The 144,179-nt window shown below is 42.5% G+C and overlaps 6 protein-coding genes across 18 annotated transcripts in view; 2 read left to right on the forward strand and 4 right to left on the reverse strand.

The window, feature by feature from the left end:
* Positions 1–3,082, reverse strand: part of gja10b (gap junction protein alpha 10 b) — a 3,349-nt gene extending 267 nt beyond the window's left edge. The window contains exons 1-2 of the mRNA XM_010737312.3: positions 1,673–3,082; positions 1–253 (exon numbers count right to left, since the gene is read on the reverse strand). The exon at positions 1–253 is cut by the window's left edge and continues 267 nt beyond it. Of these exons, the coding sequence (XP_010735614.1) occupies positions 215–253; positions 1,673–3,082 (1,449 nt within the window). The 3' untranslated portion in view covers positions 1–214. The remainder of the gene's footprint in view (positions 254–1,672) is intronic.
* Positions 3,083–5,899: 2,817 nt separating this feature from the next.
* casp8ap2 (caspase 8 associated protein 2) lies at positions 5,900–19,415 on the reverse strand. Of its 2 annotated transcripts, XM_027284244.1 has the most exons (11): positions 19,070–19,415; positions 17,925–17,994; positions 17,534–17,608; positions 17,231–17,331; positions 16,245–16,319; positions 15,370–15,485; positions 14,232–15,183; positions 12,617–14,192; positions 8,140–10,879; positions 7,123–7,222; positions 5,900–7,026 (listed from the first exon to the last, which is right to left on the reverse strand). In XM_027284244.1, exons 2-11 carry the CDS (start codon positions 17,956–17,958, stop codon positions 6,964–6,966), a joined length of 5,832 nt encoding a protein of 1,943 aa, XP_027140045.1. In that variant the 5' UTR covers positions 17,959–17,994; positions 19,070–19,415; the 3' UTR covers positions 5,900–6,963. The 2 variants fall into 2 exon arrangements, with proteins under 2 accessions (XP_027140045.1, XP_027140044.1); XM_027284243.1 differs by having other exon boundaries at positions 12,617–15,183; positions 19,070–19,414.
* Positions 19,416–19,534: 119 nt separating this feature from the next.
* Positions 19,535–67,508, forward strand: mdn1 (midasin AAA ATPase 1). The gene is made up of 102 exons (XM_010737311.3): positions 19,535–19,769; positions 20,055–20,281; positions 21,177–21,401; positions 22,393–22,500; positions 22,742–22,934; positions 23,015–23,224; positions 23,491–23,622; positions 23,812–23,915; positions 24,174–24,288; positions 24,442–24,626; positions 26,327–26,408; positions 26,640–26,735; positions 26,888–27,000; positions 28,309–28,457; positions 28,603–28,663; positions 29,018–29,229; positions 29,307–29,410; positions 29,519–29,663; positions 30,371–30,467; positions 30,556–30,669; positions 31,216–31,363; positions 31,614–31,721; positions 32,264–32,415; positions 33,127–33,305; positions 33,733–33,941; positions 34,415–34,561; positions 34,656–34,797; positions 34,888–35,022; positions 35,632–35,770; positions 36,044–36,176; positions 36,527–36,657; positions 36,922–37,060; positions 37,248–37,362; positions 37,539–37,799; positions 37,879–38,076; positions 39,292–39,500; positions 39,599–39,721; positions 39,864–40,061; positions 40,651–40,758; positions 40,896–41,084; positions 42,021–42,110; positions 42,205–42,468; positions 42,560–42,824; positions 42,907–43,066; positions 43,221–43,337; positions 43,434–43,642; positions 44,032–44,180; positions 44,522–44,721; positions 44,975–45,195; positions 45,451–45,564; positions 45,645–45,774; positions 45,858–45,964; positions 46,099–46,232; positions 46,555–46,721; positions 46,929–47,049; positions 47,244–47,457; positions 48,443–48,683; positions 48,776–48,899; positions 49,695–49,859; positions 49,949–50,163; positions 50,243–50,630; positions 50,736–50,848; positions 51,013–51,688; positions 51,791–51,952; positions 52,195–52,480; positions 52,564–52,802; positions 53,181–53,276; positions 53,476–53,570; positions 53,670–53,794; positions 53,892–54,044; positions 54,840–54,949; positions 55,037–55,110; positions 55,189–55,372; positions 55,487–55,631; positions 56,935–57,081; positions 57,169–57,295; positions 57,438–57,543; positions 57,647–57,762; positions 57,875–58,282; positions 58,367–58,593; positions 58,718–58,855; positions 59,093–59,289; positions 59,420–59,581; positions 59,659–59,796; positions 59,977–60,112; positions 60,515–60,690; positions 61,134–61,265; positions 61,387–61,528; positions 61,932–62,233; positions 62,319–62,471; positions 63,144–63,245; positions 63,328–63,523; positions 63,623–63,796; positions 64,128–64,285; positions 64,487–64,576; positions 64,743–64,858; positions 64,993–65,167; positions 65,287–65,360; positions 65,473–65,587; positions 65,843–65,909; positions 66,183–66,325; positions 66,403–67,508. The coding sequence occupies exons 1-102, from the start codon at positions 19,674–19,676 to the stop codon at positions 66,586–66,588; spliced, it is 16,587 nt and encodes a 5,528-aa protein (XP_010735613.2). The 5' UTR covers positions 19,535–19,673; the 3' UTR covers positions 66,589–67,508.
* A 236-nt stretch (positions 67,509–67,744) lies between these two features.
* lyrm2 (LYR motif containing 2) lies at positions 67,745–70,396 on the forward strand. The gene is made up of 3 exons (XM_010737310.3): positions 67,745–67,885; positions 69,673–69,813; positions 70,032–70,396. The coding sequence occupies exons 1-3, from the start codon at positions 67,760–67,762 to the stop codon at positions 70,110–70,112; spliced, it is 348 nt and encodes a 115-aa protein (XP_010735612.2). The 5' UTR covers positions 67,745–67,759; the 3' UTR covers positions 70,113–70,396.
* Position 70,397: 1 nt separating this feature from the next.
* ankrd6b (ankyrin repeat domain 6b) lies at positions 70,398–120,219 on the reverse strand. Of its 11 annotated transcripts, none has more exons than XM_027284276.1 (16): positions 119,994–120,218; positions 100,414–100,760; positions 89,468–89,566; positions 87,076–87,174; positions 85,393–85,491; positions 84,332–84,430; positions 80,155–80,253; positions 79,912–80,010; positions 78,955–79,032; positions 77,318–77,422; positions 76,605–76,718; positions 76,300–76,470; positions 75,413–75,565; positions 74,693–74,806; positions 74,230–74,536; positions 70,398–72,206 (listed from the first exon to the last, which is right to left on the reverse strand). In XM_027284276.1, exons 2-16 carry the CDS (start codon positions 100,537–100,539, stop codon positions 71,608–71,610), a joined length of 2,361 nt encoding a protein of 786 aa, XP_027140077.1. In that variant the 5' UTR covers positions 100,540–100,760; positions 119,994–120,218; the 3' UTR covers positions 70,398–71,607. The 11 variants fall into 11 exon arrangements, 10 of the variants coding, with proteins under 10 accessions (XP_027140077.1, XP_019121403.2, XP_027140076.1 ...); XM_019265858.2 differs by having other exon boundaries at positions 74,230–74,533; positions 100,414–100,763; XM_027284275.1 differs by having other exon boundaries at positions 100,414–100,763.
* A 10,768-nt stretch (positions 120,220–130,987) lies between these two features.
* LOC104924074 (gamma-aminobutyric acid receptor subunit rho-2) overlaps positions 130,988–144,179 on the reverse strand; it is a 30,320-nt gene continuing 17,128 nt past the window's right edge. For both annotated transcript variants that reach the window (XM_027283904.1, XM_019265850.2), the window contains 6 exons: positions 142,327–142,550; positions 142,101–142,183; positions 140,507–140,647; positions 137,509–137,661; positions 134,472–134,668; positions 130,988–134,380 (listed from right to left, as the gene is read on the reverse strand). In XM_027283904.1, coding sequence (XP_027139705.1) covers positions 134,060–134,380; positions 134,472–134,668; positions 137,509–137,661; positions 140,507–140,647; positions 142,101–142,183; positions 142,327–142,550 — 1,119 coding nt within the window. In that variant the 3' untranslated portion in view covers positions 130,988–134,059. The remainder of the gene's footprint in view (positions 134,381–134,471; positions 134,669–137,508; positions 137,662–140,506; positions 140,648–142,100; positions 142,184–142,326; positions 142,551–144,179) is intronic.

The following is a 144,179-nucleotide window of genomic DNA, read 5'->3' on the forward strand; positions in this document are numbered from 1 at the left end:
AGCAAATTATTATGTTTATTTTGTCAGTGAGATGTCATGTGAACATATTTGAACTGAAGTTCTTGTACATGCACTATACATACTGTATAAACATATTGTGAGAACATAAAGTTAAAGTGGAGACAGGATGAGATTCGCTTTGCGATCAGGATCTGTCAGTGCCTTTAGAACTCCCATGTGTCTCTTGCTTAGTCCCAAAAACGTCATTTTCAATTTACTTTTTCATGATTGAAGACAGCTCCAGAATCATGCTCTGAAAGACAGAGAAGTGTGGACAATGAATGGTTATTATTCAAATCACAGACAAACCCATCTCTCTAAACAGCAGTTTTCTCTAACCAACTGTGTTTTAACTTCGCACCTTACTGCAGCGATGTACAAGTGTACTCCGAGGTGTGTTGGTACACTGTGACATCACTGGTGGGTGTGGTTACAGGTGCAATAGAGTACACTTTTGACCACACCCAGCTGAGTGTAGTTTAAAAGTGCCACAGACTAAAACATTTTAACCGGAGTGGGCAGTGAATCTGAAGTCTTAAAATGCCAAAATAGAATTAAATCAAAGCAAGAAAGGAGTGACTGTGTATTTATTTTTTATGTATAAACTTTAATGAGTTATAATTAAATGAAAAGCATATTTGAAGAAGAATCCCTTTTGGGGAAACAAACAGGGCCTGTATACATGTATTAATATAGTGAGGGTATCCAAGTAGGGAGGCTGCCACATGCCATATTTTATAAAGTTGAACTCTTAACTCTTAACTTGATAAGGATATTTGGTCATATTTTAGTACAAACCCTGCTTGTTTTCTGATCTGCTTCCATTTGATCTGTTCATTTTTGCTTATTGCGTTATACTGTTAAAGGTGCAGTGTGTCAGATTTAGCTCTATTTACAGAATACAACAAAAAACTGAATATAATATTTATAGCAATGTTTTCACGAGTGTACTACCAACTGTAAATAAGAATAGTTTTGCTTTTGTTACCTTAGAATGAACCTTTTATATCTACAGAGGGAGCCGGTCCTTTTGTAGAGTCCACGTCGAACCGCCATGTTTCTACAGTAGCTCAGAATAAACCAACTAAAACACTTGCAGCCACCATAGTTTTCCTTCTTTCTTCTCCTTCAGTTCATTTGGCCTAAGAGGTTAAGGTGACTGTGTTGGCCATCCTCCAGATCCCAATCTAAGTTCCCACAGACTGAACTACAGCTGTTTATTAAGGACTTAATTTATGTCACAATGAAAAACTGCATTTGGTAATTAAAGACATGATCTTATCTGTGCAATATTAAATCAATAAAAGCAATTAAAGCAATAACGCACACAAAAGGGTCATATTACATTTGATGCAGAAATGAGCAGCATAGACCAACCTGTACATAGGGAATTGACTTGGGAGCCAGTGTGGCCAGTTAAAGTCCAGCACAGACCACAGTATGTAACATGGACTGTTAGCTAGCGAGGTGCCACTGCAGATGTGCCCTTGAGCAAGGCAACAAACCTCTGTAAATCTTCCATAAGTGATACTACTTTTCAGCCTAGTGTTAAGTCACCCTGTAAATGGACTGAACTAGTTTATCATTATAGTCATCATATAGCTAAGTAGTGACATTTGTTGCATTAGAGGCTCCAGATTAAACATGACGGATGATCATTTTCTGTACTCACCATGGACATCCTCCGCCCACTGGCTGGGGGCGGTGGGGTCACAATTGGACTCTCTCCCTGGTTGAGGTGCTGGGCCTCAAGGTCTGTTCCACTCTGAGAATCAGTGCTGTCAGACGGAGTGGCCAGCTTGCCCTCTGACATACCTCGGGACATGAAACTACACTTTCTGGCTGTGGGGTAGTGGTCGCTCTCTGGAGAATCACTCATGTCACTGAGCTCCTTACAACCACTCACTCTGCTCTGCTTCCTCTGCGGGTTCCTCAGGGCTGCTGGGATCTCCATGGAACTGGCCATCTGTGGGGGTCGAGTTCCTGCATACTGCAGCTGGGCTGAGCTGCGAGGACCATTTGACTCATCACTGCTGCCCGAGGGCTTGCTGTTGTCCAGAGTGTAGCGCTGCTCCACTGCCCCCAACTGCTGTAAACCCTGGATGTCAGCTTGGCTTGGCAGGTACGTCTGTGGAGGCTGCTGGTTGGAGCTGTTGAGCCCCTCCTGATTCTGAGGGACCGCTGGGGCCACACTCAAGGGCAGGGTCTCTCCACGAGCATCAGACACAACAGAGCAGCTCATCTGTGTGAGCTGCATCAGCCTCTGTGGTGAGGAGTTAGTAAGCACACACACTTGCTGCACCGTGGAGTTTTTCTTTGACCTGTACACGCTTTCATCGTCTCCATATTTGTATCCATACAAGCTTTCTTTGATCTCCTTCACCCCAAGATGGAAAATCTCAAGGAGGTTGAGGAATAAAGAAACTCCAGCAATAACTAGCATGAAAACCATGAAAATGTTCTTCTCTGTTGGCCGTGACACAAAACAATCAACGCTGTTGGGGCAAGGCAACCTCTCACACTTGTACAGAGGAGACAGTCCAATGCCGTACAGAGCACACTGACCTATAATGAAACCCACCTCCACCACAGATCTTGTTAAGATATGGAAAACATATGTGCGCAACAAGGAACCTCTAAGGGGTGCTTTCCTCACTTTCTTCTGTTCATCTAGTTTCCTGAGCTCTCGCTCAATTCTCTTATGGTCCTCCAGGATGTCTGTCCCCTCCAGCTCAGCTTTCAGACAGGCTTTCTTCCTGTGCCTCTCTTTCTCAAGGGTCCTCAAACGGTACAACGCATGACCCATGTAGACCAGGGATGGAGAGGACACAAAGATAATCTGCAGGACCCAGTAGCGGATTAGGGAGATGGGGAAAGCTTGGTCGTAGCAGACGTTCTTGCAGCCAGGTTGCTCTGTGTTGCAAACAAACTCACTCTGCTCGTCATCCCAGACGTCCTCCGCCGCAACACCGAGCACAAGCATGCGGAAAATGAAGAGGATGGTGAGCCAGATCTTCCCCACAATGGTGGAATGAATGTGGACTTCTTCTAAAATACCCCCTAATAAGTTCCAATCCCCCATTTTCTGTCACATTATTAGAATCTGTTGGTAAACAAAGAAACACTTGAGTAGTTTGTAGGTTTTTCATCAAATGGAAAGTCAAACATGCAATAATAATTGTACTTACATGTTGTCTAGGGTCCTTGTCTCATGTGCTTCAGCATAAAGCCATTAACAAAGAGCAGATTGACTCTGGAGACATCGGGGCTCATTTTTCGTCCCTTGAAGAGAGACGAGCTGACACTATTTCAATGCTGTTGCAAACTAGGACTCCAGTTTGAAGTCATTGATCCACCACATGGTCCTATAATGCCCCGAGGGTAGTTCATCCTGCCTCTTTGGACAGGACACTACACTACACTGGAAATAGCATCAACTGATATGTCAATACACGGCCATGCACATTGTGTTCAACTTTCTTGTTATAGAATACAATAGTGTGGACGAGCATGCTTTCGTCCTCATGGCAAGGGTTTGTTTGTTCCTTTCCTGGTTTACCACGATGGTAACTCCATGAGCAGGCCATGGTTTTGGAACCACAGTCAGCTCACACAAGTTTACAATGCACTTTACTTTGAGGTCATCATTACAGAGAGAAATGTTGTTGTTTGTCTCCACATTTATCTGACAGCTGTTGTTAGCTTTTACATTCCAGATTAAAAATGCAAGTGGCGATTACTTGTCAATTAACTACTACTATTACCATTAGTCCTACTTTACAGCTCTATGAGGAATTTGCATTATGTTCCTGTAAGTCCCCGCCCCTCCATTCACCTCTATCCGATCTCTTTGGGTACATTCAGACAGGATCGGGCACTGTGGTGAATTGGGTTAGGACTGCATTGGGTTCTCTCTAAACCCAACCAGTCACAGCGCATGGCTGCCCACCCAGACCTGGATTCTATTCAAGGAAGTTTTTCCCTGCCCCTGTCGTAAAGTGCTTGCTCGTGGTGGGAATGTTAATTTTAGATAAGGAGTACTGTCTAGACCTGTTCTATATGAAGAGTCTTGAGATCAAAGTCTCCTCTATATCAATAGAATAGTGCGGCGTCAGGAGGAGACGGCAAGATGGGCCAAGGCAGTCGCCCTTGGCAAACAGGGTCGGTGGACACGGTGGGAAGGTCTTGAAAGGAGGAGGTTGAGCTGGAGGGATGTATGGGCCATGGACGCGAGGAGCTTGAGCTTCGCCATCAGAGCCACTTACGATGTCCTCCCGACACCAGCTAACCTCCACCAGTGATTTGGAGAAGATCCTGCATGCGTCCTGTGCGCCAAGCCAGCCTCCCTGTCACATACTCACAGGGTGTAAAACCAGCCTTTCCCAGGGACGGTACACTTGGCGCCACAACTAAGTTTTGAAGAGCCTTGCTTCCACACTGGAGGAGAAACGATCCAGCATCAACACCCTACCACTGCCATCTAATATTTCATGGGGAACTGCCTTTGTCCGTGAAGGGACCACAGCTGCCAGGAGAAACTCCACACCATCTGAGAGAAGCCAGCTGTGCCCAGCACGCGACTGGAAGATGCTGGCAGATGTTGGCAAACAGCTGGTGTTCCCCTCAGAGATCGCCACTACCACCTTGAGGCTTGACTTGGTGCTCTGGTCCCCTTCCTTAAAGAAGGTTTATTTAGTCGAACTCACCGTACCCTGGGAGGACTCCATGGAAAAGGCATATGAGCGGAAACACCTGCGTCCAGTCCGCCCAGTGGAAGTGGGGAGCAGAGGCTTTGTGGGAACATCTACCACAAAACTTCTGAGGGACCTGGGAGTCAGGGGCCAGAGCCAGCGCACAGCCATCAAAGCCACGTCAGAGGCAGCCGAAAGAAGCAGCCAGTGGCTCTGGCTGAAGAGGAACGACCCCAGCTGGGCCCCCAAGTAGCGTGCGCGAGGAGATATGCAGTCATCCTAGGCCTGACTCAGGGAACTGGACGCCCCTGCCATGCACAGTCCCATTAGGTGTCTGCCACTTCACAACAAGGCGACTCTCGTGGCTAATTGGTCTTGGGACCCAAGCTCAGGACCGATCATCCTACAGCTGGCCGCCGCTGGAGAGGGTGTATAGTGTGAAAGGCCGAAACACGCCATGACCCAGCAGAACACTACTGATGATGCGTACCCGTAAATTCATTCCTCCTTTAAGTCTACCACCCACCATTCACCGACAAGTCCACCAATTGCACGTGCTCGCACAAGATTATTAACATCATTTCTGGAATCCTATGAATCATCTCCTGATCCCTCAGATTAATGTGGTAACCTCTTGGAGGTTCCCTGACACCAAGGTTGGGAAGCTCTGGCCTAAACTAGCTGATTAGATGTAAAGTAGCTCCACCTCCTCAAGCAGCTACAATAGTAAAATGCTGATTATGCTCAGCATTAACAATCTATTGTCAGACAGAATCATATATCAGTCAATATGGAGACGGTTAACTGCAGAGTACTCTATTCCTCGTCAAAGCTTCAACTTATATTTAGAATGAGTTTGATTTGATTGCCTGACATTTACTCAATAATTCACACAGCATTGCATTATTGAGTATGAGATAGTATATTTAGTACAACAGTGGGATATGAGAGATCCATGTGAGTTTGCATCTGTCCTCCACTTCATGTCACTGGCTGGTTGGTGACTGAGTTACAAATGACACCCCTAGGCACTGGCCTCTATTTCCCTACTTTGTGGCCCACTTCATGAATATTTGTGTCATGGTGAGTACAGTACATGGTGGTACCTCACAGATTATTGTCCACTACCAACCAGCATAGATATTTTATTCTCAAATTTGCCACCATATTAATGATTTGATTTTTTTTTATGCAACCAGGGAGCAGCATAAATAAATAAAACTTTATTTTCAGTAAAGAATTCCGCACAATATTCACAATATTGCATTCCATGCAGTTCGAAGCAATAGGATGAGTCAAACATAAAGCCGTTTAGGCCCACAGATAAAAGGTTTCATTTCTATTAACAGAGATAAATGTCCTGTCCTGTACATGACTCGGACATGTAAACATATTAACCTTCAAAAATATCAATCACCCACCCCACTCCCCAATACACAAATACATCCATTAAAACAAAATCCCAGATATCACGTACAAAACTAGAATAAAAAGGGAGAAATTGATCAGTCCCAGAACTCCAGATGTACCAACAGGTGATCCATCAAGTTGTTCCAGTCAGTGTCCACTTATTTTAGGAACTAAAAATGTCACTTCATTCAGGAGAATCTGAGCGCACTCGCACTGGAACCTGGAATTATCCAAGTCTGAAGGCAGTTTGTTCTCATTGCTGTGAGAAAACCAAGTTTAGAACTAGACGTAAGACGAAGCTGAGGACTTGCTGAGAAACATTTTTGTAATGTAATATTTATCTGCAAAAGCTGAGAAAAGACAGCATGTAGAAGAGCAGGCATAAGAACATATCCAGCACAGTGTAGTGACTGCAGTGTGGATTGTTCCAAACCAAAAAGTGCGTCAAATAACACTGATATTAACTGTATTATTACTAAGTGGATATTTCACCATTCACATCAATCAATCTTATCAGTTGTGCTAAGGAAAAGTTGCTAAAATTGATATTTTCACACGTTGAACTCTTCGAACAGGCACAATTCAACAACCAGAACAGAATCCCTTCACAGACAGTGACTGGATGTCCAACCTTCCTTTGAAAAACAGTTTGGCTAAAACTGCTCCAGATCTGGGATGGATAGCATAGCCTGTGTAAGGATCGATCCTGTGAGCCACGAGGACTTGTAATGACTCAGCCCCCCCTCCCCCTGCGGTCACGTCTTCGTGCATCAGGTCACATGAACAGCACAATATGTGTGTGTGTGGAAACGTTCTAGTACAAGAACTATTTAGCAGAAAACAAAGCACACAGTCACAGAGATCAAGTGTCCATCTTCTCCTGCTTCTTGAAAAGCTTCATGAGCTGATAGAATCTGTGAGCGATCTGAGAAAAGAAGAAGAGTTAACAGTTATTACATGCTCCTTCACTGCAGCCTGTACAGTCACATCACACAGCTGCAACAATCAAAGATGAACGTACCTGCCCTGATGGTTTATTGAGTTTCTCTGCCAAGGCAGAGAAAGTCTCACGTGAAGCTCCTTTCATCTTCAGCTCGATCAGAATAGTTCGATCTTCATCTCTGGAAGAAGCAGAATAGAGACAATCAGATTATGTCTCCTATGACCATTAGCACTTCTTACAGTACTACAGAGATAAAAGTGCCATTGCAGCGTTACAGACAGGTTCTCTCCAAAGTTCAAAGTTACACCTCTAAGGCTCACTAATGATCAGGATGAGGTTCTTGATCAGGTTCCAGAAGCCCTCGCAGAGAGGCTGTCACTTGTTAATCAGTAACATTAGAGACTTTGGTAGCTGTATTTTTAGACTTCGGGCAGAGGCAGGCTAGCATAAGCTAACCACAACTTAACGCCACATGAGATTTAACATCCATCCTCTTATGTCACTCTTGGACATAAAAAAAAAGAAGCATATATTCCACATGGCATATTGATGTCATGTAGTCAAAGGGTGTCTCGTAATGTTTTGTGGAAGTGAAGCACTTTACTGGACCTGACTTGTCTTTGAACATTATTGCATGTGAACTACAAAGTCATTATCTTACCTCTGGGTAATTACACATTTGGACAGAGATGGTTATGAGTTAGATGTAGGGCAAATATAGTTTTAAGATTTGAATCGGTGCATTCAGGAAAAATAAAGTCCCTCAGGCATCAACATACAGCATTTAAAAAAACAACAACAAAAAAACAGGTCATGGTCTAATCTGATTTGACCTGAGCTTATAATGGTAGCAGTGGAAGTACGTTCTGTAGCACTTGAGGAACTATCAATGTTCAGAACATGTATTAAAAATGCTTATGCATCCAAATTAAAAGGTTTTTGTCTTAGTACTGAGACTGTAGCACATAAAAGGGTACAAACTACAGGTTTCATTTAAAAAAGGTATATGAGAAATAAACATAATGAAGATAACATGTTCTGAATCACACATTCCTGGAGGAGGGACAGTGATGCAATACAGAACCAACTACTGACCTACTCCATGACATCACCACCTCGCCCTTCTTCCGGATGACATTCTTGGCATAGAGGCTGCTGGGGGACAGAGATGATGGGGAGGATCTGGAATCACTGTCGTCTTTCTTGCAGTTAAAGAACATTTCCTCCGCGCTGTCCTCTTCCTCCATTCTGGACCTCTTGGCTTTTGATTTCTCTTGATGCTTCTTGCGTTTATTACTGCTACTACTAGCTTTCTCCGGGGTGCTGTTTGTGAAGGTGAGGCCTCCTGACACCTCCATGTCACCTCTTGCTGAAGCTGACACATGTGACTCCAACACTTGGCTGCTTTGATTTGTTTCGGCACTTTCGGCAGGTTGGTGTGGACTGTTATCTGACTTGGACAAAAGAGCTTTTGATGGACTTTGTTGAGTTGTGATGTCTTCTTCTGTGTGGCATGTTTGACCTATGCACTTGTCAGCAGTGTCTGTCATGTTTTCTCTTCTGACTGATTGATCCACGCTTTGAGCACTGCTGTGCAAATGATTATCTGAAGTAATTTCAGGTAGACTTTTCGGAGACTTTGACAGCTTCCGTGAATTTTTCGAGGTATTTCGTTGAGATGATTTCACTTCTTTTCTGCTGGGTGGATCTTTTGTTAGTGTTAAGCTTTCTTGTTGCGTGAGATCTGACCCAGTGGCAGCCTGACAGATCCCAGAGCTTTCCTCATGGTTAGACAGATGGTTCTCTGAGGGTACAGCATTTGAAGGAGTACGATTCTGTGATCTGTCAGACGGAACAGCTTTTGCTTGACTTTCTTGAACTGTCTCACTGTCTTCTCCATGCTGCTGGTCTTCTTCTGTTAGTGTTCGACTTAAACTGTCGTCAGCTGTGAGCGTGGTATCTACGCCTGTGGCTGCCTGACGAATCTTTACGATGAAGTGGTCGTTGGACCTCTCCATCACTAGCGCTTGCATGGGCAGATCAGGTTTGAACACAAACGGCGTGGCAAGTGGATCCGAGTCCACGCTGCTGCTGGAGCCACAGCTCGAGTTGTCAGTGTCAAGGGCCAGGTGAATGTCCTGTTCGGTAGCATCTTCCCCATCCATCAGAGCGTCCTCACTTATGTGAGCGCTGATGACACTGTCTGGAGTAGACATGATGTGCATGCTTGATGGCTGAAGGAAACTGAGATGGCTGTCTGACTTGAGAGGCGATGGAATGGTGAGAGAGACTGCCAGATCATCAGCTAGAATGGAATATGTCCTCTGTGAAGCCAAGCTGGACTGCAACATCGCTCTGTTCTCTGACGGCACTTCTAACAAGCAACTTTCATCAAATAAAGCTGGATTCAGGATCTGATCTTTGGATCGCGGAGACGACATCTTGCGAGGTGAAATGCTAGACCATGTTGCGATAAGTTTGGAGGGGGTTTCGAATTTTGTTGGGGAAAGCAGTTTAGATGGAGAGTCAAATTTAGTTGGGGTGGTGATGCTGATGAGTCTCTCGCCATCCTTCCTTGGTGTACCAAGGGACCAGGTTGTGTTGTCTCCAGTGATGCCACTGGACTCCAGTAAGTCAGAACCTTGCAGGAGACACTTGAAGATTTCTCCCATTTGAGTGTCTCTCACCAGGTTGAAGGTTAAACTGGAGGCTTGCTGCTCTGTGAGCAGTTCAAAGTCAGTTCTGTCAAGCAAAGAGCCATTTTGAGAGACCACCAAAGACGATACGCTAGTTTTCTCTGGAGTTGAATTAACAGTTTTAGGAGGAAGGAAGTCGTCCACAGTTTGTGGATTTGGGACATTTGTTGGATGAGGGTCAACATTCCTGTCTTTGTCCGTGTGTGTAATTCGGATATCTTTGCCTCTGCTTCCGAGGCCTGTTTTGTAAGGTGCCACAGCACGAGGTTTGAGTCGAATTAGGTTGGTCGGAGCAGATTGTGCAGTCTTTTGTTGACATTGTGGCTTCTTTGCAGAAGGCTTTCTAGATATTGTCTCATTTCCACTGGGCTTACTGTCCTCGGCTGGAGCTTTTGTTGGCTTGCAAAGGCTCTTCAGTACTGTGCAAACATCCTTGAGCAAGTAGTCAACTTGGACATCTACAAAGTCCCACAACTTTTGCTTCAGATCAACTGCTTGCTGTTCAAAGATGCGTTTCACAATACCATTATTTAATACTTTGCTAAACACAGATACAATCAGTTTCTTCAGCTTGGACTTCAGCTCCACTTCCTGACTGCAAATTTGACCAAAATGAGCACCATCCACAAATTCTAAAAAAGACTCCTGGAAATTGTCCATCACACCATAGAAGCTCTTCTTGGGAAAGGTTTTATGAAGCTTCATGTACTTTTTTCGGATCTCGGTACGAACCAGCTTGAAGGTCTCCATTACTTCATCTATAGTGGAAAAAGAGGCTTTGGTTGCTGCAGGACAAACTGTTTTAAAACGACTCTTTGGACTTCGTGTTGACACACCAGTCGTTTCAACAGGCTTTTCTTTAGAGGTCTTGTTCAACAAGGTCTTAGAACTTGGTTTATTTCTGACTGGTCGTGCCAACTTGGCCCTCTTGGTTGCAGGAACAGGAGAATCTGCAGCTGTCTCATCACTTTCACTTAAAATCTCCCCCTCTTCCAGTTCAGTGTCAGAGAGGCTTGAAGGCAGGTCGGATACTTTGTCCACCAAGTTTTGCGAATCGTTGTTTGCTGGAGAACCCGGATATTTGTTTTCTTTGTTCACATCTAACTTCTTCGAGTTGGCATCAACAGGGCTGGTGAATTCTGCAAAGAGAACATGTTTATAGAGACATTTAGTAGAAATTATGGCATTTCATAACCATGATTAAATGTCTCATTATTATGAGGTCCCCATCTTGTAAATCAGGGGTGTCAAAGATGCGGCCCGCGGGCCACATCCGGCCCGTGGCCCATTTTTAATAAAATAGAATTTTATTAAAAACGCGCGCCGGTTAGCTTAACACCAAACGTGTAGCCGCGGCTCACTAGTGCGGGCACTATTGAAGGCTTGGTTCTTTGAGGACACTTTGTTTCAATCTTGACACCCTCATTGGAAAAATGTCGCTTTCGAAAAAGATAAAGGTGGACACTGAGTGTCAGATCTTCCAGGAAAAATGGACTAATTCGTATTTTTTCACGGAGATGAATGGGAAACCTATGTGTTTGGTGTGCATGCAGCAAGTGGCTGTGCTAAAGGAATACAATCCTAAACACCACTACGAGAGTCGGCAAGTTCGGTAAAGTTGGAAAAATATTCACAGATTTGGACTTCCGGGATCAATAAGTAAGAGGCGAAACGTTGTTCAAACACAAATGATGCCTCTTTCATCATCTCTTTCGTCATAGCATATACTACGAGCTACAAGAACCAAAAACACGTTTTGTAAAAGAACAAGCTGTCCTCCGAGCTGGACGCTTAACATTGATCTCTACCAGCAGCCAGCGGCCCGACAAGTGCGCAGGTAGCGTCTGCAAATTTCGATCCAAGAGAGACGCTGCAAACAAAAATCAATAACTCCACTGTTCTACAGTATTATGACTCCAGAATCACTCCACACATCAACAGTGTCCTCGTGGTCATACTACAACAGCTGTTTTGGAAAAATATACTTTATTATTTTTGGGAGACTGGACTGGAAACTTGGCTTTGATTTCTGTCATTGATGTAACCTAGAATATTTATTACATTTTTTTTTTATTGTTCAAAGCTATATTGTTAAAATAATCCAAGCTCATGCCTTCCATATCATCTGCTATGAATATGACAAACATTGAGCCTCGGGTTGTTACTTTTTATTTTATTGAAGAACAATTCTTTAAATAAAAAAGATTTTGTATTGCACTTGTTTTTAGCTATTTTTTTTTTATATTTTCAAATTTATGCAGTGATTTTTGTGCTCCGGCCCCCTTGAGCTCATATATAGTTGTATGCGGCCCCTGGACCGAAATGAGTTTGACATCCCTGTTGTAAATTATCTATATCCTGTGTTTATAAGATGCAGTACTCTTGACTTTTTATGATTACTACAGTTAACAATGAACCTCTCATGATGAGCGCTTAAAAAAAAAAAAAAAAAAAGATAAAAATTGCTGTGCAGTGCTTGCGCCTGGTGGAATTGTTGGGTCTCTGTAAATAATATCCTAAAGAACAATCCAAACCGGCTTCTATATTGGAAAACTTTTGTTTTGATTTGGCAGTATATAAATAAAATTTAATTAAAAAACCTAGTGCCTACATTACCCACAATGCACACCAGTTTCTGATACTTTCGCAGATACTTGTGTGCTATGTTAATAGCGGCTGATGTAGCTGGGAGCTTACAGCCTGCAGCAGAGAGGCAGCGGGATATAGAGCTGCGGTGAGCTCCCTTCATTTTAACTCCACGCTTAACACAGATACAGACAAGTAACAGACATAACACTACTACAGCCACTCATCACAAACACAATCTTCTGGATATTAAAGAAAGATTTAACATGGCAGGACTAAAGCAGCTTTACCTTTCTGAAGGCTCTTGACATGACCTGGCTTGCCATGAACATGGAGATGACTTCTCTTGGTGATCCGGATTGGGCTTCTCAGAGGGCTGATGGCATCAGGGATCCTCTTCAAATTGCTAAGCGTGCGCATCATGGAGTCCTCATCATAGAGTAATGGCACAGAGCTGGAAGGCTCAAAGTTATTCTCATGACTCTTTCCAGGAAAGACGTTCTTCTTCGGTGTTACAGTGAGGTCGCTGTACTTCTCTGGCAGCATGCTCTCCTCTGTTGTACTGCTGACTTTGGACACAGCAATGCAGCCGGTGGAGGAACTCGGCTCGGCCGTGATGCTGCTGCTGTCGTCTGCATCTTCGCTCGTCTGAGTTAAAACGTAAATAGCCTCTGAAAGGCTCAGCCCCTCTTGTGGAAGTGATTCCAGGCTTATTGTACTGGACACAGTGTCTGCATCTTTAGGACCATCTTCCAAAGGACGAGCATCTTTCTCGTGAATGGAACTGGAAGCAGGGGGACACGATCCTTGCTGACAGTCCTGAGGTAGGATAGTGGGTGACGTTTGCTTGTTTTGGGGTCTTGTCTTGTCGGATACATCTCCAGCCCTTGGCGGTGAAGCAGCTGTAACTTCTTTGACTGAATCCGGGCTTTTCTGTTCTGCAGTTTTCAGCACTGCACATTTCAGTTCTATGCTTGAATCAAGCACAACAGGTTTGGTCACAGCAGCAGACAGGTCAGTATCATTTCCAGGGTTTACTTTCTGTAAAGTGTTGCCTGTGTGTTGCCCAGATTTGCTTTCAGGGGTGTCACTGGCAACATCTGTAGCCTGGAGAGGTCCACATTCATCTTCTTGGCTGTCTGAAACCAGTTTGGTTTTGTCTGCATCTGTTGCTTTTAAAGAACTTCTCTCTGGTGATCCTTGTGTTATCTGCACAGTGGGCTGATTCTCTGCAGTATCTAGGGGTCGGCTATGAGCTGAGGTAGTCTGGACTGAGTGGTCTTCAAGTTGCTCATCAGCTGCAGGAGCTTCACTTTTCACTTCATTTTTGTCTTCTTGGACATCTTTCACATCTTCACACCTCACCTGCGTCTTCTCTGATTGTGGAGTTTTGGATGTATCTGGTGATTGCTCTGCAACATCTTCCAACCCTGCTTCTTGTTCACTGCTGTTTACTTCATCAATCACACACATGTCCTCGACGTTGGGTTGTGAACTCTCATTGTCTGGACTGCTTTCAACCCGCTTGTCTGCTAGTTTAAGGTCATCCTGGCTCGCATCCATGGGCAATGCTGGCTTCTTAATGGGTGAAAGGGTTAGATTTAACGTTTCCATGAAGCACAGCTTCCTGTTTGGACTGTTTTCCTCCACAGAGCTTTTCTCTGTGACATTTGGTTCTTCAGATGACTTTTTTAAGGCCTCTTGTGTCTTTTCTTTTCTTTCCTTACTACAGACATCAACTTTAGGTTGGTCTGATTCTTTTAATCTCTGTTTCTCACGTTCTCTGCTCGTCTCTGACAAACTGCTCCACTTATGCTTTCTGTTGTTCTCATCTTCACGTTGTCTGTCCTCCTTTCTTTGATAGTCCTTTGACAGTCTGTCCCCTTCCCTCTCTTTGGAGGAGTCCCTGTATCCTTCAGCATGTTTGTTTGAAGAGGACTTTTTGCGGTCCTTTGAGTCTGATCTTCTGATGTGTCCATCACTAGTCTTGTTTCTTCTATGATCTCGGCTGTAACCGTCTTTAGAGCTGTGAGCTGCGCTGTGTTCAGAGTCTGGTGTGGATGTTTTGCCTTTGTCTTGTCTCTGTTCTCGATTTCTCCCTTTCTTGTCATCAGAGGAGGCTGAACTGTATAAAATCTCTGGAGGAGGGCTTTTGGTCCTCTCTGATCTGTGGTGCTCAGCATTTAGGTAGCTCCTGCTCTTACATGACTTGGAGTCATGTCTCCGCCCCATGTCTCGGTCTGCTTTGTGCAACCTGCTTTTCTCAGGATCTGAACCAGTTCTATGTCTCCGATCTGTTGATTCAGATACTTTCTGACATTTTTCCTCTCTGTGCTTGGACTTGTGTTTGTCTGACTCACTGTGTCGTGTTGATGAACAGCTGCTGGATTTGCTGACAGAGTGCTCTGCCTGTTTGTCAGGTACATCACAATCTCCTCTCGAGGAACTTTTTAAATTACTGTGAGATGACACTTTTGAAGCTCTCGTCTCAACCGAAGATCCGCTGACCTGACAGGAGGAACTATTGCTCTCCTTCCTGGAAGGTTGAGGAGGTTCCCGTGGAGGATGATCCCCCCTGGGAGGTGAAGCTAGTAGAGGAGGAAGAGGGGGAGGAAGACCAAATGGTGGAGGAGGAGGAAGAGGAGGCAGAGCACTGGATGGTGGTGGAGGAGGCAGAGCACTGGATGGTGGTGGAGGAGGAGGCCGAGCACTGGAGGGTGGTGGAGGAGGAGGCCGAGCACTGGAGGGTGGTGGAGGAGGAGGCCTACTCTTGGAGCTGCCCATGGAGGTCCGGCTGGATGAATTATGATCCCACCTATTATTGTTGTAAGATTGATGATGATGACCTTTCTGTGACCTGAGGACAACAATGAATCGTTCATCATACACCCAATCAGCAGAGGCAGTTTCTACTAACCACAGGGGCTACTGTAGATAATCAACAAGCGTTTTTTCCTAATTTACTATTGACAAATACTTGGAGTTGTTACATTAGTTAGTATTATGGAGGATTTTATTCAGCATATGTTAAAACAACACTCACCACTGGTTCAGTCTCTGAATCTCAGCATCTTTTCGTGTCACTTCCTGTCTAGCTGTTCGTAAGAGTGCAGAGATGTTCTTTTTCAGACGGTGGTTCTCCGTGTTCAGCCCAGTGTTCTGTTTTAAAAGAGAGAGGGAGACAGAGAGAGCACACCATGTTATCATCAACCTGTTCCAGGATCAGTTCAAGTGGCTGCCAGAGCGTGATTTCAAAGGAATTTCACAACAAAACTTTTGGTTTGTTTCAGTTTTGGTCTTCATACCTGAGTGCATAGATTTGAAGACACATTTTACACTGATTTAAACTCAGTGGTGGGTAAATGGTGGGTACTGGTTATGTTAGATAAAGCTCCAGAAATGTGTTAATGAATCCTGTGTTTGCACAGGTACTGCTGTATGAAGGTGAATGGCAGAGCATATTAAATAAAATGATAAACAACACAGTAAATGAGACATGAGAAACACTATTTTCGCAACTAGTGGCTGGCAAACATATATAAGGTGGATAAGAACTCTTCTAACTAATCAGTAAAAAAACTATATGGAATCATTTGATTAGAAAGACAGACCGACCAACCTTTATTTATCCCGCAACGGGGAAATTCACTTGTAGCAACAGAAACAGCAGAAAAAGTGTAATATAAAAGTGTAATGTAAAATAAAAAGGGCAAACACAACAAACAGTGTCCTTCAGCCTGAACAATAACAAAAAACAACAGTATACAGATGTGCAAAACGAGTACTAAAGGTAAAGTGACCACGACATAAATAATATGATATAAATAATGAATTTCATTTTCAGACTTCTGTATGAAGCATAACAATATGTGAACACTTTTTTACAGCTGAAAAATAAATCAAATCAAACAAACAAACCTGCATCTCCATCTGCTCCAGTCTCCTGCGGAGCTCTTTAATTTGGTTCTGAGCTGCTTGGAATCTGGACTCCAACTGCAAACAAACAAAGATAAAGAAAAGGATTATGAGATAGTTGGCCAGCTGGCAGCGGCCTTCCACGACTTAGCAGATAATCCAAATGTGGTGTATGACGCTGAATAATGAATAAAAAGGTTCCACCCGTACTCATTCATAACCAGACTGTGGTGAGAGGGAAATCTATTGTAGCTGCCATCCTGGTCCTGAGTGTGCAGGTCAATACTAAACCAAACAACTCTGCCAGAACTTGAACAGAAGTTTTGCATTTACAAAACGAAATCCCTCGAGTGTCGACTGACGGGGGTCTTTAACTTTACACCTTTAACATTTGTTAACAGAGGACTGTTTCCAGCCGGAATCTCACCTAAACAATGCCTCCCTCATATACGACCACTTGTGACCTAAGTGTGAAGTTTTTGGTCATGTGAAGAAACCTGAGCTCGGTTTGCTGATGAAGGTGGTGAGATTCAGCGCCGTGCAGAGCTTAAGATTTTTTTGTGTACAACCTGCGTTAAACCCGGCCCTGTTCAAGGACCTTTGACACCTGAAATGCAACATTCAAAGCAGAGGTGAGCCTATAATAGAGAAAGCTGACATCCTAAAATGGAATACAATTATAAAAAATAAAACATTAGCCTTCAGGGCAAAGAGCAGAGGTCAGTATATGGCTTTAGTTCAGACCACTGTCTACTAACTGATCCGATTCATGACATGGGATGTCTCAGTCTAAGTGACTGATCATATACTATCCTTTACTGACATAACACAGTAGAAACCCTACATGTACTATAATAAACCGTGTATGCATGTTTGTGCCACATGATCCAACCTGCAAAACATGCTGGTTTGAATTGAGGCTGCAGAGTAAAAACAGCCACATCGCACACAAGAGTAATAATAGAGGCACGGCGTGCATGGCAGCTCACCTCAAGGTACGTTGACTCTCTGCTCTGCTGTTCCTCTGTGACGATTTCTTCATAAAGGTCCATCGACTCTTTCAGCTGAGAAGCATTCGGAGGAGACTTCTCTGTGATAGACAAGACATGAGATATATATGTATATACAGTCATTATAAGGCATCAACCTTGGACAAAGAAAACTGTCCTGGACGGTTTTCCCTGCACACAAATACAATTAGATTATTATTATTATTATTAATTATTTTCATTATTAGAATGTATAATTGTTACAGCAGCCCAAAGAGAAACTATCAGAAAAAGGACTTTTACCTGCAGTGCTGCTCGAACAGACATCCAGACCGTCGTAGATATCCAAAGAATCTTCATTGGCATCATGTACCAAGACTGTGGATATTATTAGAAATGAATCTCATCATGTATGTTCCTCTATAATCAACAACTGTTTTCCACACAAGTCTTATAAATTATGGCAGTGTCCAAAATCACTTCCTCATGCTCTGGACACGGCTTGTCCCTTTTTTCTTTTAAAAAGGTACTATAATGTTATATAGAGCATTATAGCATTAGGGCATCTACACTAGATATCATATGCTACAATCACCATATTACAGACCAGAATTCACCAGGATACTAATTACTAAATACCACTAAACAAGCATAAGTGTAACAGTGTGTGTGAATGTATCAGCCTTATACTTACGGCCAGAGGCATCATTCATGTCAACGTTGTCCATTATTGCAGGGATGTGGCTGAGTTCCTAAAGGACCTCCTGAAAAACAATCAGTAGTTATTGCCAATCTACAAAACAAAACACACTTCATACAGGCTGAAGATGAAGCGTTAACACTGCAAACACGGCAAGAGCACATACACACTTTAACAGAGAGGTCAGGTTACAAACTGAATGATGTCAGACTGAGGATCACTTCACGTCACTGAGGACAGCTCTACCTTCATGTCACTGTAATGCAGGACCACAAACAGATTTCTGTATTGTTCTTTTATTCAGTGTCTGAACAGAATACAGCGATGTGAAGTAGCACATTCTGTGATAAACCATGGATCCATGTAGCTCACTGCCACAGATGACGTGCAATCAGAAACACAGTGAGGTGAACACAGTGTAGGACAGGCTGAGGCTCGTCAGGCTGTGAGCATTAATATGGTGCTCTAGCTTGACCTCTTTTGTCCAGACAAAGAAGACAGCAGAGAACAAAGGCACTCACAGAGCAGGGCAAACACATACAGACACATCTTCACTGAGACACAGTTCAAACTGTGGACTTTGAAACGTGTTGTGGCTGCTTCATTTCAGACTTTCTGCCTGGTTTGAACCTGATGTTTGACTCTCTGAGCTCAGGCCGAGGCTAACGTTAACATTACTGGAGGTCAGCTCCGGTTGTCCCGTCCTAGAACTCTCCTCAGGTTCTCCTGACATGGAGCAGGTCACCCGGAACAAAGTCAAACCGAACTTCACTCTGTTTACCAGCGTTCAACGTCACGTATTATCTGATGGACGTTATCAGGAGCTAACGGTACACTTTGACGCTTAAACTCATCTACATCCGTCACTAAGACACTCACACACGTTTAACAGCCGAGAAACACAAAAATGATCGTTTCTGTCGTCAAATGTGACATTCTGCCCTCGCTAGTTTTTTCATTATTGCTAATAAACAGTGAAATCTCTGCAGACTCAATGTAACTGCCAAGTTACTGTTTCACACTGTCCCGTGAGGCAGATCACTGGATGAGTTATGGATGCTAACACGAACGCTAGGCAGCGAGCACACATTCAGAAAAAGTTTATTAACGTGAGCTTAACTATGAATTCTCGGACTTACGTGTTGTCTTGCTGTTTCGTGTCCTCTCTCTGTTGTTTACAACCGTAATGTCGCGCCAAGACTTCACTGCACAGGAAGTAACGACATTTTCCCGCGGTCTGTCAGTGAGGGCGTGCTCTGCGTAGCTGCTCGCTTTCAAGAGAAAAAGACTCACAAACAGGAGGCAGACCCCGAAACCAGCGCACCTGTTTGGCCGCTTACGGTCCTCTGCTGCGGTTCATATTCCTCCACGGCCGGCTGACATGAATAAAATGCGTTAAACGGCGGGAGATGTGGCGGTTAGCTGGAGCCAAAGTTGCTCCACTCGCGCAGAGTTGCACTGAGCCGGCGTCACTGCCCGCGCGCGTCATCACCACGAGACGCCCGGTGCAGGGGAGGGAGGGAGGAAGCCGACCCGGAAAGACTTGCGCTTCACTCACATGTGGACAGGATTTTAACACCAGTGACGGGAACGTGCTTGTGTGTTGTGATACAGCCTGAGACAGGCGGACGCGTGATGAACCTCACAGTTTGTTTTAATTCCAGTAAGACATCGTACGTGTTCGGAGAGCGCGCGGGCTTGTTTTCGTCGTAGATCGCTTCTCCGGAGGCGACAAATGATACGATGGAAAATTTAGAACTGAGCCTGTCATCACTGGGCACCATATCCAGACATGTTGACAAAAGTCACAACGAACTGAGCCAATATCTGTCCAAACAGGTAAGATCTGCTCGCTCCGGACACGTGTGAAGTCAAATCACGTGTCTGGACTGTTTTTTGACTCAGAACGTGTCCTGTATGCAGCATGCAGTATCAAGCCCTTCACATGTCAGTGATCACTGTACACATGACATGATTTCAGCGCACGTTGTGTCATTAAAACTATCCTGCTGCCTTGGTAACGTCTAGGATGTGAATATTTTCATGAATTATTGATTTATGTGTGGCTTTTTCAACCAATCAATATTTCAATTGGCACCTTCCTGCCATATGATCTCTCCTCAGATATGGAGCCAGCAGGACAGGCAGTGTATTCTGGAGTGTTTGGCTCAGCTGCTGCTGGAGAAGGACTACACTCTACTGATTGCTCGACACCTTCGGCCGCTGGTCCTGGACCTGTTGGAGCGGAACGCAGAGAGGGTCAAAGCCGGTGGAAGGATAAACCATGACCTCCACGAGCGCCTGTGTGTGGCCCTCAGCAAGCTGCTGGGCGTCAGTCCTGATGCACCAGCGTAAGTGGGCTCTGTTCTCTTTACAAGCGGGCATCAGAAAGGACCCCTCTCTTCACCTGAGCCTGTAAAGGTGCAGATGCTGACCTGGGGTGCTGCATCAGGGCTCAGGGTGGACTCACTTGGGTGGGGGCCTTCAGACAAAGATGTGGTGTTAGCCTGATCTGATTCAAAGTAATAAAGCTATAATAAAGGTATTACAACTAGTGTTTAGTGCAGATAAAAGGTATAGTTCATCATTTTTCATCCGTGGTTCCCATGGGTCCTTGAAATCCTGAATTTGAAAGTTTTTGAAAGCAAACATAAATAGACACGGGTCATTGTAACTACTTGAATTTATATGTTTCATTAATTATAACACAATTGATAATTGTTCAGACATCTAAGCCTCTAGTACTGATTATAATAATTCTCAGTGTTGTAACAGTAATGAACCTTATAGCGTTGTGTGCTTGACATTGAAGAATTTGGGCCTGGGAAGTCTTTGAAAATCTCTTGAATCTGCTATTTAAGAAGCTGTGATTTTCAAAATAACATTATTCAATTCATTAAATAAGACAGAGTCCTGCTCTGTACTGAACACATACATGAGTGTTGAACTTCTCCTTTAACTGACAGTGCAGCACTCTTCACTGTTCAGTTGATGTCACGGTTCTATGGTGCAAACAGTGAACCTGGAGTTCCTCATGTTGCCCGCTTTGATGTAGTCATGGACTTAGGAGACAAAAAAAAAGTCTAGATTAGTGAAAAAGAGCCTGAAGCCCTGACTTTCTGTGCCAAACAAACTCCAAAATAGCAGATTGTCCTGCACTCAAGCAGACACTGATGCAAGAACCAAAGCTGGCATTATTCCAGGCCGCATTCCACCACGACTCATTTTCTACTTTTGTCTCATAAGGTTTGCCGCAAGGTACTTCAACGATGCCCCCCCAGTGTTTCAGAGGCTCTTCTTCACCAGTGAAGAGTCATCAGCTGTTCAGTACGGCCCCAGGAGGATGAAGCTGCGTGACCTCATGGGTGCCACCCTACGTTTCCTTCAGAGTGACTGTGCCAAGTTCCGGATTCTCTGGGACTGGAGTCCCTGCGTATCGCAGCTGCTCACCAGCGATATCATGGTTCGAGGGTACGTACCTGCTTCCTTGTTAGACCCCAAACAGGTGTTATGGGCCATTAGGATAACGAATCATTAAGCACAGCTGGTTTCATTGGTGGAAATCCAAACCGAGTATTATTGATCTGTATATGATACAGTACCTGTGTGTGGTATCAGCCCATTTACTGCTGATCTCTTTCCAAAGCATACCATCTTTGTTTGTATTTTCTAATGTCATTTTCAACTATTATTATTATTATTATTATTATTATTATTATTGTAATTTTTACTTTATTAACTTCTGAAATTCAGAAGCTGCAGAAACGTGATACTACCCAGTGTAATTTAATATTAATTTTAGAAGTGTCTGTCAGTTTTCACTAGTAGTAATAGTAACTTGGCAGTACAGCTAAGTTGAAGGTTAGTTAAGTAAAATATTAGTAAAGTAAAAATTACAAAGAGTATGGTTTAGACCTGCTCTGTATGGAAAGTGTCATGAGATAACTTTTCTTATGATATGGCGCTATATAAATGAAATTCAATTGAATTGAATGTGTAGCATGCTAATTTAATATTGCTGTTAAATATTACAAGCATTAATGTTAAAAGTGTCTACGAGCTATTAACAGTGCTAGTTTTGACAGTATACAGCTCAGGGTAGCCAAGCTAACTTGTAGCACACTGATTTAATTAAATATTAATGTTAAAAGTGTCTGCTAGCTATTAGCAACACTGGTTTTCACTAGCTGACTTTGTAGCGTACAGCTAAGTTGGTGGGAAGGTAGTGAAGTTAATGTGTAGCATGCTAATTTAATATTTCTGTTAAATGTTAATAGTGTCTACTAGCTAATAGCTTAGCTTCGCTAATAGCTTAGCATTGCTAAGTTTAAACTTTGAAGCACATTTTGTTACCAGATAGCATTGTTAGCTAACGAGCTTGAATTACTAATAAATAATAATAAATAAATAATTCGGTGTCTGTCCTCCAAATGAAACACACTGCTATTTTTGTCTCCAACAGGTACACTGCTCATTGTTTAGCGCTGGTCTCTCATATGACTGATAATCAGAAAAGCATCTTTCTGAGAAAGGTGCTCTCAAGTGATGAGATCCTGCTTATGAAAATTAAGTAAGTTCATGTTTTTTCTCTTTTATCTGTTGTTATATCTAGGACTGAATATTATGGATTTTATTTTAGTTTTAATGCTACTCTTAAAATATATTAGTCATGCCACTCAAACTGAACTTTTTCAGTACAGTTCATTATACATTCATGTACATATTTCCTATTTCTGTGTGTGGAATGAATGAGTAAAACTTGAAATTGGTCTAGCACTAACTTGTCTTGTTTTTCTCTGTTCTTTGTTTAGAGCTTTGGAAGAAACTCAGCAGCTGGAGGTAGAAAAAGCTTTGGTGTTAACCAATCAGGGCTCTGTGATGTGGCGCCAGGAGAAAGCTAATAAGTTTACCAGGGGCCAGGTGGTATCAGAGGACCTGTCCCAGAATGTTGTAGCAGTCTGTGGTGTCGTCCTGCCCAGGATAGTTCCTAGACAGGCTGAAAATGTACGTACCCTTTTGCTTTGTCACATGAAACAGTCGCTGCCGCTGATCCTTTTGGTCACAATGTTGATCTCTTTTTACAGATGAACCAAAAAGACCTGGTGCTGGTGGACTCAACCTGCCATAACCTGAGAAGACTGGCATTGGCTGTGGCTTCCCAGAAGCCTGTGCTGCTTGAGGGCCCTATTGGGTGTGGTAAAACTGCCCTGGTGGAGTTCATGGCTGCTGTCACGGGACATACAAAAGCCACGGAGATCCTCAAGGTCCAACTCGGAGATCAGACTGATAGCAAGGTGAGATAGCATGGAATCTATTGAAACATTTTTATGCAGCAAAGGACGGTGGGTTGGAGTTGAACCCAGGGTGCTATGTGTTTTTAAAATAGAATAACCCTGATGATGTCACAGTGATGGCACCCGGGTTATATATGCTTGGCTATAATCTTAATATTTTTAACAGAAAGCCTGCATTACAAACTGGAGGTGTGAAGACGTGAGCATTTAGGAGGGAGGGCTGAAGGGAGCTGAAAGTTTGTGAATAAGTTTGGTTTGTTTCACAGATGCTGCTCGGGATGTACCGCTGTACTGACATACCAGGGAAGTTTGTGTGGCAGCCAGGAACGCTGACACAAGCTGTGTCTAAAGGCCAGTGGATCCTTTTGGAAGACATCGACCATGCACCTCTGGATGTGGTGAGTTCAAACAGTCTAGGATCAGGCCTAGACCAGCTAGGGCTAGCACCACACATTTTCTGAATACATCCTTACTATAGAGATTATTTTTAGTACTAAACCTTCTTAATGTTAGACCTTTTTGTTGTGAACATACCATGTCCACAAACCACGACTGGACCGAGATGTTCTTTTTTTTTTTTTTTTTAGATATCTGTGCTTCTCCCTTTGATGGAGAATAAAAAGCTGATGATCCCAGGACGGGAGGATTGCATCGATGTCGCTCCTGGATTTCAGTTCTTTGCAACAAGAAGGTAAAAACATCATCAGATTATAAATGTATTTCTTTAACAGCAGATTGATGGTCCTAGTTTACATTCATAGTGTTTATATGCACAGTATTGATATGATTATTACAGACTTTTTGATTACTGTATCTTTGAGTCTGAACATGTCATGATTGTATAGAAGTCATTCTCTTGACTTTGTGTTGTGTGATCAATGAAGCAAAGAGTCACTGCATGAAGTGGCCATGACAAGTTGTCAGACATACGTATGCTTGTGTATCACAGGATGTACTACAGTGGTGGCAGTTGGCACAAACCACAGAATTCTCATGCAGCATTGCTGGACAAATACTGGACCAAGCTGCAGACGGGAAACATGACACGAGAAGAGCTGAAGAAGGTGAGTGTTGTTCCTCATTAGATCACCTTCTCTCGTGGTTTTGTTTAGCCAGTTTAGCCGGTCAGCTACAAAAAGTTTGTCTATGTTTTCATTATTTTGAGTCCATAGAGTTTGGTGACATCCGTCTCTGTCATCCTCTGTCTCTGTCAACAGGTGCTCATCAGCAGGTATCCTCGGCTGACTGTGGTGTCAGATCGTCTCCTGGATATCTACTGCCAGCTCACTGGGGAGAGACACTCTGACCTGGACACAAGCAGCGTCCAGGCGCCTGATGGCAGCCAGCAGCACAAGTCTGAGGATAACGGCACACCGCTGGAGGGGAGAGCCCTGTCACTGAGGTGAGGCCCAGGTCGCTGCTTTTTGCACTCTCCCTTTACCTCTGTCTGCTATTTTAATGAAATAAACTGATGTTTTGCTTGAAGGTAGTGATTTCAGGACATTATCTATCTAACAAACTTTATTTATATTTATATAGCACATTTAAAAAAAATGCAATTCAAAGTGCTTTACAACAACTAACAAAATATGGGATGTTAAATGATTTAGAGACTAATGCAAACCCAAACAAACAAAGGTAAACTGAAAAGACAACAACAAAAATAATACAAATAACAATACAATTATTGTAGTGAAAAAATAAAGTAGAATAAAATAGTAATGATGATAGGCTGGAGCCAATCAGGAACAAGAACAACACATGTTTGGAGTTGTAGTGTGTGTTCTTGGGTTTGTTGGACCGTATCGGCTTGTTTTGGGTGATTCCAGCTTTATGCGTTAGTTAATTTTGCATTTCTTAACATCAGTCTTACAAATATAGAAAATAGACTTTAGGCTATAATACTATATAGACACGTACCACTTCTTAGACCACTGGGTCAGCTACTGTAAGTCAACGCAGTATCTGTCTTTTATTTTGTTGACCCTCTCTTCTCATTAACATCAAGATGAGTTTGGGTCAGTGTCCTGGTTGACAGCGCTAGATTTTCTCAAACTAATAGCCCGCTTCATACCAGGCTCAAAATCGGTATGTGTGCAGAGTTTCACTTGACACCCAATAAAAATTCAGAATCTCAACAAAAGACACTGGTGTATAAAAACTGTATTGATAGGCAAGAGGTGGAGGAGAACATCATGATGGCAGTGTGGGCGAGGGCATCAAGGTCACTGTGGCCGCAGGGCGTAGTGAGGGGCATCTTTTGTGGAGCATAAGGTCAAAATGAGGGGGCACTGAGGCCATGACCTTGATGATATTCCAGCCCTGGTATCTGGCCTCTTTGTGCCGTAGCTCTCAAACAGCGGGGGCAAACATAGAAAGCTTTACCCCCCTGTTGGTTGTACATCTGTCAGGTTTCCCCCCAATCAAAACTACCAGCCCGTCTGTCATGGCAGTCTCCGCAACTTTAATTAGCTTTCCACTAGCTGCTGCAGTTCGATAGATTATTGATTGGACTGTCCTCTGACCCGATCACAGACCCGAAAGGTACTGCTGGGACATTTTAAAAACATCTCCTCACTTAGAGACATAACCCATCTGCCCCGGTGCTTTTTGACGTTTCTGTACACTTCCATTGTAGTCCATAGAAGTGTGCTGGTGAGGATTCAGCTATGGATCATTGTGTTGGTAGTTTCTGCACTTCAATATTACGTATGCTATTCATGGATCAGTGTAATTAACTTTATAGCTCCGTCTGTGATGCTCATGTGTTTGTGTAGGTCATCAGGTTTCATGTTATTGAAGGAGGAGAAGGAGATTAAATTCATTCCTTATTCATGCTTATTAATGTTTCACCTGTCACTTTTTCATATTATACCAAAGCTATTGATGAGATCAACTCATCTCGGATCATTACATGTTTGTTTAATTCAACTCTTCCACATCTGATAGGCCTCAATATGTTTCTATCATAGACTGTAGAAATAAAAATGACTTTATGACGTCACCCACATGTTTATGAAAAGTCACTATGATATGGCCATTGCCATCTTGGCGTGCCCGGCTCCGTCTAATAACCGCCCTGTCATTATTATGATTCCACAGGGACCTGCTGAAATGGTGTGAGCGGATCAGCGTTAACTTTGATAGCACCTCATCAGCCACAGCACAACATGTCTTCCAAGAGGTCAGTAACCAAATCCAGACATACAGTATGTACTGTATCTTTTCCACACATTTAGCTGTGTTTAAATTTGTGCTGCTCAGTCATACTGGACTGGAATGTCCTCTCCTGAATTTGAAAATAAATATATGTTTTGTGTGTGTAGCTGTGTAATGCTCTAATTAGAGAATTTGTGGTGAATCAGCATGTATAGTTTTTATTGATGGATCCCCTTTCCTTTCTTTTCTTTGTCAGGCTCTTGACTGCTTCACAGCCATGCTGTCTCGTCCTGAAAGTCGACTGCGAATGGCCGAGATCATTGGAAGCAAACTCAACATCTCCAAAGAGAAGGTAACGTTTAACACAGACATTTTAGGTTTTGTTTGATTTATAATTAAGAAAACAGTGTGTCTGATACAGAAGGATGAGACCTGCATGTTTATCTACTTTTTATACATAAATCCATGTTGTAATCTTGATTCCTGGCCTCTGTTTGTCTCCAGGCCCAGCACTTCTGTCAGATGTATCAGCCCGGCATCATGCTGAGAGAGCTGGAGGTGGCGGTGGGCAGAGTGACACTGGGTCGAAAGCAGACTGAAGCGGTGCAGCTGAGTGTGTAAGTGGGACATCCTGCCCATCCTCCCCCTTTGACCTCTCTTTACACCATATATGCATCAGCTAGTTGCTGTGCCGATATTCACCTACTGATAGAACCAAAAAAACCCTCCCTGCTGGTAAACTGAATAAACATCAAATTGATTTCAAACTACATTACGGACCGTGAGGACGTGCCAGAATATTCACATTCTTTCACAAACCTAATATGGACGTGTGTCAAACTTTAGACTGAAAACAAGGACGGCGTGCAGAAACTGAGATTGGTGTGTGTGCAGTATGTCATGTGGTAACACATTTAAAGTAACCTGATGGTGTTATTTTGTACAATAACAATAACAAGGCACATTGACTTTATACTTTTGACGTTTAAAACTGTTTTCGCTCACAGTGTCTGGTAGTAAAGTCAGTCAGATATAACTTTTGAAAGAAGAATCCATCTGTCTCTTAAAAAAAAGTTTCCTTAGAAGAAATAAAACAGACAGACTCGGTTTTTGCTGCTACCACCTCATTTGGTCTGGTTTGTAGCTTCGTCAGGTCAGGTTAGGTCATTTTGACCGATGGTAGATAAATATTCGTCTAACTTGTTAACTCGACCCTACTTGTGCAACTGTTACACTATATTTAAAACCTGTACCAATGTACAATATCCCACATTTGCCACTTGATTATAGTCCGTGCTGTTCAACAAAAGTTAATTATGAATCTATATTAATTATAGTTTTGAGATATCTGCCACCACCCTAGTAATGATTATTTTGTCAAATTAGAAACTTGTATCACTTACAACAATTCTGAACTGTAAAATGTTTAAATGCTCAGATCTAATATTTTGACATAAATGTTATGACAAAGATCTTTTTGTTTTCTTGTGAAAACTAAAATGTTCTAATAATATACTTTTATATATTTTGATGTTAAATATTTCTGTGTGATCTTGAGAATAAAACAGTTTGTTAAAACTTTATTTGAAGGGATGTGCATAAGATTGACGTGACATTATCATGACCATAACATGACAAATTGTAAACATTAAGGAGTCTTTCAGGAATCTTTATGATTGTCATCATGTTTTATGAGGTAAGGGTTAATGACAATATTCTCTAAGCATTCAGTTAATTTAATGTTTACACAGGAGACTAAAAGGTATAACCTTTTATAGGATATAAGTATTTTAACTAATAACTAACTAATAAGTAATTTATGGTTAAGGGGTCCTAGATTCCAGTGACATCATTATCTACATACAAAGAATAAGCCTGAATGTGATATAGCTGATCATTCACATGCTTTCTCTTTCCATGAACAGCGAGAACCAGACATTTGCTGCCACTCGTCCCTCTGCTGTGCTGCTGGAACAGCTGGCAGTGTGTGTGGCTAAAGGGGAGCCTGTTCTTCTGGTGGGAGAGACAGGAACTGGAAAGACCTCCACAGTCCAACACCTGGCCAAAGTTACAGGTGAGTGCCAGGACGCAGCAGGGTTGTGGCTCAGCAGGTAGAGCGGGTCGTCCATTGTCCTGTGCACATGTTGTTTAGTGTTTTTGATAAAACACAGTCCACGTACCACTCCTGATTTAAGTACTGTGTTGTGTGCTCAATCCAGGACACAGGTTACGAGTTGTAAACATGAACCAGCAGAGTGACACCGCCGACCTGCTTGGAGGGTGAGTGACAAATTGTACCTAAATAAAATGAATGTAAGAGTAACCTTTCCCATCACTTCCATGTCACGTCTTGGCAAAATCAAATACCATCTGTCGTTTTGATAAAAAAAAATATGTGTCCTCAAAAGAGCAACCTATCATGGCATCATATTCATCACAGTCAAGTCTGTGAGAGCTGCTGCAGCTGCTGAGTGGAGCAAGTAATCCATGCTTCACATCCTTTCAGCCCTGATATTCCATATCTACAAACTCCATAAATATTTTTCAAATTTTAGAATAGTGCCAAACACGTGCAAAGTGGTCCTGACATTTTGTTTTGGGACAAAACTATATTATTTTCTGTCTAATCTAAAGGTACAAGCCAGTTGACCACAAGCAGATCTTGCTCCCACTGCGGGAGGCCTTCGAGGACCTGTTCTCCCAGACATACTCGAGGAAGCAGAATCTGACCTTCCTGGGTCACGTGCAGACCTGCTTCAGGGGCAAGCGCTGGCAGGATCTGCTCAAACTCATGGACCATGTGTGCAAGTCTGCTGTGACTCAGGAGCTGCAGGAGAAATCAAATGGTAGTGTACTAGAAAGAGTGAGTATACTGGCCACTGTAGCACAATGGAAGACTAATACTTCTCTGTGCTTTGTGCAGCTGCCCTGCTGCAGGAGCAGTGGGAGGCTTTGGCTGCCAAGCTGAGCCAGACCCAGCAGCAGATCCGAGCCTGTGAGACAGCCATGGTCTTCGCCTTTGTGGAGGTAAAGACTTTGAAAAGTGTTAAAAGGCGCCCTTGTAGCCTGGTATAGACTATGAGCTGATCTCTGTTCCTGGTGGAGCAGCTCTCACCTCTGTGTGTTCCTCTGTAGGGAACATTAGCTCAGGCAGTAAAGAAGGGCCACTGGATCCTGCTGGATGAGATCAACCTGGCAGCAGCAGAGACCCTGGAGTGTTTGAGTGGACTTCTAGAGGGCAGTGCTGGATCTCTGGTCCTGCTAGACCGAGGAGACACAGGTGAGGACTAATAACAGCCATACAATAGGGTTTGGGTTTGAAAGCATTTCATCAAGGTTAAACTCAGTGCTCTGTCTGCTTATGAAGCCCTTTAGAATCTCTTATAGGTTCTTTTAATTGGCAGTCTAAATAATGTTTACAACATGTAGATAAAACCCCAAATTGAGACAAGCAGCAATGTTAAAACAAAATGTAATCACACATGTAGTTACTACTTTTGCTGGAGTTACTTGATCCAAATACTTGAAGTCCCAATTCAAAGATATTAAATTGAGAAGCTTTATGGCTGACATGACACCATCAACTGCAAAACTGCAGTTAGGTACTGCGAGAATACTCCTGATCCTGATCCACATTCCAGCCTTTATACCAACACAGCAGCAAAGCACTAAATGAATAGGTGTTAGCTAGATGTGCTGAACTTCTAGATGTGCTAACGTTTTTGACCAGATGCTTGATCTAACGTGACCTCCACACTGATTGGCTTGGATTAGTATCAGTGTTATGTGTATCAATGGTTAGCTCCTAAAACTGATGAGCAGCTGGCACCTTACATGGCAGACAGTGTATGAATGTGTGTGAATGGGTGAGATATGTAGTGTAAAAGCTCTTTGAAGACTAGACAGCTCTATATAAGTACAGTTCTTTTACCATTTACCATGTGTTCCTGGCATTGTTGCTAATATAGTTGTGTGTTTTTTTTCTAGAGCCCCTGGTACGCCATCCAGACTTCCGGCTCTTTGCCTGCATGAACCCAGCTACTGATGTGGGCAAGAGAAACCTGCCTCTGGGCCTCAGGAACAGGTGAGAGTGAAGCCAAAGTGAAGTCTTTATCTCATTAGCCTAACAATGACAAGTTAATATGTTAAAGAGGAAAATGAATGATTCCCAGGTTTACCGAGCTGTATGTGGAAGAGCTGGAGAATGAAGGAGACCTGCGGATTCTGGTTTCAGACTACCTCAAGGGCTTGAATCCACACAGGAGTGTCATCAGTGGCATCATAAGGTTTGCTTTTATATAATGATGCAGCAGGTCTGATCCAGTTATCACATTTTATACACCCATATAGTTACAATGAACAACAATCTGATTACAGCGGCTTATTGACGCTGTTTGCAGCCTGAGAGGCACGGCTCAGGGCTGAATAAAAGTAGTGCCACCTCTTGTGCGTGGCCTTTGGGTTTAGAAATAGAACTTAATCTGTGTTTTTATTTGTTTAACTTGCATATTGTAAAAAGTTACCAAAGTTCCATTGACAATCAAATGGAAAGTAAAGTAATAAAGATGTTAATACAACACTATCTGTCATAAGACATCTCAGGCTTTTATGAAAGAACTAAGCATGACTATATAACGCCAAATATAACATTAAATAATTAGTGCATTGGTAATGCACTGATTTGTTTAGCATTTCTGTTTTCTATATTGTTAAAGTACTATTAAAGGTTACTGTACTATCAAAGGGTAAAGGCATAGGTTTCGGTGACTAGGTACTTGTAACACGTCAATCCTCTGAACTCTGCTCAAACCTAAACCTCACTGTGTGTGCAGTTTTTACCTAGCAGTACGAAAGGAGGCCAACTCACATCTGGTGGATGGGACAGGCCACAAACCCCACTACAGCCTGCGTACTCTGTGCAGGGCGCTGAAGTACGTGGCAGCAAATCCCTGCAAGAGCGTTCAGCGCTCACTCTACGAGGTAGGATGCTAGAAAGGAATAATCTCTGTAAAGAGTCAGTCCACTGAAATCCAAAAGACTGTCTCATTTACCACATGATGCTGTGTGATATTGAAACATCGTTTTGTTTTTTTTGCTAAGAGCTTATTATAGGTGGCTGTAGAAAAAAGTTTGGAGTTTAGATTATTTTGACTCTTATGTTGAGAGATTGTTTCTATCACATCACCTGCTTGTATTCTAAGTTGACTGTCTCTGTGGTTCGTGGTTGCAGGGTTTCTGCCTGAGCTTCCTGACTCAGTTGGACAGAAGTTCCCACCCTCTGGTCCAGAAACTGGTGTGTCAGCACATCCTGATGGGGAACACCAAGTGTCTCAAACATGTAAGACATTCTGAGAGCTAGTCCCTCTATTGAGCACATCTTAAACACAACTTCTCTTTTAAAAAATAGTAACATTAGTAACTCAAATAGGAACCAGAGCCTTTACCTCAAATCAACAGAGATGCAGATATTTCCTTCATTGTTTTATGTTTCTCTTTTAACACATTCAATCTATTGTTTGTTTGCTGTTAAACTATTATTACAGAAACTTCCTGCATAGATATTTCACATTAAAGGTCATTATGCAGCTGAAAGAGCATAATCCCTTCATTTTGTGAAATCATGGTGATATTTAGAGTTTGTCTAATCTGAGTTTTTGAAGTCCATATTATTGGTTTTGTGTTGAAACTACCAGTCAGGTTTATGCTTTTCTGACTGATTTCTGTGTTTTACAATTTTAGTTTCCACACGAATTATTAGTAAAACTCTAAGCTGAAACGCAGATAGCTAAAATGATTTCATATTCAGCAGCACTTCAGTACCACAGAACCTTTTAGATAAATAGTTTTAAATGCACAGACATTTTCTTTTGTTACCTGCAGCCCATCCCGGCACCCTCAGGCCACCAATGTGTGGAGGTGGAGGGCTACTGGGTCTCCCAGGGGGAGATGGAGGCAGCCCTGGACCCCAGCTACATCCTCACCGCCTCAGTCAAACTCAACCTCCGCGACCTTGCCAGAGTGGTATCTGCAGGGTAGGAAAACTGTTGCACAGGCCAACTGCCCCCCTGCACATGATTTTCCCCTGAAATCAATGAGTTCATCCATAAATGTCTAGACGTTCATTTTTTCCAGAGCTGACTCTGGCCCTTTAGGAAAGAATGCATCAGAGAGCATCAGGACAAAAACATGGTTGGACTGAACTCCCTGGAGTGATTGGCTTTTATGCCCCTGTATGACTTCTGTTAGGGACAGTCTGAACTCTGAAATAGTTTTTAGATTTGAACTTGATGGGTTATAACACAGAGCCCTGCCTTCATCCACATCTAATGCCTTATGGATGAAGTGGTACACAGATTGTGAGTCAGACTTCATCACCCAACATCACAGTACAGTATTGTATTATAATATTTCCCTGAAATTGAAGTCAAATGTACACACAAGTATCTTGACATGTGTGTTCAGTATCAGTACCTGCTGAATGCTCCACTCTGCTCTCTAGTCACATGTCACAGGAAACTGATGTTCCACTCCTCACACAGGAGACTGGTTAGAGTCCAGTGTGACACAAGAAGTTTCTTCCAATAATGGAAGAAATGTATAGTTTTATACTCTTTTGCTCATTTTTGACACCCATCACTTGTATGGGGATACAAGACAGTCTGTTCTGGTTTCATTATTGTCAATAATGGCTGCTATATGACTGAGTCAGATCACTCACTTTCTCTAATAATTTGGCCTGACAGGACTCACCCGGTGCTGATCCAGGGAGAGACATCTGTGGGGAAGACCAGTTTGATCCGCTGGCTGGCTGCAGCCACTGGGAACCAGTGTGTGAGAATCAACAACCACGAGCACACAGACATCCAGGAGTACATTGGCTGTTACTCATCAGACGACAGGGGCAAACTGGTGTTCAAAGAAGGTAGGAGCACTCATAATAACCTGTTTATATTTATTATGATATTACTATTATATGATATGTCAAACTTCTAAGTGAAGGTGAGGTGAAAGCAGTATCAAGAGTAAAAACAAAAATGTAGAAATACAGAATTGAAGAAGCACAGTTAAGAAATACATAAATGAATGAGTAGAACTAAATTTTCTGACAGAATTTGACCATTATGTAGAGAAACTCAAGAACATACAGATGGTTCTAAAAGAATTTGGACAATACATAAAACTAATGATACATGTGAATGATTTCAACATCTACAAATTAAAATAAAATCTTACAGAACTTTTACTTCTGAGCTGTAGGGATACAGTTTTTTTTACAGTCTCCATTTACAGTTTCTCTATTTACAATATGTGGCTTGTATGAACAGACTAATATGTGCTGTCTGCTCCAGGCGTTCTGATTGACGCTATGAGGAAAGGTTACTGGATCATCCTGGATGAGCTGAACCTCGCCCCCACTGACGTCCTGGAGGCTCTCAACAGGCTACTCGACGACAACAGGGAGCTCTTTGTGGCCGAGACACAGGAAGTCATCAAGGCTCACCCCAGATTCATGCTCTTTGCTACCCAGAATCCCCCTGGTCTATATGGTGGAAGAAAGGTACAACATTAAGGAGATAAACTCTGAACTGAAAGGACTCTTAGGACTCACACCAGAATTTCAAATGTTAACTTTCAGAGCATAATCCATTCATATCAGTGGATTCAGCTGAATGAGTGGCCATAATAATAAGACTATATTACAATAATTTGACAAAAACTTAAAGAAAAAAAGCTTATGTGGCATCTATTTTCTACATAACCATGAGCACTGTCTGTCTCTTGATAATTTGTCCTGTAGCTAGTGTCAGAAAATTAATAATAATGGGAATGTAGGAACCGACACAGAAGATTCTCCCTGATAGAAAACATTTAACAGTAGACAGGAAGGTTACCAAACATGGCTTAAATGTTGAATGGTATCAAATTTTATTAAATGTCTGACTTCACATTTTATTAAACTGTCATCTAACTCTACATCTACCTGTCAAAAAAGTGGAACAGTCTCAGTAATCTTTACGAACTGATCTCCAGGTGCTCTCCAGAGCTTTCAGAAACCGCTTTGTGGAGCTGCACTTTGATGAGCTGCCCAGCGGAGAGCTGGAGACCATCCTCCACCAGAGGTGCAGCCTGCCTCCATCCTACTGCACCAAGCTGGTCAAGGTCATGCAAAACCTACAGGTAACTGTGAACTCTTGTACGGTGTTTTAGCACAATGCATGGCCTACCTGTCTCTGTGATTCTAACTGCACTTGTAAAACGTGTTTTCGTCCAGTCCTTACGCAGGGGATCTTCTGTGTTTGCGGGGAAACACGGCTTCATCACCCTCAGAGATCTGTTCCGCTGGGCAGACCGTTACAGGCTGGAGGAGCAGACGGAGGCCTCTCAGGACTGGCTGCAGCATTTGGCTGATGATGGTGAGACTTGTCAGACGTTCTCTGATAAATCACAAACAGACACCCATGTACCACTGAAACTTTAGATAAAGGTGTCTTGTTCTTCTTCAGGGTACATGCTGCTGGCAGGAAGAGTGAGGAAACCTGAGGAAGAGGCTATCATCCTGTCCATCCTGGAGAAGCACTTCAAGAGAACAGTGAACCCTGAAAGCCTGTTCTCTCAGAAACAAGTCACCAGCCAGTTCAGTAAGTGGAACACAACACTTTAATTTACAGCACATTGTAGTTTCAGCGTTTCCTTCATTTGGAACAGCATGTTGGATCACTCTCCTACTTAATAACTTTTAAAAGAACAAGTGACACATCTTCTTAAAATCACAAAAGATAAATAGCTCTCTTGCTCGGTTCAATACAATAAAAAATATTACTGCTACAGTGTTAATTGATCTGGTATGACCATTAGCCCATGGTTGCTAATGTATTAAAAATATTCCAGTCTTTGCCCTTATTTTAAATATTCCTACAAAGCCATGCATACTCGATTAACTTGACATATTTCCTATGGCTCATATTATATATTGTATCCATTGCAAACCAAAGCATGTTCAAAAACCAGTTGATATCCACGTCTTTCATCATGTTTAAAAGTAGGTGTGTTTCTCCTTCTGACTACAAATATGGGCTTTTATTTTGTGCATGCATCTTGTCCCAGTCTTGCAAACTGTTGCCTAGTTGGTTTGATTAAACACAGAGCTGATAGTAAACAGACAAACGTCAGTATCAAAGGAGAGAATGGAGCCATTGAGCTTGTCTGATGAACACAGTATCATGGTGCATTGATGCTCTGAATCGCAGGTCCCTTCATCGACAGCATTGCCGGAGTCCCAGAAGAGTTTCGACATGTGGTGTGGACGCACGGCATGAGGAGGCTAGCTGTGCTGGTAGGACGAGCTCTTCGATTTGGCGAGTCTGTCCTGCTTGTAGGAGACACAGGGTAAGATTCAGATGTCATTCTGTGCAGACCAGAAACTTGTTGACTTTGCTGAACACTTCCTCTAGATATTAAACTTTTTTATGCATTTCATAGCCACCATAGTTTCTCCTTCATACTAGAAAGGAGAGGGTGAGGTGAGGGAGTTGTAATCAGCCACTACACTGCTAGATGCCACTAAGTCCTACACAATGCTCCTTTAAGTTACAGAGCATAAAGAACTCGGTCAGTGGTTATGTTAATCATGCTGAGCTTGTTATTGTGTTCCCTCACCAGATGTGGAAAGACTACAATCTGCCAGCTGTTTGCTGCTTTGGCCGGACAGAAGTTTTTCTCAGTCAACTGTCACCTCCACATGGAGACGTCCGACTTCCTGGGAGGCTTGCGACCTGTCAGACACACACATCAGGTACTGACTAGTCTGCGGTGGTATCAGGTCTATAGTCAGAGGAGTCTAACTCCTTATTATTCCTGACGAATGACAATCATCAGACATATTTAATTGCATAGAAACAAGTTCATTTGTTGCTAACTTAATTTACATATGTGATGATTTAACCCTTCAAATGTTTCCAGAGAGTGGACAGGTTGATGCTGTTTAATTGGCGGAGGATATAAAAATGAGAAAACTGTGTGTGTGTGTGTGTGTGTGTGTGTGTGTGTGTGTGTGTGTGTGTGTGTGTGTGTGTGTGTGTGTGTGTGTGTGTGTGTGTGTGTGTGTGTGTGTGTGTGTGTGTGTGTGTGTGTGTGTGTGTGTAGACTGATGGTGAGGACAGCAGGCTGTTTCAGTGGCATGATGGCCCCTTGGTGCTGGCCATGAAGGAGGGAGGAGTGTTCCTCATGGATGAGATCTCCCTGGCAGATGACTCAGTGCTGGAGAGACTCAACAGGTAGACACGTGCACAACATTTCATTATATTATTTTAGGGCAATAGGTATAAAGTAAAAAATATTCATTTAAGTTTAGATTTAGGGCTCTCAGGACACAAATATGGTTTCTTGAGTATAAAACAGTCAGACAAATATGCAGAAGCATTTGATGATCAAACATCAAACGTTTTGCTCCACAAAACACACCTTCTCTGATCCTCTTCAAACTGCTGACAGCTGCAACCTAAGAAGAGCTGCTGACAGTGTGTTGTGTTTGCTGTCAGTGTTCTAGAGACAGAGAAGTCCCTCGTGCTGGCAGAGAAGGGTAGCGGAGACAATGATGATGTTGAGCTGATCAGAGCAGCTGCTACTTTCCGTCTGGTTGCCACCATGAATCCCGGAGGAGACTTTGGCAAGAAGGAGGTAAATAAAAAACAGCTGGAATCTGCTGCCTTTTCTAAAGAGATGTAATTTATTCTACTGAATTTAAAAGTGGGATGTTTGTCCCAATGATTCAACACTATTTTTAAAATGTATCAATGTCCTTTAGGGATAATCAACCAGAACTAAATGTAGATACAGTCTGACTGTGGTGCTTGTTTTTGCACAGCTCTCTCCTGCCCTCAGAAACCGTTTCACAGAGATCTGGTGTCCTCAGAGCAACAGCCGCAGTGACTTGGTTCAGATCATCCAACACAACCTGCGCGCAGGCCTCTCTCTTGACGGTAAACTTGCTGCAGCAGCTTGTCCTGATTAGATTACACTCACAAGCTGTCATTTCTTTCATATTGTACAATAAATACTACTACTAATACTAGTTTTTCTACTTCCTGGACAGTTTAGAGAAACATTGTAGCTCATACATAATTATTATTACATAATCATGAAATAAATCTTTTAGGTGGTGATATCGCTGAGCTGATGCTGGACTTCATCGAGTGGCTGACCCGACAGGACTTCGGCCGACGCTGCATCCTGAGTGTCAGAGACATCCTGTCGTGGGTAAACTTCCTCAACATTGTGTGTGAGCGGGACGAGGACGGCTTCATGACCATGGGAGCTCTGGAAGATGAAGAAGAAGCAGAGTGGGACCTCCGACTGGACACTGTTACCGCCTTCATTCACGCCGCTTGCCTGGTCTACATAGATGGCATAGGCTCCGGTGAGCTGTTTGGCTTACTCCTAGTTCCACTGAGAGCTGTTGAAGACATGACATGATCTGAGACTCCCTTTTCTTGCAGGAACCACAGTGTCATGTGCAGACAATGCTCTGCTGGCTCGCCGTCTGTGCCTGAGCTTCCTGCAGCGGCGGCTGAGCAAGATGACCAAGCTGGATCAGGAGATGCTGGACGCTCTGAGAGTCTATGACAGCAGGCTGCCGCGGGAACCCCAGTGGGGTGAAGATTTCTTTGGCATTGACCCCTTCTACATCGCCTTAGGTATCTACTTCAATTAATTCCTCATGAGATGCTCTGTTATCATTTCATCTGCTTTTCATACATGACACATTCAGATGCTTCATAAGCATCTACAGGTGTTTTACTTGTATTATATGAATATATGTATTATTGGATTATTGTACTGTTAGATTGCACTGCTTCTCCAAATAACACCAAATATGGTACACCAAAGATTCATGTGATTCTGATCAACCATGCCAAATTTTTCTCTTCTCTCAGGATTACACTGATTAGATGTCACCAAATTTGGTGGAACTCAGCCAAAACTCTCTACACTTCATTCTGTAAATGACATACATTTTTATAGACTCGTCTAGAATGAGCTCCAGATTATTATTTTTTTATTTTTGTGAACAGAAGAAATGATAACCTGTTTCAGTGTGTATATGGGCTCCTGAGTATTGCTCCTGACAGACTTGAAACTATATGAACCTACCCTTTAATATATATACACCACTTTGCTTGCTATGTTCTCGTACTGTCGCCCGGTGTCCTTTCAGAGAATAGGTTTGTTTGCACACTTGACCCTACTGCACAAACTTGCGTTGGATGCCTGGGACACTGTGTACTTACTGACAGGTCAAATTGACATTTTGGGAAAAACACTTATTTGCTTTCTTGCGAAGAGTTAAAGGGAAATTTGGACTTTATTTTCTCATGTTTTTGTGTCTAAGTGACTAATGAGGGCAACAATTTTTGAAATTGCTCCATTATTGAGTCAGAGCGCTGCAGGTGGCAGCTGTGAAACAGGCTGCAATGTGTTATCCTTCAGGGCAACTGTGCACCATCATAGGACATCCACTAAAGTGCTTGTTCTGCCAGATAGGCTCAGATTGTCTAACAACATCCCTACAGAGACAGACTATTATATCAAAGAGTAAGATAATTTTTGTTGTTTGGTTTGTTCAAAGTTACCAGACTCCATTAACAAAAACCCAGATTTTACATCACAGAACATGGTTGCTGATCTACCACTGCCTCGATTAGTTTCTTAGTGTTATTGTGTGACTTGGTGTTTTAACACATTAGCTCTTAGCACCAAAGTCACACAAGAAGACAAACAAACAGAAGGAGGCAGTGGTAGACCCTTTAAAGTCTTCTCATTCTATCTTAAAGGGATACTTTAAATGAGAAGTATGATATTAGTGGATTTACTTGAGTTTTTTTTTGTGTTTGTATCAAATGCCCACCCAGGACCTCAGACCGAGAGCCGTAACCTGTCAGACTACGCCATTGCAGCGGGCACCACCGCCGTGAACGCCCAGAGGCTTCTGCGGGCGCTGAAGCTGCAGAGGCCTGTGCTGCTGGAGGGCTCGCCTGGAGTGGGAAAGACCAGCCTGGTGGCAGCGCTGGCAAAAGCTTCTGGGAACCACCTGGTCAGAATCAACCTGTCAGAGCAGACGGTAAGCCTTTGTGTGACTGCTCATGAGCTCTCCATTGTAATCCTGAATGAACCTAAAATACATCTCTGGTGATGCTGATGATGTGCACTCTCTGGCAGGATGTCACTGATTTGTTTGGGACAGATCTTCCTGTGGAGGGAGGGAAGGGAGGAGAGTTTGCATGGCGTGATGGCCCCCTTTTGGCTGCTTTGAAGGCAGGCCACTGGGTTGTCCTGGACGAGGTAAGGACCACTGTACAGATGTTTTTACAGTTTGTACACCATGACTATGACAGAGCCTGTTTTTGTTTGCAAACGTTGATAAAAAAGTTACAAATTGTTATGTGATGATTCTGATCTAATCCGTTATATTGAACTCTGACAGCTGAACCTGGCCTCTCAGTCGGTGTTGGAGGGTCTGAATGCCTGCTTTGATCACCGAGCAGAGATCTACATTCCTGAGCTGGGCATGAGCTTCCAGGTTCAGCACGAGAAGACCAAGATCTTCGGCTGCCAGAACCCCTTCACTCAGGGCGGTGGGCGCAAGGGACTCCCCAAATCCTTCCTCAACAGATTCACTCAGGTAATGATTGTACAAATGTTTCTATAGAAAACAGTTTAATTGTCAGCTTATTCATTTACTTTTGCTTTTTTGTGTTGGGTTTACCTTTACCTTTATTTTCAAAAGCATAGACCTGTTGAGGTTTGAAATCTCTTTTTCTTAGGGAGACGAGTCTGAGCTAGCAGCATAAAAGCAGTTGTAGTTGACCCTGAAATGCACTGATCCGCTTGTATTTGTTACATTATTCATGATGATATCCTTAAACAATATTCTCAATTTCTATTTGAATTAATTAATTACTTACTGTATTCTTTGAATCTTCTTCTTTTGACAACAGCTAAGGTTTTGTATCATGTTTTGTAAAATCTGGAAAAACAGTCAAAAGAAATTTAGGTTGAGTTTTTGTGTGACCTGATGCTTGATATATTTCTGAAAATCATAGTTTGTGTTATTATGGTTTCTTACATTTACCATTGCTACCGTTGCCATATTTGAAAAGAGAAGTCAAAGAAGAAAAAGCCAAGGATTGTATCTCTGACCAAAGCCATCACTTTGTTTAGATTCTTTTTCATCCCTGTTAATGAAGTCTTACTTCCCCCTGTGTTCTCAGGTTTTTGTGGACCAGCTCACAGACAAGGACATGGAGTTCATAGGAGACTCCATTTTCCCCACCATCGATAAGGAAATCATCGCTAAAATGGTGGAGTTCAGTAACAAGGTAGGTTTCTCTTCTCTCCACTGATTTATGACTTTGACTGTCTGCTGGAGGGACTTTATATGTTGATTAATTCTCTGCTGTACATAACACAACAACATCAGGCAGTGTTTAGTTGAACCTCTCCCTGCCTCTAACAGCTTGTCCAGGAGGTGTGTGTGGAGCGGCAGTGGGGTCAAAAAGGAAGCCCCTGGGAGTTCAACCTGCGCGACATGTTCCGTTGGTGTCAGCTGATGCAGGCTGACCAATCACCAGGATTTTTCAACCCGGGCCAGCATGTAGCCTTGGTGTACGCTGAGAGGATGAGAGCAGAGGCTGACAAAGCTCAGGTACATGGTTTGAGCAACTTTGCTTTTGACAATCAACAAAGCCGTATCAGTGTGTGAATACGTTAAATCAAAGGGTTAATATATTATATATGAGTCTGATGGTGTTTTTATGGTAAATGCACTAAAACACCATTAATTGGTGGTATCCCACAGGGGAGTGTGTTTAGCCCCTTACTGTTGTTATTCTGTGTAAATATATTTTATATGATGACTCAGGTATTTTGGTTTTGAATAAGACGGAGAATACACTGAAGATAATCCCTGAGTGAAATCATCAAATTAATGCAACAGAACAGCATTATTAGTGTTGGTCATCGTTTGAAGGTCTGTGAAAAAGACTTAAAGTAAAACTAAAGGTCACTCAGAATTAGTCAGAGTTGTGTCATGTTTGGTGGCTTTGGTGGACAGTTCTTACTCGTAACTACGTAATATCTGTAACAACAGGATCTCAAAGTGTTTCAGAGACTACCTCCGTCAAGTAACTTGTGCCCACCACACAAGGGCTAGAGTTGCTGAATTGTGCTTACTGAGGTTTTACATCAACAACATTAAAACAAATAAAATAATGACCACAGTGGAATATTATGTAACTGTTATTTTATGCTATCACTAGTCGACTTACACAAAGAAAAAAGGAGGGCCTTTTTGTTCTTCATGACATTAAAAGTCCAGTCAGATTTAGGGGGCTCCCATTACCCAGAAGAGACAAATACTGGTTCTAGTTTCTTCCCTGTTCCACAGCCACCGTAGTTTCTTCTTACTTCTTTCTACGATATGCCACTAAATCCTACACACTGGCCCTCTAAGTGCCAGTATTTGTGCACATTTTTTGACATTGTGACTTCCACTTTTCTGCATTCAGTGGCCACCCTCCATTTTCTCTGTTCAGCCTTGATCCACTGTTCAGTCAGTGAACCTCCCCTCTGTCCCACACAGGTGCTGTCTGTGTTCAGGAAGGTGTTTGGAGAAGACTTTGAGCCTTACAGTGGCTCCAGAGAGTTCCACATCACTCCACTCAACCTGCAGGTTAGTCACACCACCTGATTCTATTTTTCAGAAGCAAATGTTTTGAATTGTACAGACAAAGTTAAGGACTTTCTCCCATGCTTTGCCCCCGTAGGTGGGCTTCTCTGTACTGCAGCGCAGCGGTGGAGCCCCTGTGGCCCTGGACCCCCCACTGTCCATCACACACCAGGCACTGCGGCCCCTGGAATCCCTGATGAAGTGTGTGGAGAAGGGTTGGATGACCATACTGGTCGGCCCCACGGCTAGCGGAAAGACCAGTCTGATCAGACTGCTGGCTCTGCTGACAGGTCACCGTCTCAGGGTCATGGCCATGAACAGTGCCATGGACACCACAGAGCTGCTGGGAGGCTTTGAACAGGTAACCACGATCTCAGGTTTCTAGTTGTCCACGCTTCTTTCATTCTGAAACCATCAGACCACATCACTCTGCACTCATTTCTTCCTTCCAGGTTGATATCATGCGGCCTTGGCAACAAGTGTTGGAGAGTGTGGACTACATAGTTGCCATGGTTATAAGGCGTGGCCTGATGTCGCTGGATGTTGGCATCCAGGACACAGAGTTCCTGCTACAGACGTGGGGTCTGTTCTGCCACTGGCTGAAGGAGGAGGGCCTGCAGACAACTGGGGGAACCGTCAACTCAGAGGCACTGAACAAGCTGGAGGTCATCATCCTGCTCCTGCAGAAACTCAACACCAAGCTCAAAGTGTTCACTGGTAATAAAGTTCAGTCTTATTTTTATTTATTTGTCTTGTCAGGATAAGAATGTGCTGTAATGTGCTCTTGTTTGTCCTCCAGACATGTCCAAACTGCAGATGGACTTTACGCTGCTGAAGGAGCGTCTGGCTCAGCTGGAGGATGGATGGACCAACGGTGGCTTTGAGTGGTTGGATGGTATGCTGGTCCAGGCTCTGCAGGCTGGTGACTGGCTGCTCATGGACAACGTCAACTTCTGCAGGTGAGGTGCAGCGTTCTGTGCGCTCGGTTTGTGTCGGCATTTTTCCACTTGTGGTTTGTGCTCTCACATGGGAGAGACTTTGGAAAAAATGGCCACGTCTGCTGGGTTTCACTAAAAACACTGAAATCACACTGTTCATGTGTTGTGTGCTCAGTGCCTCTGTGCTGGATCGCCTCAATGCTCTGCTGGAGCCTGCTGGATCTCTCACCATCAATGAACGTGGCGTCATAGACGGAAAGACCCCCAAAATCACACCACATCCTAACTTCAGGTAGTACGCACAATTAGCTCTTGTTCACTTTTTTGTTTAAGTAATTAAAGACCACACTCAGCTGATGTGTGTTTCCACTTGTGTGTGTGTGTGCAGGTTGTTCCTGACCATGGATCCTGTGCATGGGGAGCTCTCCAGAGCCATGAGGAACAGAGGGGTGGAGGTTTACATCCCAGGGGAACATGAGGGAGTGTGCTGGGACTCACTGGACCTAAAGACCCTGCTTCACACTGCAGGGGTGACCGGGGACTGTGTGTGTGATCTGCTGATCGAAATACATAAAAGCATCAAGTCTGCCATCTGGGGTAAGCCCCAAATAATGAACAGCAAATAGATAATGCTGTCAGTCAGCCAAGTTAATTATAAAAAAAAAATCAATTGTAAAATCAATTGTAAACCATTGTAATTGTACAATATGTCTGTGTTGATTTGTCCTGTACACGTGACATCTATTGCACGTCTGTCCGTCCTGGGAGAGGGATCCCTCCTCTGTGGCTCTTCCTGAGGTTTCTTCCACATTTTTTCCCGGTTAAAGGTTTTTTGTGGGCAAGTTTTTCCTCACTTGAACCTAGGGTCTAAGGACAGAGGGTGTCACTCCCTGTACAGATTGTAAAGCCCTCAGAGGCAAATGTACTTTGTGACTTTGGGCTATACAAATAAGATTTGATTTGATTTGAATTGAATTCTCTCTCAGATTCCCCGGCCTCATCAGTGGCCTCCCTCCTCCATGCTGCCACCCTGCTGTCCTGCCAGCTGCAGAGAGGTGTAGATTTACCCAGCGCCCTGCAGCATGCCTGTGGAGAAGCCTACTCACTGTGCCAACGCACCACTGCCAGCCAAAAGGTATCAACACCCGCTTATCAGTCTAAATCAGGAATTCTTCTGTTTAGCCTGGTGACATTCACCGTTCCTGTACAGTGACAACTGAGTCATCTATCATTTTAAAACGGTGAACATCATAAGTGAATGATGTTTGACTCTAGTCTTTCATTGGCAGCCACATAGTTATGGTATTTTGAGTCCCTTTGTGCCACAACACAGCCTGAAACCCTCAGGCAGGGTCTCCTGGCTGCTCCCTGCATGCATTATATTACCATAAATTCAAATGTTTTTGATCTTTCCTTCAGCATAAAGAAACCAGGCAAGTACATTGAGGTTGAATAAGTGCATTGTTCTCTCTCCAGCAAGCCCAGCAGGTGATTGAGCAGCACTTGGCCATCCTGGACACAGAGGACTGGGGCAGTGGGCTGCTGTGTGCTGGAGTTTGGCCTGATGGCTTCCCTTCTGCCCTCCTCTCCACGGAGGATTCCTGCTTCTCCACTGTCCTTCGAGACGGGCAGGTCCTCTTATTTTGCCTGAACACCCTCAGCATGCAGGGCAAACGGTAAGGATGGTAACAATTATGCAAGAAAAGAAATAAAGTTGTACCTGAAGCTGAAATAAATAAGAGTTAAAGTAGAAGTCTTACAGTTCTGGTGTATGAAATGAAAGATGTCACTTGTAATGTCAGCTAAAGAGTAAACACTGAGCACACATGAGACACGAGAGTTTGCACGCCCAGTGTGTTGACTTCTGAACGCATGTCTTAGGTGTCAGCTTTAAAAGTCATAAAGTTGAGTTAGTTGTGTTGTGCACAGGAATCGTCCTCTGAGCCTGAATGACCTGCAGAGAGCACTGCAGAGCAGTGGTGTTCACGAAGGCTTATTCTCTGGAGGAGTGGTGGATCTGGCAGAAGGAGACGCTCTGAGGCTGATCCCCACAGCGGTGAGACTGCTCACAGAGAGAGCCTCCCATGGAGACTGGATCCTCCGCAGCAGCTGGCTCTCACACCTGGGGAAGAGCTACAAATACGCTCCTGGTGAGTTATTCCTCACACACACACAGACAGAGCACAACTCCAAACTTTGATACTCTTCTAAACAAGTCATCCATGTGCAGTGACACAGTGAGAATTCAATTTTGTTGAATTGCAAATATTTGAGACCTCACATGCTTAGAGTCATCTCTTCATGTCTCCTCCAGTTTACACCATAATTACACACACAAATAAAATTTGAGTTTTCTGTCATCAGATTGTCCAGCACTATATAATTGTGCTTTTTGACTCTTGCAGATCCAGCCCTGGTTCAGGTGGAGGCAGGAAACAGGGCTCTAAAGGCCGTGTTTGGCAGCAAACTTGCTGCCAAGGGCAAGTCCCTCGCAGAGCTGCTGCAGCCTCACAGCATTGGTAAACTCTTTGGATGACTTGTCAGAACCCCTGGCTGGAATATGGAAAGCAGTATCTTTTAATATGCATTATATTTCCAGATGAATACAGGATCCTGGTGGACATGCGGTGGAACAAGCAATACCTGGACATTTTAGCCAACAAGTGCAACTTTGAGGACGAGGAAAGATACATGGAGTTTCTGGAGGCGCTGAACGCAGTGGCCAACAGGTACAGCAGGAGGATGTCTGTCAAGCTGTTGGACATATAAAAGGTTCTAAAAGGTTCTAATAGTTTGTTTGTGTGTTTGTTAGGATTCTTCTGATGATGGACAGAGAGGAACGCTCTGTCATCTGCACCTGTGCTATCAACCTGTCTGCTCAGAACTGTGCCCTGAGGATAGCCACAGCCTTCAGCAAAGGTTTGCACAGCAGCACACTTTGGCCAAATATTCACTCTTTATATAGTTAGCGTTCAAACAAAGTAAACCCACTCAGCTCCACAGCATGCAGCATGTGTGTAACTGTGTGGCTCTGTGTTTCCCTCCCCTCACAGGCACTGTGGATATTGGTCACCTGCCCCACCCAGTGCTGATGCACCTGCGGACCTTCTTTGACCTGTGGGACTCCTTTACCATGCAGGCTGTGCAAGGCGGACAGCCCTACATCTCAGACCACATCATGTTTGAGGTCAGTACTCACTGACTATCACTGTGTCACATCCACAACTTTCTTTTCCAACTACAACTGCTACTACCTTTGCTGCTATTACTGCTACAACTACAGCTGCTACTCAGTTGCTACCTGTACTCTGCTACCTCCTCTACTTCTACAGTATTAAAATCATTTCTACTGCTGGAATCTTTTAGTTAACTAATTAACCAAAAATTGAACAGGTTAGTCATTACAGTTAGAGCGGAATGAAATGGAATGAGACGATAAGATAATGCAGTCCTCAGAGGTTTGCTGTGGTCTGTCCTCTCTGACAGCGCTCTTCCTGTCTTGTGTTCAGATCTTACAGCTGCTGCAGTGGCTCGATCGTTTCTGGGATGTGTGCAGCACGCTGCCGGCCGACTCTCAGGGCATCTCGGTTCTGTCTCTGCACTGGCAGTGGGTCCAGAAACACCTCATCCTCCGACTGCCCCAGCTGCTGCTGGGAGAAAATGACAGCCCTTTTGAGTAAATGCTTTTCTATATATTTTCCATTTTTATTTATTTACTTTTTCAGAGATACATATTTTCAGCCCCACTGTCACACTGATGAGGATAAGTGGTTACAGATAATGGATGGATTTTGTCTTGCATGCAATATGCAATATTTTTAGTTTATGTATTACTAATCCTAAATGTCTGCATTTAATATATTTCCTCTGTGCTGTACTCTAGAGGTCACCAGGAGCTGCAGGCGGTCTCAGCAGCCATCCAGACTGTTCTGTCCACCCCGGTGTCTGTAGCCACGGCTCTGAAAGGAATCCAGAAAACCCTGGGGAAAGCTTTGCCGTTCAAGGTCTGCAGACACTTCACCAGCTTTACTTTACTGACAGACATAGTCTTTCATCAGTTGTTGTTTTTTTCTTTCTCATTGTCTTTTCTATCATGTTTAAGGGAAGAGAAGAAAGCCATTTCAGTATACAATCATTTACACCTCATCTGAGATGATCAGAATCACTTCACAAACCATATCTTTATTTTCTTCATCAGTTGGAGTCGGTGGCTGAGTGTGCTTCTCGGCTCAGGCTCCTGAGTAAAGCCCTGGATGTGAGCGATCTAAGGCTGGACGGAACCACAGGTCCTTGGAGACAAGAGCTGGTCCGACTTCAGGGTGCTGGCCTCGGGCTGGACATCAAAGAGAGTCTGCTGGAAGTCTGCGGCCTCATTCTGCTGGCAAACAACCAGCTTGATCCACAAAAGTCTGGTGAGCTTTTCTCATAGAAACACCTTTTTATGGTGTTGTTAGTCTAATCCCTATGTCCAGCATAACACATCTGCTGCACATTAGATGGACTCCAAATGATTTTGTTGACACATTGTTTGTCCACAACTGAAAGATCTTCAGTTTCCTGTCATAGAGGAACAAAGAGAAAATAGCAGAAGCAAGCAGAAAATATTTAAAACATTATATATAAAACATGTAAAAAGCTGAAATCAGATTTTTTTAATTCAAACTAATTTATTAATTATTCTTTTAATAGCTGACAGCTAACCGATTAATGAACTAATTGTTGCAGCTCTGTATTATTTTATTAGCCATCCATCCATTATCTGTAACCACTTATCTTCATCAAGGTCACAGTGGGGTTGTAGTCTATCCCAGCTGACTGGGAGAGTCACCAGCTTCTCTATAGTATTTATTCAGTTAATGTGATTCATGGTCAGCAGCTTTTTCAGCTTTTGTTTTTGCTTCATAACCAATGTGCTCCTTTTAAAAACTTCTGATGTTCTCTGAGGAGTTCAGTTTTACGAGCTTTTAAATGTGATTCAGCAGCTGAACATGTGGTTTCTGCTGACTGCCTGCAGTTCTCTTAAATCAGTCACACATGCCGTTTAAGTATCGCTCTGTTTTTACAAGCTGTTTCTGCATGAGGACCATTCTGACTGTCTTTCTGTGACTGTCTTTAATGCTGCCATCACGATAAAGCCTCTTGGTTGTAATGACTCCATGTGCTTAGCACCACCCTTTCTTTATCCCCTCTGCTGTTCAGACTATTAGAATGCACAAGTCATCATTATACTGTGTGCCCTGTCCAGAACATTGACTTTGTTAGGTGTGATGAACAATGCAGTCTGTACAGAGAAGTTATGGATCATGGAACATTTTATGGTATTTCTCCTCTAACAGAAATCTCCCGTGTGATAGTAAAGGCTCATTATGTGAATGTCTTGCTGTATTTTCCCACCAGGAGTATTGGAGAGGTTGGTGTCGAGCGTGGAGCAGCAGCAGCGTCAGATGACTTCCAGAGGCCTCCTGGAGGTCTGCTCCCTGCCTGAGGGTGAGGAGCCAGGAGATGGAGTCCACCTGGCCAGAGAGGATCTGCAGCAGCTCAGCCGCAGGGCTCAACTCTGGCCCCTGATGGAGGAACTGGCTGTACTCAACCAGTTGCGACTCAGCACAGACCTGCTGCACCTGGCTCTCTCTCCTGGGTAAAAACCTGATTTAATCCTCAACAAAACAAACATGTTTCTGAGGACTGATGTTAAAACAGTTGTTGTGAACTCTTCCTGTTGATTTGCAGTGACCAGGAAACTGAGGACAGCTTACGGCGAGAACTGTCCAGACATCTGCGCTACTGCCTTCAGTCCACACCGATGAATGTCAGTCAGCTGCAGCCGCTGTGGTTCCTGCTCAGCAGTGACAGGGTCAGTCGAATTAAGTCTCAGTATAAATATAAAAGCCTCACTCCATTCAGAACTATGTTTTGCTTATTGCTGTTTGAGCAGAATATTTCCAGCATATGTTTGAAAACAAGAGCTGGTTAGATTAGACTAGCTGTTTTGCTCTCTCATAGACATTCTTCACTCAGGTATGCAGCTGTTGCCTTGGTAGCATTGTTTAGGTCTTTATTTTGTTTTATGTGAACAAATTATCAAAAATGTTCTTACTCAGTGCAAACTGTATGATCTGTTTTCAAACAAACAAAAACTCCCTGACCATTTCCAGCACTTAGTTATTAATTACTATAAAGCAAGAACAGTTCTAATATATTTATGTTAAAGTTAGTTATTGTATATTTAATGATGGCTTCACAGTCACAATACAAACCTTTTGTATTTGGGTCTTTATTAATCTGGGTGATGCTTGGCCTTAAACGTCTTCTGCCCTCTAAACCATTCAATTATAGGTCTATACTGCACTGACTGGTGTATAGACTGATCATTTGGATCCAGCCTGATTAAAGAAAATAGGCACAAAACCATCATCAACATGGCAACAAGGCTGTTCAACAGTTGAGTCAAACCCATGTGTATGAAGAATTAGATTTGGGTTCAGGGTGTACTTTAAATATTGGATTAAAAATGAATTCTAATATATTCAGGAAGATCTTCAGTGCTGACCATGTGATCACAGTGGTCTTGGTTTGAATCATCCTCCCCCGTCTTTCCTTCTTTAGTTTCTGTCAGCCTGAAAATATGACTTGATTCTTCTCCCTCCAGCCAGCTGAGGAGCTGCAGTTTGTGTGGTGTGAGCTGCTGTCAGAGGCTCTGGCTGCCCTGTGGACCAGCAGTGTGACCTCAGACCCCGACCTCTGGCTGAAATGGGACCCACTGAGAGCCGAGACCCAGCCAGCTCCTAAGCTGCACCATGGAGCAGACAACATGGTGCTGGCCTTTAACATCTCCTGATGATGTCATTGTATTTAATTTAAAGTGATTTCCTGCTGGTTAAACACATCTTATGTTGTTTTCAGGGACCGGCCTTGCTGAGTAAAGCAGTTTGGTCACATTGTATGCTGGGAGTGCTCAGCAGCAGTGAGACTGGAGGTCGGTGGGAGCCATCGGCCGCAGCCCTTCTCTGCCTCTCCCATGTCACCCTGGGGGAGTGGAAGGAGAGGATCCAGCAGCTGCAGGATGTGTCTGCAGTGTTGTGGGACAACATGGCCATCCCGACGCTGGCTGAGTTCAGGTAAAATAAAACATAGACACTGATCTCAACAATCATTTATCATTTCTGGGTTTTACTAACCACCCTCACACCTCCTCAGGGGCACAGACTTTAGGCTCCAGGGTGCCGTCCTGCGTCGGCAGCTTCAGAGCATGGCTGACCTGCTGCCTCCCAGCCTGCAGGAGGGCTACATGGAGAGCTGTGAGAGCCTGGTGGAGGACCCTGACCCTCTGATAGCTGCCCAAGAGATCCAGACTGTCTTCAGAGACTTCCTTCCTCCCAATCTGCTCCCTGATGGCCTGGTAGAGGCCTGTGTCACCTGCCTGCAGCAGTACGTACAAAGCAAAGTCCAAGGCTCCAACCAGCTGGCCCATTCTGGAGTGTTCTGGGTCAACATGGGCCTGCTGCAGATCAAAGTGTGGACACCACAGACCATCTTTGACCCGGCTGTGAAGAGAGCCTACAAACTCAACTACGCTCAGCAGGAGGTCAGCCACTGTTTTTCTCCTCATGTTGTCACATAAACTGTGTGTTCATTTAAAGTCTCGCCAACATGATAACTGGACTGGTGTGTCCTCCCGTGTCTGTTGCAGCTGGCTCTGCTGCAGGAGGAGTGGAAAGCACGTAGCCTGTCGTCTCAACTGGTGACCGGAGCAGAGTTGGAGGAGAGCAGCACCACTGATGGCTTCAAGCATCCTCGAATCAGGTCAGGACTATCTGCAAGTTCTCCCTGTTCAATATTTCAGCTAAAGTTAACATGAGACCTCAGAGCCTTTCACAGCCAGTATGGAGATCGTCAAAGTTCTTTCAATGTACAAATGACATGAGAGTCATATGTTAAGACGTCTACTTGTATCTGGCGTGTTGTAGGTACCTGTGGATCCGTATGCAGCAGGTGAAGGAGCAGATAGCTGAGCTCTCCAGGAAGCAGGCCTGCCGCCCTCATGAACCGCAGTACGGTCGCCTCTTCCAGGAGCTGCAGCACTACCTCTGCAGCATCGGCCAGGCATCTGCAGTGGAAGACCTCCTGTCCCACCTGCTGAAGGCCCTGCAGAGCACCTCCTCTTCCAAGTCCAGGTCAGCGGTCCAGGGTCTGCTGAAGGAGGAGGCTGTATGGCAGAACTCCCAGCAGCGTTTCTGCCAGAGGCTGATGGAGGATTACCCCCTGTACCCCGACGTGGTTGGGCCGGTTCGGACCGGCATCCTCCAGCTCAGACACGGCATGAGGCTGGTAGCCTCCCAGGTGGCCGCCTCGCTCACACCTGTACCCGGTCTGCACAAGTTGGTGACCTGCTTGCTGGCCTTCCCCTCGCTGTCCCACAGCCTGCCCTCCTACCTGGCCCGGGCAGACTTCCTCTGCTCCAGGGCCTGCATGGACATTCTGCGCTGCCTGGTGAAGCTCCTGCCCCAGCAGCAGAACTCCGAGCACGTGGTTCCCCAGTCCTCCACCCTGCTCATGAACGCTCTGCTGTATGTGCAGTGCCACACCCTGTCCACTGGAGAGTTCAGCCATGAGACAGGCAGCCTCTTCAGACACATCTGTCAGGTCAGAGCTTCAGTTTACACCTCAGTACAATGATTTCTGAGTTCATATTTGACTATCCAACAGGAAGTACAATTTTTCTAAATGTAACATGACGCTCCTCAGGCTCTGGTGAACGAGTGGGACGAGCAGGAGAGACGGAGGAGAGAGAAAGAGCAGCTGGAGGCCAGTCTGTATCGCAACCGCAGTCGACTGCATGGCTCAGGACTGACAGAGGATGAGCAGGAGGAGAGGGACTTCAGACGGCAGTTCCCTCAGTTCAACCAGGTAAATTCACATAGACAGTGCACCTCATTTAGTCGGTCTGTCTTTTCTCTTCTAATGATTAACATTGTTGGTTTGAGGTGCTCATACAATTCTTTCTGTTGTCATTGTACTACTACAAACACTGTCTTACTTTAGACCAAGAGTTAAGACAGTGACATAACTGAGGAGACAAAAATTGTGCAGTCAAGACAAAAAACATTTCAGAATGTTGTAGCTCACTCTATGTGTCCACACTTCACTAGGACTTTGCAGACATCATCTCCCAGCCTAGTCTGGAGGGTCCAGCAGACTCAGGACTTAAGGAGGAGGAAGAGAACAGCCAGGAGGAGTCCAGTGAGAGCAGCTTCCTGTCTCCAGCTGCCATGAACACACTGGTCCAGGTTCATCAGCGCCTCTGCCTGGGATATGCACAATCACTGTGGTACCAGAGCACAACGCCAGCCAATCACAGCAAAGAACACATCAAAGCTCTGGTGTCCTCCTATCAGATTGCGTCTCCTATGATGTCACGCTTCTACCATCTGATTGGTCAGTGATCGTGTTTGCTGCCCCTCAGGAACATTTTTCACCTGTAAGTAAACTGGATCGTGACCTCTGTGTTTCCCCCTCAGATTCTGAACTGGACCAGCAGCTGACGGGCAGTGAACTGCTGCTCTCCGCCCTCCTCCAGAACACGGTGCAGGGCTCGGGCAGTCCTGACGGTCTAGCTGTCACCTCGGAAGGACCTTACGACTTCTACCAGCAGCCCAACACGAGTGAGGCCCGTCTCTGTCTTCCTGTCCTGGAGCAGCTGAGCGGTGCAGTGAAGCAGAGACTGGAGGACTGGCCGGAGCACCCAGCTCTCGTTCAGGTCAGTAAGAGTTTTTACATGGTGGCTGCATTGATCCTGATAAGTTTAGTTTTAATGAGTTATTCGTGATAGACAGCTGGCAGAGTGTATGGGTGGGAGCTCGATACCATGGCTCCAACCCTGATCACTGCCGAGCAGACCCTGGCTCTATCCAGTCTTTGTGTCAATGGCCTAGAAGTGTAAAATAATAGCATCTATATACAGAGTAGGGAAGTGTGGAAAGTGTGATAATAAAAGTGACTTCAGAGCTAGATTCTACTGGTTCTGTGCTCTGAAGGTAAAGTAGGTCCTCTATGAGCTCTTTAGATGAGCTGTGAAACTTTGGTTGCTCTAATGTATATTTGTGTGTGTGTGTGTGTGTGTGTGTGTTGTTTCCAGCTGACTGTGGTGGTGGAGAGGATCATGGCTTTCAGTCTGGCCAGTCCACTGGCCAAGTTCCTTAACGGTCTGGAGATCCTGCTCAGCAAAGCACAGGTGAGTTCTGTTAGCAGGATGCCTCCTGTGCCATGCATGAATACATCAGCGTATTCATAGTGTTGATCCATATAATGAGCTAGACAGGCAGCATCATTTATCAGATAAATGTACCAAACGTCTGCTAGTTGTAGTTTCTCTAGTGTTGGCTTGTTTCTCAGAGGCGAGCTCTGTGTTGTTTGTCGTTTGCTCTCTTCAGGACTGGGAGAATAACGCCAGCCGTTCAGTGTCTCTGCGGAAAGAACTGGAACCAGTCACCCAGCTCATTATCCAGTGGCGCAAACTGGAGCTCAAGTAAGACACAGAACCTATCTCCCAACATTGTGTGTTACTTTTTAGAAGCTTTTAGATCAGAGAGCAGAATGTGAACGTTTCCTGCTCTGTCACGTGTAGTTGCTGGTCGAGCAGTCTGGACAACGCGGTGAAGCAGCACACTGACAAATCAACCAAACACTGGTTCTCCATCTACCAGCTGGTGGAGCGATATCTGGAGGAGCAGAGGATGGATGCTAACACAGGTACAAACACAGTGTATGGTGAGAATGACCAACTGATGACGTGAATATTTTTGACAAATACTATTCAAAGTCAATCCTCTGTTCCTGTCCTCTCCAGGTGAGGAGGTGGAGTGCCTCTCCCTGTCCTCAGTGTCCTCCACTCTCCAGGCCTTCATGGAAGGCTCCACCCTGGGAGAGTTCCACACCCGCCTTGCCATGCTGCTCACCTTCCACTGCCACCTGCTGCTGATCCCCAACCAGACTGATCATGGTGAGCCACTACATCTCTGTCCTACACAACACATACAAGTCTGTCTTCATGTTGTTCTCTCCTGATCACCTGTTATTGACTGTAATAATTCCTCCATACTGACGGGACTGCTTTCATAACATGACTACACTGTCAACCCTTAACTTGTAGGTCACCTGTGTTATAAGCAGCCAATAAAAGGGCACAGCGGTGAGGTTCTGCGGTTAAGAACATGATGGAAACGAGTGCAAATGATTCCCATAAGCATAGCAACGATCGATTCAAGTGTTGAATCCATGGAAAGAAAGAAAACTTTGAAAGGAAAAGACATTATTTTCCAGCACATATGTGTGCTGAGTAAAAGATGTTTCACGTAGTATACACATTAATTATAGCTCATAATGTAGAAAAGGTCCAGACATTTAAAATATGCAGCGGCTTTCATTTTCAATTCAGGATGTCACATTAATATGAATTGATCACTGCATTTATTCATCATGTGGAAGAACGTTTCAGTTGGTTTGTGTTTATATTGAGAACATGAAGAGTCACTGTCATTATGCAGTCAGCAATGTGCAGTATGAGACATTTATTTGCAAAACAGATCGATGGGTCACATAGATATTGACGTATTTATTGATTGGCTGACCAGACAGGGTCACTGTCTGTTATCCACATGTCACACAAACTAAACTCAGTATTGTGACAGAAGTGACCATCATCGCTGTGTTTGATTCAAAACACATTTGACCTCTGACCTCGACAGTCGCTGGTGAAAACAAACTGATCTATTAATGACATGTTTCCTTATTTCAGAGTCGTTGTCCAGTCTTCTGTGGAACCTGCACAAATACTACAGTCAGTTCTCTGAGTGCATCCGGACCAAAATCAGCCAGCTCAGACAGCCCATCGAGAAGGAGCTCAAGGTTTATATTAGTTCTTTTTTATTGCATACCCGTGCTCCACACATGTCAGAGTAATACAGTGAATGTCATGTGACTTGTTGTCCTCAGGACTTTGTCAAGATCTCCAGGTGGAACGATGTCAGTTTCTGGTCCATCAAGCAGTCAGTGAACAAGACCCATCGGTAAGACATCACCATGTCCTGTTTCTGTGTTTGTCCTGCCCGGTCACCAACATGGTTCTCTTTATTGTTTTCTCTCAGGACACTCTTCAAGTTTGTCAAGAAGTTTCAGGAGGCTCTGAGTGGTCCGAGTGTTCCAGCTCTGGTGGAGCAGGGAAGCAGCGCCAGCTTGGACAGCGTGGATGCCAACCCAGAGGAAACACCCATTCATCGGGTTCACCGGGCACTGAAGAGCGTCCCACCTGGGAAGGGCAGAGATCTGCAGGTATAAGTCTCACAGAGAGCACAGTGTTTTATTAATTATGATCATTAGTCATTCCCATGTGCTTTATAATTTTGATGAATGATTAACCAGAGCCCATTGATGTTGGTGTTTCAGAATGAGGAACCAAATGAAGGAGTTGAAGCTTCGTCTCTGCAGGGACGTCTGCCTGTTCTGTGCAGGAAGATGAAGAAGATGTGCACTCAGCTGCTGAAGAAGAACCCGATGCCTGAGCTGGCTGAAGACCTGGACTGCTTCACTGGTAACAACCAGCTAATACACAATAAAAACCAAGTCTGATGGTCAGATTGACACATACAGTACATGCTGTGGAAAAGATCCACACTTCTACATGACCTTTCCTTTGGCGCCACCCTCAGCATCATTCACATTTTTCCACCTTTAGTCCAGATGGAAATATCCCATGTAATCATAAGGGTATCTTTATAGATGATCATCAAATGTCTTTCTGTAAGCTTCTACAATTTGTTCAATTAAAATGGTATAAAATAGGGAAACATAATAAATAATATGGTTATTATGGAAGTGATGTGAGTAAATAAGTCAAACATGAAATAGTTTTCACATGTTCATGATGAGTTGTAATAACTTTGGTGATCCTCTGACGTCTGCACCATCATATTTCTGACTAAATACCTGCAAGACATTGTTGTGCCACAATTATTATAAATTCTTGACATAATGACTAACAAATTTCACATTTAGGCTTTTTTGAGCACAGAACCATGAGCACTCAACACCAACTAAAACTAGTTGTTAGCTTTTGGTTGCCAAATCTGAAAACATGGTTTCCATTTCTAGACCCCTAATATCAGTTAACATGATGGACACAATTCCAGCAGTCCCTCAGAAATGAACCCAGAGCAAAGCAGCCAGTGACTTTCTATCATTGTTTTACTTTGCCCATGACACACATTTCACATTTCATTCTTGTTTTTTTGTTGAGGTTCATCTGATTCTCTGTCAGTTGAATCCATTTGCACATTCGACTTCATTTACTTGTCTCTAAAACAGATGCTGCATGCACGCACAGTAAAAGCACCAGTGCATGTGCTGCAACATAATTATTTACATTACTGATGTGTTATATATTTGTTAAAAAGTGGCAACAAATGGCCAGAATAGTTGGCAACCTTAACTGTGTATATGAGCCACTTCATGGAATGAGATGTTCATTCTCTGTTTCTCCTCAGAGTTCAGCAGCTGGAGTTAAATATTAGTTTGTTGTTAAAAGTTATGAAATGATAAAATTGAAAAATAGAAACATTGAATTCAAATCTCAGACAGAACAATATGTTATAAAACTTTATAGCATGTAGCAGTTTCTTAACATAAGATGAAAAAATTATCATTAGTTATGAACTTAATCTTAATCATGTGTTTATAGATGTCACCAGCTTGTTGTTGATTTTTGTTTCTGCCTTGTCGAGGACCTGAGTCATTCGAACACTAGCATTATATCACCAAGCTGCTGCTTTTTTGTTGTGCTGCTGCAAAGCCCTCAGTGTTGATACACTGTTTTCTATGTTTTCTTATCTTTTCAGGCGAGGTCATCAGCAACCTGCGAGATCTGCAGAGCCTCAGCATTGACTCGTCAGCAGAGAAGGAGAAGCAGAAGGCCGAGGTGAAGCACATCCTGCAGCAGAAGCAGAGAGCTCTGTCAGACCTGTTCAAGATGCTCACAGAAATAGGTGAGTTTTCTCTCTGATTTACAGGAGTCATGTAGGAAATGAAGTCCTAGTCCTCTCGCTTATTCTATCTGTATCGGTCCCATTCAGGTCTGTCGTACCGTAAAGGCCTGATGTGGAACAGGACAGCTGACCCAGAGAAAACCCTCTGCATGCCGCCTCTGGAGATGAGCACAGCTCTTTCTGCTGTCAGGAACCAGGAGCAGGCTGAGAACATGTAAACACAAACTGTTCATAGACGCTCCGGCAGCTTATGATGGCTAATGTTAGCTATATTCAGAAAACCTTTAATAATTAGTGATGTGTAATTGACTACTAATCGATTACTGTTCATTTCCTGTGCCTCCTCGATGTCGTAGGTTGTTCACAGAGTTGCTGACGGCGTGGGATGGATGTCAGAAGTACTTCTACCGTTCGTGGGCCAGGAGAACGACCCTGCAGACTGCTCTTCAGAACGCTGCCAAGGTGAGACCCAGATCCTGAATGTCTGCTGATTCACTATATAACCAGCTGGTAGTACTTACTACTCCTCCAGCTCTCTGTAAACATGAAGTGTGTGTTATTTCAGGAGATGGGTCTGGGGAACATAGAGCGCTGTAGAGGTTTCTCCTCTCACCTCTTCAAGCTGCTCCTCAGACAGAAGCAACGACTGGCTAAGCTCACTGAGCAGTGGGTCCATCTCAGGTCAGTCTGCTGACACGTGACGAACAAAGGAACATATGTTCATGACAGAGACTCAAGTCCTCACAGTCTTATCTCTGATGTTGTCTCTTGTTGTTTCCTCATCACGTCGCAGGAGGCTAACAAACAGTGTTCAGGGCGTCAAAGCCCACCTGCAGAGCCACACTGAGGACCCAGACTGCACCCTCCCGCCCCAGGCACCTCTCCAGGGTTGGGTGAGCCGAGGCCGGGCATTGGCCGCCCAGTGTACCACCCTCCTGCAGCAGCTGGTCTGGTTGCATCAGTGCTGCCCGGAGGACCTTCAGCAGAAGGAGGAGACGAGTAGCTGCAGGCAGCACACCCTGAGGTGTCCATCCCCGCTGGCAGCACAGCGCCAACCCCCCGGCTGTCTGATGAGGAGGGGCGACGCAGCCTGGTGCCAGCTCAACCAACACATGAATACTATGCTGAAGCAGACTCAGAGTCTGAAGGTGGAGCTGGACAATGTGGCAGAGCAGACCTCTGAGAGAGAACTCCACACATGGTAAGTGGCTTATTCTATTTGGAAATCAGATGTTGCAGTGACAAAAGACAGAAAGGATCCAAACAACACTGCTGTTTTCCACAGGGAGCATTTTGTTACGTGCTGTTCAGCCTTCGACCAGCTGGGAGCTGTGGTGGCTCAGATGCCCAGTGTGGAGCAGCTCTTCACCCCATCCACATGTGTCGGCAGCACAGAAAACCAGCCCGCCATCACCCAGAGCCTGCAGTATGTCAGAGGACAGGTGGAAGCTAACATCACTGAGTTCACCACCTGGAAGACACAACTGCTCTCCCTGGGACACCAGAACTCAGGTGAATGCACTGACCAGACAGAGGGATACTGACATTCCCTCAGATATTATAAAAGGGAGTAAAAAAAGTCACTTTTGCTGCACTCAGACTGTACAGTAAGTTCATGTCTTTGTTTCCCTCACAGATCACCAGTCTGCCTTCTGCACTGAGTTCTCTGCTGAGCTGGAGACAGCCATCAACACAGTGCTGTGTGCGGTGCAGACGCTCGTGAAGAGAAGCGAGAGAGAGCAACAAAGAGAACAGCGTGGAGAAGTTCAGAGAGGTGAGAACGCTGCATTCAGGCCAGCAGAGCCCTCTGCAGGGCTGCTTTATCTGAGTATGGAGAAACTGTAGCCATGAGAAGGTTGTTGTTAACCACAGAATATTAATCACAAATTTTCATTGTGCTTCACTTCACATATGTGGAATAGTGTGTAACCATTGGCTGAATTGTGAATGACAGCACCCTCATGCCTCCTATATTAGAATATTGTCTACATGATGCTGTTTGATGTTTCAGAGGGTGCTGAAGAGGAGGAGGAGGATGAGGAGCCTGTGGAGGACCTGCTGAAGCCCGGTCACCTGACTCGACTCCTGGAGGAGGAGCTGGCAGCTGAGGTGGAGGCTCTGTGTGTGGGAGATGTGAGCGTCAGGCTGGAGGGGCTGCTGAGCCGCCTGAGGACACACAGAGACTCCTGTCAGCCAGCACAGCTCCAGGTACCAAGAGCAGCCAACACCGCACAGGCACATGGATCATTTCAGAGCTGTTCATGAGTTGTATTGTTCCATCATGCAGTGCTATTAACGTCATGCCATGTTTCCATTGTGTGTGTGTGTGTGTGTTCAGGAGGTGAGCAGGGCGTGCAGGATGCTGGTGCGTCTGGAGCCTCTGTTGGGTATTTACTCTGACCTGGTGCGTTACTACCTGGCTGTGTCAGTGGGAGCGCACAGGAGCACAGGCAAACTGCTGTCTGTCCTCGCCAGCATCTTCACTGAGCTCGCTCAGAAGGTACACACAGTTTATGGAATGTTTTTACACGCATTAGGTTGAACAGTGACTAAATAATGCTGTGCTCTCCTCCTCAGGGCTTCTGTCTGCCTCAGGAGCTGATGGCAGGCGGAGACGGAGAAGGTGCCACTGAGTTTCACGACTATGAGGGTGGAGGTATAGGAGAGGGCGAGGGCGCCAAAGACGTCAGCGACAAGATCGAGAATGAAGATCAGGTACACCTTCTCCATACAGCTGCTCACTCTCACTCTCACAGATCTATTCATTGATTAATCAGACATGTATTGTAAGAGTTTTTTAAGCCAACAGTTCTAATGAGAATCTTGTAACCAGTTAATCAGATGCATCATTTGACCAGCATGTCTCACTGAGCTGTCCATGTGTTTGTCTTCCAGGTGGAGGACACTTTCCAGGAGGGACAGGAAAAAGAAGAACAGCAGGATAAAGAAAACATCAAGGCGGAGGACAATGCCATCGAGATGTCAGAGGACTTTGACGGCCAAATGCATGATGAGGATGAGAATGAAGCGGGTAACTTGGCATCATTAACATTATTCATAATAATAATAAACAATAATAATTTAAACCTTAAAAAACAGCCTCATCCTGAGCTCTCAAACAACTAAAGAGCTCATAGAAGGATGGTCAAACGTGTTCATGTCATACTGACAGAGTCAGTCATCTCTGATGGAACATTCACAGAAAATCATCTGCTAAAGATTCATCCAAATAACTTCCTGGAGTTATTGTTTCAATGTTTGGATATATTGTTCAGTTAATCAGCTGTTCTCTTCTCTTATTGTTATGCATGGAATATAAACTATATGAAATATGTTTACTCAGTGAGGAAAAAGGTTTGGAACCAGCACCCTATGTAATGATTTAGTGCAAACAAATCTCTTTAATAAGATTCAAACTGTGAATCATTTTCAGGTGAAGATGAGGAGTCGTCTAAAGAGGATGAGGAGGAGCTGGATAAAAAGATGGGTGACCTGGGTGAAGGACAGACGGACACTCTGGATGAGAGAATGTGGGGGGATGATGACGATGACGACGATGATGAGGAAGGAAGTGACAAGGAGGAAGAGTCCGGTCAGGGCATGGACCAGGTACAAACTACAGAGTGACACCCTCTGTGCTTAGACCCTCGGTTCGAGTGAGGAAAAACTTGCCCACAAAAAACCTTTAACAGGGAAAAAATGTGGAAGAAACCTCAGGAAGAGCCACAGAGGAGGGATCCCTCTCCCAGGACAGACAGACGTGCAATGGATGTCACGTGTACAGAACAAATCAACACAAACATATTGTACAATTACAATGAATGATAAAATGACAATGAATCACAATGAATGATAAAATGATAATGAATCACAATGAATGATAAAATGATTACAGTAGCAGTGGAACCTGTGATTGAGATAGAGAGACACAGATGCACAGCAGCAGCAAATCGTAAACTAACTATAAACTGTAATGGAGATATGGTAACAATAATGACAGTAATGTTGGATGTCACCTTTGTTTTGTGACTTAACTGTCTGGATCCTCTCAGGGTGAATCAGAGCTGGTTGCTAAAGACGACAACTTGGATGCTGCAGACCCCAACAAAGACAAGAAAAGCCAGGACAAGGACGAACAGATGGACGAAGGGGAGAAAGAGAAGATCAATGAACAGGGAGACGAGGTGAGGTCACAGATAACTGTCCTGCAGCAGCATGAACCGCTTCTGTTTCACTTTTGTTATTTCACTATCAGACATGTCTAACTCTTTTCTCTCTGCTCTGTCTGATCTGTGTGTTTTCCAGAGGGAGTTTGATGAGAATGAAGTGGACCCGTACCACGGCCAGCAGGACAAGAGACCTGAGCCTGAGGCCATGGATCTGCCCGAAGATCTCAACCTGGACCAGGACGATGAGGCTGGAGATGATGGAGAGGGAGAGGGCAATGGTGAGAGCTGCCGTTCAATGAACACTAAACAGTGCATGTTGCTAGGTAACCAGGCGTGGTGTAACTGTTCGGCAATGCATTAAACAGTGGTTTCTGTGAGCCCTCGGCAGTTCTCGGTGTAAATGGTCGTAGTGTTTTCTCTCATAATTCACTGCATGATTAATAAAACAATTTTAGTAAAAGTCATCAGCTCAGACATGTAGGAGTTTATGGATTTGAAAACAAGCCAATTTGAAGTAATTCAGGAATGTAGCTTTAATTATCATGACTGTGTACTTGTATAAACTTGGGTAATATTTGTATATTAAATATTTTCAGATCATATTAAAAACACTGCCTTGTCAAAATAAAGGATTCATATAGGATCTATAAAATCAGCTCAGTGAACTCCTTTTCTCCTCAGAGGAGAATCCATTCGACATCGATGAGAAAGCCACAGCCGTGGATGAGGAGGAGGACGGTCAGAAAGACGGAGACGAGGAGCAGATGGAGGAGGACCAGACTGACCAACCAGGAGATGAGAACGGTCAGGAACCTAAGACCGAAGAGAAAGAGGAGGAGGAAGGAAGAGGAGGAGAGAAAGCAGAGGGAGACGAGGAGTCTGCTGAGAAAGATGAAGAGGAGGAGGACAAAGAGGAGAGAGGACAGGAGGCAGGGAAAGATGAAGACCTGACTATTCCAAAAGATGAAGGACACAAACCAAAGGTGTGTATGTCAGAAAACTCCTCTACCTGATGCCCTGTGCACTAAACACACAGTCTTGTCATCATGTCATTGTACTGCTTTACAGGAGGAGGAAGAAGCCGGTGAGGATGAGGAGCAGCCCGAGTCAGCTGAGAGGAAGGAGCACGACACAGACGGTCAGACGGGAGAGCAGAACGTCCAGAGTGACACAGCGGTGGAGCTGGCAGGAGAGGCATCAGAGAGAGACCAGGCTAAAGAGGTACTGCAGCCTGACACGAGCGGAGAGGAAGCACACTGGGGTGTCACCTCAGGAAGCATGACAGAACACTGACATGGTGACTTTAGTTTAAAGAAAGCCAGCTGTGAAGATCAGTACGCCCGGCCAGCCAGTTCACCTCATCGTATGTGGTGAGAGAACTAGCGTAGAGCTGAAAGACATAAGTGACGAAGAATAAAGTGCAGGGTAGAAACTTCATTTCATCAACATATTCAAAGACAACAAACATCTAATATTTCAAACTTAGAGTGCAAAACTCCAGAAATGACTCTGATGATCTGATACTTTGTGACCATTTATATAAAGGGGTTATAGCTGAGGCTCAGGATGAAGATATATTTCAAATATTTTGACTGCTACCATCGCACAGAGATGACTGCAGGCCTGTCAATGAAGCTCAATATGAACAATGTGTCCCATTAAATCCTGGAGAAAGATGTGACCCATTACACTCAAAGGTCCTGTCAACTCACTTGTTTAGCTTAAGATATTGTCATTTGTAAGATTGATAAGACATTTGTTTGATTCATAAAGAGCTGTTGAGCAGTCACTTCAAAATAACGAGCATCAAAGTGTTCTTTGTGTTCAGTTCATCATCCATCCTCAGTTCGTCCCCATAAAAAGATCACATCTCAAATGTTTCTGGTTGGTTAGGAGCACGGGAGCGGAGCAGCCGATGCCAGCCAATCAGAGGGCCACCAGTCGAAGCTGACTGCAAGAATGGCTTCACAGACACAGACACAGAACAAGACTCAGGTAGGACCAGCTTCAGAGAATCTAGATTCTCATGAGCCTTCACTGTCTGTGTTTGTTTCTCACTCCATCTGTGGCGTTCCAGAGCTTTAAGAGGAAACCGGGACAGGCAGACAACGAGCGCTCCACCGGAGATTACAACGAACGAGTAAACAAGCGTCTGCGCACGGTGGAGAGCAGCACAGAGCGCACAGAGGACAGCAAGCAGAGCGGCCAGCAGGAGTCAGACCTGTATGAACACATCAAACAGGGAGACACGGCCTATGACACACAGACATATGGTCAGCATTCACCTCCACACACACACACACACACACACACCAAACATGTCACATAGTTCAGACATCACATCAGGTTTTTCTGCTCTTTGCTCTTTTCAGATGTTGCCAGTGCAGACCAGCAGAAGGCAGCAGGACCTCAGCAGGACCAGGATGAAGATCAAAATGATGAGGATGTTGCTATGGAAACGGAGAATCAGGAAGAGGACCTTGAGGCTGCTGAGGTCCAGGAGCTGAAGCCCAAACAGCTGGACTCGACAAAGACCTCCCAGAAAGGTGAGGACTCTGTAACTGTGATCAGACAGACAGTTTGTGAAGGACACAGAGCTGCTGCAGCATAGCACTTACTACATAGTTACTTTTTAATAGAATGTGAGCGGGATATGCATGAGAAAGTTACATCTGAAAACTGACAGACTGGAGTCCATGTTGGCAAGTGAGTGATTTCGATGTGTTAAACTTCTACACAGGGATACATAAGCCTGAAAATGAAGAGGAGAGCTGAGAGTTTCCCTGAGGACTGACAGAAAGACTTTAATACCTCTCTCTGTATACATGTACAATGTGCATCCCCTGACTTCTCCCTCTTCTTCTTCTTCTTGTACAGGTATGGACAGTGGAGAGATGGAGGTGCAGAGGCAGGGAGAGGAAGAGGAGGAGGAGATGTGGAAGGACCGACAAAATCTCCGAGAAGAAGAGCAAGCAGAGAGAAGCACAGAATCCACCATTCACACCATTCCTGAGCTGCTGTTTGACAGCATGCAGGTAGAGAACCAACACGAACCGATCCAATAATCCTGAGAGCTGAGAATGTGTCAGAGGATAAGTGTGTGTGTGTGTGTGTGTGTGTGTGTGTGTGTGTGTGTGTGTGTGTGTGTGTGTGTGTGTGTGTGTGTGTGTGTGTGTGTGTGTGTGTGTGTGTGTGTGTGTGTGTGTGTGTGTGTGTGTGTGTGTGTGTGTGTGCAGAGGGCAGAGAGAGACCCAGAGGAGATCAGGAGGGAGATGGAGCTGCAGCTGGAAGCCTGGCACAAACTGGCTCCAGGAACTCAGGAGGAGGTGAGCCGGACCCTGCTGTAGTTTTGCTCTTCTTCACACAGAACGTGTCCTCAACGTTTTAAGAACTTTGCCTGCAAAATATACAAACATGCCATGTCAAACATTTCTCCTGAGCCTCCAGGTTTATCTATGTAGCCCAGGTTCTGACTTGTGACTCGTGTTCCAGGAGACTGCAGCCGCCTCCATGTGGCACCAGTACCAGGGTCTGACCTCGGCTCTCTCCCAGCAGCTGTGCGAGCAGCTCCGCCTCATCCTGGAGCCCACACAGGCCGCCAAACTCAAGTCAGGACCAGCACACTCACTACCTCATGTATTGTAAAAGAATATTGTTGTGATATATTTTGTTGTCATGTTAATTAAATGTGTGTGTGTGTGTGTGTGTGTGTGTGTGTGTGTGATGTTCCACTGATCCACAGGGGTGATTACCGCACAGGGAAGCGTCTGAACATGAGGAAGGTGATCCCCTACATTGCCAGTCAGTTCCGTAAAGACAAGATCTGGCTGAGGAGGACCAAGCCAAGCAAGAGGGAGTACCAGATCTGTCTGGCCGTGGACGACTCCTCCAGTATGGTGGACAACCACTCCAAACAGGTCAGAGAGCCCAGACGTCTCTTCAGCGCAGTGTGATGACACGATGATGACATGAAGTACAGAGCAGAGTTCAAACTGCTGTGTGCGTGTGTGTGTGCGTGTGTGTGTGTGTGGTGCAGCTGGCATTTGAGTCGCTGTCGGTGATCATCAACGCTCTCACTCTGCTGGAGGTCGGACAGGTGTCTGTGTGCAGGTAAAGTAACTTTATAGGGAACTGTGAAAAAATCCCAAAATAATATGATTCATTGCATTTTTATTTAAACATCAGTCTTGTTTGTATGTTTAATGGCTGCTCGTATGTCCAGTTTTGGCGAGCAGGTGCAGCTGCTCCACCCGTTCCAGCAGCAGTTCAACGATGAGTCGGGGGCTCGCATCCTCAGACTCTGTCAGTTCCAGCAGAAGAAGACCAGGATAGCACAGGTGAGCTTTCTTTGTACTGAGCTTCAGACATCCACCGTATGTTTCCATGGATACAGAAGATAACTTCTTACGTTACTTCTTGGTCACAACACATACAACAGATATTATGTGTTTTTGTAATAGTGCAAATATTCATCAATCATGAAAATAACAGGAATGTTATGCTCATGGATGTGTATGTGATGACGTGATGATGCTCTGGTAGGTTGAGCTGGATCATGTGATGTAACTGACTCTCTCCCTGAATCTCTCTAGTTTTTGGAGACCTCCACAAAAATGTTTCTAGCGGCACGACAGCAGATTCCTGGATCCATAAACTCAGGTAATGACTCCCACTGACACTGTGTTCAGTTCTGGGTCATCACATCTCTCTGTCTTTTTGGGCTGTCTGAAAAATGAATAGTCGACACAGCACCAGTGTGAGAACTGGTAAATCTCTGCTGTGACTGGGTAGAGTGTTCCATAATTTGAACATTGGAATATCATACCTCTTCAAACAGCTTCCTCTGGAAGAAGCCAACAGACTCTAATGTGTCATATTGTTGGATTAGTTGAGCATCATCACCTTACACTGACCTCTGCCCTCTGTCTACAGACACAGCCCAGCTGCTGGTCATCGTGTCTGACGGCAGGGGCTTGTTCCTGGAGGGGAAGGAGCGGGTGATGGCAGCTGTCCGGGCAGCACGCAGCGCAAATGTGTTTGTCATGTTCGTGGTGCTCGACAACCCAAACTCACGGGTAGGTGAAGAAGAACTTCTTTCTATTTTCTTAATCTCCCGACACAAAACCTAACTAAACCTGGCGCTGTGCTGCAGGACTCCATCCTGGACATCAAGGTGCCCATATTCAAAGGGCCGGGAGAGCTGCCAGAGATCCGCTCCTACATGGAAGAGTTCCCCTTCCCCTTCTACGTCATCCTGCGTGATGTCAACGCCTTGCCAGAGACCCTGAGCGACGCGCTCAGGCAGTGGTTTGAACTCGTCACAGCAGCTGACCAGTAGACCAATGAGAAGCCATCTTTCACAGAAAGTGAGGAGTTGACAACAAACTGCACAACGCCTCTTGGCTGCTAGCCTCTCAGCCACAGCTGAAAACAAACGGACTCAGAAAGAAAACGACGGTTTGCCGCTGTACATGTGCCTTTATTTTCTGATTTTTACTGTAGATTTTAGTAGAGTTTGATAGCAACCTTTGCTGTTTATCCTTGTTATCAGGGGAGTTCTCACTTTCTTTTGTAATGTAACAAGAATTGCTTTAACTTGCACGTCTGAGATGAAATGATAGAAACAGAAATGTGATTCCCTTGCGTGTGAACCACCTCAGTGAAGAGTCAGTAAATACCTCTGTCCCCATTGTACTATAACCCCGACATCATGTCTGTGTGATGTTTTAGTCAGTGCTCCATCGAGTCTTCATCTTCAGTGTACAGAGCAGAGTTGTTGGTTTTCACAGGACCCTTTCTGACGTCATGACCTGACAGTAGCACGTCACCGTGGTCACGGCTGACATTGGAAGGAACTTCATAATGTGCCTTGGAGAGGAAAACTATTGCATCTGGCTTCACGCCTGAACGAGCTGTGGGGGCGATGGATCAGAGGCAGCCACAGCTCCATCAGGATTTTTAGAACTTCAGCTCTCATGCACTTTGAAGCACAGGGACTGCAGACTCCAGTTTTGATACATTCTCCCAGTAGAACCCATTTTAGTGGTTTATCTGCTGTGTTCATCCTCCATCCACACTGTGCCACCTCACAGCTCATCACAGGCCGTTAGGAGTAGGTGTTGACAATGTTTATGATCACCTCTGTGTTTTGTAACGTGGACTTACATGTTAGCAGATGTCGTCGTAATTAAGACTTTTCTTCATTGCATCCATAAAAAACATGACAAATGATCCTGACAATAAAGCGTTTACAAGGTTCCTCTGTGCTCGTCCTTTCACACTCTGACTGAATGTATGGCATATACTGACATCATGTCCCAAGACACAAGGCTCAGATCAACATGTTGTGTGTTAGATGTGGAGGACTTTGTCTCTGAGCCTGTACCTGGTCAAAGTAAACGGAATGCCGTCATTATGAATATTAATTGATCCTTGATTCATGACACACCTGTGCAGGTTCAGGCTGTCCTCCGCTCCTCCAGAGGGAGACACACATTAACCTAGCCGCTATGGCGTCATCACAACATCCGCTTGTGAGTCACTGTCCGCACCGTGACCGGTTCACGTCGAGCTGTGTCCTCGCCGCGCGCTCAGAGATGTCCCGGTTACCGCCCGCGGCTCTGTCTTTAAAACAGGTAAATGTAGAGGAGCCTGCTGGCGGCTAATGCTAACGTTAATGCGTTATTTAAACGTTAGGACAATGTTTCCATGATGTGTAACCGTGCTCGGTGTTCAGGACGACATGTTCAAGTGTTGGAGCAGTCACGCGCTCACCGTCCAACACTGTTACTGTGATGATAAATATTGAAATATTTATATTTAACATTTAATCTGTGTCTATAACCAGATCATGAAATGTAGATGTGACATGAGGGTTTTCTGAACAAAGAGCACTAACGTGTACATTACACGTGAACATATATACATACATATAGTATACACACACACACACACACACACACACACACACACACACACACACATATATGTATATGTGTGTGTGTGTGTGTGTGTGTGTGTGTGTGTATGTATATGTATATATATGTGTGTATATATATGTGTGTGTGTATATGTATATATGTATACATACATACATATAGTACACACACACACATATATGTATATGTGTGTGTGTGTGTGTGTGTGTGTGTGTGTATGTATATGTATATATATGTGTGTATATATATGTGTGTGTGTATATGTATATATGTATACATACATACATATAGTACACACACACACATATATATGTATATGTATGTATGTATACACATATACATATATATATATAAATACATACATGTTACATACACGTTAGTGCTCTTTATTCAGAAACCCTCATGTCACATCTACATTTCAGGATCTGGTTATTATAGACACAGATTAAATGTTAAATATAAATATTTCAATATTTATCATCCCAGTAACAGTGTTACACACATTAGTAGCTGTAAACACTCAGCATTAGAAAAATACATACGTTGGTTTGGTGCTTACATAAGGAGTAAACATTTATAATCATCACTTTAAAAGTTACATACGTTGTTTTTGGTGCCTGTTTGTTTCCCAGATATATTAGTGTGTGTGTGAATGGGTGTATAAGAGACATTAACTTAAAGAACTTTGTAGAAAGGCGCTTTATGAAGTTCAGTCCATTTCCTTGTATTAGTTTACGGGCAGATCTGCCATTTCCAATATGGCGGCGACGTCGACGTACGATTCAGCGCTCCATGCGGCGTCTATGTATATATGTCTATGTATATATGTCTATGACTGTAATGATAGATGAGCGCGCGCGTCTTCAGAACTTTAAATGTTATTGGTAAGTTGATGACGTCAGAGAAAGAAAGGTTACGTACTGTTGACGTCAAAGCAGTAATTAATGTTTAGAATTGAATTCAAATCTGTCAATTTACTCACATTAACGTTAGCACTGTGAGATAAAACGTTTCTTTAAAGATGTATTCACTTCATTTGAAATGAATATCTTTCCATAAAGCAGATGTGAAAATGTTTTGAAGCCTCAGCTCAGGTTACAGTCTGTCACACTGTGAAGTACTGACAGATCAGCCTCACACTCCTCAGCTGGGCAGCATGGAGCTCATGGTAGTTGTAGTTTTGGACAGCATGCAGTGGATGTTAGCATTCTCCTCATAGTCAGCAGTGTCACTTCAAACTAAATATTCCTGGTTTAGCTCTGTCGTTTAGCTCAGTTGGTAGAGCAGCCGCCCCATGTACAAAGGCTCAGTCCTTGCTGCAGCAGCCCAGGGTTTGAATCCGACCTGTGGCTCTTTCCCGCATGTCATTCCCCATCTCTCTCTCCACACATTCCTGTCACTCTTCAGCAGACTCTATCAAAATAAAGCTTAAAAATAAGTGAATAAATAAATCTTCTTGGTCTGATCTGCTGATGGCGTGTCAGTTTCTACAGAGGCAGAGGATTCTGGGGATTTACAGGAGCATGCTGAAGACCATACAACAGGTACCAGACGAGGCCGACAGGAAGTACCTCAGAGACTGGGCCAGAGCCGAGTTCAAGAGGAACAAGAATGCCACAGACCAGGTGAACGGAGAGCTGACAGAGTGTGATCAGAGTGCAGAGCTGATAATGATGATGTTATTCAGATGTGTTCATGTGTCAAATGAAACTTTGCTGTTGCAGTCACTGATGAATTCTGCTGTATGGACTTCTGACATGGAATATGTGTAGAGACCATTGAGTTTATTTTCCCAGCATCCCCTGCTCTGACCATGCTGTGTTTCCTCTCATGCTGTGTTCAGGATGCCATCCGTATGATGGTCACACAAGCGAACAACCATCTGACAGATCTGCAGAGGTCTCTGGCCTTGTCCGGGAGTTAAGCACTGAGCTGATGTGGACTATGGACTGATGTGGACCGGCTCTCAGTGAAGTCCATCCTGGGACTGATGGAGACTCTGTAAGCATGGACAGGAAACCTGTGATCAGGTGGTGTCGCTGTAAGGCTGGACTGACGGAGTCGACCTGAAGGCATCGTTCTGCTGCCGCTCACCGTCCATTGACGAGGATCTTTGTTTCATGACCACAGAGGCATTACCCCTCCAGGCTACCTGTCACACTGTGTACGTGTGTATGTGTGTGTGCATATTAAAGAGGAAGGCGTGAACACGGTGTGGAATGATTATTTTTATACAAAACGTTTGTGGCATTCTTCACATCCATGTAAACTAAGCAACATGTTTGAGCAGACAGTCATACTGTGACACACTGAGCTTCTTCATGCAACATGTTCTTTAACAGGGACACACCACTGGCAGGACAATGGCATTCTGGGAAACAGGTAGTCATCTGTTCAGGATCAGGATGTGGATTACTTTATGACAACTAGGGCTGCAAGCAACAAATCAATTTGATGAATTCATTTATCTGCTGAGTGTGTCCTCCATGAACCGTTCAGAAAATCATCTGATGCGAAAATAAATAAAAATGAACACTGTGTTTCTGTGTGAAGTCAGTCTACAGTGTTACATCACCTCTGACAGCTTCAGGTCAGTTACTCATGAGCTTATATTTTCAAACCTCTGGAGTGTGGAGTGTTCCATTTCTACATGTTAACAGTGTTTATGGAATAAGTCATCCTTTTTATTGCTGACAGGAATGAAAAGAAGCAGCTTACATCATCTTACATCTTAGTTTAGTGTCCGAGCCTCTGAGAGAGAGAGAGAGGGGGGTATTTTTAGTTACAATGAAGGAAAGATCCTTTTTGAATTCCTTTAGTTAATCAATGTTTTCTGTTTGTCACATTTGATCATTTGCAATGATTCTACGGACACACTCCAGCCTCCACACACAGCACAGCATGCAGCACCATCAGCTGCTGCTGCTCAAACTAAAACCTTCAGCAGGGTTACGTATGACGTCGTTCAGCTACATTCTGATCCCAGCATGCACACAAACCAACAAAGAACCAACAAAGAGCTTATGATGCTGTGATCCTCCATCAACACATCTCACTATGCACATCATTCCATGCATAATCAACATTAATGAAAGACTTTTACGCAATTATTAATGTCACAAATCAATATTTACAGTTGGGCTGTAATGTGTATACAGTGTGTGTGTGTGTGTGTGTGTATCTATCCTACAAATGGCACATTAGATTAATCTGACAGCTAGCTTTATATCTACAACTTTATTTCCAACACAGTGCACGAGAGCTGCCTTTCTTTCTGTAGTACTATCAGACCAGCGTTACCATGGCGACAGGATTTTTCTTTTAGGCATCTGTTAACATGGTTCAGTGGATCCAGGCCTCACGACATGGACATAATGAGTTCATAAGAGGTGTGGTGGTGACGCGGTGGTGACGCAGCGTTAGCAGTCATCCTGTCTGTTGGTCCTCAGCATGCGCAGCTCGTCCTCCAGGTAGGTGATCCTCTCCACCAGAGCGGCCCTGTCGGCCTGAGCCCTCTGGCTGGCCTGCCAGCGAGCCTCCTGCACCTTCCTCTCGTACCAGCGCTCCATCTGCGTCGACACTGCCTCGAAGAAGTACTGGGTGACCTCCAGGGCATGCATGCTGTCCCTCTCCTGAGTGAAGGAGGGTTCACTGGGCTGGTCTCCAAAGACCTCCAGAGTCCTGACCCCTGTGGTCCCTCTGGACTTAGTCCTGCCCTGGGAATGCTTCTTGCGGTGCTTGCCTCTGTCCCGTCCTCGCTCCCTGTCTCTGAACCCGCTTTCAGTCCTGCTGCTGCAGCGGCGCTCTGTGGCTGGAGACAGGCTGCTGGCTCTGTAAATCCTGCCCCCCTTCGCCCCGTGCTCCTCCATGTCCATGTGCTGCAGGTCCTGGTTCTTCTTCTGGGGGTCAGCACAGATCCCTGACCGCTCCTTTGGCCGGACCACCTGGACTGATGACAGCGGGCTCTTGGCAGCAGCAGCAGTAGAGGAGACGTCTGCATTCTGAGCTTTATCTCCATCTGTTAGACGTTCAAGACAATGTAGTCAGTGCACACATGAACTCTGATCATTAGTAACATGCCACGGGCAGACTGATGGTTTCCTCTGGCAGCAGTGTTATCATCAGGACAGACAAATAATAAATCATGCAGTGTTAACCACACACGCCTCTGAGGAATAAATCATATTAATATAGAAGTATATCTTCCTGTAAGGGTGAAGCTTAAAGCACGGAGAACATTTTCTATCACTGAGTAAACCATAAGAGAACAGCTGACAGACTGATCGACCTGCAGGAATCTGTGAGATTGTTTCCTATGAATATTCCACAACAGATGACTTTTTATTCTCCGTCTGTATTATATGTTTTAGAATCATACATACTTAATAGACTTAGTGTTCTTCTCATTTCTGTGAAGTGTTTAGGTCTTATCACATTTATTTATGTTTTAAAAATATAATCTAAACTATTAAAAACATAATTGAACATAAAATAGTAACACACCTGAGATATAGGCCTAATGTATATGCATTTAGTTTAGTATAGTTTTCTTTCATCCCTTAAACCCCATGTTGGGAACCAGTGACTTACAGTGCATACGGAAAGTATTCACAACGCTTCACTTTAACACATTTTGCTATGTTACAGCCTTATTCCAAAATGGATTCACACATAATACCCCATAATGACAACTTAAAAATTTTTTTTTTTTGCAAATTTCTTAACAATAAAAACAAAGAAATCACTTGTACATAAGTATTCACAGTCTTTGTGATCAAGCTCAAAATTGAGCTCAGGTGCATCCTGTTTCCAAGCGTTATGTTTGGAGGAAAGCAGGCACTGCTCATCACCTGGCCAATACCGTCCCTACAGTGAAGCATGCTGGTGGCAGCATCATGGTGGTGGCAGCATCGTGGTGGTGGCAGCATCGTGGTGGTGGCAGCATCATGGTGGTGGCAGCATCATGGTGGTGGCAGCATCGCGGTGGTGGCAGTATCATTCTGTGGGGATGTTTTTCAGCGACAGGAACTGGGAGACTAGTCAGGATTGAGGGAAAGATGAATGCAGCAATGTACAGAGACATCCTGGAAGAAAACCTGCTCCAGAGCCCTCCTGACCTCAGACTGGGCCGAAGGTCTTTCAACAGGACAACACCCCTAAGAACACAGCCAAGATATTGAAGGAGTGGCTTCAGGACAACGCTGTGAATGTCCTAGAGTGGCCCAGCCAGAACCCAGACTTGAATCCCGTTAAACATCTCTGGAGGGATCTGAAAATGGCTGTGCACCGACACTCCCCATCCAACCTGATGGAACTCGAGAGGTTCTGTAAAGAGGAATGGGTGAAACCAAAGATAGGTGTGCCAAGGTTGTGGCTTCATATTCCAAAAGACTTGTGGCTGTAACTGCTGCCAAAGGTGCCTCAACAAAGTATTGAGCAAAGGCTGTGAATACTTATGTACATATTATATGTTCCTTCTTTATTTCTAATACATTTGCAAACATTAAAAAAAAACTTTTCATGTTGTCATCATGGGGTATTATGTGAAAAAAATAAACTGAATCCATTTCGGAATAAGGCTGCAACATAACCAAATGTGGAAAATGTGAAGCGCTGTCAATCATTGTTTGTCTCCACAAGAAAACTCTTTCAAAACCATCAGGAACAAAACTCACAGTGTTCTAGATATTTTTAACATGTGTCTGATCATCCTCTTCTACAGTTTATCTGTTATTAAAGAGTCAGTGTGATCACACAGTCATCAGTAAAGTTCTTTTCTTCTGCCTGATGTTTGACGTGGACGTTCTCACAGCTGTGCAGTGTATAGAGATGAGCTGTCATTAATTATTCATATCACACAGCATGTTCACTAGTTCTGGTGTACAGATGTGTATGAATGCAGACTGTGAGGAGCTTTGAATATGGATGTTTGAAAGTCCAGGTGGGGGCGCTGTTGGCAGCTGTTTGTGTGTGTGTGTGTGTGTTTCAGCTCTTTATAAACACTGTAGACACATTCTCGGGATGACATGTTCAAGTGTTACCTGGAGAGCTCTCCACATGAACCACAAAGTAGTGGTTGGCTGATCCCCCCTCTGCTGCCATGCTGGATTCCCCCCGGTTGGAGTCCAGGAGGGTGGTGCTGTGGTGGAGCTCCAGGCACTGGGAGTTGTTTCCTCCCTTGTCACAGGGCAGCACGGTGAGACCGGCTCCATCAGTTTGGTTCAGGCCCTCGGCTGCAGAGGAGGAGCGCTGCAGCTTGGTGCTGCTGGGCTCTCCCGTGAGGCGAACCTCCATGTTCTGAAGCTTAGACAGACACCAGCTCTTCAGCTCACTGACCAGAGACGCCTGCTTAAAGGACGGATACGACCACAAAAAGAGTCTCTGTGACTTTATGGAACACTTGCTGAGAGGAGATGAAGATTATTATTTCCTAGAGTCTGTCCTGGTTTCAAACACAGTAGTTCTGACTGACTCCAGGTGAGCTGTGCTTGTTCTTAGTGTTACCTGTCTCTTGTCTGCTTCAAGTCTCTCTTGCAGGGCTCGCTGTTCAATCCTCTGCAGACACTCGCTCCTCTCTGCTGACACTCTCTCCACCGTCATCTTATCCAGAGCTCGGATCTGATGGAAAAAACACAGAGATCAGGAGAGAGCAGCCCAGGACGCTCTGCTTTGTCAAGAAGCTCACTGCTGCTTGTCCTCTGGTTGTGTGACATTTTTATTCACTGTGTAAAAAGTTTTCCCAGTTTGCTGTGACACAACTTGACTGGGCCCTTCAGGATGAACTGGAACACACCAGGTGGAGCTCCCTGATGTTCTGCAGGCTGGTACAGCAGCTCATTAAATCTCATAGTTTTAGAATGTTCAGCTATAACGTGTGATAACATCTGTTCATATACTCAACCATTTAGCTGCATAACGACAGCCTCAATGCAGCTCACAGTGTTCTGTCAGTCAGCTGTAGAGTAAACATCTTTTTGTTCCCATGATCCTCTCTCGTGTTTAACTTTGGCCGTGCACAGCTGCTCCACTTGTAGTTCTAATCTCATTCATTATACAGTACATTCCTGCCTCCATCCACCATTGTGTTTTTTCAGGCAGCAGTGATGCATCAATGGCTGTGTGCTATCTGACAGAAGCTTCTATCCTCCATGCGTTCTGCAGGCTGTCGTACATCAACAGTTCAAACCCAAACATAAATATAAAGTATGTATCTGTGCATGGTACCTGGTGTTTGTTCTTGCGGTCCAGCTGGCCCATCTTGCTGTTCATCAGGTCTTGGACAGTGTGGATCTCAGTCTTCATCTCCTCCTTGGTGGCCTCCAGCTGGTTCTCCAGTTTATTGATGAGAGGTTCACAGCGACAGCCGTTCAGAGGAGCCTGCAACAGTTTGAGGTTTAAACACAGTTCATCATCTGCAGCTAATGAATTTCAGACTCGCATGCACAGAGAAAGACAGACATCAACGACATCCAGAAACACTGCAGAGTAATCTTCAGCAAATCAAACACTTTTAACAGTGAAGAACGTATTGAATGAAAAGATGCATGTATGCGTGTGTAAAAGTGCACGTTTCCTCACATACTGCCTTCATTGTTATAGGAAACGTGCACAACAGCGCCTTCTCTTTAACGAAGTTCCACACGTGTGAGCTGTGACACTGAACATGGTTGACCTCACTGAGACTAACATCAGTGAATGGTTTCCAGTGTTTCTGGCAGGTGGTGATCTGCTCTGGAGCTTCTCGACACCAGTAAACCTGAGTTAAAGGTCAGGGCACCAGATTTAATGGCAACCAACTGAATACCTCTTACCTCACCTTCCCTTTCCAAGTGTGAAGGGGAAGCAGCAGCAGCAAAACTTGCACAAAATGTGTAAAGGCCCTATCTACAACCAGTGTTTGATTTGTCCATTCTGGGCCACAGTTCAACATGAAGGACCCGTCCCCTTAATAGATAGAAGAAGGCTCATTCTAAGGTAACAAAAACAAGAAGCCCCAACAATTCCCACCAGGAGCAAACACCTGGTCACAGTGACAGGGAGAAGCTTCCTTTCAGAGGCAGAAACCTCGAGCAGTACCCGGCTCATGGTGGGCAGCCATCTGATGATCTTACCTGCATGATCTTGCCATCTTTGCTGCGATACAGCGTGTACAGCTGATAGGCTTTATAGTTGTGTGGAGGGATGGAGGAGTGAAGGGCGGCTCCTTGCAGTTTGTCTTTCCTCCTGTGAAACGTCTCGCTGTGTCTGGTCTCTCTGCAGCGCAGAGGGTCAGACAGAGACGGCTGAAACACAGACAGCAGCAGAGGTTAGGGATTATTCCATCTTGTACAAACTGAACTGAACTGAACTGAACTCCAGGACCTGGATGAGGACATCAGCATGGAATGTGTTTTTCGAACTGACTTCATGGACCTACTTTTTCTTTCTGCTTCCTGCTCTTTCCCCGCCTGGTGTTTGACTCTGTCGCCTCGGCGTGTTTGCAGGCAGCTCGGTCACTGCTCTGGGTGTCGTCTGCAGCAGAAGCACTGTCCTGCAGGGAACAGGAGGACAGGTTGGTAGTGCAGCTTGAATGCAGCATAAATGTGTACTTTGCTCTGCTGGGTAAACACATATGTAGTGTAAAAGTACCTCGAGTTTTTGGAAGACTAGAAAGGCACTATATAAGTCCAGTCCATTTACAGACCTGAATCCACTAAAATCACTAAAAACCCACAGCCCACATAAGTCATTCCACACTCATGCTGTGCATTTGTTCAAACCCTTGATTTGAAGTTCTAGTGAAGATCCAAACATTTCCAGTGTCAGGCAGAATAAAAACATGGAGTGTAAAATGACATATTAGCCGTGTTTCCACATGTGTCGCAAATTTTACAAACACTGAGTAATCCAGCAAAAGAAAATGCAAATGAACGTCTGTTTTCATTCTCTGCTCATACTTTAATAGTATGAGTTGGTTAATAATAATAATAATAATTCTCCAGTCAGACCAGAAGAAGAAGGAGCAACAAGATGATGCAATAAAAGAGCACCAATAAAAGCTTCACCAGTGGAAAACCTTCCTCTCATCCCACAAAGTTCAAAGCTCATATTCTTTTCTCTCCTCTTTTTTAACAGTGCGCCAGTGTTTACCTTACAGGGCAGCATCTCATCTCTGGGCACCGACTGAGCTCTGCCCTCTGCCTTCAGCTTGTCTCTCCTCTTCCTCACACTCCTGCCACGCACAAAACTCTGCACCTGAACACACACACACACACACACACACACATACACACAAAGGAGACAAAATGACAGTAGACATTCATTTTTTGTTGGCAGCACCGTTGTATTTCGTATCAGTTATTTGCTGTAGACTCATTCCTTTCATTTCTTATCTTTATCCAGACATTATTGTACTGACTTGTCTTCTAAAACATAAACATTTATCTTTAGACCTACTGATTTATATACTTATTATTTATATACTGACAACAACTCAAATTACTAAGCACATATTTCACTTTTTTGCACAGGTTTCATTTTAATACAGTGTCAGAAAGCCCACAGTTCAGAGTGTCATTGTTTACAGTGCGCTGATAAGTTTGGTTGTGATGACGTCATCAGAGCTGCTATGACGCGAGCCCTGCAGTTGGTCTTTTGTTCTACAGCCGTTCATATACACAAACGTGTTTCTCTCGTTTCCTCACCCTTTCTCCAGTAGTTTAGTCATTTTACTGCTATGTGTAAGTGACAAAAGGTGAGCATGATGTTAGTCAACTCTAAACCAAACCTGTTATTGTGTTTTTCATAATAATAGTATTTGTCAGATGTTTTTCTCGTTATCGCCTCACGGGGGCAGTATGCTAATGCTAATGATAATCAGCCGTTAACACCTACTCATTCTGTATTACAGTCTTTATTTATATATCAGTATGTTTAACTGTTTGTGTTTGTTACATTATTATTAGTACTTATTCTATTTTATCTGTATTTTGTTATGCAGACCACAGCAGGATTAAATTAGCTAACTATAATCTATATATATACTATATCTTGATCCAACTCTAAACCACCTTATTCCCTGGAGACGACCCCTTCTGTCTCTCCCTAACATCCCCTTATATGCAGATTTAGTTCATTTTAATGTATTTTTATTGTAGTACAGGTTAATCTTAAAGCATGCTTACTGTGTTTACTGTGTCTTATGCTGCTGGATCCTTGAATTTCCTTCCGGATCAATAAAGTGCCTATTGATTGATGAACTATATATTAATGAAAATTGCAATAAAGAGTTAAAGAAAGGTGGTGTAACTTTTCTCTGATAAACTAACATATGTTAGCTCCTGTTGATGCTACACTGACTTGTAATCAGGTGAATGGTGTCTCCGTCATTCGTACGTCTGTTCTCACACTATGTAACTTTGGCTTTATCTTTACAGCACTAAGTCACACACCACCAACTATTTGACTGATTTTGGTGAAACTGGATCATATTTAATGGAGAAAATGTTTTCTGCTTTTCACTCCGATGTCCTCCGGCTCCTCAACTCTTTTTTACTCGATTTACAGAGTTTCCTGATGGACAGTGAAGTAAACTGCTGCAAGCTGTATTTGTGTATACAGACAGCCGCTAAAACCCTAATAACATCAGTTTCTACATTATGTTTCTTTAAATGTGTCTAGTCATATTCCAAATTGGAAAACCCACAGATCAGGTCAGTCTGAGAGAAAAACAATGATCAGAACTGATTATGGAATCTCTACTATCTCTAATAAGTTCGTGGTTTCACCTGAGGAGCTTTGGTCAGTAGAAGAGCCACATCTGGGTTGTTGTGCTCTCTGGCCTGATCCAAAGCTGTGTGACCTGCCTGCATACACACACACACACACACACACACACATACACACACATGCACACAATGAGGACAGTGAAAACATGACTCATTTACATTTCAAATACTGGCCAAAGCTTTTGTTTAGCACGATGACAGACTCAAGGTAATAAAAAACACAGGAATCACATGACATGATTATTGTACTAAATTAATTAGCATGGACATGTAATTAATCCACTTTCAAGGTTTTTTACCCAGCCTGTAATAACAATTTACAAGCAACATTTTTTAATTTTCACAACCCAATCCTTCTGCCATCCATCCATCCATCCACCCATCCATCCATCCATCCAGCCACCCACAAAGTACACAGCATCTTAAAAAGAAGAAAGTAAAGCAGACTATTAAACAGGGAAAACCAAAGACTCTATTCTGTAAAACAGATAAATCTGCTTCCTCCACAGGAACTCCAGAAATATCCCTTTGAGGAGATGATATAATGGTTTTCCCTTCTGCCTCAGATATAGTGCCAGCCTGTGGGTCAACTCCCTCTGTGCCTGTGAGCACCTGCTGCAAACCTCTGCTACGTCAGGCTTTATTTTAGACAGCAGAGTTTTCCTGTAGTGAATTAAATGGAGCACTTTAAACTGGATGAGACCAAGCCTGGCACATGATGAAGAGACGTTTACACTTTACAGTGCCTCTACAGTGCTCCTCCCACCACTGATCAGAGAATGCAAACCCATACTCTGCTTCCCACACTGCTCTTTTCTTCATCTAATGTGTAAAATAAGAGGAGCAGCCAACTCATGAGGAGATCAGTACGTCAACAGAACAAAAATCTGAGCCTAGTGTGTGCACAAACACTTTTTCTGAGCATTAATGATGTAGAAAGACACTGCAGGCGCTCACATTGTTGCAGATGCGGCTGTCTGCTCCCGCCTCCAGCAGCAGCCGTACTGTCTTCTTATGATTTAGAGCAGCTGCCACGTGCAGTGGTGTGTCCCCAGCCTGCACACACACACACACACACACACACACACAGAAAATGAGATGGTTTGTATGAGCGTTAATATGTTTACCAGAGGCTCACAACATAACATCAAAATATAGAAATTACTGAAACTGAACTGTGACTCGTGCTGAGTGACTCACCAGGTTCTTCTCTGACACGGAGCAAAAGGCTCCCAGCAGGATGTGGATCATAGCCACATGGTTGTAGCGGGCCGCCACATGCAGACATGTATCGCCGGCCTGGAAAACATTCAGAGAAGATCAATTTTACAACAAATTCTGACATTCAATTACAATGAAAAAAGATGTGTCACAGCAGAACACAGCATGGATTCAGCATGAGTTCTTTATAGAGACTGGAACTGTAGTGACGTTTACTGTTCCATTTTGCTTCAGTGGTTTAAAACATTACTGTGAAAACAGAAGCACAAAAATATTTCAGATTCAGATTCATATTCAGATATTGAAGCAGAACTAAAAATAAAAACATGAGCCAACAGTTTAAAAAATGATTAGTTATATTTTTTAAATTCTTCTTAATAGTTTTGAATACTGTGGATAAGCATCAGATAGTCTCCAGCTCACATATGTGTGTGATTGACAGCTGGTACAGACCATCAGTGATACTAATGTCTATTTTTACCTGATAAATATTATTAATGTTTGTTTATGTAATTTTGCATCTTGACTGACCAATGAGACATCTGTCGGTGAGTTTTTAAGCCGTCCAATGTGAAACAGCTGAGGCGCTGGTTAACTATGGATCGGTGTTGTGACACAGGCTGCTATCTGACTGTTTGTGAGTGTCACTGTCAGCCAGTGACTGAACACTGATGTCACTGTTTAACATCAAATAATTTCAATGGTTTTTGCAAAGAAGTTCTCTTGAAGACAGAAAAATGACGTTCTGACAGGTTGTAACGTTCAAACTTTTACATTCAAACATATAATATATAACATTCATAAAAAGATGCATCGTCATATTATTTTAATTCATATCAGTTAACATGGTAAATGGACTGTACTTATATAGCGCCTTTCTAGTCTTCCGACCACTCAAAGCGCTCTACACTACATATCTCATTCACCCCATTCACACACTGATGGCATTGGCTACCGTGCAAGGTGCCAACTGCTCATCAGTTTAAGGATTTAAGCATTCATACGCATTCATACACCGATGGCACAGCCTTCGGGAGCAACTTGGGGTTCAGTATCTTGCCCAAGGACACTTCGGCATGCAGACCGGGGAGCCGGGGGATCGAACCGCTGATCATCTGATTAGTGGACGACCCGCTCTGCCTGTGAGCCACAGCAAGTCAATGTGATGTGAGCGAGGAAGAAATCGAGATAGAAGTCTGTTTTCAAAGAGCATTTTACATGATGGAAGAGCACAAACAAAGGGAGAGTAAAGGTCATGAAAGATAGAGTAACAGGTGAAGTACATAAAATCACTATGTGTACAAGCTGCATGTGGCATCAAAGGTGGAATAAACCATTTAATTAATCACTGATCAAACAGATTCTGGATAACATTAAAGTAGGGAGTCCATCAAATGAGCAAATGAGGGACAGTGTTAAATCTTAACGGGTCACACCGAACGCGGAACAGAAGCGGAACGGAAGCGGAACGGTACTTTGCCCGGTGTCAACTCACACCGGACGCGGATCAGCAGCGGAGCGAGCCGGCCGTATTCACGCGAGATCACGAGATCACGCGAGAATCCTGGACATACTCGAGACCCCGCGATAAACAGTGTATAAAAAAAACAACAACAACAAACAGTTGACTTTGCTTCTCCGACGTGGAGGAGATTATAAAAAGCATCTGTTGTGTCATAAAGGATTGTGTGTTGTTCCACTTCAACAATTAGTCTCTCGTTGAGACCCTTTGATCGATCTTTGATCACCTGGTGCCACCGGTTATGACGTCACGTTGATGTGAAGTTGTAAAAAGCTACATGAACTGAGTATTGTGTTTATTTTGAAAGGGGGCGAAGTTTATTACTTTGATTCAAGGCCCGGTTTCCTGTCTGGTGCGCAGTGCTCTGTTGAAATTTACGAGGTTTAGCCGCGGCTCGCGGAAGAAATAGAAATCTTGCGGAAAGCTCGCGCCGTGGCGCGAGAGCCGCTTCTGGGACGCTTCTGATCCGCGTCTGATCCGCGCCCGTGTGAGTGCTCTCATTGACTAGACTGGATTCTATTTGCTACGGTGACCGCGGCGGTGCTTTTCCGCTTCCGTTCCGCTTCCGTTCCGCGTCCGGTGTGAGTTGGCCTTGAGTTGGCCAGATTCTTTTGAGGACACTGACTTCTCTCCTTGAGACACAGAGCAGCTGTTACACGGGACTCACACCGAACGCGGAACGGAAGCGGAACGGAAGCGGAACGGTACTTTGCCCGGCGTCAACTCACACCGGACGCGGATCAGCCGCGGAACGGCAGCGGAGCGAGCCGGCTGTATTCACGCGAGATCACGAGATCACGCGAGAATCCTGGACATACCCGAGACCATAGACATATATACATAGACGCCGCATTGAGCGGGTTGGTCGTTGGTCGCGATACGTAAACGGCGCCGCCATATTGGTTCGGGCAGATCTGCCCGTAAACTAATACAATGAAATGGACTGAACTTCATAAAGCGCCTTTCTACAAAGTTCTTCAAGTTAATGTCTCTTATACACCCATTCACGCACACACAATATATCTGGGGAAACAAACAGGCACCAAAAAACAATGTATGTAACTTAAAGTGATGATTATAAATGTTTACTCTTTATGTAAGCACCAAACCAACGTATGTATTTTTTAATGCGTGAGTGTTTACAGTATAATGTGTGTAACACTGTTACTGTGATGATAAATATTGAAATATTTATATTTAACATTTAATCTGTGCTATAATAACAAGATCCTGAAATGTAGATGTGAGATGAGGGTTTTCTGAATAAAGAGCAACACACACACACACACACACACACACACACACACCACCATATATATATATAGATATATATATATATATATATATATATATATACATACACATATAACACACACACACACACACACACACACACACACACTATATATACATATATATATATGTGTGTGTGTGTGTGTGTGTGTGTGTGTGTGTGTGTGTGTGTATGTACACGTTAGTGCTTATTCAGAAAACCCTCATCTCACACTACATTCAGGATCTGGTTATTATAGACACAGATAATGTTAAATATAAATATTTCAATATTTATCATCACAGTAACAGTGTTACACACATTAGTAGCTGTAAACACTCAGCATTACAAAAATACATACGTTGGTTTGGTGCTTACATAAGGAGTAAACATTTATAATCATCACTTTAAAAGTTACATACATTGTTTTTGGTGCCTGTTTGTTTCCCAGATATATTAGTATGTGTGTGAATGGGTGTATAAGAGACATTAACTTGAAGAACTTTGTAGAAAGGCGCTTTATGAAGTTCAGTCCATTTCCTTGTATTAGTTTACGGGCAGATCTGCCCGAACCAATATGGCGGCGCCGTTTACGTACGATTCAGCGCTCAATGCGGCGTCTATGTATATATGTCTATGCCCGAGACCCCGCGATAAACAGTGTATAAAGAAAACAACAACAACAAACAGCTGACTTTGCTTCTCCGACGTGGAGGAGATTATAAAAAGCATCTGTTGTGTCATAAATGATTGTGTGTTGTTCCACTTCATAATTAGTCTCTCGTTGAGACCCTTTGATCGATCTTTGATCACCTGGTGCCACCGGTTATGACGTCACGTTGATGTGAAGTTGTAAAAAGCTACATGAACTGTGTATTGTGTTTTATTTTGAAAGGGGGCGGAAGTTTATTATGTTGATTCTCTGTCGGATTTCCTGTGTGGTGCGCAGTGCTCTGTTGAAATTTACGAGGTTCAGCCGCGGCTCGCGGAAGAAATAGAAACCTTGCGGAAAGCTCGCGCCGTGGCGCGGAGAGCCGCTTCTGGGACGCTTCTGATCCGCGTCTGATCCGCGCCCGGTGTGAGTGCTCTCATTGACTAGACTGGATTCTATTTGCTACGGTGACCGCGGCGGTACCGTTCCGCTTCCGTTCCGCTTCCGTTCCGCGTCTGGTGTGAGTTGGCCTTTAGTGTTTAGGAAAGAAGGTGCCATTTTGATCATTACTATGGTAACCAAGGTCAGAAGATGGAGCCGTCTCATCCATAGATACAACAGATAGGTACATAATGTGGCAAAAGAGCTCTGGCAGGTGATTCTAGCAGCAGCAGCAGCAGCACCCAGCGGAGCCCTGCTGGAGACTTACGTGGTTCTTGCTGTCAGGCCTCGAGCCGCCCAGAAGCAGAACCTTCGAGCTCTGAGCGTGTCCGTTCTGACACGCGAGGTGGAGAGCTGTGTTTCCTGCCTAGAAAAAAGAGGATTACAGAGTCTCGTCAAGAATCTATACACTGGAAGTTTCAAATGTAAAACACTATTGGAGTTTTTCCAGAGCTCTCCATCTCAAGGTCTTTATTACTGGATGGAGATGAAATGATGATAAAAGTCAGCTCCTTTAATGACATCATCGTTGAGAACAGTTTATTTGAGGATTTTCAGTCAGGATTTAGAGTGCATCATAGCACAGAGACCGCATTAGTCAAAGTTACAAATGACCTCCTAATGGCATCAGACAAAGGACTCATCTCTGTACTTGTCCTGTTAGATCTTAGTGCTGCATTTGACACCATTGACCATCAAATTCTTTTACAGAGACTGGAACATCAAATTGGCATCAAAGGAACCGCCCTAAGCTGGTTTAAATCGTATTTCTTAGGTTGATCTCAGTTTGTTCACGTCAATGATGAATCCTCCATGCATACCAAAGTTTGTATGGAGTCCCACAAGGTTCTGTACTAGGACAACTTCTATTTAGTTTATATATGCTTCCTTTAGGGAACATTATTAGGAGTCACTCCATTAATTTTCATTGTTATGCTGACGACACCCAATTATATTTATCGATCAAGCCTGATGCAACCAATCAGTTAACTAAACTCCAAACATGCTTTAAGGATATAAAAAGTTGGATGACCTACAATTTTTTGATGTTAAATTCAGACAAAACTGTAATTGGACCCAGGCACGGTATTGGTATCTCCCTTTACTGAAAACTCTACTCAAACCTTCTCTCTCTCTCTCTTTCTCTCTCTCTCTCTCTTTCTCTATCTCTAATAAAGTCTAATAAAATTGAATTGAATTAGACGTGAGTGGAATGACAGCATAAAGAAAGGCTGATGACAGCTGAAGGAATTAATATAAGAACAGTTTATAGTGAACATGTTTAATCAGTGCTGTGGCTGAAAGCTGAGAACTCTGCTGTAGAATCACCTTGTTCTTTGCGTGAGCATTGGCTCCAGCCTTCACCAGCAGTTTGACAGACTGGCTGAAGCCGTGCCAGGACACCTCATGGAGAGCTGTGTTACCGTCCTGACAGGACAAGAGACAAAGAGCCACATTAACCAGAATCAGACTGACTTTACGTCAACACAAATCTTAGAGGTAACTCCAGACTGACTTTACGTCAACACAAATCTTAGAGGTAACTCCATTTATGAAGAGTCTCTAACTTACTCTGAGATCCATGAATAAGCACAGTGGTACATTAATGAGTTTCATTCATTCATTCATCGAGCAGTAGACAATAGAACTGGTCACTCATCCTTAGATTATTGCAATTTAAATTTCTCCATAGGCTTCATCTGTTCAGGAGTAAGTTGGCTACAATGTACCCAGGTCAGGTCTGACTAGTCCCAGATGCAACCAAGAGTCAGCCAACCTCAGTCGTGTGTCAGTCCTAACCCTTTGACTTTTACCTTTAGTGTAGCATCAGACAGGATGCAGTTATCGGGTGGGGGCTACAGATTTTTCCACAATATTGTCTGGACGGATTGCATTTTTAGTTGGAAAAAGGCAGTGGCACAGTCCCTGAAACACTGAGTGGAGGAGGTGATGGCACATTTCAAAATGAATGTACACCATCCAAGTCTCAAAAGTTCCACAGTCTGTCAATCTTTTCTATTTTATTTTGTAATAATTGAGTATTGTGACATTTTGTTGTGTAATTCTGTCTACATGTGATAGAATGTGTCAGTATGTACTGTATATTATATTACATAATACAGCCTTTGAGCAATAACAGCAAGTTAGACAGAAGCAGATCAGCTGGAGGCATTTTAATAAAGATGAAATATTCTTATCACGCATGGGAAATTGGGAAAAAAGGCCTCATTATTATTAGTACTGCTCATATAAACATTTTAACTAAAGGCCTGTTTGGTGAAACAAAGAAGGAAACAAACTATACACAGATTGATTAGAGCTTCCTTTGAAGATCTTTTTTTACCTGATATTTTGATACAAACCTTGGAAAAAGTGACAATACATTATGATTAAACTACAAAAAATAAAGTCATGAAATACGCTGCAAAGGAATCATTTCATCTATTACATTTGTCAAAGTTAGAAGAAATCAATAATTATTAAACTAATGAAGAATTGTCTTTCAAAGTTCAAAGTTTTCTCTAACGTCTAATGTATTTCTTTGTAAATAAGTGCATGTGGTAGAACACTGATATGTAAGAAAAGAAAGTTTAAATTGGAATTTGGTGTGATTGTAGAATGAGAACGTTAAACTGCGTTAAAGACCTTTTCACTTTTGTTTAACTCAAACAACCAGAGGAGAAAGAAACAATGAATGTACATGATGAACGTTGAATCAATGTTTGTAAAAACTCTTCTGAGTGGTTCAGTGGCTGATATGTAAAACAAGATCCCTTTAACTGTTTGTTGTTGACATAAAATATGAGTAGTTCCAATGTTCATGGTAATAATCCCTGCCGGTCAACACACTGCTCTGAGGCTAAGCAGATTACAGGCATGTTGGTTATCAGATGCTTTAATGCAGTCATCACGATGGATTTCAAGTCCCCCTGTTCCTCTGACTGACTGTAATAGAGATGCCATTAGCCTCTGCGTGTGTGCATGTGTGTGTTTCTGTCTTTTGATCTGCACCTTGTCCTGTCTGTCCAGTGCACACCCTTCCTGGATGAGAGCGCTGATGATGTCACTGTTTCCCACCACGGCAGCCCGCTGTAGCGCCGTCTGCTCCCCCTGTCAGCAGACACACAAACACAGCACTGCCTTAAAGAGATGTGCGTGTGACGAGGCACACTCAGGAGCAGGACAAGAAAACATCCAGCATCCATCCACAGAAACTATTCCATCAGGTCAAATTCTCCAATTTAATCATGTTGTTAGTTTTTCTGGGTCAGCTTCATGTCAAGAAAATTCAGAAATTGTGGTTTAATTATTATAATAATCAACTGACTTCAAAGAAAAATAAGTTGCAGAAAGGTTTACACAGAGATAAGCCCCTGTCTCTTGAAGAAATTGTGGTTTTATTTCTGTTTATTTAGTGGTAGTGGAACAAACTCATGGATGGATGTCTTCTGTCTGTCAGTGCATTACATACCATACATGCATACAGTAGACCACTCAAAGGCAGTACACCCTTAAACCTTTCCACAGATAGCTGATGTACATGTGCAGTTAACATCATTATGAAGTCTGAATCTACAGTTAAAGGAGTAGTTTGACATTTTGGGAAATATTTACTTGTCGCTGATTCGGACAGTGAGATGAGAAGATAGAGACTGATCGTTTCCATCCAAATTTCAGCAAAAGGATAAATGTGTTTGATCCATTTTTGGTTCATTGAGACAAACGCTCTCCAGTCAGGTGACATTAAATGAGATAAGATTTATCTCCTCATTGTAACTTTTGACTTCTTTTTTTGAAAGGAGGATGGAAACACACTTTACCTCACGTCTGTATGTGCGAGCTGCAGTCAGGACATGGTTACAGGAGAACCAGCTCCCTCTGCTCTGCTCAAAAATGCCTCTAAAGCTCACTGATCAAGACACACACACAAACAAACATATTCATGGTTTAGCAGAAAGCTATGTGCTGGATGTCTTGCCAAATAACAACCAGCCCGACTGTGCACATCATCACAGTGTTTTGTCTTCACGGTAAGGTTGCCAGGTTTGCTCCTTGTGCCTGTACACCTGTGCTCACCAACCATAGGCTGGATGATACACTGGTGTTCATCAAGAAACTATTCCAGCACATAACTCTAACATTTCTGTTTGTGTACGGATCATTAGTGAGCTTTAGAGGTATTGGTTATCTTTGGCTAGCTGCTCCCCTCCACTTCCAGTCTTTAGCTCTGCTGATATTGATCTTCTAAGAGAACAGTGGCCTGCTAAAAGGAAATGCAACTTTATCAAGCCTCGGCATCATGGTGAACAGTAGAACCAAAGCACCAGACCACAAAACAGTGTCAATAAGCTCAAGAACATGAAGTATGACCTCAGTGTTAAAGAGCAGCTCATACACACCATGCTAAATTAAGCTAATCACAGTCATTAACATTTATTCTAAATAATACAAAATTCCCCAAATAATAAACTCCACCTTTAACTGTAGACAGTTTCCTACACTCCTTTTTAATAAGCACACCGTGTATCATCACTGACCTTCACAGTAATGATGTTAATATGGTCCAATACAGCAGGTATACAAACCACAGCAGGTCATGTCAAACATCTGTTAGCTGTGGTGTGTATAAGTATATGAAAGCATGAACGTACAGTTGCAGGAAAACGGTTGAGCTCAGCCATGAATGGAATCGCTGCACACAGAGCAGATTAGTGGTGAGGGACACTTCGCAGGTGAAGTCTGACAAGAGAGAGCAGGAAGAATGTCTCCCAGGAGGGATGGAGGAGAAAGAGGAGGGAGAAGAGGAGGAGGAGAGGGTCATTCCAAGCTAGATAAGAAGTGAGCCGAGCACAGCAGCAGTAGCAGTAGCAGCGGCTGCGGCGGTGGAGGAGTGGACTGTTTGGGGGGAAGATAGGATGGGGGGGAGGACAGATTTCCGCTGGCTCAGTACGAGCAGGTTTGGCTAACCTCCTTCACTCTCCCTGATCCTCCAGGCTCTTTCCCAGCCCTCCTCCACTGTCTTCTCCCCTCCTCATCATCCTCCTCCTGCTTCAGTCTGCTCCTCCTGCTCCCTCCCGTCCTGGAGGATGTACTGTAACCTGTTGCAGAGCTCATTGACCAAAGAGAATGAATTTGGCAACGCCAGAGATCTGTGATTTCACTATCTGTGGGAAAGGGGGGCTTGCATCCTGAGGGCAAACCCACAAGTGGACAGTCCAAAGAGTCCCATTCAAGACCCCTGGAGGTCATTACTCTACAGTTCTCTTTGTGTTAAAAAAAAAGAAAAGTGGGTCTAAAAAATAAAAATAAAAAGTAATCCACCGTTCAGGGCCGCAGTGAGAGCTGGAAGTGGATGAAAAGTGGACACATGGCCGACGCAGCTGACAGACAGACAAGTACTCACGTCGTCTTGGATGTCCAGGTCGCAGCCGGCTTTGAGCAGGATACGCACAACCTCAATGTGGCCTTTGTAGGCAGCCAAGTGCAGGGGGCTCCTGCCATACTGTGGACAAAGAACACACACACAACTCAGCCTGGTAAACAAAACACACACACACACACACAACGCGAGCACACAAAGTTCCAGCAGGAGCAAACAGAGTTGAGTAAAAAGAAACCCACGACTCACAGTCACTCACACAGTGTCACAGTCCAGGGAGTCAGATACTGCGCAATCTGTGACAGAGTATGATCCACCTCAGAAATGAGCTGACCCAAAACAAACAAACCCTTAATCCAGGCTCTGTAAGAGAAGAGTGCACCATGTGCACAGCTGGTCATGTGAGCTGAGCAGAGGATAAACTCTGTATCCTGCTAATATCAGGATCTGTGGGCTGAAGCAAAAAGATTACTCAATTTTTCATTGGTCATACTCACAGCACTGAAAAATGTATATATATATATATATACAAGGTTATTCCTGTAAAATCTGTTTTTATGCTAAGTTTAATATAAGAGGCAGGAGGAAGGAGCTGGTGCTGAAACTATTAGTCAATGAATCAATCAACAGAAACCTGATCAGTGATTGTTTTGACATTGATCACTGATAATCACTGTAAACTGAATATGTTTGGACTGTTGAACTGTTGGGCAAGACATTTGAAGACTTCCACTTTGTCCTCACTGACTTTTACAGTATTTGATGAATGAAAAAAAGAATCTGCAGATTCATCATAATCACATCTTCATGCTCACCATAATGAATCTGTATGACCCATGATACCCATCAGTCATTGCTTCAAGATGCCGACACGTGCAAAAAGAAAACTTACAGAAGAGTTTAAAAAAGATGAATGAATAAATAATAAATGATAAATTGAGCGACGTCTGTGAGTCCAGGCAGACAACTCGAGCTGCACTCCATATACACACGCATGATGTGCCTCACACTACACAATCATCCAGTCACACACCCTCCCAAGTGGTGGTCTAAATAAGCTGCAAAATCTCTCCCTCTGCTCTGCCAATGCCATTTCTGCCTGCATCAGCAGCACCACCCCAGCACCCACCTGCAGGCTCCGAGGGGCTTTAAGATATTTGCTCATTTTCTCTATGTATGCTTATCTGCTGGGAGTGATGAGGTCAGAGCCTAGACGCCAAACTCTAACTATACTCTGCTGTTGCAATAAAACATTCCAAATATGAGTTGTCTCACTGAACTATCTGTTGAGTTACTACGTTGTGTTGGTTGTATGTCAGCTTATATATTGAGTCAATTGTTGAATTGACTCTGAATGGCTCTTGGAGGGTTTCTCATGACCAACTCTGTTCAATCATAAAAATGAATACAAAGCATGAACAACCTTTAGCTCATACACATCATATGTCATGTGTTTAACATGTGTTTAGGACACAGTGTGATCTACAAGCTAAATGTATGTGTCACATGGAATCTCTAACCGGGTTGGTAAGACTAAACCATTAGCATGGAGAGATGCAGCAGGATGAAGTGATGACATCTCTGTGGAGAGTGAGATGACGAGAGGAAAGTCAACAGAGGGAAATTCCTCTTTTCAGTAGCCAGGAGGTATTAAAATAATATTCTGTGAAAGGATTAGGTTAAAAGCTCTGACATCCTGCACATCACATCCAACATAATGAAGAGCAGGGTGAAGACTGACAGAGCAGGATGTCAGGATGGAGGTAACTCTTCAAACTTCAAACACCAGATCTGGCAGGTGATCTCGTTAATCTGTAATCATACTCAGTAAATACACTTTAATTACACATCCAGTGTGTATTCCCACACAACAGCACAAGCCGCATTACACCCCAGGTATTATCTTGGTGTTTGGAAGTTTGTACTTTGTTTGGGTGCGGCTCGGCTCTGCTCTGCATTCATGTGGTCCTCAGATTGAGTTACACTGGGCCTGGCTTGGAGGGAAGCCACCAGTAGAGCTCAGGTAAACAGCAGGCCTGAGGCCAGCAGGGAGCCTCTGTTGTCTCCACACTGACTCAGGGTCTGTTTGTCAGCTGCTTTTTCAGTGGCGGTTGGTATGTTTGGTTCACATCTTGCTGGCTTGTGTCGAGGAATTGATTCAAACTCAAATCTTTAAGATTAAAAATATATTCAAAGGGACAAAAAGTCCTCATACTCCTCTCTGCAGTCCACTTCTTTTTCCCTAATTCCCTTTTAAATTGTGGAGCTTGTAACCTCGAGTCACACTACAGAGGTGTTTTTCCTTGTTTTGTTCTCATGCACACACCTGTGGACACAAGTGACACAAGCTACAGTCCTAACAATGGTGTCACACTACTCCATTGATCTACAGGTGGCTGTAACATGCCAAGACATGCAGCAGCAAAGGCAAGAGGACTGCTGGGTAATAAAGAGGATTTAAAACAAAATCAAATTTTGTTAAACAAAATATGTTTGTTATATAGTTTATATAATATAGTAATGGCAGCTGTGAGTCACTGTCAGGAGAACTTTATCAGCTGAAGCCTCATATCAGCCTCAGATGGAGGACTGCACATTCTGACTGATACTTACACTGAAACTGTAAAAGTACATTTTAGTGTTGTATTAAGACTGACTAGTACTAACAAGTGCTATGTTAGTTCTGATGGATGTGGATATACAGTTTCATCATTCCACCTTTATTGCTAAGTTAATAATGCCAGACATGCACACAGTTGTGTATTTACACATCCAGCAGACACAGAGAAATATTCGCATTCATCTGGAGTCATGTTTGTGTCCACCTGATAAATGAGTCACTCTCCTTTTAGCTCTGTTTTGGTCTCCACCAAATGCTGAGGTCTGGTCTAACATGCTGTGTTAACAGTGCTATGACTATGTAAGCTGCGAGACTGAAACTAAACAGTTAAGTTGTGGGTTGTAAAACCAAAACAATGAGCTGAAAGAGGCTTAAAAGCTCTGTAGAGCTAAGGGTGATCATTCTCTGTGGGTTTGTCACTATGAGTTGCCCTTTTCTCAGTACAAGTCAACTCATCTATTGTTATTATAATAATATTGATTATAGCAGCTTTTAGTAGACCAATTCATGGCCATTAACCAATGAATGCTATGACCACCACGCCGCTTTTATACAGCGCATTGTCTGATATACTGTGCTGCTCAGTGTAATTCTGATGTATCTGCCACCTTTAACTTATCACAGATATATTGGTATATATATTGGTTTATGTCATTTGAAGAGAGGAAACAAAAAAAAACCTTTCATTCCACAGTTTGTCCACCAGAGAGCACTGAACATTCATTTTCAACGTTCAACAAAATTCACTGTTTAAAAGGTTATTGGTACATGTAGTTTGATGACCTCACAGTGAAAAGGGATGAAGCTACATGTTGAGTTGTGGAAACACTGTCCCTGTGTGATGAGGCAGTCTTAACTTGAGTTTCACATATAGGAAATCATATCATATCTTACTATTATAGAAGCAGTTCCTAAACGTACAGCTGTGTCCTATCTTATCGAAACTTAAGAAATCATGACTACAACTTCATTCTTAAATGGGCACTCATCCTGTCAGGTCTGCATCTGTGTTTAAAATATACATGAGACTACCTGTATCCATGACGACTATCTCACTTTACTTGTCGCTGGCTAGCTGAATTAGGAATGTGAAGTCAAGCCGAGCACAGGAGACATGTACCTGTGTGATCACGTGTCCTTCAATGTTAGAGACTTATCACAACTGTGATGCTAATTTCTGTTATTTCATGTGTTAGCATTGAGCTAGTTCTTCAGTTAGGAGGTTCAATAATTATTACATGTCCATCATAAGAAAAGCTCTGTAATACCAAATATCCTAAATGTCATCCTAAACTGTGTTAACGTTTTTAGACTGACTCCATACTTCATCATAACTGCCTTTGCTTCTTGTCTGCTTTATGTTTTCTTACTTTCAATCCATTTATCACAGCCTTCCAAAAACTATTCCTTACATTCCTACATTCCTGTTCCTGAGCAGAGGAATGTTTCATATGAAACTCTGCACCTTTTATCCTGGACTTAGCTTTCAGGATGGCACCCTGCCAAAGTTCCCAAATACAGCCACTCAAAACAAAATCCTCTACAGTGCGTGTAATATTGTTGTAGCTGTTAGAATATGATGACATGTGTTCATGTTCCCACGGAAAATTGGTTTGCAGTGGCAGGAGAGAAAACACAAAGCACATGATGCACAGCAAACACATCCAGTATGGAGCACTCACAGTGTTTAGCTCTGACTCTGCGTGTTTTCATTTCACCAATCTGATGTGGTGAATAAAAAAATTATGATTTTACACGTGCCTAAAACTTTTGCTTCTTAACATTAAAAGTTCAAGCCCTTACTTAAATCCAGGACCACGCAGCACAAAAGAGCTGTTGTTCCTGTGTCTGGGGACACTAATTGATGGAGGTGACAAATGCCAGAACCTCATCAGCAGGATTATACTGCAGACTGTAAAACAAACAAACTTGACCTCATATACCTGATTTAATAACCTTATTTCTCCAGACAAATACAGGTTTCAAGTTTCAATACTCTGTGACATTATTTATGTTTGACATTCAGTTACAGAGCACTACCACTGGCCAAGCAGCAACTCAGCTGATGGACTGAAGAACTGAGAATGAACTCACCATAAAGTATCATAAAGAATCTTAAATACGGTCATTTTGATAAACAATCCAAGCTGCCAAACTGACAGAAACATTAAGTGATTCTTCTGGAGAGCATGGAGTGGTTCAGAGGTTTATTACATTTTTCTGGTCTTTCACTGTCACCAAAGAAAAAGAAAATCAACTTCTTACAGGGAGGAAGTCCCTGAAACAACAACTTAGAAACTATCCACTGATGAGGACCGTGAGATGTGCTTAAAAATGGAAGTATAGAAATGCCAAAGGTAGAGCATCACCATTGATAGTGTGTGATCTTCACACCGTAAAAACATTGAAAATTGTTTGTTTATGTAAATATGAATATTAGCCACTGTATTAATCCACTATGGGTAAACTTGACTTTTTTGTGCCAAATATTCATTAAAGAATTACTTTTGAAAATGAGGTATCAAATTTGCATTAATATCAAAGTGATACCCAGCAGCCTATCACTGCCACTGCTCAAGAATTTTAAAATCACTTTCTATGTGAAATGAAGCTTCAAACTAAGATTATTGACTTGTAGTTGACAGAAGTATCCTATCCTATATTTTCATATATTTTCTTCCCTTCAGCCATCACCCTGCTAAACTGTACGGAGGTGGCCCCACCCTTCCCCCTCATATTTATGATTATTTACGCCCCCACACACACCAACAATTATCGGTAACACTTTATTTGAAGGGGTGTTCATAAGACTGACATGACATTGTCATAACTATGACATGACACTTGTCATGAACATTAATGAATGTCAATGACTGCTGTCATTAAGTGTCATGCGGTTTCTTATGTCATCTTTTACTGTCAACTTGACATTGTTTGGGGTGTCTTTGTTATGACAACTTGACATTTACCAATATGACATAGGCTGACCATGTCTTTGTCATGACAACTTGACATTAACCAAGAGCACTTAGTCAGTAAATATCTTTGTCATGACAACTTGACATTAAGCAAAACCACATAGCTGAGAAGTGTCTTTGTCATGACAACTTGACATTAACCAGCATGACCTGCAGGTGACTTTCCCTTCAGCCTTGCACCAGCCCACTCACTAGCTTGGACCTGTGAGCGCCTAGGACTGGGGTGGAGACACACTAGGGGTACAACACCAGGGGGCTCTCTCCTTGGGCCCTGGGGAGGAGCTTACTAACCTACTTACAGCCACAGCTACCAACTGGCTATCGTTACACAAGACAACTTACCTGTCAGCCATCTCCTTCCGTGGCAGGACCAACAGTTAAAACTTGTTTTTTCATTTCTTGGCTTTGTATCAACATGATACTTCACGCTCATGTCTTGCCTATCTTTAGACCATCTGAATCGGACTTTGCCTGTCATTACACCATCATGAATGCTACTGCCTGTCATTACACCATCATATATGTGTCATAAGCAATTTCTTTGAGCTCAAGTAAAGTGGTACACTTTGGACTATTCATTAATATGTCATTAAGTGACGCTACACAGTAAGATCCCCAACAACATGAATGTTACTACTTGTCATTACACCATCATGAATGTGACTTTGCCCGTCATGACATCATTATGAATGTGTCATAAGCATTTTCTTTGAGCTCAAGTAAAGTGGTACACTTTGGACTATTCATTAATATGTCATTAAGTGACGCTACACAGTAAGATCCCCACACAACATGTGTTACTACTTGTCATTACACCATCATGAATGTGACTTTGCCCGTCATGACATCTTATGAATGTGTCATAAGCATTTTCTTTGAGCTCAAGTAAAGTAGTACACTTTGGACTACTCATTAATATGTCATGAAGTGTTACTACACCATAGGATGTTTAGCATGTTTATTTAGACACAGGAGCAGCTAGCGCTTACATGCTAGCAATTACCATTAGCATTTTTAGCTAGCAGTTAACTGTTAGCATTAGCATTTAACATTAGCATGTTAACGATGATGGACTAGCAGTTAGCATTAGCATGTTAACATTAGCATGTTAACATTATCATGTTAGCGCTGACGGGCTAGCAGTTAACATTAGCATGTTAACACAACATGTAACATTAGCATGTTAACATCACACATGTTAACATAACATGTTAACTCACTGTTAAATTGCATGTAACGCTGATGGGCTAGCGTTAGCATTCCATGTTAGCATGTTAACATTAGCATGTTAGCATTCGCATGTTAGCGCTGATGGGCTAACGTTATTTAGTGTCACCTGCTGAAGCAGAAAGTATTAGTAATGATAATAATAACTTGAACTAATGGCCAGAATAAGAAACAGAAGATTTAATTCGAGCCCAGGTGTAACCAACCGATGCACATGAACGACACGACACTGTGGCTCTTTTTGTTAATGAGAACAATGCTCCCCTATTTTAATATGAAGCTGGGGAGAATAATAAACCACATGAAAATACATACAACAGCCTTACCCGGGTAGGTATAGAAAATAATAAACAAAATAAAGTTTCGCAGCTGCGCGTGTTTTTTCTTATTGTTCTGTTCATTTCACATATCTGCACCCTTTAGGTGTCAGTCCAGCCACACGATTGTGTGGGTGTGTGTGTATGTGTAAAAGTGAGCAAAAGGATTCAATTCCCGGTGTACGTCTACGATCTCCCAGGGTCCAGCTCGCCATCAGCGTCTCTCTCTAGCTCCGTCCTCCAGACGGCTCTATCGAAATCCAAGGGTTCCTCAAAACCTGACCTACATAAGTAGGATCAGAACATATTTCTTCAATTTCTCAGATCTTAAACTATGAATCACTTTAAATTGTCTCTATATTCTGTAGAGAATAAGTGCTTTAACTAAACTTGTATTGCAAAATAGATCACAATTTCTCAGAAGCAAAAGGGAAATAATTATAAGTATTATGATCCAATAATTATTTTTCTAACAGTACCATCACATATATATATGCTATTACATAGCAATTAACATATTAATTATACACAAATAACCAAATGTAAACTCTTGTAATGTTCACGTAGAAGAAACCATAACTTAATGTGCTTAAAATAACAAAATATGGTCACAGTCACACACATAGCACACCTAACTCAAGTAAAGCTAGCAAAAATTGTTACATCAGAGCTTATTCATCAATACTTGGTGTGACTAGCAGTGCGCTGTAGCCCCGGAGCTAGCGCTCCGATATTAGCATTGAGGCTAGTGGTTAGCTCACGAGTTAGCCGTTCAGCTTGTAGCATTAGCGTTTTAGCATTAGCATTAGCACAGCAGGACGATCTCTCCACCGCTGCGATTCTTCACCCGAGCGAATCCTCCAACTGCACTCCTGCAGGTCGTGGTCGTCCGGGGAGATTCCTCCGTTGGTTTTTTCCGCGTTTTTAATCACTTTTTTCCAGTTTATCCACTTTTCTGTTTTCTCGTCCTGACATTAAGACCGTGTCCAGAACATGCTTCCTCTTGCTCCTTCTAGAGGCTTAGCAAAAGTGAACCTGTGTCAGGTGGGATTACAGACTGCGTCTGCTCCTCCGACTGTTGACAGACCGGGACCACAACTCATCTTTCAAATTAAAGTCCCCTAGTTTTTTCCACAGAATAACCACAAATACTCTTTTCTTCATGAATTTGACAGTCTTTTAACTCACACATTCTCTTTTTTTTTTAGATATGAAATTAATACATTTTTAACACATTTTTTAGCTTAATTATCTGTCTGTCTGTTTTTAATGCACAATGAATTACCTTTTTTAATGCACATGTTTTTTTTCTGGGTTACACCAGCATGGTTAGCATTAGCTGTTAGCATTTGATGTTAACGCTGATGCACTAGCAGCTGTGCTGTAAGTAGGTTAGTAAGCTTTCCTCCCCAGGGCCCAAGGGAGAGCACCTGGTTTTTACCCTAGTGTGTCTCCACCCCGTCCTAGGCGCTCACGGTCCAAGCTAGTGAGTGGGCTGGTTGCAAGGCTGAAGGGAAAGTCACCTGCAGGTCATGCTGGTTAATGTCAAGTTGTCATGACAAAGACACTTCTCAGCTATGTGGTTTTGCTTAATGTCAAGTTGTCATGACAAAGATATTTACTGACTAAGTGCTCTTGGTTAATGTCAAGTTGTCATGACAAAGACATGGTCAGCCTATGTCATCTTGGTAAATGTCAAGTTGTCATAACAAAGACACCCCAAACAATGTCAAGTTGACAGTAAAAGATGACAAAAGAAACCGCATGACACTTAATGACAGCAGTCATTGACATTCATTAATGTTCATGACAAGTGTCATGTCATAGTTATGACAATGTCATGTCAGTCTTATGAACACCCCTTCAAATAAAGTGTTACCCAATTATCTATACTGTCTGACTGTATATATCCTGGATCTGGCTGTTTTGTGTGTATATAATGCTGACCACACACACTATTTAAATAACTGTTCATACTGTACATAATATATGTTAGTATATTCATCTACCTTTCCATGCTGCTCATACTGTACAAATTCATATACTATATATATCCTATAGCATATTCATATTTATACCTGCACTATGTTTAAATGTCTTAAATGTCTCATATGTACATACTCTGTACTTCTGGTTAGATGCTAAACTGCATTTCATTGTCTAAGTACTTGAATCTAATGTAATCCAATCTAAAAATAAAGGAATGCCCGCTAATTAGAACAAGGATCCAACAGAGTCATCTTGATAGCTCGTCACCTCTCAGAAGAAGAATATATCGCTTTGAGACACCCACACAAACATACACCATGAGAGCAAACAGAGGGGGAGTGAATGCATTAGCTGCTGGAATGATTTTCATTAGTCTAGTTGTGAAACATCCTTTCATGCTCTGTTTTGTTTCTAATTGATGTAAGATATGCAGATGAAGCCACAGAAAATGTGTTTCTGGATATTCACTGACCTCACAGTGACTGAACACATCTGATATCCAAACCACGAGCAATAGAAAATGATTTAGTGTCTTCTCCAGTGAAAGGATAGTCTTAAAGCACATTCACGAGACCACATCCATGAGTCACACACCTCAGTGACACAATGGTAGTAAAATGACACCCTAAAGACGCAGACACTATAATACAGGCCGCTAACAGGAAAGATAAAGCGTGTGAGCTCATTTGGGTAACCAGTTGGCGCTGATCCTACATTCAAGAGTCACCAAGACACACCAGGTTATAACGAATCATGTGTAAATGCGCAGGTAGAAACAGAAACAGTACGATGAGGTGTTTTAATAAGGAGCTGTGAACATGAACAGAGCAGAACACAGCTCAGCACAGCTGTTTGCACTTTCTCATGTATCAGGGGAAACCGTGCTAATGTGCATGTGTTACCATGGCTACTAAATTATCTTGCATAAATATACACATCAAAGATACAGATCAGCAATCTTTTTTTCTATATATTTTAGGCTTTTTTATTTTAATGGGCAGCTGAAGAGTGACATGAAAGTGTCAGAGAACGATGGGGGGCTGACATGCAGCAAAAGGCCACAGGTCAGGACTGAGCCTTTGTACATGGAGCACACACTCTACCAGGTGAGCTAACCAGCACTGGTTGGGGGTTGGTTTGCTTTGATTTAATACACCACTGGAACAGGAAATAGAGACTAAACACTCAGATGAAGACTATTGAAAAAGGTTGGTGTTGGTCTGCTTGTTTGGTTTCACACCAATGGACTAAATTCACAAAAGCCTAAATTAACTCCACCAAACAGGTTTGTCTGAACCAAAGAAGTTGGTTATTGCATTACTTTGAATTACAGCCAGAAGATTTGTCCAGGACTAAATACAGTAAGAGCTCAAACAACTGGTCTACTAATCAACGTGTCAATGAACTGAAATACAACTGAAATCTTTTTGAGAATTGATTCAAATTTTTTAAGAAAAAAAAAAAGTCTACAGCCATGCTGATGGCTCTGTGAAGATGTGCTTAGAAACATGTTGCTGATTAGCAGGTATAATGTTTACTATCTTGGGTATGTATTATTTATTTAGTATGGCACAATTTGAAACTTTAACCCAATGATGGAACTAGAGGAAATGGTACGCTGTGGACCACCAACGCTGTCAGTTCTAGAGCCACATGACTTGCATGTAACATGTCAAACATGTCCTGTGTCCAGCTTCTCTAATGTGAGCATTTGATATTTTTCCTGTCCAATGTACAGTAATTATGAATGAAATATCTTTTGTCTTTGGACTGTTGGTAACTGGCACAGCCTGAGGGTTGAATTAAAACAAAACAAATGCACAGCTGTAATTCACTTACCTTGGTGACAGCTACTTTTGCACCCTTGTTGATAAGCTGGACCACATTGTCAGCTTGTCCCTTATGTGAAGCTACGAGGAGGCGCTCGGAGAGTGCGAGGACCTCAGCCGCATCCTGCTGGCTCATGAAGCGGGGCGAGTGATGCTGCTGTCGCGGTCAGACACGGTGTTGCAGGCGGTGGGGAAGTCAGCTGTGGCGGTGGTCCCCAGTGCTCCTCTAACTCATGGTGAGCTCTGCTGCAGACGGAGCTGTCAAATCAGGAGCTGGAAAGGCTGCCAGTGCTTCACGTTCTTTCTGCTGCTACAAACTCCACAAACTACCAGGATTCCTCCCCTTCATCCTCTCAGCTGCTGGGAAGAGAACAGGAAACACCGGGAGTGAAAAAACAAGCTGACATGTGCTCTGCTCACGGCAGGCAGACAAACAGGAAACCAGGGAGGAATGGGTAGAGCGGACTGACATCCCTACTGTCCAGGTTGTTAAACTCTACAGTCCTCACGGGATAATGTGAGCTGTGTAGAAATAATCCACAATGAGAGCCAAACAGACCTGCTGAACTGTGAAGTGAGCCCTTCATACACAATGAGACAGAAGAAGTCGTAACCACTCAAACATCACACACACACTTCTGCGGTTTGAGGAGCTGCTCTGTGACACACTTCTGTGGTTTTGATCTAACCACAGTGAAGGTGGAGTGACTAAAAGGAAAAACACTGACGCGCCTCAACCGTCTCATTTTATTTCTCATCATCATTAAAATCGACATGGAGCTGTCACAGAACCTCAAACTGGAATGTCTTCCTGCCTAATTAGCCTCCTGAAGACTTCCACTTTGTTTCACTGGGGATGACTGCTGACATTATCCTTCTCTTAGTAAAACAGTGGATGTTGATTTAAAGTTTCTGTGAGACTATTCTATTCAAATTATAAGCCTCTCATCTAGACTTGCAAAGAGTGTAACGAGGGTTTTCCTTGAATATGGTTACTGTGCCAGTATACCAAATGGTAAATGTTCTTATATATCTGCTTTCTAGTCTTCCGACCACTCAAAGCACACTACACTACATATCTTATTCACCCATTCACACACATTCATTCACTGATGGCATTGGCTGCCATGCAAGGTGCCAACTGCTCATCAGTTTGAGGAGCTAACCATTCACACACATTCATTCACTGATGGCACAGCCTTCAGGAGCAAGTATCTTGCCCAAGGACACTTCAACATGCAGACTGGAGGAGCCGGGGATTGGACCGCAGCCACAGCTGCCCCAGTTTGACTATATGCTGTGGTTAAACAATGATGGTAACAACACCACCAACAATTTTTATTAGCACCAGTACCATGACTGCTGTGGTTTTATCGGCACACCATGAACTCATTTCTTGATTTTAGGTGGTTATTAAAATTAAGTTCTATTCCATTTGTGTAAACAGAGCCTCATTAAATCTTACACAGTGGACATTTAGGTTTCCACATATAAATCCATAAACACACAGACAGTTGTTATAGGAGGCAGATGGTAAAGTGTGTCAAGTATCATAAATATTTGCAGTCTGGGTGAGTGGGCTTCTTTTATGCCAGTTATCAATCCAGAGCCATAAAGTGAGCATGTCATAGTGTGAGTGAAAACAGACGCTCTGAGCGTGTCCTGACATGAACACTAAAGAGACATTAAACAGCCTCTATTAACATATTCTTTGTGCTGTCACAACTCTCAATTATACTGGCATATTCAACAAGATTTTTCCTGTAATAAAGTTTGTATTCTGATACAAACTTACATTTTATGATCCATGGGGTGTTTATTGGCTCTTAAAGTGGATAATAATCCATGCTCACTGAGCTGCACACACTGCAGCAGACTGCAGTGCACACAGAGCAGAGGGAAGAACTCCTGATTGTTGAGGTTAAGCTTCACAGAGTGTCTGTGTTCTTTGAGGAGCTCAAGACAAAACACAACAAGCAGACACACATCAAAGTCTGCTCAAACACTTCAACACAAGTCTCAACCTTTAAGAGGGTCCTTAGAAGTGGAGCACAAATCCCTCAGACTTCTTTTTCTTTCCTGAGTGCGTGTCACAGTGGATGGAAATACATATTTTTAGAGTATTAAGTGTATTTCATCATTTATTTGGGGGTTTATATCTTAATGAATTTAGATCATTTTGTAAACATTTGCTTTAATATGTGTCAGGTAAAATTCAATGTGGTTAGCAGCCTGGTGCTCTGTGCAGAGGTTCACTGCCATGAGGCCTTTCATCACACGTACAGCAGGCTTTTTCTCTGTCCCACAGGGCGGCTCCAGTCAAGCTGCTCACAGTCTCTTCTCCATCCAATTGTTGCCCTCAATTAACTGGATTAATAACGGTGTATGATGCCGGGGTCAGATTATTAAAGAGATCCCTGCATGCGCCTCTGATCTCCTCTGTGAACCTCAGTGAGGCTGCATGACTATCTCTGGACCAGTGCTCCTCAGAAGACTTTACATCCAAAAAAAATTGCCATCCATAATTCCTTTCATTTTATTGATTACAACAACTAATAACAAAAAGTGCTGAGCTAAATGCAATAACATTATCTGAATGTTCATTTTCATCTATCTTTCTCCCTCAGCTTCTCTTATGCAAATGCAAAATTCATGTTTTATTCTGACGAGCAGCTCTGTTCCTCAAATCAGTCACAAAGACCTTTACATAGCACATGTCACACCACACATCCAAACAGAGGTAATACATTTAAAATACTGATATAGTAAGATGTAAGTTAAAAAAAAAGTATTATTGTTGTTTATTTAACATTTATTTTTTGTTCATGACCACAGTGTTTTTATTTTTTACCTTTTAACATTTATTAAATAATCATTTTGACCCAAACTGTTCCCTCCTAAATCTAACCAAACCTTCACCACTGTCACACAACAAATTTTCAACACTGTGTGACCACTGAATATAAAAATGGACAATATAACCGCTCTCCAAAAGTGATGCCTAATCATGTCGATCACTGCCTGGTGGCTGGTAGCAGGATCAATCAATCAATCAATCAATCAATCAATCAATCAATCAATCAATCAATCAATCAATCAATCAATCAATCAATCAATCAATCAATCCACCCATCCCATTATAAACAAAGCACAAACTGAGGAAGTCCCATCTCAACGTCAAGCAGTGAGGAAACACTGGAGGAAGGTTAGAAATGAATTAGATAAAATAATAATAATAATAATAATAATAATCATCATCATCATCATAATATGTAATAAAGATAAATAAAAAACACAAAATAAAAAAATAAGTAAAGCATAATAAAATATATAGATAGCTTAAATAATGGATAATGGATAAACATTTAGTCATTTAGCAGATGTTTTTATCCAAAGCGACTTACAGAGAAAAGCGTTATGTGCTATGACAATTGTTAAAGGGGTAGCTTTCTCATGTCCAGTTGTAGGTAGTGCTAGGAGAGTCTTAATTTTGCTCTTAAAAATATGAACAGTCTCTGGTACCCTCAGGTCTTTAGTGAGAAAATGACGCCTCACTGTTGGTTTTCATTCTGACTTTTGGTATTATTAAAAGGCCACTCCCAGAAGACCTGAGGGTCCTCGGGGGTTCATAGGGTAAAAGTAAATCAGATAAATAGGCTGGACTAAGACCATTAGGAAATTTATAAACCAGTAAAAGAATCTTAAAATGGACCAGGATAGGTCAGGTTAGCAGATAAAACAAAGATGGTTTCTGGTTCCTCATTTCAGGTAGTTCTTATCATGCTGATGTGTGTTATCTTTCTGGTTATTTTGGTTTCAGTCATTCGATTGATGCATAAAAAGTTGTTTTTACTTCATGATTGACAGCCGAGCCCTGCCTATGATTTAGTCTGTCAAGTGTATTGGCGGGACTTCGATACCACGGCTCTAACCATCATCACTACTTTGTGGACTCTGGCTTCAAATGACGTCACCAGCACAAGAACCGGGCAAGAACCTGTGGCATCAGGATTGTCTCTGAAGACTTTGACATGAGAGAACAAACTCACAAACCAACAAACAGAGTAATGGAATGATGGTAACACTATAAAAGCAGAATGAGGCGTGAAAAGGATTAGCACATTATAATCATTTGTTTCCACAGAGGCATTACAAAGCCAAACGTACAAACTGGTAACCTGAGCTGAACACAGGATGTGAGAGGCAGTGAAAACAGAATTTTCAACTCAACACTGATTGTACAGCTCCACCGTGCAGAGGAAGAGGCATGTCCTATCCCATCCCTGGAGTCTAATCTGTGATGGCAGTCCCTCTAATGACTGTGTGTTTCATTACTGGAAACAGCACAGAATGAGATAACATGGTACAGATGACATCAACGGCACTGATTCACAGTGCCACAGGCATACACTGCTAAATCCACAGAGAGAGAAATGGATTATTTCCAAGTCATTTAGCCTTTCATCTGAACTCAACCAAAAAACATGGCTGTGCATAACACATCCTCAGCCAAAATCACTTCCACCTTTAAAAACACTAGAGGATCACAGCTCTTAGCCCAGGTCTGATGAATTAATACAAGCACCACTTTGCTGTACACGGGCATGAAAAAGTAAAGAGCACATCCAATAGCTTCAGAAGAAACGATAACATTTAAGACCAGGGTTATTGAGCAGGTCGATACATAGATCAGTCAACTCGTTCTCAAACTACTACTGTCATTTTTAAAAATTATATTAATTGGTTAATAAAACAAAAATTTAATATCAATAATACAACAATAAATTGAAAGAAAATACTTTTTACATTAAATATGTTGTAAAATAGCTGCTGAAAACATGTGAAAAGAACGATAAATTACTGAAATGTGGAGTTAGAGGTTTTTGGGGGCGGTCCTTAAAGGGTGGCTTGATGACACGCTGAGGCCACCCTGCGCATTCCCCTAGCAGAAAAACAGAGATGAATTCATCTCGCTCAGTGTTTCAGAGTTTGTCATGTCATTTTCTGAACTCTTCTGACACGTTTCAGTCGCTTCAAAATGGTTGTTTGACTGCTCCCACGAGTGGGTGTGACTTCAGAGTATTCAGTTGACACACCCCCACAGTCCTGGAGCTGAGAATTCACTTTTACCTGATTTCAACAGGAAGTATAAAGAAGAGAAGTGCGGATCAGGAAGTACCACTTTTTCACCCTAGTCTCTCCAGTTCTTGCACTGGTTCTGTTCAGGATTCAACAGTCATTAAAAAAAATCTTCCTATTCGGAGTAAACCTGCCTCCTGCGTGAACCGTCTGTATCTGATTTGGGTCGGCCTGTATTTTAACATCTGTCACACTGGTGGTAGAGCTGAATATATTCTGAGGTGGAACATGGGGTAAAACATTTAAGAAACAATGGATTAGTCATTAAGATTAATAATGAGTCCTCACATGGACAAAAACAAAACCAAGCTGACATCAGAGCTGTAAAATACCATTTCAACAGAAGTGCAGAGGTAGTATGTAGGAAAGCATTTCCTCTGTGGAGTCCTGCTGTGCCAAACTCTGTTAAACTCTAAATGTTATTGGATTTTTGTTTTTTTAAACAGAGAGCTTACTGAATGCAAGGATGGCCAGATGGACTCTTAATGGTGAAAATAGTGTACAGCTTTTGAACAGGTATCTGCCCTGACAGACAATGGTAAAGATAAGAGCACACTACAGACTTACTGCAGTGTGATATTAGGATCTTATGATGGATTACACTGGTAGAATGGTGCAACCTGCAGTATGAAAAGACCCAGCGTTCAACAAATGTCCTTGAAAAATTCACAAAAATTAGACTACACAATGTGGACCGCCAAAGAATGCATGAAAACCCTCACGCTCAGAGGTCGATTCACTCGAGCTGAAAAGAGTGCTAATTCACTATGGTAACATTTGAATGACTCCCTCCTGCCAGCTGAAAACTGAATAAGATTAAGCGATGGGGGGAATTCTCTCCCCAACTGCATTCCAGTTGATTCTCCAGAAGATCCTGTTCACTCAGAGACCCGTGCACACAAAGCAGGCCTGGCAGTCGCAGTGAGGCTCTTCACACGCAGCTAGGCAACGGGGCTTTTGTGCAAACTTTTGGAACTCAGGACTCAGTTCAAAAAACAAGAAATGCCAAGCCCTTGCTTTTCACATAGCTCGGGAAGGCGGCCCTAGAGAATACTTATTAACCTGCTCACTCCTGAAAAACTGCCTCCTTCTCATGCAGACACAGCGCTTAATGTCTGTACTGTTTCAACAGAGGAGATAGATGTCCTTTTTTCTGATTCATGTTAGAAACTATACTAAAGTGAAATGACAAAGAAGAGGAAAATATAGGCGCATTAGTGCTGTACAGTATGTATTTGTTTTTTTCTGTATGCAGTGTTTGGGCCTTCACTGTGGCTTCAGGGACACATCAGCCCCTCAGCTCTATCTACTACCTGCACCTATGAAATGTAAAAGGTTCATTTAAATAAAGCATGCTCACCACAAAAGGTAGATGAGTGTCTGCTGTTCCAAACATAGTACGTCTTGCATAGCTCACTGACTGCTCAGGCTACATTCTTTGTTTATGAGCATAAATTATTATGTAGTAAATGTCAAATGTATTATTTTGCATTTTGCTCAGTCTAAAAGTCTAAAGTCTCCATGTGCAAAATGCAGCGTGATGAACCCATGGCTGTGACCTCACAGGATGGGGCATTTTTACATAGTCAAGAAGGAATATGAATATTTTCACTGGACTGAACTAAGAATATACATGTCCTTGTCTTCTGTTCCAATTAAATAAATATCATCACTTTCCAGCACTTACATATGACTGACACATAAGGCTTTCAGTAAACAGAGTGTTCAAGAAACATTCTTGAAAAAGTAATTGACGACATCATCAAATCCTCTGTCATCTGTCGTGATGCAGTCGATCATTTTTTCAGCACAAAAACAGAGCCGATCACCATGAAGACCAATTTCTAGCCACAATAGATTAAATGTACACTTCCCTGGGGTGGTGTTTAGCTCAGTTGGTAGAGCAGCTGCCCCATGTACAAAGGCTCAGTCCTTGCTGCAGCAGCCCAGGGTTTGAATCCGACCTGTGGCTCTTTCCCGCATGTCATTCCCTGTCTCTCTCTCCACACATTCCTGTCACTTCTCAGCTGTCTCTGTTAAATAAAGCTCAAAAAGGCCAAAACATATCAGGGCAGTGTTTAGCTCAGTTGGTAGAGCAGCCAACTATATGCAAAGGCTCGCTGCGGAGGCCCAGGTTCGAATCCCGACCCGTGTGGCTCTTTCCTGCATGTCATTCCCCATCTCTCTCTCAACATGTTTCCTGTTGATCTTAAGCTGTCCTATCAATAAAATCAAAAGGCCAAAAAAAATGTCTTTAAATATATTTAAAAAATCAAGTTTAAAAAAAAAAAGAAAATGTACACTTCCCTGACATAATAAGTTCAAGTTCAATAGTGGCTTGTCATCGTATTTCAATGTATTTCAGCACTTAAATTTTTAATACTGCTCTGGTTAGAATAAACCAAAAAATGAAAACACAAAACATGGGTACCGACAGTTTATTAATGTTCTAATTGAGCCACTGATATGACTCATTTGGAACCGGAATCGGAAACAACACAAAACCTGTCAGTTCAAAAGAGAGCTGAGCTAAAAGCTATGCTGACAACTGGTACTGCAGTGATGGCCATGAAATTGGCAAATTCTATTTACCAATTGAATTTAATTCAATCTAATGGGTAGCAGCATAGAGATGCCTTGACTACAGAGGCCCATGAAGGTAATCCACAAAGTAATACAATAATGTACTGTCTTGTTACACATTGTGGGGTAAGAAAGGCTATTTATGGTTTGGTGTAGCCTGTAATTCAGCCCACAGACAGCTGAGATCATCAGGGTTTATTCACTCTGCTCAACCCCACCCCAACAACCAGCCGTGAAGTAACTTTTCTACCATAAAATCAAATCAAAACAAAATCATTCTGATGCAAGAGAAGGAACAGCGCACAAGAACCAGAGCCGGGCAAGCAGGCAATGTACCTGGGCTCAGCAGAGGTAGAACATGACAGAGGGTTAGAGGATGCTGGTGGAAGTTAAAAAGATAAAAAGCCAAACCAAGTAAGGACGCATTCAGACAGGATCCAGCGCTGCAGTGAAATGCAGGTTTTTCCATTCATTTGAGTGGGAGCAGTGGATTTTGGCTGCAGCAGTGCAGGTCACAGGAGTGTCTGCCTAAAAACGCAGCGACCTGTGACAGAGAAGTTGTGCCGGATACAACTTTTCTATTGTGTGAAGCACTTTCTGTTACATTTCTTTGTATGAAAAGTGCTATACAAACAAAGTTTGATTAATTAGTGGTTGGTGAGAGCTTGGTGAAAAAAGACAGACGCCGAGCTGGGCTGACTGCTGTTGGACTAGTCAGTAATATTAGCTGCTGCTGGGTCTGCTGTTGGTGACCTGGTCGATGTTTGGCTGTTAGTAAAGTTGTCGACTCGTTAGTTTTTGATCATAAGTAATGCAATCAGAACAAATACTCGAGTACAGCTGAACATATTTACCACAGTGGGATTATACTTGTAAAAACTACCAAGTCTTACATAATGTTGCTTTAATGACAAATATTAATAACTACATTATGTTCATATTTACAGCACATAATGTATACAGTGTGCATTATATACCTCTTCACTTCAGACTGCAGAAAAAACGGGCAGCGGGAGCTCCTCTGTTTGGGTCAAAGCAGCTTGTCTGACAGCTGACGTGTTGCATCTTGCTGTGATGGGCTTCATTCACAGAAACAGCTGTGATGGGAGGTGCACACTTGATAACCTCAGTGATATACCTGCTCTGACCTCCCTCACCCATTCACACAATTACAACCAGCGAACTCTAATACAATTGGGACCATGTCATTTATGATCAGATTGGAGTTCACTTTAGTGTCAGCATGCACAGGTTAACTAGTTTAGAAATGTTTAACTGTTTGATGCATCCCAATGCTCAGAGGTACATACAGATGCACACATACAGATGCAGCTGAGTGCAGGTAAGGCATGTGTTTAAAGGAACCTTCTGATTTATTACAAATTTTCACAGCTTTGGTCATGGTTTTGATCAGTTTTGATAACAGTGTACTCACCAAATAAGCTCATCTACTTAGAGGTAAAACTGAAAGTGAATGCACCTGAACTGGCTGAAACAATCCCTTATTACACAGGAAACTGTGTGTGTGTGTGTGTGTGTGTGTGTGTGTGTGTGTGTGTGTGTGTGTGTGTGTGTGTGTGTGTGTGTGTGTGTAACTGTGGGAAGCACAGCAGGTCAGAGTTGATTCAGGAAGTAGGTCAGTAAACTGTAGGCCTTTGTCAATCTGTGCTCTTGTCTGCATTTGTGTTCTGGTGGGCCACGTACTGTGTCGGTTCAGTACGAATACACAGACCGTTACAGTCCTGCTGTTAACATTATCACACATTATGTCATATGACTGACGGAGCAACAGACCGTGGTGAGATGAAGTTACAGTTTGTCACGGCAAGTGTGCCAACTAAATCAGATTACCACAACACCATACTGGCCTGAATTACACCTTTGCAACAGTGTTTAACTGTTGAGTCACACTCACTGTTTTTGTCTATATGTTCACAATGCAGTGCTGAAGTCAGTGTCAGCACCGTCACCACGGATGATAAATGAGGAGGCTACTGTGCATCCTTAAAGAAACTGGACAGCAGTCAATATCTAAAGCATGTAAGGAATGTGTCTGCGAGTGCCCGTCTGCCAACATGTGGTCCATTCAAAACCAGAACCAGCACAAGGTTTCATTAAAGTTTTAGTGGGTGTGAGCATTAAAGCGACGTGACCCATTCACTGACCCCAGGATATCTTGAAAAGCGCATGGTCTGTGTTATTTAACCTACATGTCAGGAGAGGAATGTTGTCTTCTATTTTTCCATTAGATTTCCATTAGTTACTCGCCCCCCGAAACCAATTATCACAAGGCAAAACTTGGCTTGTGATAATAGGTTTTGGATTACACTCTACAAATGATTGACTGAAGGGACAGAGGGGGGATTTGTCTACTCTACCACCCACTCTGACAGGGAACCCGCAAAAAAATGAATGGTCCTATTCTGGAAAAACTTAAGATCTTAGATCCACCAGCACGGCTGCGATCAACTTGCAGTCGTTCTGGACAATGATTGCGATTCCACTAGAAGCGTTGCGGCGAATTTCAGAAGTGTCCCAGAAGCTGTTCTACTTTTTGACTGATGCCACTACCAGCCGCCTCATGCAGCACAGAGCAGCTGGGCAGAAACAGCATAGAGAATCAGGTCACTTTTCAAATTAAAACACCCTGTGCAAACTTCCGATTGTGAAAACAGACAAGGGAAACTATGTAACTATGTAGGCTACTTGTGCTAAAAGCCTATGAACCAAGAAAAAATAACCAAATCTGACGAGCAAAGCGCTTCTGAAATACTCCTGGTGAGATATGAAGCCATGTGGAGAACAAACCAAAACTGCCACATGCTCAGCGGGGTCCAGGTGTAAGCTTTCTAATGCGACGTAGGAGCTGCTCACTTTGTCATGCAGTAATCATATTCATAGAGCAAACAAATAACTTTCAAATAATCTATTTTAAGACAGCTCACAATTGTAAAAAAGTAAACATTTCCCTCATGAAATGCTCTCAGACAACCAGCAACAAGAAGTCTGAAGAGGTCACAGCCTACACATGCAGCCTGGCTGCAGTGTGCTACCCATCTGAGGATGGAAACATTCATTACCTTTGTGAAATGAAGCTGGGCATGCATGCACTAAAATTAACTCCAGTGCTCTGAGCTACATCACTGCCTGCTGCATTCTCCCTGTTATGTGGGTCATCGTTTCCCTCTGTTTGCATGAGCACTCGCAGCCCTGCAAGAACACCTGTGTTACTATCCAGTCCCATGAGCTTTAGCACACAGATAAACATGTGTTCACCAAAACACAACTTCTTTTATCAAAGGGACTTAGTTAGGATTTTAGTTGAGTATGTGCACAGTCCACTACTTCAGATTACCCTGTCAGTGTGAGTATCTGCTGCTATACATGACCAAGACGCAAAGATGAGAGGAAACAAAGAAGAAGAAATGTTTGATGGATAAAGTGATCACTCAGAACAACTCTTTCATGATCTACAGTGACTCTTCGCTCTAAGCGGACCGATGGATCCAGCATTCAGGCCTGTAGCGTTCTCTTGGAGGAGAATGTGGTAAAGGATGAGTCATGTGACTAGATCACATCTCTGTCAACCAGTGCTGATGGTTCTTACGCCGCTTAACTCTCAAATGTGTGTGATGAAGGCTTTATGCACTGCAGCCTGACTATAACATCCTCTGTGTGACTGTCTGGAATTATTGGAAGAGTTACTCTTTGTTTTTTTATGAAATAAATGATAACTAATACACAAGCATCAGTCATCACATGTCCACAATGTCCGTTTACTATTGTCTTTTCCACAGATCTAGATGCAGATTTCGTTTTTTTAGAGCCAGTTGAGCCATTTAGTGACTGAAGCTCCTGACATCATCTATGCCCCAACATTGAATCACTTAGATGTGTTTCTCTTGGTATAAAATCTGTATCAACTGAGCATGCTCATCATTTATATACAGGCAACAAAGCATGACCGGCTGCTCATTCATTCATCATCCAACAAAACAAAAAGTTTCCACTCTTATATTAAAGACAAATTGTTGCTGAGGATATTATCGATGTCGTAGCCATGTGATTATAATCTTTAAATTTCCTTTTGTAGAATATCAAACTACTTGGAATGATCTCAATAACAACAACAAAGACAGCTGATAAGCAGCTTATTATCCAGGATCACCAGTGTTAGTTTGAGTGAAGTAACTCAAAGACAGACGAAGACCGCAGGACAACAGCTGCTCATCTGGAAGTCAGCTGTTAAACCTCTCATCCAAAACAAACTTTGAAATAGTAATACATTACAAAATGTTATGGGAGAGTTTTTTGAGGAAATAAAATGTGTTTTTTTAAATGTTTTATGGGCAAGTGTATGGACACACACACACACACACACACAGAGGGTATCTTCTGTTGTTTCTTTTGTGGTACGATGCTTACCTCAGTGCAGTGAATGCTGTCTCAACCTGACCGAGTGTAATGAAACACAAAGAACCACGAGCTTTAGCTGGGATTGATTATGACACTTTTTCAAATTTAGCTTTAGGACCTCCCTAGTCTAATAATGAAAACAGCAACAGGCTGTCTTATTTTTTCTCTGTGTCTGAGTCTCTAACAGAGTGATCCTGCTCTGGTTGGTTGTTTCACCTTCAGCAGCAGTGATTGTGAGGTGCTTGATAAATATAGACCCAGACAAAATAGACTTTTGTTTTTGTGTAACCTTGAAGTGAAGCATTGTGGCTGGAGTGCAGCTGGTGTTTTCTCTCATCACATCATTAAAAAAACATATTGTGACTACAGACAAACCCACAGGACAATAACAGAGAGATAAACTGCAGCTCTACCTCGATGCTCTTCCCACAGGAGGGCTTTTCCACTCATTTTCTGTACATGTGACGAATCAGTGACATCACCATGTGTGAAAGCAGTAGTCAGAATGTAAGGCCCCCCCCTCGACCCCTCCCTCCACCCTCGAGATTTCACTCAAAACTCAGCCATCTGTCTTTCCTGCACCAGTCAGGGACAGAGAGCCAAAACCAGATTAAAACAATACTTTGACCCACTCCATAATCCCAAGATCTGTTTCACTGAGAGCTCGCTCACTGCAGCAGCAGCAGCAGCAGCAGGGCAGAGAGATCCTGTGCCATCTGAAGCATTTATGGTGCACAGAATGGGCCATAAATACCCCGAGGGAATGCAGGACAAATATTTACGTCTGTATTATCAGTTCCATCGCTGCTTTGCAATTTGTGCATTTTGTGCATAGATGGGAGGCTGATACACTAATCCTCAGGTCACTGCTGGAAACAAACCTTCTGTTATTATGTGACAGCTGAGCCAGATGTGAACAGAGAGGTCAGAAGTCAACATAAACAAAGACTAAAAATAACAACATACAACAATAGTATCAAAATCTACAAAACCACAACAAAGCATTAAATAACATTGTGAGGACCGGTTTCATACCTATTTGTTGACCTGGTAGTCAACAAATAGGTATGAAACTTGCAGATACAGAACATGTTCTTCATTTATTCAAACAAATCATGTGTGATGTTATGTGTAAAACTGGCCTCATAAAACAAGAAGCTCCCAGAGGAACACTTCAGTCTCATGGTTAGGGTGGTGATGTGTGGCATCTGGAGGACAGTGGTGTTTCGATATTCACGGTACACAGTGAGGACATCTTATCAAAGTACACTGCAATACCAGCTAGAGGAGAGAAAAGCCTGAACAGGTCACCGCATTAAGTGTGTGTGTTCTTGTAGTGAGCAATACTGCATTTCTGGTTTTTGCTTCTTTTCTAGAGTAAAAACTGTTTTAGGTTTTATTAAAGTCACTGTAAAGGGAATTCAGAGACTTCTATCAGAATACATTATATATTTTTGAAAATAGTTGCTGAAAATATGAAAATACTTTGAACGATATATCACTGAAATGTGGAGTTAGAGGTTTTCAGGCCAGGATTTTGTGCGCGGTCCTTAAAGGGTGGCTCGATGACACACTGAGGCCACCCTGAGCATACCCCTGCACCCCTAGCAGAGAGATAGAGATGAATTCATCTCACTCAGTGTTTCAAAGTTAGTCATGTCATTTTCTGAATTTGTTTCAGTCGCTTCAAAATGGCTGCTCAACTGCTCCCATGAGTGGGTGTGGCTTCAGAGGACACGCCCCCACAGTCCTGGAGCTGAGAATTAATTTTTACCTGATTTTGAAACTTATTTTTAATCATTCAGATTTGGCTGTGTGGTTAATAACACTTTCTTCTTTGGTCTGACAAACTCACAACACATATTTATTCCTATTTACATGGACTTTAAATCCAAATGGAACTGACAGAAGCTACAACACTGTCTGCAAAGCCACATTGCAAAATACTACAGTCACTTACTGTAATTCAAACTTATGTTGAAATGTGACTATGTTCTGGTAATAACTCAAAAGGATTTAGACTGAATCTTAAAGAGCAATGACCCTGATCTTGAACTTCCCTGAACGGACGGAAGTCCACTGGAGGTGGAGGCACTGCACCATGTGCAGCACCCCAAAAAAGACATTATATCGCAGCACAAGCTATTGAAAATAATAGGCTTCAGAGCACATTGTGTCTGAAAGGGCCGTGACACCAGGCTGAAAAGCAGTGTGTCACCCCAACTCCTAAACCTGACTAGCAGAGTGGTGATTTGAGTTGGTTGGGTGTGGTTTCCGCTTCATTTCAATGTGAAACTGCCAACATGAAGTGATTGCTCTGTGCAGCATCTCTTTGACCTATTTTCATTCTCTCATCCATTAATCTGTCAACCATTGTCTCGATCAAGTCTTAAAACGGTTAAAAAGTTTTGTCCACACAAGTCCTGACAAAAATTTGAATGCACAATTCTTACTGAATGTCAGTGATAAAAGTAGTCATGTGGCAATTTTTATGAAAGAAAACTGAACTTCTGGCATCAGACTATAAACAGTCTATAATATGAAGCAGTACCTGTGTGACTCACTTCAACACATGAACATAACCACTGCTGTTATTGTTACATATGAGTCAAAAACCTCGTCATGGCCTCGTCATGTGACGTGCTTCTTGATGAGCTTCACTCATTGACTCCTGATTACCGGAGCTCTGGTTTGGCTGTAGATTTCAGGTATCTCCATTTCTATAAAGATGCTTCCTGTGATTTGGGCAGCAAAGCTGACAGCACCTGCACAATTCTTTGCTGATAAGCTGCTTGCTGAATTCTCTATGTTTGCAGACTTTCATGGTTTTACACATGGCGTGTCTTGTCCAGTTTGTGCTTCACAGTAAATTAATCTGAATCCAAACATGTCCACTTTCAAAAAAGCGTTTTATCACACACTGCTGATCTCCCTCCCTCTGCCCAAGGTGCTTCATTAGCCTAAAGTTCAAGTCAATTGCAAAATAAAGATGTAACTTCACAACTTTGTTATCCAGCTGAGGCCAAAATCAACAATCATAAGTCATAAGTCGGTGTTAATTTTGTGTTAGCTACAAACTCATAATGTTCTGTCACTGCATGGACATCGCATTCCACTGCATTCCACATTGTGATTCATCTTCAGTAATCAGTAATCTAACTGACCTTGACTAACCATCAGTTTGGTCGATAAACTGAAATAATTCCTTCATTTTATTACCCTGATATTTCATGTCAGCATAAGTATCTGAGCATCCAAACATTGTTTTTCAAACAGTCCTGGGTACAAGAAGCCGGTGGATGAATAGGGATGTTTTGTAGTATGACACGATTAAAGGACGCAGCTGCACGACAAAGAAGAAGACACTCCCAGATAACTCAGTTTGAAGATGCTCGCCAGTCTGGTAGTCGTAATCACCTCCTGGGCTCGACTGCATTGTCCGGGAGCACTGAGCAGAAAAGGCCCCTTGTGCTCTACCCTTTTAGTGGTCCTTTACAATGAGTTCACCACCCATGGGCTAAGAAAATGCATCAACACAACACCACATGTGGTCATTAAGTGTAAAATCACATGGCCCCTCCTGTTTTCTTAAAGCATGATTCTGTTTCTTTTAATAATTTTGCTTTTATTTTTGTAATTTTGGCAATCAACCTGATCATGCAGATACACTAATGTCTGAAGTCCCATCTGGCTTTTTCACACAGTGTTATCGTGCTGTAGATATCATGAGCAATTACTAATATAATCTTAATTGTAATAAACTGGAATTACACACACAGGCAAATGTAAAAAAAAACACAGACTGTATAAGGACATCTGAATAGGTGTAGCTGCTCATGCATCTGAGTGTCAGCTGTGGGGCAGAGCACCCACCCACACACACTCATATAAAGTACAGCGCTCTCCTGCTGCACAAGCCTTTTGTCCCTTTTCACCGTACACTAATATTTCCCCCACTCCTTTAATCCTCTGCACTGGCAGAACGTAATGACAGCAGATGCAGTGTCTAAGAAAGAGCGAGGGGCTGAGCATGACCACAGAGTTCATTGTTTCAAGCGACCAATCAAAGGGTTAAGTGGGATTTAGAGCCCCTGCGAGGCAAAGGTGGAAAGAAAGCTCCTTTTCTCATGCCACAGAGCTATTCACTTGCACCTCCAGTGCCTCACTATGGAGCAGTGCTATGACAAACTGTGCTAATCCCAGGGTCTGTCCTATTATACCGCCACCTGACGCTTCAGGCTTTAAAGCTTCTGGAAATGTGCTGAAACAGTCAAAAAGCAGATATAATTTCGAGGTGGAGCGTCTCATTAAAGCGTCCACAAATATGTGAGTGAATAGAAATGTTCATGATTATGTCTGTTAAAAAAGATGCTTCATAAACAGCTCATTGTGCTCCTCAGACCATCTTTAAGAACACACGAATGACAGATTATGTTTTGATTGACAGCTCCCTCAGGAATCTATAGGAGGTTAAACAATGGACTGTTGGGTACGGGGATCAGCAAAACTATTTTACACACTTCAAAATGTCAGGTGTAGTGTTAGAATCTATGTTTAGAATGTTTTCAACAAGAATTTTACCTGAATATTTCCACATGTCGCTCAGTGAACTGATGATTTCTATTGATAAAAAACAGATTTAATGATTGTTGAACAGACTAACTAAGAGCTTTATTGTGTTTCTATTGTGTTTGAATGGAGTGTGTTTCACGTTGGGTTATCAGGACAGTTAAGCTTATCTCAGTTCAGTAAAATAGACAAAGTTGTATTCAGAAGATGTAGTTGAGTTTTTCTGTTTACTAAGGAAAAAAAGTGTCAGAATATTTCCTCTCTTCACAGTTTGAGTTTATTTATCACACTAAATGTAGTAAAGTCAGTTTCTATTGGCTTCAGCTGACTTTGAGGCAGACTGTGTGAGCACAGAGGTTTTATTTTGTGGATCACCTGATGTAGATTTTATTTTTATGATTGGTTTGCAGAATTAATTGTGCAATAAACGTCCAAATATAACATATATAAAATATAAAAGTTTAAAAAACTGAAACGACAGTATTCCATACAATACTTTTTAAGATGCTCACCATATGTAGATAAGACCCTAAATGACATAGTTCGAGCTTTATCTTCGGGTTTCCAGTGGCTCCAACTGTGATATGCAAATCTGATCCCAAAAAGACATTATCTCTTACAACATTAATATCATAGATTTAATATCAGAAAGCTCTGTGAACTGCTGATATGTTGACACCATAGAAAGCTCGTAGCATCTGTACTTGCACTTGACAACAAATGCTCACAATAGGCTCCGTCTCAACATCTGACAGACAAATCTAATAAGCAGCTCTCATACAGTGTCTAGTTTCAGGAGGCTGTAAAATGGGCCTCCCCCTGCCCTGTGGCCCATTAAGGCTCATTATGTGCCCATTATACACCTGGTGACCTCTGACCTCCTCAGCACTGTGCTGTGCTAATCAGCACCCCGGGGACATGAGCAGACGGACAGACGGGTGAGGCTGTTTGTACCCTAACTGCCTGGGTGCATTCATCGACATCATACAGAGCCCACACACACACACACGCACACACACACACGCACACACACACACACACACACACACACACAGCATGGCTGCATGTCTGCCGCATCAGCTGCTACCTGTCAACAATGTCAAAGCAGCATTTTGAAAGATTTGAAAGATTTTCAGGAAATTACGATTCATAACATAGTTTCAGGAATCATGAAAAGTGGATGAATCATAAGTGAAACTAAATCTCTCATCAGTTCAATAGCTTTTTGCACAATAACGGCGTGATGACACATTGCTGGTTCTGCTAGAGTGAGTGCTGTTGCAGTTCTGAACCCTTCTGATCAGTTTAGTACAAACCCAGTCATGTCTTCAGAAAGGTTATGGCATGAATGACATTTTAGAATAACTTTCATGTGAAACATGTTACTTGTGCATATTATGAGAATAACACCAAAAACACTGGTATTACAACATAGGGCCAACATCATTATGGTAATATACAATAATATATGCCAAGACACTGACACTGATCTCCTTCTCCGAGCCCACGTGCTATTCAAACATTTAAAAGGGCCAGCTGTTGATTGCAAACCCCTCGCCTCACCCTCTCCTTCCTAAAGTAGAAACTATGGCTGCCACGAAATGTAAAAAAATATTGTCTCTAGTGGGCTACTGTAGAAACATGGTGGACTCAGAAGATGACCTGCTCCCTCTGTAGATATAAAAAGAACAACTGCAACAAGTTTATTCTAAATCTAACCCACTGGACCTTTAATGTCCAACAGATACTGCAGAACCTCAAAGAACCAAAGTGACTGTATTATAAGTGTCAGAAAGCAGAACGTGAAGAAAGAGTCCTGGGTATTCCCTCCACACTTCACCCTGAAGAACTGAAACCTTCTAAACAAATCCCATTCAAATAAATGCACTTCATTAAGGTTACTGCCATTTCCTGTGTGTTCTGGCTGTAAGCTGCTGTATCGTGCTGAGGTATTATTATTATCACACATTACTGAGCAGCCTTTCTTAATAAGCTCATATCTTGAACTGTTAAATAGGCTCATTTTGAAGCCTTGTAGATTTAAATATTTAGGTTAAGCCTCAGGCTAAATTCCATGCAGCAGAGAAGATTTTATTTAAGCATGCTTTATTTCACATATTCTTGTTTTTTCTTTCAGGGCCTGGAGCCTCATTTGCATCAGATACAGTACAGCACTATTTTACATGCAGTAATTATTTTTTGTAATTGCTGAATCGCTGAATTTTGGTTTCTTTTCAGACATACTTTACACATGGGTACACTGAACTCATCCAGACCACAATCCTTTGAAATAATGAGACATTTTGTAGAATATTAAGCTGTAACATCCCCACAGGGCGTTCACACTGTGTGACTGTAATGAGAACACTGAGGGAATATCTCAGAGAGGTCACTGCACAGTGAGCAGCAGACTCCAACCACAAAACGGTTAAATAAAGAGAATATAAAGTGTCTGACGAACACACTGGGAATTACAGTAAATTCACAGAAAGATTTAACCCACACAGAAAGCAATATAAAATGTAAAATAAAGTCACTAAAACTCGCCATTGACGCTAAGAAGTTATCCTAATATTGTACAGCCGTCACTTAGAGTTAGGTAGAAGAAGAGGCACTCAAACAGAGTGAAAAAGAACGACACCAGGGTAATAAATGTATAACAACATAAAGCTCGGGGTTACATTAAAGTTAGTGTATATTACATTCTTTAAATATTGCAGTGATTTCTCTAGAAGTCTCGAAGGAGGCTCGTTATTCAAATGAGCAGAACCCAGCGCGAGCTGGTCACGTCCAGTGTGCGCAGTAAGAAAACACACAGCCACGTAAAACGTCATATTCTTTAGAAAAGCGCCAAAAGTACAGAGAACACATAAAGAGACTCACCTCGAAGAGAAGCGGCCACACGGAGGGTGGACTCGGACGGAGACGCTGTTAAAGCTAGTCCGACAGTCCCGTGAAGTGCACGCTGTTGGAGGGGGAAACCACAGAGTGAAACACGGTCGCTTGTGTCGTCGCTCCGCGCTGCCGCCGCCTCCCTCTCTGTCCGATTTGCATGTGAACAGAGCGGCTGACAGACTCTGTCAGTGCGGTGATAGGAGGAGAGGAAGAACACACAGGTCAGGCACTGTCCAACTTTCTCCTCAGATCAAATGTGTTCCGGTCCAACATGATTCACCCCTCTCCACCCTGCAAACGTCTACTTTCTTCAGTCATTTACCAGCTATAGACAGGTGATTCATTTACAGCTTAATAAAATCATAATGGAGTAAAAAAAAAAAGTAGATCAAACGTGATCGAACACTTCAGACTGAGATTTGAAGTAACATTCCAGTGATTTGAACATATCCCCTAATGCAACTCCACAGAGTTCTGTGGCCTTACATTCATACCACATCATTTTATACAGTCTACTTATTATCAAAGTAGGCTATTTTAAAGGTTGTGTCCAAAATAAGCTAAATACTTTATACTAAAAGGATATTAACAAGTGACACCGCCAGGTCAACATAGTTTATTTATTCTATTCAATTCAATGTTATTTATATAGCACCATATCATAACAAAAGTTATATGACACCTTTCATGCAGAGTAGGTCTAGACCGTACTCTTTATAATATTATTTACAGAGACCAACAGTTCCACCATGAGCAAGCACTTGGTGATGGTGGCGAGGAAAGACTTCCTTTTAACAGGCAGAAACCTTGGGCAGACTCAAACAAAGCTCATTGGTAGACAGTCATCCATCACGACCAATGATGATTGCTGGATAATATGGTGACATGATATAATATACTGTATGGTATCTTTTGTGATTGTATCTATCAATCACAATAGCCCATTGTCGCTACCTGATGCCATTGGTATGTTGTGTGAAATCTGGAGACAGCACACATCTTTAACCTCCACGCCTTAAGTTTATAACATACTCAGATGAAGCTCAGATAACCCCTGATGACCCGATGACATCATCAGGGTTATTTTCTCAGACCCATGGGCTGATGGTACCCATATGACCAGCAAACTAATCTTTATGAACTTTTTTGCTTCTTTTTTGTATTTATGGCTTCAACACAATTCTCTGTCCAAGAAAAAAAACTGGAAACCACTTAAACCTGCAGCAGATCCCAGGGCAGGGCATCCAGGAAATAAAGGGGATTTAGAATCTAGATTTGTACAGTAACCACCCAATGCAGGTACTTCTGGATAAAACACACTTGGGTCAGGGGCTTGACTGGTTTTCAAGGTGTTGAACTGAAGCTCTGAACTGATAGCATTTGGAAATAATTTGTACATTTTCCTGCCAAAAATTAAAAGTATTCAGTTTTTCTCCCACAAGTCATTCCTTACAAGCCTGTAAAGCCTCAGGCATTTAGCCCGTGATGGGACACTAAATGCCTCACTTAAATCCAAGATAATGAAAACCCCTGAGGTTTAGCTGTTCCTTGAGGCAGAAAATAAAGGTCTGAATTTTCTGATAATCAACAGTCGACTCAGTCCACAGTCCAGTGGTAGTAGATACTGTATGTACTGGAGGATGTGACAAAAATGACTGTCAACAAACTGCTTTACACCGCTACATGCCTGAGCCAGACAACTCTGCTGTCAGCTGCTGGCATTCTACATCCTGCTGTTTGCAGATCGTGCTTTCTTCAAGAAATGCCTTAATTCGTTTTAACTTGTTGCTGTCGATCATGTGAACAGGTTCATATTTTAAATGTTAAATTTTTTCATAGGTAGAAACCCTGAGATATCATCAGACAGAATATTTGTAAAGAACCTTCTTAATTAAAGGGTGGTGACATCAGAGCCCCGTGTTGTGGGTCTAATTCTCTGCATCTACAGCACCAGCCCCCAAGCCATGAAGACCAGAGTGGGGCCCTGTCCTGGAGAGTAAGGGTGTGTCTGGATGTTTTACTCCTCTTCTCTTTGTGCTCTCCTCCGTCTGCTGTCAGCCTAAGACAATATTTCCAAAGAAAGGAACTAGATATTGGAGAAATGTGGGCTGAATGAGCGGTGAAACCATCAGTTCATGATTCTCTGGTGATTCCTTTGCTGACACCGACACACTTTCTGCAGGTTGATAGAAACGGCATTGTTTCATCCAGTGAGTCAGAGGAATGGGAGCTGATCCAAACTGTGTTACAGTAACCTAAGGGCTTGGTCTGATCTATCCACAGTGCAAAGCGGTACGGCCACACACACACACACACACACATATATATATATATATATAAGGTGCTTACCAGTGTTGATTTCATAGTGAAATAAAGGATAAAGCAAAGATTGGAGGATAAACACATGTGAAGGATGTGGGGTTCAGAGAATACTGAATGAATGTTATGTTCCTTGAAAATATCCAGAGGATGAGGGGACTAACTAATTACTACTAACTAAACTAATAAATATGAACCAGCAGTGTATCAATAAACAATGATTAATTAATGAATTAAAATAAATTAAGACAGTTGCTACAACAAAAGCATCCTCCTAGTATTACACTAACATCTTACACCGTCGGTAGCTCCCTCCAGGTGCCTTGAGCTCAAGGCTTTTGACACGGTTGGAAACAGCTGCTACCAATCACATACTGCAACTGCTGGGAGGAGGAGGGGGGCACCTGCAGAGAACACACACAACACTAGAGCATGTGACACTGAAGATCCACACATCTGTAATAGAACAGAGCTGGAGTCAGGATGAAGTTAGCCTGTCTTAGAATGAAGGCTGGAAGCAGGTGGACACAGTTCAAAAATATGCCTGTTATAAGTTCACTGAGTAATAATGTTTGATATGTATATTGAACCATGTACAAATTTACTTTTGATGTCATTAAATGTAATTTAAAACTTTAAATGAAAGAAACAATGAAACAGAAATGTTTCATTAGGAAGCAAACAAGGAATCTGGATCCCTGTCTCCTAAAAATTAGTTGTAAATTTTTAAAACTTTAAAACTAACAATTGCCTTTTATCAATCTGATTATCAGTTCATAATGTAAATAGAATATAAGTAAAAAGGGAGTCAAATCATTTATTTTCAGATTGAGGATCAGCTGGAACCTAAATGGCTGATCAATTATCAGAGTGTCTGTTGATTCATCTGTTGTCAATTGAACTGATGAATAATGGTTCCAGCACTTTAAGCACATAAGCACAATCACAACACCACATCCTGTAGCTTTCCAGATTTGATATCTCAGCATCCCAGGTGGATTGGGGAGGTAAGTGGTTCACTGCGCTGGTTCTTTTTCTTATTTCAGTTTTAAAACCGAAACTCCAGCAGGAAGATGTAGCAAGAAAAACACACAAAGAACCACAAGTGCAATCTGAGGAGGAAGAGGAGGAGGAGTTCATGTTAAGAGCCAGAGTGTCTGTGTGAGTCACTCCCACAGATTTTAGAGCAAAGCCCGCTGAAACCTGATCAGTGTAATCTTTCGACCTGGAGCTGCGACATAAAGCCAGGAATGATTTGTCAGCTGATGTCAGAGGCTTTAGTTCAGTCACACTAACCTTGCTGAGGTAAATGTGCCTTTCTTGCCCACTTCACTGTTTCTGACCTTTGATGTTCAGCAGAGAGCTTCACAACAAAAGCACTAAAGACATTTTCATTTCTCTCATCTCAGATTCCAAAGCAGGAATCTGACCCTTCATTACTGCACCGCTTTCTGATTTGACTCTTGAGTTTCGCCAGCGGAAAACCTTCGCCATTGAGGTTGATAACGTCAACCTCTTTGGAATGTTACACATGGTCTCATCTATACTACAGCTCAACAACAATCTCACTAATTGAATTGTAGAAGGTTGATGTTACTGTACGTCTTGGAGCTGTGTGTTAAGTTAGACAAACACCACACGTTTTGTTAGCTTTATAAACATGCAGTGTGTTTCATTCACCCATCCACACACATTTCTGCTAGGGCAGGCAGACTGGAGATCAGTGTAAGCTATCACATTAAACACAGCATAACTCTGGTCTGTACAATCAGTGCATAGTGGAGGACACAGACAGACTGCACTTACAATCACCCAGGGAGACTGCAAGTGTGTCTGCAGGGCCCTGCTGGCCCTTTATTTTGCCTCTGCCTGGGGCCAGTTATGTCTGCATAAAGAGGTCCCATAAATAGATAAAGCTGCATTTTCTCTTTGAGCAGCACAGTGTGAAGATGTTGAGTTCAAGACAGCAGATTCTATGAGCAAGCCTGTTTTGTCATAGTCCACCTCTATATTTAACTGTTGTTTACTAAATAGTAAAATACTACTACTACTACTACTACTACTACAATAGATTTCACAACATTTCTTTTGGAGTCAGATAAAAGAGAGATAAAAATGCATAACAGAATTCACAAAGGTGGACTTTACCTGCCACTGTGCCACAATGGTACCATATAACTGAGGAGGTTTAGTAACAATATAGTGCCACTGTGTGGTGAGTGAGTGAACAACATCATGAAAACATTTGTTCATATGATGAGCAGCTGAACTAAAAGTGGAGTCTGATTGCCAGATCAGTAGTTGCTGGTATTTGAAGACCGGGGAATGAGACTCAACAGTCATCTTTCTTCAGAATGACCAACCACTTTTAAATAATTAACTTTTTACACATAGGGAGGAATTGTATGTGGATGCTACCATATTTTGTATATTAAATCTGCAGAAAAGTAAAATAATAAAATGATTTGTTTCTGTAACCGCTTATCCTCATCATGGTCATGGGGGGGCTAGAGCCTATACCAACTGACTTAGGGTGAGAGGTGGGGTGCTCCCTGGATAAGTCGCCAGTTAATCACAGGGCACATAGAGACAAACAAATTTGGACTGTGGGAGGAAGCTGGAGTACCCAGGGGAAAACCCACGCAGACATGGGGAGAACATGTAAACTCCACACAAAAAGACCCCAGGCGAGGTTTGAACCTACCTGCTGTGAGGTGACAGTGCTAACCACTGCACCACCGTACTATCCTATTTTCCATATGTACTGTATGTCCTCTAAGGTTGCTACAAATATGCTCAAATATTTGAGTCTTCTACCAAATGAATGGAATTCCTTACAAAATATTATTGATGAATTAAAACATAGTACAGTGAGTACTCAAGTACAGTTAAGTATTGAAATTGGTACTTTCTGTTTCAATACACTAACAGCTATAATTGCGAGTCAGGTTATACATTCTGATTAAAAACAGGTTTGGACTCAAAAGCTCTTAGCCCAGGCTGCTCACATAGAAGGTTCGTTTACTAATGGTCAGAGCGGGCAGATGGGGTGTGTGAGGTAAACTTATCCATCAGGGGATCGGGCTGGTAAGCAGGTGTCCAAAAGGCAGACAGGAGGTGATAACAGGCAAAACTCAGTCAGGCAGAGAAAACCTGGATCACTGTATCAGAAGCATGATAGATGATCTGTCAGGGAGACAAATTAAAGTGGGTCAGTATATATGCTACTATTTTTGTTTGTCTTTGAGCTTTATATATACAGGAAATGTCTGATCAAAATGTTCACAAAAGGAAACTCACTGACTTACTTTTTCTGGCCAGAATCAGTGAGATCCAAACTAGCAACTTCAGTCCCAGTCACAAAACCCTTTTATCTCTTAAAATTTATAAATCATGATCTGACAGTCTGCATCATCCTGAAGTGCCTGCAGGAGCCTTTTCACTGATAGATACACTGTTTGTTTTTATTGCATCACTCCGCTGCCTCTTCCCCTCACCAGTGTTTTCAACACGTGCAACAGTAACTGATTGGGCGCTTGATGCAGAGTGACAGCTTTTTTTCCCATTATGCTTTATGTGTCACACATGGACATGTACACAAGCACAGGCTGACTGCATAATGTTACATAAATGTATTTCTGCAGTCAACCATGGCAGGAATTCTCTTTAAGACTCAATCTTTCTTTCCTCATTGACACCAGAGTTCTTTTTGTGCAGTCTTTGCTGGACTGTTGAGTTAATGCTGTGGAAAATGAAAGGATGGTGAAGGTACAGGAAACGAATGCTTGATGTAGATTATATATATATCATTAGACAGGTTTGAACATATTTGATTTTATCTGAAGGAGAAGTTCTATTTTATAGCCAGGTTCAGGAACAAAGACCACGCACTGAGCTCATCCCATTTCCGCACCTAAAGAACTTAAACACATCTTATCCAATCACTTCCACTTTGACTCAGTGTCCCGCCCAAACAAACCCCCTTTTTCCCCTTCTATCTCTCTTTTGTTCAGAAACAGGAACCTCTGAGGATCTAATCTCGTAGAGCAAAGAAGAGATAGCTCCCCCACTAAGAATTTCAATTCTCTCCTGGATCCTTCCTGTTTTCCCGCCACCAGCTGACACCAGTCCATGTCCAAACTCCTTCATCCATCCATCTATGACCCAGATTTCCCCTTTCCTCCCTTACCACTTCCACTTCATCTTCTAATCTTCATCCTCCCATCCCCCATCCCTTCTACAGTACATCATCTTGGTTCACCTTTAACCATAACATGCAGTAAGCCATCCTAAATCTATATCCATATTGACGTCTTTGTTAGTGAATGTTATTTTTAACATCTACAGTTTTTTTGCCACTGACATTGTGTTGAGATTGTTTTGTCAAATGTCTGAAATTCTAACAAGTTGGAAATGAGAATATTAAAATGTAAATAACAGAGATAAATTGTCCCACTGACTTTGAATTAGCGACTAACTCTACAAGCTTTCCATCTCAGTTATTGACTCTGAATCTGGGCTTCCAGCTGTGAATCTGAAAATGTGAATTAAAAGACATTATCACAATAATGCTCCTGTTTATCTGCAAGATGGTTCTTCAAATGTACAATCAATTACAACGTCTGAATTTCAGGGTGGGCAGTGATTTAGAGACGACGCAGTTTCACAGTATGATGTGAGTACATCAGGGAAACCAGCAGGTGTCAGCAGAATGCCATGTAGCATATAACACTCTTCATATTGTCAGAGGATGTAAGGAGTCTTTTGCAGTGCCACTCCTCTGACCTATCAAAGAACTTTCTGTTCACAGCAGCCACCACAGTCGTCATCAGTGATCAGAGTTTGCTCGCCTGTCATCATGTGACCTAAGTATGGAACTTCAGTCACAGGTGGTAACTGGTAACAGGTGGTTGTATAAGTATATGTGGGGAGATGGCAACTTGTGTCTCTGTTCAATGATGGTTTGTTTTTGGTGTCAGATGTGAATGTCTTCCTTGGCATTTAACCAGTCATCCACTGACTCCTGGTCGATGACCTTTGACCTTTTTATCATCGAAACCATTCAACCATTCAGCCTCTTAATGATGCATGAATAAATAGATTTATATTTGATTGTGTGCAAAAAAAAGGGAGACAGAGGAGACTGGCCTCCAAGAAAAATGAAAGCATTAGTGTCCCAAAACATTTTATGTTAACGTTCAAGTAACAGTACCCTGTAATGGAGATAGACATCCTTTTTTTTTGTCCATCGAGAACAAAGATGGAAGTCTGGTGATGTCATTATAGTGGGATAAAGTCTTTGGTGGAAGGAGGTTAGGGTAGATCATCAGACTTGTCTCCTGACAATTGTTTTTTTAAACCATGATTGTGCCCATTCTATGACTGTTTTATTGGTTATGTTATTATTGTGACCATGATGGTCATTGTTTTTGTTTTATGAGCTACCTAGGAAAGGTTAAAGATCATTGACCAGGAGTCAGTGGACATCCAGAGAAGATTAAGGAAGACATTTCATATCTGACACCAGAGATCGCCTTTGAACAGATCCTTCCATTGATGAAGGCAAATTTCACACATACTGTATCAAGACAGTATCATTCAGACACCAAATGTATGGTTTAGAAATAGTTTTGAAGAATAAAACCATTAAAACTAAATTTTCTCAATGTCCCCACAGTTGTTGCATACCATGTTTTCCTCCAAATACCACATGTGTCTCATGTGTCATTTTAGCTCTAAATATTTTGGGTACCGGTTTTTCTTTGGGCCCTGCAGTCTTCTCAGTGAGCAGCTGTGATTTGTTAGACCACAGAACTTTCAACTGATATTATGTGATCCAAACCACCAACCCTCTATTTCTATTTTGTTTTTGTTTTAAAAATGTTCTTAACTGTTGAACAATTAGTTCTTTGTCTCTTTCTGTCCTTTCAGTTGGTAGTCTGGTTGAACCATTGTGCAGTGTTTTGTTCTCTATTCATGCAAAATAACATCTATTGAGAAAGAGGACTTTCTACTGTGTAAAAGCATGAAAGGCTATTTGAAAGTATTGAGTCCCATCAACCGTCTGACTTTACAAGATCTAGCTTTTGTGGCAGGTGACCCCAAAATTTTCAACTCTAATTGCATAATCCTATCATTATGGTGTTTTATCTGATGGTTTCAAATGATAATCTTATCTTGCTTTATCTTGTCAGTAAATTATAATAAAATAAAAAAAATAAAAAATAAAACATTTAAGCTCCACTTGCTAACTTTTCCAGACTTTCAATCAAATCTCATGATCTTCTTCAACAAATGGAAGTGTCTCAGGTGTCATCATGTGAGCCAAGCATTGAATTTTGGCCATATGATAACAATATAAGCCAATCCAATACAAGATTATTACTATGTTTAGTTCAATAAGAAAGTATTGTAACACCTGTTGAACTATCCGTATTGAAATAGTAGGAAGTGACATGACTGCTGCCAGCCTGATGAGAGCAAGGTGGGAAAGTTCATGACAAACTCCTGAGCAAGCACATGAATGAAATGAGTCTCCAAGTTCACATTTGAGAGTGTGCAGAGATGGATTTATACACAGAGAACAAGATTTGAGTGCAAGTGAGGACAGAATCATGAACATAATCAAAGTTCTTGAGGAATTGTCTCACTAGATTTGAGCATCAGTAGGGTTCGATTTGCTCGTTGTCTTCAAAGACGCTCATTCTCAGTTCTAGCAGTTTGTATCCCTCACACACAAGCTCCAGCTGAAAGCACAGTAAACTCATAAACTGTAGCCATTACTGAAGTGTCATTCTGTTAAGTAACACTCCTAGTGTGCACCATTAACATTTTCTCGTTTGTCTGTGAAAAGATCTGACCAGGGTGTCTTTTTAAAGCATGCTAACCAAAAGCGGTTACTAAGCTTCCTTTCATGTCATGTTTGGACGTATACATTTGGATTTTCAGCCTTGTAGAAAAGTTAAATCTTTGAGAAATGTGGTTACTCACTTTCAGAAAGTGAGATTAAAGCAGAATTAGACATACAATGATTTAATTAAAAAAAAACTTCTTGGTAGATGTTTTTTCCCCCTTAAAACAGACACAGGTAAACTCTTTCCTACTTTGAGCTTCTATGAGCTCATTGTTTTGATTACTGCCCCCCCCTCGCGTACCAACCAGTACGGACAAACTTAGTAACTAGCAGGTGAATACATTGGAGCATTGACAGCTAAAGAGACAGATATTCTTCTCAGGAGTTGGAGGAGGCCAAACAAGAGCTCAAACAAGAGTAAATATTGGACTTATTGATTAGGCTACCACAACTATTTCTGCAAATACATGCTAATGTTGCCTACAGTATAGCTTTAGCACAGTCATCAGACTGATATCAAACTGCTCGCTCTCGGAAAGGAAGCAAACAAGTGTATTATTCTGAGGATCAAACACCTTTAAAGTAGTTTTGTACAGAGATCTATGCTGAACTTTCACATCTAGATAAAAGCCCAAAACATTTAAGAGAATGTCACCATAATTACCAGTGTTACAGTAAGTACTGTGCACGTCGACATCCTAATATTGCCATCCATAATTGCTTAGTAACTTTGGCCTTGCTTTGAACAGTTAATTCAATGGATGAAATGTACAAATAAAATGTTTTTGCAGATATTCTATGTTATTTAATGCTACTGGTCAGCACTCATTGTTTTATACAACATACACAATAAAAACATTTTCTTCATGTTTTCTGAGTGGTATAGAGTCATGCAGCTATTTTTGGTATATAGAATAGAGCTTTTCATATAATTACATGCCAAAGCAACAATGATGGAAGCTGGGAAACCATCGACAGTCATCTCTCACTGACACGACTTAACATTCCACCTGAGTTCCCCTGTTAATGAGGGTTTAGATCAGCGCGTCAAGTAATTGCTGTTACCTCTGTAACCTTTTTAATGTCTGTTGAGCAAAGATTCAAATGAACCAAAGAAAAAAAACACAAAAGCAGAAACCCTAGATCTGGGTCATATTCAGTTTAAGTCAGATCCTTTTCCTTCCCATTCAAATCCGACCAAACTACCCAGAGCCATCGGCTTTGCACACCATCCCTTCGGATTTTAGAAACTATTTATAACATGTTTCCCCTTTTTGGCTTTTCAAATAAATTGTGTAAATGCTTATTAATTTATTCCAGACACAACGTATTACAATCCACAGCACAGACGTCCTTTGAGGACAATAAGTCCTCAAGGATCTGCCAGTGGGTATAAACCACAGCCAGACATATTAGAGCATGAGTCAGTGTATTCCCTTAAAGCAGCAGATGCATTAATAAACAACACAGATGAGAGTGTGGGATCAGTTGCCTTACTGCAGCACTGTGTTTTTAAGTAGTGGTAGCACAGGCAAATCTGACGTGATTTGTTTATTTGGGGATTAGATGTGCCCAGAGTGCTCTTCTAAAATCTGGATTAAAGATGGATGTGCGTCACACAGGAAGATTCAGTCTGATACATTATTCTTGGAAGTTATGAGTTTTTTACTAAAGCTGCTTCTCAGTCATCGCTGTCTTAAGGAAACAGGGTGGAGGAGTTTGACAGCATTGTGGCCTCAAATCCTCAAATTCTGTGGTCAATGGTCAATTACATTGGATCTTCATGGCTGTAAATAAGGACTCATTTAAATGTGTGAAAGAAAGACTTTATTTATGAAATTTGCTCTGAAAGCATTACATTCTGAACATTTTGTCTGAAGCTGAAGGTAGAAGTGATGTCGGTTTGGAAGCTGACGGATCTGCAAGCGTGCTCGTCTTTCTTGTTACTTTTTTTTTTGACTGAGAAATCAACTAACTTGCTGTTATGAGAGTTTCATTCCAAGGTGATATGCACCATAAGAAAAAAAGGGAGGGGGGGAATCACATTTAGTTTTGGCAAATGAATGCTGCCATGGAGCTAGAGTGCATATATGAACTGTTTGACCCTTTTACAAAATGCACATTTTCACTTTCTTGTTTAGAGAGGAAAAGATAAGATTTTGATGTCATACCTGGGCAACAAGTGAGAGAGCTAGAGCCAAGAAATGATTAGTATGGCTCAGACTCGGATCTGTGAACCCCCTTTGATTTGTTCACATAGTCAAACTGGTCTGGTGTTGTGTGCACTGACATCTGCTTCCAAACACAACCAATCAGAGCCTGGTATGTGGAATGAGGATGGGAACCATATAGCTAGCCTACCAAGCTACATTCATGAAAACGTGAAAATAGTGACAAGTGCAGCTGAGATTGACACAGCTGTGCTGGTTGCAGGTTATGATGTCATCAGGATGGATTTGTCACTCATTTCTGATTGGTTAAGGAAAAACTAATTAAAGTAAACTCCTCCCAAACAGAAACACCTCATGATGTCTAAACGAACAAGATAAAACATGTTGACCAGAAAGCTTTAGAGGTGCTGTAGGTGTATGTTTAATGTTGCTAATAGCTAGGCTAGCTGTTTCCACCTGCTTCCAATACTTATGCTAAGCTAAGCTAAGCATCTCCTGTGTCCAGCTCTATAGCCTCACAGGTGCATCTTCTTATCTAACTCTTGGCAAGAAAGTGAATAAGGTCATATGTTTGAAGGTAGAATCTGCTTTTGAAACATTGACTTGTAAATCAGAATTGTGGAACGAAACTGCAGCACTTGTGATGGGTGATCACAGTGTGGCCAGCCTCGGTTTAGCTTCTAGCATACTATTTACCCACATGAATAAATGCTAAACTGGATGGAATACTGCTTAGATAACCCCAACATGACTATGCAGTCACTCATGAAACTCAAACAAACAAATGAAAAAAACAAGAATACAGCCAACCATGTCGGTGTATGAAAAAAATGTTCACTTAAGGCGGTTCAAGTTGGTTACATCAAGAAATATACAGCTAGAAAGATACAGAATCGTACGTCTGCAGCATGCATCCAGCAGTGCTGTACGGGTCCTGTATCGTGCATCTTTGCCAACTGACAGTATAATGGCACATGGATCTATTGCTGCACTAAAAACAAACAAGTAAATATTAAATAAAAGAAACTTGATGAATGAACAAGCTTGTGAATACATAAATGGAAACAGATTTTGCTCAGCAACTGTGGTTCTTTAACACCAATAAAAGAGCAAGATCCTGTTTAGTCCTGGCATTACGGGTTGTTTCAGTCTGGTTAATGCCAATAGCAGTCCACGAGTACAGGGAAGCAGCATTTACTGTCACTGTAATTGAAATGTTGTCACTGTAGACAGAATGCTGTTAACAGAAGTAAGCCTGACTTACTGCCTCATTAGCCATCTGCTCTGGACACATTCAATTGTGACTCAGTTCATTTCAAAGGTTACAGAGGCAATAGCAGCCAAATTATATGCTCTTATTTTTTTGACAGTTTGATCATGAAGACTGAGCCTCTGAGGAGAGTGTTGTTTAGGGAAGTCTAGGCAGGGGCTGGTTGCACAAAGGTTTGACCTCAGATCAAACAGTCCAACTTCAGATAAACATACAGATTCTTAGTTGTGCAAAGCTTTGGATTTTTTTAAAAGAATTTGGGCTTTTTCACCTTCTTTGATGTGTAGCTGACGACAGAAGGGGAAGGAGCATAGACAGAAAGTGGATGACGTGACGAGCAGCAAACATGTGGGTCATACTCAGGTTTAAATCTAACCCAGAATGCTGTGGTAAGGACTCAGGTTTGGTACAAGGGGTGCACAATGTACCAGGCACCCCGTTGCAAAGCTTTCATGACAGTGTGGAACCTTTAAAATCAATATTCTGTATATTTATCCATGCCAAGATCCAAATGATGAGGGTCAAAATGGTGAAGAACAAAATAGAGAGAAGAGTCATTAAAAAAAATGAATGCTAATGTTGCTGTGTGTTTGCTGGTCTGAGGCAACTGATTGCTGATATGTTACCTAAAACCAACTTCATATGACAAGATGTCCAAAGTGTTTTTACCTTGCTGTGAAGGTCTTCTGTAGGTTTGTTCCAGACCTGTTGATCAACTCAGGCTTCAAGACCGAATTAAGAATGGGGACATTATCTTTCTGCATAGTTACTTAGCAAGATACATCCATGAAAAATAGCAAGAAAACAGCGGCTGTTTGTGTGAATGAGATGCATGCACCTTTACAGAATGTTGCAAGTCAACTTACAGAAATAAATCAGCATTTTGCTTTATGTTCTGAAAACGTTACATTGACATTTAACTTAAAAAATTGGTGATGAGTGTAGCAGACAAAAATGGGGCATAAAAATAGTGTTAAAGTTAAAGCACAGGAATGAAAATGAAACCAAAGCAAACAGAGCTTTAAAAGAAGATATCTGGCAGGCGGTCATCTCTGTTTTGGTGCGGGCATATTGGTTGTTGAATCAGCAGTGATGGCATTATCATAGCCTGGGGATACAGTGGCTAACATTTTAGTCTTATTTTTGTACAGCTGGCATTAGAATAGTCTAAAAGCAAAACTTGCACAACCAGCCCCACAAGGTAGTTGCAGTATGACAGGGGTAAATATGAGCTTTTCATATAATTATGTAAAAGAGGAGAAGCTGTATAAGTGGTCCAGTCCATCGTGGCATATGAGTCAGAGTTACAGATATTCACACCTAGAAGCCTCTCATTGGCATCCATCAAACTCAGTGTTCCACCTGAACATGCAGATGAGAACTACTAAGGTCAAAGGTTTCACAGTTTTTTTTTCTTTCACTACAGTTACAATGCATATGCTCAGCAGTACACACACCAGTAGATCAGGTTAAACAGGATGTAGGCGCCTGGGAAAATCATGCGAGAGTAGGTGTCGATAGCGTGGGTGTTTTGGATGATTCGAAAGCCACGGATGCCTTTTTTCTTGGGCCCTGTGGGCTCGTTGTCTAGGGAGAGATGCACCACCATCCGCTCCTGTTTTTCTGATGCATCCTCATTTGCCATGGATGCTCTCGTGTAGCCTGCCAGGCTGTTGGCGTCTGCTTCACTGTACGTACCATCCAGCATCATGGTCCTGGCGTGGGACATGCCACAGGTGCAGGGAAGTGTCTGTGTCTGGGACTGGATGGAGATAAGGAAGGGAGAAAATATTGAATAAAAAGTTGAAAGCACCATTTGGAGACTATTGCCATTTATGTATCTGTTCCCTCACTTTTTCTCTGAGCTTTCGGTCTTTCCCATCCCTCACTGTCGTCAGGTAGTTGACAGCAGCATATTCAAGCACAGACAGAAAGACAAAAACGAAACTGACCCAGAGGTAAATATCTACAGCTTTGATGTAGGAGACCCGGGGCATGGAGGCATTGACTCCAGTGATGATGGTGGACATAGTGAGCACTGTGGTTATACCTGAAACACAGAGCATGTAAACTTTGTATCAGCATGGCAGTCAAGAAGATTCATATGCGTGTTGCCTCTGTCTGTCCAGTGCATAAATAATTCTGGAACTTGTAGGACAAGGCAAGAAGTTGAGGGAACTTTACTTGTTCAAAAGTGTATTCTAGGTGCAGAGCACAGTGATAGCAGACAATGAGGCTGATGGTCCAGTCGAGTCAAACCTGGAGGCTCCTCACCATCATTTCCTTAGTTGCATTTTTCTGGTCTGGTCTAGATATTTACAACAGAATAAAGTTGGTGATAGTGGTATGTTTTGGCCAAAAAGTAATTGTTTAAAGTACTTTGTACTTTTGAGGACATGTTAAGCAAAGGTCATATTTCATCCATCCATCCATCCATCCATCCATCCATCCATTCTCTTCCAATTATCCAGGGTTTAGCAGAGCACTCCAGACGCCCTTCTCCAACACATTCCAGCTCCTCCTGGGGGACCCAAGGTGTTCCCAGGCTAGATAGGCTATGTAGTCCCTCCAGAGGGTTCTTGGTCTACCCCAGGGTCTCCTCCCAGTTGGATGTGCCCGGAATACCTCCACAGGGAGGCAGCCAGAAGGCATCCTAATCAGATGCTTGAACCACCTCTGCTGGCCCCTTTCTACACAAAGTAGCAGCGGCTGTACTCTGAGCTTCTTACTGTGTAAGGCTGAGCCTCTGAGGTCATTTGAGTAATCATTTCTTTGTGTTACACTGTCAGGGCTGAGGGAATCCTTAATCATTTATGAAATTAGGAATTTATTTCAACTATTTCTTCACAAACAACAATTTATTTATTCACCTAACACTTCTATACAGAGTTTCCAGCTGCAGTGAAAGTTACTAGATAGAGTTGGTGACTTTTAATATAGTCTCCTTTAATAGTTTTGATATAGTTCTCTTTACAGGCATCATGGTATCAAACCTTGTTCAGCTGAAAATAACTTCAGTCTGTACAGCACTGCCAACTATTTTCAATACCTGCTGGAAAATGATGCTTAGTGTAATTACATCCCACACTAATTTGCATGTATATGATGTCACGATGTCAATATTTACATACTGTATATACAAAAGTCAAACTAAACTTAATTGACTTTCACAAGTTCTATCATTAGCTATTATATATATATATATATATTAGGGCTGTCAATCGATTAAAAAAAATTAACTAATTAATCGCAAAAATTTCTGTAATTAATCGCGATTAATATCAATAAATGTATCAATAAATTAATGCATTTTTCTGAGACTGCAGCTTATAATGAATATTTATTTTATGTAAATATCAAATTAATGAGATAAAATCAGATAAGTATATGAAATTCATTCATGTTATTGGCTTAAGGTGCACATATGCACAGTGCAAACAGAAAAGCCAGAACCAGAATGAGGAAAATATACTGAGGAGTGCCACACTCCTGTAGTGTAGACTGGGTGTTTTGCTTTGAGGTATATGTTAAAGTCGTGTTACTTCTGTGGAATTTAAATTCGGCTTTGCAAACTGTGCAAATTGCCTTGTTTTTGTCCAAGAGCCGTCGGCAACTTTTTAATAATGAAATGTTCCCCCTAAAAGTCCGTCCTTATCCATCTTTACACCACAGACTCTCCTTTAGTTAGGATAGATCATAGACATATATGCACAGCCTTCCTTTAGTTAGGATAGATCATAGAATATTACATAGACGCCTCACTGAGTTGGTCCGTTGCTGCGATACGTTAACGTGTCCGCCATATTGGATGTGGCAGATTTGCCCGTAAACTAAAACAGCAGGGCCGGTTTTAGCTGGGCAATGTGGGCGACCGCCCAGGGCGCAGTCTGCGTGAGGGCTTTAAGTTAATGCCTCTTTACACCCATTCACCACACACACTAATATATCTGGGAAACAAAGCTTACTTTGCCACATCCAAAAATGGCGGCCGCCACCGGAAGTAAACAAAACCGCGTTAATTGCGTTAATTTTTTTTAACGCGTTAATTCTTTAAAATTAATCGACAAAATTAACGCGTTAATTTTGACAGCACATATATATTATATATATATATATATATACTATATATATATATATATTATATATATATATATATATATTATTATATAACTATATTATTATTATATTATTATTATTCAAGCTACTTTCATCTCAATCATCAATGTGAATCTAAATGTACCTTTTAACTTAAAAATGTTTTCATGAAAGCTGTTGTATTATACATGAAGTGCCATGAATACGGAGGATTCAGACAAAATAAACTCTGTATAAATAAAAAGTAAAAAGCAAAGGGTCTGTCCAAATAGTCAAAGAAATGTATTTCCATAAGCTCCTATAATTTGTTCAATTAAGGGTAGGACAGGATAGAGCGCCACCCAGTACATTCAGGTAAAAGAACCGCTCATCACGCTTCTCGATGGTGCAGTCATATAAATTCTTGTATTTGAGGGATACCCATTTCAATTTCCTCAGGCCTTTATGCAGCGGCGGTTCTGGCTGGATTTGGCAGCTGTAGGAACCCTTAAATCAAATGTAACAGTGAGGGGGTGTAAAGTGTAAATTTTGTGCTTTTATTATAAAATTCCCTTTCTTGTCCAGTTGGAATAAGGTGGTGTGCATCTTCTGTTGATCAGCTGGGACCATACACAAACTGTAGTGGGTCCAGTGTGTTAGGTAGCAGATGTAATCCTTGACCAGCGAGTGCTTCAGAGGTGAGTGCCACTGGGTGCTGGGGTTCTGGTGTGATAACTGGGTTATGCTCTCAGGTCACTGTGGATGCACATTAAATGTGAACAGGCAGGATGGTCATTGTGATGCATATCTTCTTACCTAATGAGACTCTGGCAGGGACGGCCCTGCGGTCGATCCAGAAGGACACCCAGGACAACATGACCATCAGAGTGGCAGGGAAGTAGGTCTGCAGCAGGAAGAAGAAGATGTGACGGCGCAGAGTGAAGTTGATGTACAGACGGTTGTACCAGCCTGGAGACAGGAGAAGTAAAATACAGCGTATTTGCAAAAGATTTTATGCTTTTGAAATAGCATAATAACCACAGAACCAGGTCAAATGAATAACTAATGTACAGAGATGATAGAAATCTTGATGGACATAAACAAAACAACAGCTGGATATAAAAGAGATAATTGCTTTGGATAGCAAAAACTATGACAGCAGAGCACAGAAAGGTAGTAAATGGAACACTAAAGATGTGAGGAAAATATATGAAATATCCTAAATAATATGAACCCAATGGTGCATTTTTCACATCAGTGTTTTTACTGCTGCATTACAAAATCATTTCTCAGAGGAAGAGCTTTCCTCTGCATACTGCGCTTGGTTGAGTAAAACCTCTTTGAGCAAAGCCAAACAATTTGTTTCAGACTGAACAGCTTTTACCTTTCCTTCCATACTGTCTATGTTGGATTACTGTTGTCAGGGTGTTCTGTGGAAGTATTCAGGACATTGTTTCCATACAGGCAAGTTGCAACAGACTTCTAAAGTAATTATTCAGTTAAAAGTATTTGAACTCTAGTATATTGCGTTGGGGGCTAGGACTGTCACTTCGTATTTGACATTTAAACAAAAAAATATATATATATTTTAAGGAAGCTGACAACAACTGTGCTTGCAATTATTAATAGTTAATAGTTTACAAGTTTTTCCTCACTCGAACCGAGGGTCTAAGGACAGAGGGTGTCACTCCCTGAACAGATTTTAAAGTCCTCCGAGGCAAAATGTACTTTGTGACTTTGGGCTATGCAAATAAAATTTTTGATTTGATTTGATTTTGAAGTTAATAATAACATAATAGCAAAAGTTGTTTTGTCATGATATATTTTGTTCGATTTTGGACAACCAGGGAGGGGAGGTTTTCAGTCCGGTGGCTGTATTTTGAACTATTTAGAGTCAAGAAAGGGTGGAACGGGTCAACCCCATATACTGAGAATTGCAGTAATTGAGCTGAGTAAGGTAGTAAAAGCCTGGATAATAGCTTCCAGATTCATAAAAATGGCTTTATTTGGTTCACAGATTATAATTTTCCTTTTTGACTTAACTCTCCAAGCTGATAAAAGCACCCTTCACAACATAACTGACCTGTTTTATTAAAATTCAATGAAGGATCCAAGAAAATACCTAGAATTTTCACCTCATTGTGAAAATTTGCAGACAGAGGTTTAAGCGGATTGTTTAGGCTGCAGACAGAGTTAAGAGGGCGTTCAGACAGTTAGAGAGGTTTTTCAGTAAGCGGGAAATCTCAGGTGTAACTGGTAGGTAAAATTGAGTATTATCTGCATAACAGTGGTACAAAATATTGTATTTCTCAAAGATAGAGCCAAGGAGGAAGCATTTATATTAAATAGAACAAAAGGTCGGAAATTGAACCTTGGGCAATGCCAGATTTGAGAGGAGGAGGAGATTAAGAAAAGCTTCCTATTGTGACAGAAAAGGTTATTTTCTTTAGGTAATAGGTAAAGCATTTTAACACAGGGCCCTGCAGATCGACAGGACTAAAATGACACAGGAACCCAGGAGTCCACAAAGAGAAGGATGTCATTATGTACCTTCAGCAAAGAGGATTCAGGACTATGCAGAGATCTAAAACTAGATTGGAATGTGTCATAGATGTTGAATAAGTTCAAATCAAAGGCGAGCAGGGAGAACTTTTTCCTAAATCTACTGGAGATGGGCCTTGAGTTATGGCCATTGTGGTCTAAGCTAGGTTTCTTTAGTAGGGGCTGTATAATTGTATGTTAAAAACTGAATGAGTCCATGTGTTAAAGAGCTATATATTTTTTGTGTGCATTTTTATTAATCAGTTGAGCACAATGTTATGCCTTAGTTGTCTTAATAGAATTTTGGTTCTATTTACAGAATATGACAGAAATGGAATATAATATTCATAACTCTTTTTATTAGTGTAAAATAACCTGAACGTATCATAGAATGAGCCTTTTGTATGATGTTATGAAATAGATGTTGTATCGAATCACCATGTACAGCAGCTCAGATCTAACAAACTAAACACTGGCTCTTGATAGGCCAATTTTTCGCACATTTCAGAGCCACTGTAGTTTACTCCTTTACGCTGAGAGGAAGAGGGTGAGATGAGGGGGTTGCAATCAGCAAATTACACAGCGGCCTATGTGCCAGTTGTCAGGCAGGAGACAAGTCCCTGATAATAGAAAAAAGTATTATAAGTAAATAGAAAAGTACTACTGCGTGTCCTCAGTTTCTAACTGAGTCCAAAGTAAACAAGAAGCAGCGAGTAAACTCACCAGATACCTTCTATTTACTGCATGTCTCTCTGTTTGCATCTTTTTAAATTTAATTAGATTTTATTCTTTTAATTCATTATGTGAAGTCTTTTTAATTTCCTCTGTGTATAAATGCACTTGGTGATTCTTTGGCTTGCCTCACTGCGGTTAAACTCATCCAATGCAATCACTTCTGATTCTACAATATGAGGGTCTGATGAAGCCATCAGCAGGCCTCAGGCCAGGAAGTGAACTAAGGGGCCCTGCTGATTCTTCTTCAACTTACTTGGTTATATGTTGATTAAACATGAATTTATTTAAAAATGTGCACTGTGTAAGCATAATGTCAACTGAAATATTAATAATATTACAGAAGATTTTGACATTAGGGCCCTTGACAACACAGGCCCTTGTGATTAGGCACATTAAGGTCCTTTCCTTCAGTTCATATTGATCAATTAATCAAATGGCTCCATGCAAATTGCCACACCTGGGGCCTTTGGGACTTTGAGGTTTTCTAGCCTTTCAGAAAATATTTATGTAAAACTCAGCGTTGGCTCTTCCAGTCTACCTGTGCTGCTGTAGAAAGCCAGTCTGGAGGTAGTGTGAAACTTCTGGATAAGGAACTGAGACAGAGAAATCCTGTCATCAGTGCTCAGGGACTCATCGCCGCTTTTCCAATACAGCATCAGGTCTTCATCTGTGTAAGCATCTGAAGAACACAAAGCATAAATGTAAGGAGAAGGAAGGGAGAAGTAAATTCTGTTATTTGACTCCATGATACAGCTCACAGACACAGACAGACAGACATGTCTGCATACAAACACTCAGAGGACATACAGACATGCTGTTAGGGGAGAGTTGTTGGAATGGCCACAGACCTTGGCAGGTGAAGGTGAAGTGGCAGCTACCAATCCACATTCTGTACTATGGACCGGCTGGATTTGAACTGGCCAACACTAATTAAGGGATAATGCACCACAAGCCAGTCATTAATGTTACTTAGTAAAGAAATCAATAATTTGTTTATTAAAAATCATTTTATTGATTCTGCAGTAGTTCTCCAGAGTCTGTTTCCACAATGGCCATGTAAAAGCCAATATTCAACTGATGGATAAGTGGTGAATGATAGATAAATAAACCAGTCTCTAATAAAGACATAAATAATAAAGAAAACATTGCTATAGATACGTATGTATAGACTCTATATGGATATCTACTATCATAGTTACAGTATGTTTACAGTATGTTAACTAGTCCTCTTATTTTGGTGAAACTGGATCATAGTTTATGGAGAAAAGGTTTTCAGGTGTTCCCTCTGATGTCCCCTGCCTCAACTCTCTGTGACTTGCAGTTTCCTGATGGACAGTAAAGTAAACTGCTACCAACTATAGCTGCTTGTTGGTGCCCAAAACAGTTAGTGTTAGTACAGTCATTTTGGACCACTGGGAAGAGGACATTTCAGACCTGGGGTGTGAGGGAATGCTGACTGGGGGGCTGGTGTCATGCCAGAATCTGAGCTGGGCAAGCAGGCAATGTAACCAGGCTCAACAGCCTCTATAGACATAATGACAGAGGACAAGAGACTGAAGAGGACATTGACGGAGAAAACTAAGAAGAGAAAATAGAGAAGAAGAGTAAATGTGGGACTGGCTTTTAGTGGTTGGTGAGAGCTTGGTGAAATAAAAGGCTGAAATACAGACGCCGAGCTGGGCTGACTGCTGTTGGACTAGTCAGTGATATTAGCTGCTGCTGTGTCTGCTGTTGGTGACCTGGTTGATGTTTGGCTGTTAGTAAAGTTGTCGACTCACTAGTTTTAGATCATAAGTAATGTAATCAGAACAAATAGACGTGTACAGCTGAACATATTTACCACAGTGGGATTACACTCTGAACAAAATACCAATTTCTATGCAATGTTGCTTTGACAGCGACACAAAACCTGCAACACTGATGCGACTCTAAATAATTAGTGAATGAAAACTGTAGAGACATACTAAATATAGTGTACTGATGTGAAAACATGATGCAGTTAACATTCACTGTTGTTCTGCCAATGTCTTACTGATTGAAACATTAACAAATAATACATTGGCCAGTGTGGTGCTGATTGAGGCAACATGCTGCACTGAGTACTGTGAGTGTCAGAGCATATGAATACTTACAGCTCTCCAGCTCCAGCGTACATGTCTGCGAGTCCAAAGGAAAACGACTGAAATCCATGTTGCACGCAGCAGTAACTGTAACCCTGGGGAATTAAAAGGAGAATGTAAACGTCACCAGCTTTGTGCATGTGACACCAAGGCATACCAAAGTCTCCTTTAGTTCGTGTGCAAAAAAAACAAGTGAAGGCAGATATCTGTGCCTGGGGTGGGTGCTTCATGTCCTCACCTCAGACTGTACAGGACGTGACCATCAGGGAAGACCCGCAGCATGATGTTGTCAGTGGTGGTGTCATGGATGAAAGACCTTTTAGAGTGGACGAAAAACACATCAGGCACCCAGATTTTCTTCACCAGGCGCCCGTCGAAGGTCATGCTCTTGTTGGTGGTGCTCGGGAAGGCTAGCCTCTCGTCCTTCCAGTAGTGCCTCAGATACAGGGTCATGGTGAAGTCCTGAGGGGGCAGGGAACAGGCGACAGAAACAGAAACAGTCTCTGGATTAAGTCTCACTACGAGGACTCGTTTGCTGGTTTATTGAGCTCCTCTGGGATTACACTGCTGCAGCCCGTGTCTGCTGGATTATATGGATTGTTTATGACTAAACATACACAGTCAAGGGAAGTGTTGAACATATGTTAACTAAGTGCAGGCCAAAGCTTCCACTGGTCCTAGATTACCCTTGTCTTCTTGCCTCCTGCCTCCTGTTGCTATGCAGGCAGGAGTGGACCTGAGTCTGCACTGCTCCCCCTGCCACAGGAGATCATCCTCTATCCCATTCTCCTCACAGCATTACATAAGACCAGATCAGTTTGGAATAATGGCTCCAGCAACACACTGCACTCTGCTCTTGGCGCCCAAAGTAAAAGTACCTTTAATGTTGCATAAGAAGAATTCAGGGGCATGTCTGAATAACTGTAATGTGTCGTAAGTTTACTACTTAGAAAGTCTGCGCCCTTGAATGTCTTGAAAGTCTGTTAGCTGGAGTGCCCAATACAGTTAGTGTTAGTACTACAGTCATTTTGGACCACTGGGAAGAGGACGTTTCAGACCTGGGGTGTGAGGGAATGCTGACTGGGGTGTTGGTGTCATGCCAGAACCAGAGCTAGGCAAGCGGGCAATGTAACCAGGTGCAACAGCCTCAATAGACATAATGACAGAGGACAAGAGACCGAAGAGGACATTGACGGAGAAAGCTAAGAGAAAATAGAGAAGAAGAGTAAATCTGGGACTGGCTTTTAGTCATTGGCAAGAGGTTGGTGAAATAAAAGGCTGAAAATGAAACATAACAGTGCCACCATATTTGCAGTTTCAAACTATGTGAAATAGATTTCTATGGTCCTGAAAGTTCAATCTCTTCCAGAGAGTATGTCATTTTTCTGGCACATACAACAAAAAGTTAAATTTATTAACAACAAAACGCACCCTTGCTCAGGTCCCTGCACTATACCTCATTTGGTCTGGTATAACCATAGACTGTATAAAACATGGATGTAGTCTGATGCCTTTGACGTCATGTGCTCCTATCACCACCAAGAGTCTGTTCGAAGTTGAATTCATAAACTACTCTGTGACACAAGGTAGGCAGAAGGACCCAGAAACAGACTTGGAGACAGAAGACAAGTGGAATTTCTTGACTGAAGAATTCACAAACTTAGTTTTGGAGAAAGTGATCACTCTCCATGCAAAAGAGAAGTTGCCGAAAACGAAAACAGCTGAGAGGCAACTCGACAGCATGCAGCCCTCAACTTATATAAACCACTGATGATGATCCTTCACAGGTGTGTTCCCAGCAGGAGTCCACTCACAGAGAGAGAGAGAGAACCAAAGCACACCAGGGACACAGCATTCGTACCCGAAGGAGATTAAAAAATAAATAGAACACACACTCACTCTCACGAGGGTAGGGCCGTGACACTGTGGTGTCTGGTGTGAACCAATAACAAGCCAACTTTAGATAGATACTGCTGAGTGACTAAACATAAAGAGTCAATTCACTGGCTTTATGACTCTTTTCCTGAGCTACTCTTATGCTACATTTAAGCACTCATTATCATCCCATACAGTAATTGCCAAAAAACATAG

The sequence above is a fragment of the Larimichthys crocea genome, chromosome XI, assembly GCF_000972845.2.
Source record: "Larimichthys crocea isolate SSNF chromosome XI, L_crocea_2.0, whole genome shotgun sequence".
Lineage (NCBI taxonomy): Eukaryota > Metazoa > Chordata > Actinopteri > Sciaenidae > Larimichthys > Larimichthys crocea.

Bases quoted from the DNA above. Each gene is read 5' to 3' on its own strand.
- ankrd6b (XM_027284273.1), bottom strand. From the start codon at position 89,313: ATGACCTCCAGGGGTCTTGAATGGGACTCTTTGGACTGTCCACTTGTG. The intron at 77,423-78,954 runs GTGAAACCACGA...GTGTGTGTTCAG, and splicing joins TACTGACCAAAGCTCCTCAG to GTGCAGAGTTTTGTGCGTGG. The intron at 76,719-77,317 runs GTAAACACTGGC...TGTTCCCTGCAG, and splicing joins ATGAGATGCTGCCCTGTAAG to GACAGTGCTTCTGCTGCAGA.
- casp8ap2 (XM_027284243.1), bottom strand. From the start codon at position 17,958: ATGGACAACGTTGACATGAATGATGCCTCTGGCC. The intron at 16,320-17,230 runs GTGAGCTGCCAT...GTTTGTTTGCAG, and splicing joins GAGAGTCAACGTACCTTGAG to TTGGAGTCCAGATTCCAAGC. The intron at 7,027-7,122 runs GTACGTTCATCT...TTCTTTTCTCAG, and splicing joins TCAATAAACCATCAGGGCAG to ATCGCTCACAGATTCTATCA.
- lyrm2 (XM_010737310.3), top strand. From the start codon at position 67,760: ATGGCGTCATCACAACATCCGCTTGTGAGTCACTGTCCGCACCGTGAC. The intron at 67,886-69,672 runs GTAAATGTAGAG...ATGGCGTGTCAG, and splicing joins CGGCTCTGTCTTTAAAACAG to TTTCTACAGAGGCAGAGGAT. The intron at 69,814-70,031 runs GTGAACGGAGAG...TGCTGTGTTCAG, and splicing joins ACAAGAATGCCACAGACCAG to GATGCCATCCGTATGATGGT.
- mdn1 (XM_010737311.3), top strand. From the start codon at position 19,674: ATGGAAAATTTAGAACTGAGCCTGTCATCACTGGGCACCATATCCAGA. The intron at 36,177-36,526 runs GTACTGACTAGT...GTGTGTGTGTAG, and splicing joins CTGTCAGACACACACATCAG to ACTGATGGTGAGGACAGCAG. The intron at 36,658-36,921 runs GTAGACACGTGC...GTTTGCTGTCAG, and splicing joins GTGCTGGAGAGACTCAACAG to TGTTCTAGAGACAGAGAAGT.